General features: G+C 36.6%; 1 protein-coding gene across 1 annotated transcript; it reads right to left on the reverse strand.

Moving 5' to 3' along the window:
• Positions 1 to 8,142: 8,142 nt before the first annotated feature.
• On the reverse strand, positions 8,143 to 98,445 carry LOC119562301 (aminopeptidase N). The gene is given in 4 exon segments (XM_037875459.1): positions 8,143 to 8,220; positions 97,316 to 98,010; positions 98,063 to 98,213; positions 98,276 to 98,445. Coding segments are annotated over 4 exon segments (1,062 nt in total). The 3' UTR covers positions 8,143 to 8,174.
• Positions 98,446 to 144,179: the final 45,734 nt, after the last annotated feature.

Here is a 144,179-nt window from a genome sequence, read left to right on the forward strand (position 1 = left end):
TGTTTGGAGTCCCCAATATGGGGGGCATATAGACCGGATTGAGTCTGTGCAAAAAAACTTCTTAATATTTGCCTTACGGAGACTTAACTGGGATACAAGCCTAATACTACCATCCTACTCTAGTAGACTACTTCTTATTAACTTACCATCGTTAGCTAACCGTAGAACTATGCTTGGTATTACGTTTATTAGAAATCTTATTCATGGTGATGTAGAGAGTCCCGAATTACTGGGTCGCCTGCATTTTAATGTGCCAAATAGATTCACTAGAAACTATATTCCTTTAGTATTAAATCACTGTATCTCTAATTACGCAATGCATGAACCTTTTAGAGTATTTGCAATGATTATAATAGACTATATCATCTAATATCTACTACTGACTCACTTCCTATCTTTAAATTAATAATACTATCCTCCCTAGTAACTAATTAGTTTTACTTGATGTATTTTGTCTATTCGTATATTGACCTGTATTTTTAATTGTCTATTGTTACATTGTCTTTTTCTTTGTCCGCGATTATGTTTACTCGCCCAAAACGGTGAAAGGCCCACTGTTTGTACTGACCATAGTGCATCAACGTCCAAGATAGTAATTGAGTAATAAGAACAAATTTGTAAAAGACATTCAAGAAATTGCAAAATTTTAAGAAAAACAATGACTTTGCAGGGCGGCGTAGAAAAACAAAATGAATAGGCATGTAAATCTAAGCGCATTTTTAAATATGATTATGTTTAATGTTAGATGGACATATGTACATACTTATAAATTTTATTCACGCTGGCACACATACACACGCTTACGTACATACGTATGTATGTACATACATAGTTGCACGTGATTTCGTTGTCGTAGTGCAGTAGAAAACCGCACAGGATTTTACTTTTTTCCACTAAGCTTACTCACCTTTTCCTTGTTCTGCGCTAAGTAAAAAACACTGACAATTTTCGTCTGACCGGCTTCACAATAAAACTCAAGTGTCAAAAAATCCACTAAAACGTATGTAAGTGCAAGCGAGACAACATGATCGAAGTAGGCCAATTCAAGTTTCGAATATATCCTTTTCGCTTCCACTCTCTTTTTCGATGTCAAAGAATTTCCGAAAAGAGAGAAATCGACAACTGGACAATTTTTGGTATCAATTCGACATTCTTTAATGGTAAAAATGATATGTGTCTAAAAAACACAAATTTACCATGCGCATATCAAATTGATCCTTGCTCGTTTTTTTCTGTGTAGATATGGTATTATGCGAGTTAGAAGTCATTTATCAAACAACTTAGACAGACACGATAAAAAACTAATTGGTCTGTATGATGACGGAATTGTGTGGTCTTTTCCGGGCTTCGGTATCATAATGCTAATAGATTTTTTCCATTTTTTCGGATAGTAGCCGAGAGTTATAATCCCATTGAAGAGCTTACAAATAACCTCAATGGCAAAGTTTGGAAGTTCAATTAACATTTTTGGGGTTATTTGGTTTTTTTTTGGGGTTATTTTTTTTTGGTTTCAGTTCCCCAATGACTTTCGCGATCTCCTTTGGCTGAAACAATGGTGGTAGGGAAATAAATTCAGATTCGATTTGTGGTAGGAAAAATGAACCAGTGGCAGAGTTCGGCTGGAAGACATTTCTGAGATGTAAAGCAAAAGTTTCGGCTCTACCTTCGTCGCTGCGGACCCAGATGCAAGATGAGTTTCTTATCGGAGTGACTGTTTCGATTGGAGAGCTCAGATTTGGGTGAGCCCTCCACAGAGGATGTTTTGTACTGGTTGGCGAAAGTTTTTTAATGTACTGCAGCTGTGCATTTTCTGTTTCTTGCTTTAGAGCTTGATTTAGTGTGCGAGTGGCTTCCTTAAGACGTTGTTTTGATGACGGAGATCTGTTGGTTTGCCAGGCACGTCGCAGGCGCCTCTTTTCTAGGACTAACCGTTCAATTTGCAGATTAGCTGTGAAGTGGTTGGTTTGCACGTCCCTGCCTTGTGGTGTTGAGATAATGGCTGCCTCCACGAATACTTCTTCAAGAGCATCGGTAGAGCAGTCAATGTCCGCTTCGATGTTGAAGTGAGGGGTTAATTTGATGTGTGAGCTTACATACTTTTTATATTTTAACCAGTTGGTTCTGTGCGACGTCAGCCTGAGGGGGTGATCTGTGGTTTTTGTGCTTTTAAGAAGAGTTATTAGCACTGGCGAATGGTCTGACGACAGGTCCGAAAGCGCTTTGGCGCTTATTATATTGCGGGGAATGTTTTTTGTCACCGCAAAGTCTATTAGGTCTGGAATATATGTGGGGCTGCCAGGGGAAACATAGTCTTATTTGTTGTTCGGACTGCATTGTACAATTGCCTTCCTTTGGGAGTCACAAGGCGTGATCCCCAGAGCGTGTGTTTGGCGTTAGAGTCCCCTGCAGCCATAAAGCGATCTCCAAGCAAGTTGTAGAAGTCCATGAACTGTCCTTCAGAAATTTTGAAGCGAGGCGGGCAATAGACAGCGGCTATGGTGAGGCTTCCGTTTCCTGACTGCACTTTGATAGACGTGGCTTGCAAGTAATTAGGTGCAAACCTTTGGTGAAAGTGGTGCTTGATGCGTTCCCTGATTAGGATGCCGGTACTGCCGTGGGCTTTACCATCTGGATGCTCTGTGCGGTAGAAAGTGTAGCCTCTTACTTAGAAGTTGTATTTGTGTGTGAGGTGCGTCTCTACCAGTAGCATAATGTCGATATGATTATCATTCAGGAGCTGTGTTAGTTCAAGGTTGTGCCGTGGAACGCCATTGGCGTTCCACATTGTTATTCGTAGAATTGCCATCTGTTATTTGGACTGCTAAGCTGCAAGTAGCTGTAACACCATGTTCTGGTTTTGAACCAGTGTTTGCATGGTCGTTTTCATGAATGACATGAATTCCATCATACTTTGTTGCATGGTGACCATCATAGATTCCAGAGTGCTTTGTGACTGTACTTGGATCTGCTGAGCGTTTCCTAGATTAGACTGGAGTGGGTTTTCCGTCCCCGACCGAAGGGCATCGGCGTATGAGAAGACCTTTTGGGCATTTAGTTGACCAAATGAGAATCTTGCAGCCGTGCCGAAAAATACTTCCGGCGTCGTACGCGAGTAAGTGTACGCATTTTGGGTATTCTGATGGCGCGTTGCTGTCACTGTTCGCACTCTTTGGTTACGTCGGGCTCAATTCCTATTAGTACCACTTGCAGGCCCTTGCTGCTTTTTAGTTGGTACGTGTAGTAGCTTTTCCTAGCTTCCTCCAGGTATTTGGATATTGCTCGGAAATGTTCTTCAGATTTGGTCTGAAGCTTGGTTTCATGGACGTCCCCTTTTGTGCCCGGAAAAACATGAAAGTTTCCGTCCCCGGTCAGCGCAACAATTTTGTTGACCAGGGCGTTCGAGATTTTCTCCCTAATGAAAATTGGTGGGGGCTTAGGTTTCGGTTGGGTCTCCTGAGCCTGTTCTGGTTCATTTTCTGCTAGAAGCGCAAATCTATTGCTGTTGGATCTCCCGGGTAATTTATCTTCTATTTGGGCACGGCTTATTTTATTGTTACCTACCGCGGTATCTAGTCCGGCTTGTATTGCCGGACCCGCTTGCTGAATTTTGTTTTGGTTTTGATTTGTTGTCGTGGTTTTTGTGGCCGTTGTATTTAGAGCTGCGGTTGCAGTCGATTCCGAAAAAATAAATTTTGTTGGTTTTTTTTGCCGTAGCTGTAGTTGTTGCTGACAAATTTAGGGCGGATGCAGAAGTTTTACCGTTGCAAGTTGTTGGTGCGCCAGGGGTCGAAACTGATGGTGGGGGGTTTTGCATTGTTAACTCCACGCCGTCGGAGTAGGGGTAGCCGTAGGTAAGCATGGTGAGCAAGATCGTGCTCTTTGGCTATCGACCGATAGTAGGGTCGTTTTTTGCACATCGCTATCACGCGTTGAAACATACGAAAATTAACCGTCTCTTCGGCTCGCGGAGCTTAGTCGCTCTTTACTTTGTTCGTAGCTCATTGAGCTTTAATTAGCGTGGCACTTATTTATTATTATAAGATAAAATAATTATGTGCTAGTTTAAGTCACTACACCGATTTTGTGAGTTGAAACCTAAATTTCTTTGGGCTTTAGCGTCTTTTCGCTTATTTGATATTAACCACGAGACACGTCCGCTCTCTTCAGCTGTTGCGAAACGTGCACCTGCCTCTTCTATGCAAATCGACGGAACGAAGTCAGAAAATTAATTTGAATCTATATAAAACAATATATAATGTATTATTATGCTACAAAATACATTTCAGACTTCTTATTTCGAATTTAAATAACAGTTACGGAGAATGGAAAATATTTCTTTGACTGAGATATGTCGAGCAGTCAGCCGTGTGGTCGTTGGCGTTAAGCCCATGATCTTGTCAATGGGCGTGCGCCTTCAGAGTTATGCATGTGTCCCTTTTATTCCGGTCAGGTAATGGACAGGTGCGCATGTTTGGGTAGCTCTTGCTTGAATTCCTTTTATGACATGTGTATGAGCCGTTTGTGGAAAGGAGAGATCATAGACAATTTACCAGTTTAACGTACTAGGGCGAAAAAAAATGTCTGTTTGAAAATATAAATTACATCTGAGAATCATTAACTTGTGTGACTTATTTTATTGGGATTCTTTTGATTTCTAAACTAGTTTTACAATCATAGGTAACGTTATTCCCCAACATGATCGAAAATGTTCCTCTAAAGCAACCATCTTAAGATGTTTTGGGATTGCAACCTTTCTCACGTACATAGCAGCACCTGTGATAACGTGGCAAAAGGATACGTGATCACAACTGTCCCACGTTTCTCATTATAAGGGGAAGGATACATGATCAATATTGTCACATGGGGATGTGGGGGCGATGGGGGCAATTAAGTCTACTCTTTATGGACATGAGCGTAACATTTTTATGACTTCAAAGCCCATTAAAATCAGTAAATTTATTGGATTATGCTTATTGTCCTAGAGCCCGCATACGTTAATGATTATGGGGAGGGGGGACGGGGGCCATTAATTGACCCAGCATCCGCGTTTCCATACTACTTAAAAGTTCTGCTTAGAGCAAGCGCTCATGTGCATCTTTTTTTCGGTTGCGTTAGTAAGTAGACCGCAAAACGAAAAAAGGGTTGACAGTTATTTGTGAGCGTATTAAATATGCCATTAAATGGCGCTATATGATAGTTGGCATTATGAGGTAGGTGGCGATATAGGCTTGGTGACTGTATAGGCTAGCCCAATTCAATCCCAATCTAATCTATAATTTTTGCTCTTATGGTTTGGCTTTAACCCTTTTACTGAAAGTAAGATTGTATGCGAATAGGTCACACTGTTTCTCAATGCAAAGGTATTAAATTTCTAGTTTGTGGCCGCTCGCATCATGTTTTGCTTCATAGATATACAGTTTCCGAGAAGAGTTTATCATTTCCACCACCCCAATAGAAAGAGAAAGGGGAGATATCCTTAAATCAATTGCATCACATTTTATGCATGCGACATAATCGGCCACGTCGATCGTAACGGTGTGTATAAAAAATATGTATATGTTGATAGGAGCAAAATCATATTTCATCAAATTGACAGGGCCCTGGCTTTCCAACACTGCAGGAAACCCTCTTAGGCTGGGTTGTATCGGGTAGATTGTAATATGCACGTATCAAGTGAACCCACTGTACAAAGTACAGTTAGGGGAACACACACTGCAATTATATAGCGAGACCGACAGTATTGAAAAAAAAAATTTTAATAGATAACATCATGGGTTGGATTGGATCAGATGATAACCAAGCAAAAGGCAATACGGCCAACGTGTGCAGTAATGTAATTGATCACAGAGGTGACATAAATTCACTGTGTTTTACTTTTAATATTGACTATTGTCAGCATCCTACAATTTCTTTTGACGTTGTATGTTAAACACAATAATTTCAATAAGCGAAATGATATTGAACAACGGTATACGAGCAAAATAATTAACCTAAATAAGGTTTAAAAGAAAGCAAAAAAAACCCAAATCAATATATAAATATATTTGAATAATTGTCTTAAGATCAGAAAACGAGCACCATAGTGATATGGGAAGTCTTTAACAGAGACCCAAATTTAACAAGTAGAGTTTTGAAATTGGTCTCAACGACCCCAAGAATCATGTCAGAACTCGAATACTTGTATATGGAAACAATTAAATTAGAATTCTCCACATTGGTACATTGTTACTCCTTGGATATTTTTAAAATTTCTTTTAAGGTTTATATCTCATCCAATACATATTCGATTGGTTGAAAGTCGCAGTAGTCGATTTGCTTAATGTTTCATCCCAATTTATTTATAAAGGTTAAAATTATAGCAAGAACCAGTTTTTTAAATTTTATACTTCGATTACAAGCAAATAGACGGAAATATGACGTAGTAAAATAGTTTTAAATATGGAGAGATAGAAGCAGGTGGGATATGAGAAATTGTATGTGAATGAGAAGAGTTGAGTTGCTAAGAATTGATATTCATCGGCGGAAATCTTTGATATCAATAAAATTGAAAATTAAAATGGAAATGATAAATGGATAATAATTGGATTTCCTGTGAGTGCGGGTAGGTATTTCCTATTTTTCTGAAAATGATATCTTCGATTATATTCTGCTACCTATGTCATGAGTAAGTGTTTGGGATTCTAATTAATAATCCCCTTAACAATAAGTGAACATAATAAAAGTTTAATAACCCTAATTATTTATTACCCACCTGATTATTGTAAATAAAATAAATAGTTTATATGGATGTATCAGTTGTTACGTAGCTCTCCAAATACAAAGAATCACATAGCAACGACGAGTCTTGAGTCTAGGGAAGGGATGCATTTGACTAACTAGTGTCTTGCTGACGGAATCCGCCAGCTCCAAAGAAAGGTGATTTCCCATGGGCTTGCGCATCTGCCCACGAAGTCAACGCCACCAGAACCAGCTACCCTATCCAACTGTCCCTGAGGAGGACCCGAATAGCAGCTCGAAAATTTTGTTTTGGACCTCGCTGCTAGTGTAATCAAAGAGCGTGGAGGGGATCAACCATAAGTACGACATCCGACATACTGTGATGTTTTTGGCCGCAGAACTCCTGATCCCCATGCTCCTCAACATTTTTGTACGCGACAACATGTACGCGCCATCCGTTCAGAGGCGTAGTGACCAAAAGCATACATTGGAAAACTAGTGATGCAATATAAATGTGTTAAGCGAGCCAATTAAGATTGAATTTTACGTAACCAAGAACCGAAAGTACCATACAAAATAATTGGAGATCGAGTAAAAACCAAAACATTCAAAATGCATTGAAATACATTTAAATAACCGAAACGATAGGCAAAGTGCGAGTCATGATCAACAATTAGAGAACACGTCGCATCCTTCTGGCATACTATCTATATATACATATGTATAAATATATTGTGTTTAAGTGAAGTGGTACACTTAAGAAGAGCAGTATTTTTGGTGCACGTATACTTATTTATATATATCGAATATAATATCTTCCAAGGCCCAGGATCCGGATCCGGTCGAAATCTCATCGCCCATAATTTTAAAAGGGAGTAATTTTTTTGGGAACAAGTTTTATTTCTTATAAGCATACATATATAAATATTCGTGCAGTATCCTACTTTATAATCCTACGACGATCCACTTGGCACACGAATGTGTGAAGGGTAGGGAATAAGTCCGAAACAGCCCAATCGTATCACGATCAAGCGACAACTAAGCTTGTGGGGCAGTGTGTACTGACGACTGACCAACTTTACTCACTTATAATGTTTTTCATGCACTTTAAATACTTATACTTGTTATGGTGGAGAGGATAGAGGCTTACCAAGATCCCACAACCCAAATACGACGTAGCTACGTGCCGGCAGAGTGGTGGCTGAACATCGGACGCCTCTCCCTCGTCCCAAGTTATTTTCAGGACTCAAGCACTTATATGCCCACGTAACGCAGTAAGTATAAACTTGAATTTGAAAACAGTAAACATTAAATTTCTTTATTGTTTCCAGAAACATAGAATACAAAAATTACATAATCTGAGTGTGTAAGAGTAAACTTGATCTGAACAAACCTCTAAATGGAATATTATCTTGATAAATATAATATGTTTCATTGTTTCAATGCGATAGCTTTAATTAATTAAAAAAAACTGAAGAATGGGAAATTTCTGAAACATAATCACTGAAAATGAAATAAAATTGTTAAGAGATCAATGATATATCTAAAACAAGAAAGGAAGTTAACTTCAGCAAGCCGAAGTTTGTATACCCTTACAGTTATAATTATTAAATTTAAGAATACAAAAAATGATATTCCCAATAACACCGAAGCTATAATTTGTTTCATATTATTTTCCCACCAATTTTCCGATCGTTCCTATGGCAGCCTTATAATATAGTCGTCCGATTTTGATCAAATTAAATTCGAAATGCAGATCTAATTGAAAAATGTTATTTCCAAGCGTAGGAGGTTATATGATAAAAACACCGAAGCTATAATTTGTTTCATATTATTTCCCCACCAATTTTCCGATTGTTCCTATGGCAGCTATATGATATAATTGTCCGAATTTGATAAAATTAAATTCGAAATTCAGAACTATTTAAAAATGTTATTTCCAAGCGTAGGAGGGTATATGTTAAAAAACACCGAAGCTTTAATTTGTTTCATATTATTTTCCCACCAATTTTACGATCGTTCCAATGGCAGCTATATGATATAGTCGTCCGATTTTGATAAAATTTAATTCGAATCCAAAAACTAGTTAAAAAATGTTATTTCCAAGCTTAGGAGGTTATATGTTAAAAAACACCAAAGATATAATTTTTAAAAATTTTTTTTCCGATTATTCCTATGGGAGCTATAAGTTATAGTTGTCCGATCCGGCTGGTTCCGACTTATATACTAGCTGCAAAAGATATAAGACTTTTGGGAACGTTTCAGCCCGATAACTTTAAAACTGAGAGACTAGTTTGCGTAGAAACGGACGGAAAGATGGACAGACGGACATGGCTAGATCGACTCGTCTAGTCATGCTGATCAAGAATATATATACTTTATGGGGTCGGAAACGTCGCTTTCACTGCGTAGAAAACTTCTGAAATCAATATACCCTCTGCAAGGGTATAATTAACTAGAGGAAACCGTCAAAGATAAAGTCCATAATCAGTTTTTAGAACTGTATACATTACCTAGAAGATAAATATTTATTGATTTTACAACACAGGTAGCTGAGAAAGCCATTTCAAATATGTTTCAATGGTGGGTGTGGCTAGGGATCGAAGAAAGTAAAGCAATTCTAAACCAGTTATAAATTATTGGGAAAGGTTATTTGTTAGAGAAGTATGGAACTATCTTAAATATGGATGTTAGGAATCCACTTGTGTTGCGATGGAGGGGTGGGGTTAACAACCATCAATATTAAATATTGGTAACTTCTATTTCACCGGCGTGGGAAATAGCGAGGTCGAAGAATCAAATTTTAATTCGTTTATGAGGGAAAACTTTAACTACTATTGGTTAATTAAGCAGGCTTGCGACTTATATAACTCAATTAGTTAGAGACCATCAGACAATTAGTTTAATAAAGTATTTGGATGGACAACCTATGCATTGAATTAAGGCATTTACCATGGGTGAGAGTGATTAGGTTTCACAAAAATCCCACACAAAAAACAATTAAGGCATTTATTTTGGACTATCTGGAATGAAATATATGTTGGAAATAACTTGTTATATTTATAATCATAGTAATTTTGTATAACTATTAATTTATAAAGTATGTATATTTTATTAAATATTGTGGCCAAAAAATACGTATAAAGATGATTTATATTCATTAAATTACCTGAGAAATGATTAAAGAACAAATAATTTTCTGCTCGCTACGAGATTCGTGCGGCTAGCTCAATATATTGTGTGATCGTCCCACCAGAATTCCAAGGCTTAACGTGTATTGATTCTGGGTTCCCCAGCCTCTGGCTGTGGAAACTGGGCCACATGAACCCAAACTTTATTAAAGAATTTAATAATTCTAATATTAATTATGCTAAATTACCTACGCAAAGCGAGTGTATTTTGCCATCGAAATCATGGTAGTGTTGGAGACGGAGATGGCAATCTGTGTTTTTATGTCAATTATGTCATCGCCACTTTCGAGCGATGCTAGGAACATTTGTTCGCCTTTTTCACTAGTAGCCCCACGTTGGGTTCCAGATGTAATGAACTGATTTTTATTGGTCTGCTCGCTACGAGAATCGTGCAGCCAGCTCAATATGTTGTGTGTTCGCCTCAAAAATATTTCTATGACGTAACTTCACCGTAGATCAGTGAGAAAGTACAGAATTTATATGTTTAACGTGGATTTATTCTAGGTTAACTTATTAAGTCGCGCGCTGACTCCGGTGGCTGCTGATGGCGCTCGTTTTGGTTCGTCGATGCATTGACTCGATGTCCAGTAGCTCGAGATGCTCCTGGGGTCCCTCGCTCCTGGAACACCAAGAAGCATTCAATTTGGGCTTACGCCTATTGCAGACGAACGTTCCACCCTGGCCTCACCCTATTGCTTGTTGTCCGGGACGTTTCGACTCGGCTGTCGCACTGCGTAGTGGCCTAATTCCGTTCACTTCGATAACCTGTCTATTAGGACCAGCAGCATTTGGTTGCCGTGCTTAGATCGTGGTAGGGGTCCGTCCAAGTCCGCGCATACCGGGGCTCAAGGTTCCTCTCGCATTTGGGTTAGTATTTTGCCGCCTGCATTTGATTTGGTTTAAGTCTCATGAATAGCTCGCGTTTCTTTGCATGGGCTCGTGCATCTCTATGCATAACCGGCTAATAGTATCGGGCTGCCAACCGTGCAATTGTCCTTCGGCTTCCCACGTGCCCCGCTTATAGTGCGTCATGGTGTTCCTTTAGCACTGTTTCCCGAAGCGACTTTGGGACTCACATCTTTCATGATGCGACGTCTTAGCTGCCCTCTCTGTGTGGTATATTTTTAAATAGAGTCTCGCCTGCCATCACAATGTCTGGATACATCCATATCTTTGCACACATATCCTTGATCCAGCTGTAACCTCCTGGAGTCAGTGCCGCCGTTGTCTCCTTTATGCCTGGCAGTGTCCCTGGTAGTGGCTGTCTTAGCAAAGCGTTCGGTACCACGTTTAGCTGACCCTATCTATAAGCTATTTCGAGGTCGTATTGCTGCAACTTCAGTGCCCATCTGATAATCCTTCCTGAAGGGCTTTCGATGCTGTTAAGCCACTTCACTTCGGTTACTGCTTAACAGCGGTAGCCAGCCAGATACAACGTAAGCAGTATCCGTTGCGAAGCACTCCTCCGTTTTTGAAAAGATTACTTTTTCGCCTCTTTCGGTGTCCTTGGTCAGTATTGCTCCACTGCCGTAGTCGCTGGCGTCTGTTTGTATGACGAAAGTTCTGCTAAGGCCCGGGCATGCCAGTACTTGGTCTGCCACGAGACTTGCCTTCACCTTCTTAAACGCCATCTGGTTCTCCGGTGTCCGCGCCCATTTACTGCCTTTGCGTAGCAAGTCGTTAGGTTAGGTTAGGTTAACCCGGAGAGCCCTCACGGGTTCACGCATAGGCCAATATGGCCCTTAGTTGTCCGGATGATTTGTATGAACCTTGAGATGAGTTAAGAGGTTTTTATGTCCACAGGGATCGACGTGTTTTTGGCGAGGGCAAGAAGTTCGCCTGGTTTCCTGCTGGAGGCGTCATCTAGTGATGCCAGTACTGGGGAACGGAGGTATCTTCTTCTTGTTCGTGAGAGTGCCGGGCAATTGCAGATGGGATGTTCCAGGGTTTCATTAGGCCCCGATTCATCGCATTTTTTGCAAGTGCGGCTGTTGAGTATTCCGAGTGTTGTTGCGTGTGATGCTGCCAGACAGTGGCCTGTGAGGACTCCCACTAACAGTCTGCAGTCTTTCCGTTGTAGATGCAGCACATAGTGGCTGAGCTTATCGTTGCGCTTTTTGCACATAATTCTTGAGATTCGGAAAGTCTTGGTATTCCCCCAGCTGCTTTTCGTGCGTGTCCGCCTGTTTCTTCAGGGCGCTTTGTAGCGTCCGGAGGGAGATGGGCACGTTTTCCGTTCTGTCGTTCGTCAGCTCTGCGCCCTCCTTTGCAAGAACGTCAGCTGTCTCGTTGTCATCGATGCCCTGGTGGCTGGGAACCCAATAGATCGCACTGACTTTGTCGTGCTGAGGCTATCTAGTGCCTCCTTGCTCGCCATTACATTTTTGGAACTGTCCGTTGACGACTGCATGGATCTTATCGCCGCTTAACTGCCCACGAACAAGTTGACAACATCATGTGGTCGGTTTATATTTTGAGCCACTTCTGCCGCTTTTTTTGTGGCAAAGACTTCTGCCTGGAATATGCTGCAGTCCCTGGGTAGCTTATAAGACAGCCTTTTTTTAGGGTGCGTGCAGTATAAGCACGTTCCTACTTCACCTTCTACATGGAATTGTCTGTGTATATGTTGAGATGTTAAGTCTGGTCTCGACCCGTTTTCCAGTCGTCTGGGCGTATGAGCGAGGTTTTTTAACCTACGTTCTGGGGATCATGAAGTCCGTTCCTTTAATCATTCTTCGGTCGATTAAACTATACCCGAAACTTTGCGTCGTCATGTTACCTGATGCAACAAGGCGTTGTGCTGCCTTTCCTGCAGTCAGTTGAGCGTGGATATCTATGGGGTCGATTCCGCGGATCTTTACTAGAGCTTTAGTTGGGGTTGACCTCAGCGCCACCGTTATGCAGACCAGTGCTTGCCGATGAGCTCCCGCCTTAAGCTCGGTGTAGGTCGTCTTTTTAGTGGCTTGCCACGACACTAAGGCTCCATACAGCAGTGCATCAGAGTAGGTGACAGGCACCATGTGCTGCTAAGCATCTTCTTGGATGCATATAGCGCCACGGTGGCCTTTATCACCCTTTCCACTACATTGGGTCTCCATGCCAGCTTGCAGTCCAGTACTGTGCTGAGGTATTTGACCTGTGTTTTCGGGGACAGCCTGGTTGCGCCAATTTTCGTGGGGTCCATTTCGGTACCTTGTATCTCTTAGTGAAGACAATAAGGTCCGTCTTGTCCGTATTGATACTGAGTCCCACCTTTTTCGCCCACTCAAATACCTCCCAGAGTGTTGATTCCATTATGGAGCTGAGGTTCAATGGACAGACTCCCATAATAATTTTGTCTTTGTCGTCCGCATAAGCTGTTATTTTTGGGGCTCTCCTCTCGAATGTCTTAATTAGGTCGTCGACCACCAAATTCCATAGGAGAGGCGAGAGGACCCCACATTGTAGTGTGGCTCTGTGTGCCCCCTTTAGCATGGAAGCAGTGCCGTACTCTGAATGTACCCGCCAGCAGCTAAGCAAGTTTCTTATCCAGAGGCTTATTGCGGTGTGCATGTTGGTCGCTTCTAGGCTATCCATTATAACATCCGTTTTGAGTACTCCAAGCGCATATTCCTTAATGTGTAGGGCTGCCTCAACGGGTAGCGAGTGTAGTGCCGTTTCCACAGATTTCCCTTTGGTGTAGGCGTGTTGGTTGGATGACATGAGTCTCCCTACATCATTCCTGATGTGTAGATCCAGCAGCTTTTCCAGTGCTTTGAGTATGAAAGAGGTAAGGCTTACCTGCCTGTAATCCTTGGGGCTTGCGTGACTGCACTGTCCCGCTTTTGGGAGAAAGACAATCCCAGAGGTCCTCCATTGGATTGGGATATAGACCGTGCATAGACATGCCGAGTATATTTCATATAGTCATGGGGAGGTCCATTCCATGGTCACTTGTAACATGGCTGGAAATATTTTATCTAGTCCTGGAGCCTTATAGCCCGCAAAGGAGTCTATGGCCCAGTTGATTTTCCTAGGTGTTATTAGATCGTTTGGGGGGCGCTCTTCGTCAGTTGCTATGTCCTGATGAGTCCTGGCGCCTAGGACATCCGTGCATCCTGGGAAGTGCGATTGTATAAATGCTGTTCGGGCCTCTTCACTGCCCTCACTCCACTGTCCATCGTCGCATTTTAGCTGACTCTGTATGGTAGGTTGCTTCGAAAGCAGCCTCCGGAGTCTGGCTATTTCCGGGACGTTCTCGATGCTAAAGCAGAAGTTTCTTCACGACCTTTTCTGTGCCATGCGTGATTCCTTCTTGAAACCCCTATCATACCTATGGTCTGAGAAGGATGGCGTTTTTAGGACTCTCCATTCAGAGACCAAAGTACTCTGTCCCTTTTCAAGCGTTATATCTTGCACGTTTGACGAGGTAGGACCTACGAAGGTGTGTTCCTCCCCCACGTTTGCTATATATAAGTTAGTAGATAGAAAAAAGTCTAAGTGTGACTAACCTCAGTCGTTGATGTCGGAGCTTCCCCACACGGTGTGGTGTGCATTGGCATCTGCACCACTGAGGAGTTGGTCATATTTCAAGCCGAACTCCACCAAGCTGCTCAGCTCGTCTGGTGGCACCGGTCTGCCGTGTGCCATGTAGCAGGAGGCTACCAAGAGGCGCTGCTCCTCGATTTCTAGCATCACGGTAGTCAAGTCATCAGAGCTGTAATAAGGCATAAGGGTACCATGGATACCCTTCCGCACAAGTACGGCGCTTCTGTACCTGCTTACCGTTGGTGAGTAGAATGTGTTGTAGTTTGAGGATCTCAGTCCGGCCACGATATTGCCCGAGGCAGTCCATGGCTTTTGAACCAAGGCTTTGTCGACGGGCCCTTGCTCCAGGGCAATCAGGATGACGCGAGTCTGCTTTTATGGAGATTTAGCTGCAGCATCCTCAGTGTCATGGGTGGCTGGTCCCCCCCGTTGGGTAGTGGGCTGGCCATGTGAAGAGTCTTCCAATTCGCCGTTGGGACGTCTGAACTCTGCCGTTGAAGTAGCTTTAGCGCCCGATCCCCTTGGATTGCGATGGGGAAGAGCTTTTTCGCCTTCGGTATGGATGGGATTAATTCCCTGTCCACCACCTCTAGCTTGGCCCCCTCCCACAACGCCTCCAGTCAGCAGACCGTTTGCGTCAGCCAAACGACCGCGTTTCCGCTTGCTCCACATTGTTCCCAAATCCGCCCGTCGACGTCATCGCGGGTTTCCTTCCTCAATCCTTTGCTCTGCCCAGGCTAGTTAGCAAGTCGTTCAGTGGTTTGAATGGATCATTAAAGTGTGACTACACACAACTGTTTTGGTGACAGATCTTGGGATACGCTCATTGTTTTGCTTTTTAACTGTTTTATATTATATATACTTTATGGGGTCCGAAACGATTTTTCTACTTGTTACATTCCGTCGGGAAGAGTTCACCGAAATATAACCAGAAAATTAATTATATATATTTATTTATATTATGCTACGAAACATTCCTCTGACTTTTGAATTCTAAGTAAAATTGCTGGTATGGGAAAATGAAAACTATTTTATTGGATGAGGTATGTCGCGAACTTGAGAGATTATACCCCATCATGATTGCATCCCTTATCACTGATCTTGTGATGTTATTATTAGTGATCCTGCATCTTGGGTCTTGTTTGTGCCCTTTTATGTTTGCCAGGAAATAAGAAATAAAAACAGGTCGATTTTTGGTATTCTTGGTAGTGCGACCTTCCACACGCACACAACGACACCTGATTTGAATATTAATTGCTCATAATGGGGAAAAAGGTCACATAATCAGTATTTTCACATGATGTAAGTGTTGTGTTCACTTTTTTTTTAACTGTAAAAAGAGGAAACGAGTGTTTATAAACATTTATTAAAAAAATTAATATAAAATTCGAGGGTTCACTTTAAATAGTACCTTTACTTGTCGTAGCATACGTTAGAGCAAGGGAATGTGTAGGATGGTAGATGGATGTGTTAAGATAGATAGAAGATACTTAATAAACAGAGTAGACAATAAAAGGCGCAAATAACTACCCTAAGCGACTCCAGATGGCACGCATAACATATCTTCAACCTATCGCAGTACTTCCCTGTGCTTTTTATGGGATACAACCATACATACTTGGAAAAGGCATCTACAATCACGAAATTGTGATTATATCGTTTTTTGGTCAACGCTATAGGGCCAACATGATCGACATGTGACGAGCGGCTTGTCTCCTTTGTCTATCGGTGTAAGGATGCACTCTACCCAGCTATTGACCACTCGCGCTACTTTCTCTTTTAGCTTCGGAATGTTATACGACTTCTCGATCAAATTCTTTTCTTGGATGAGAAATGTCCTTGCTTGTGACTGCTTAGGATATCTTCAGTTTCCATGGGTGGAGGAACCACTAGCAACACTTTATTAGGATCCTTGAAAAGAACTTCGTTCACTATGTAGAAACCTTCATAGGTTTTGGTCTCAGCGACACTTTTGAGCACCTCCGTCCAATCATCTAAGAGCTGTGCTTCCCGCAAACGATGAAACTACTGTCGGTCAACGTAAAACATGACACCCTACTCAACGCATCGACATGTCTCATTTTCGAACCTGACCTGTGTTCCATTTCGTAGTCGAAATCTTGTAGATACTTCACCCATCTAGATACTCTGAGCGAAAAATAATTATAAAGCTTCAGAACTGGTCCACTAATGATGAATTTTAGCTTTTTAAATGCTGCTAATTGATGGTCTTAAAGTTCGAGCCTGACCTCCTTGCGCAACATGGCGGACAACGGCTTGGCAATAACGGCGTATCCTTCCACAAACCTACGAAAAAACGACGTCAATCTTAAGAATGTATGGACTCCTTTCTTGTCGCGCGAAATTTCTCATCACCTGTCTTGATGGTAACGTTTTCTACGACATAACCCAAGAAGTTAACTTTTCGATTCAACACCGGACATTTACTTCCAACCCACGCTTCAATTTCTGCACGCCCTCATCGATACTCTTGTTCAAAATGATAGCATCGTCCATGTATACAGCCGCATCTTCGTTCTTAATCGAATCACGCATAGCTGCCGAGGTAAGCCTGGTAGACACAGCTGGAGACTCTGTTATACCGAAGGGTACAAACAAGAACTCATACTGACTGGCAAAGCAGGCACGTGAATGAAACCATTAGTCAAATCTAGAGTTGTAAAAACTTGTCCACCTTGTAGCTTTTCGATCACACAATTCATTTGAGTTATCTCGGACAATCTTTTCATTAAATTTGCGATAATCGCAACAAGCTCTTCCTCCCGTTTTTCTTATCTACTAACACCACTGGCGAAGCAAAGTCGGATGTACTAAGCTTGATAATCCTTTCCTCTAGCCAATCTTGAACCTGATCATCGACGATTTTTTGATCGCCTACTGCGATCGTCTAGGATGTTGGAAAGCAGGCAACTCGTCTGTCAACAAGATCTTCATGTCAACTTGGGAAGTGAGATTTCTTTCTGGCTTGTAACTAACGATGAATGACTCCACTTCAGAAGCTACTTCCTGACTCAAATGTTCCAAGTCTACTGTCGCAACTGTCTTAGAGTCTTTCATGCTGGTCATGCACGAGCTCTCATATTCGCTAATTCACTGCACACAAGTACTTTTCCCTGCCTGGTTATCGTTCGTTCCTGTCGTTGTTTATTTCTGAACACTATGAACTCTTGGTGAAATTATAGTGCCAGACTTGGTTACCATTATACCAACGCTCTTTAAGATTGTTGTGTCTAAGGCTGCGTCAAACTTCACATCGTCATCTGGAATGACATGAAACTCGACCAACATATCAATTCCATCAATAAATACCTTCGTTATGATGCTTGCGAATGTTAAAAGCTGACTTTCACCGATCGCTGTCAAAATCCCTACTTATACGCCTAGCTTCAAGAACACGCCCCACGCATTAAACACAGATCAGCACCTGTGTGCACAAGTCCTTTGAATTCTGAATTCATGCAAGTCACAGACTTCAATTCTAAGCTCGAAGAAAAGGACTCACGCGATGGTTTTGGAACGACTTTATCATCCTGAACAACAGTGGGGGCTCTCTCTGTTTTGACCTGTACTTCTGCTTTATACTGCGCTTCCAAATGTCCTGGTTGATCGCATTTGAAACATTTATACTTCACGGGCCAGTCCTTCTTTATATGCGATGAATCTCCGCACCGAAAAAATTTCCTAGCTGGACAGCCTTGCTACCACCACGTGACTACCAGCCACGTGATTTTTGATTCGCGTCGATTTGAAGATGTAGATCCTTGAGGTTTCTGGCCTGACACGGCATTGATTTATTTGACCTAGCATCTGAAAAAGCCTCAACGAAATACTCGATCAGACTCTCCTCTTCCAAACAAATGGGCTTTGAAATTTCCAAAAGTGTATATAATAAGAATTCACCAAGGATTCCAACCTGCGATGAACTTCTGCTGAGGATAACTTAATTCCAAACTCCTACTGTTTTGCATACGCAAGCAACTGTAAAGAGTTCCTCTCAACTGTAGCTGCACAATCTTTCATCTCTCCTATCCATTGGCTTATATCTAGGGAACTCAACCCAGAAAACAGCGAAACATTGCCCTCGACATCTTTCAACGTGAACCTTGATCTACCCTACCTTTTGCTTCCTAGTCCTTGATGCCAACCTGCTGCGTTTGGCCGACTTAGAGTGGTTTCTGCGGACGTTACTGATAGACCATCTTCACCATTATCACCTTCGTTTCTTAAGCCATAGTAGGTCATTAATCTCTCTTGCAACTCCGCGTTTAATCCAGTCGCACCCAATTCCAACTCCGAGAACTTCCGACGCAACTCTTCTAATCGTAATGCCAAGATCTCGCTTCTCTCCATTTTACATCTTTGTCCTATAGATTATTCAGAGCAATTAGGGTATTTAATAGCGTTGCAAAAGTGTAAACTTTGTAAGTTTGCCAGACGGGAATTGTAAACGCCCTCTATTTTAAAACATTGTTGCAGGAAATTGACGTACAAAAGAAAGATAACTTTTAAATTTTTGTATTGCTCCAACATATAATCTAGGACTTTATTAACTTCACTCTCAGACCATCGCTTAGTTTCGACCTCCCTGGCTCGCTTTCTTGAGGGTTTTTCTTCCATTGAAATTGTTATTCAATGATTTTGTTTTATAAAAGACAAATATTTTCTTTTGCACTTAAAATTCAATTTTTTTTTTCCTTTCACTGTCATTAACATGGATTTAAACTCAACTTTTCAGTATATTTTTAGTATTTTAGATCAAATTCCTACCAATTATTAACCCCCTATTTCTACACAAGTACAACAGATTTGTATACATAGGCTGGGGTGTTGTAGGCCTCCACTACATGTTACTCCACTACAATACATACGACTTGAAATCTATTTTCCGGCAACACTCCACCAAAAGATCAGCCACTCGCCCAATAATGTCGCGTTTGTTTGTCGTCGTATTTGCTTCCCACACTTTCAGCTTTTTGTAGCGTCCCACATACAATGAAGACTTCCAAACTCAACTTAAACTTTCTGGAAGTCTTCGTCTACTGCCAAGATCTGTGCACCATCCTTCCGCTTGCACAATCCAGCGCGAGTTAAGTGGTGGTGAGCGTTAATGTTAAGTATTTGGTTGGTTCCAGTAGAAAAAAAGAATGCTGCTGCTCCGTTTGAGTTTAAAATCAAGAGTAATGTTTATTACTCAGCTTGGGTTTATTTATACCCTCGCTGCTCGTTCGTAATTCTAAGTGTAAGTATAAGTAAGTAAGTATGTGTGTAGGTCTTTGGTGTCGGCAACCGATGTTGCGACAGACGCTGCACTTTCTGGTTGGAATGGGCGGCCACTGACCGATCGTTGGCCGCCGTCCAGGGTAGCACGAGGTGGTTTGGTTGGGGGGTCCGTAGGGTAGGTAACTCGCGCACGCTCCGAAGACCACAACAGATCCAATGTCGTGCTCGCTGTTTCTTTACTGATTCCAGCCCGCGTCTGCTGCTTCTTCTAGACCTCCAGCCACGATCCGCTCCCTCTTGGTTCTCCAAGTTCTTACTATTGCGAATGCCAGCCTTCTCACTCCAATCAAATTGCCAATGACGATTTGAAGTTATTCAGCCGATTTGCAAAATTTCACCAGCTCTCTGCTTACACTGCACTCCACATGTTTTTTCCAAATTGAATGTTAAAGTTCTCGGTTGACCCCCAAAAATGGCGGGTCCTCTTTTAAAAAGATAACGCTGACTTTAAATAATATGATGATATTGAGCCCTATTTGCGAAAATAACGTAAGCGCGAAAATTAATTTTATAGAAGAGGGTTTTCTTAAATTATTTCCGGTTTCGTTTCGTAGGAGTTGTCGCTTACATTATAATTGACAGGCTGATATCTCAGTAAATAGATGCAATTAGTGTTTGATATTTTGGGAGCAAATTCGGTTGGTAATTATGTACACATTTGCATAAAAAAATGTTTTTCGCAAAATAGCGTTCACGCTGTCATTTTTCCCTCACGATGTAACTGGGAATAGAGTATGCCTTAGAAATATCGAGTACAGAAAGGTCATGATATTAGATTAAAAGATGAGACCACATCTAGTTGTCCTTGTCTCTTCACTACCGCATCCCACTTATATATACATATACAAATATATATATATTTACATGAGTCTTTCTTCGCCCGAATAAAAAATAAGGAGATTTTTTATATTTATTGGTTATTCTTTATAAGAACGTTGGAAAAAGACTAACTGTATGTTACAGAACTGGTTAGCATGAAACCTCGGCTTGCGTCTTAGAATTTACTGTTAGTGCATTAAGTGACGTAATCGGATGTGGATGATGTGATCGCCACTTTTTTGTTTATGTTTACATAATTCGGTCTTATTAGATTTTTCGATCTTACGTCATTGTTGACGTTCTTTGTTTGTTTGCATTGCGGAATCTCAAGCTTCTGTAACGTTTTTTAATCAAAGCCGAAATTGGCGATTCTGTTTGTTTGTGAACGGTTTCGTTTAAACTGGTGGCCGTTGAGAAATCGCAGTGCAGATACGTCACTCCCTCATCACTTAGACAAAATCATATGGTTATTTATGTGATTTTGGGGTATAGTTTTGGTATTTCTTGTAACTCTTGAGAGTTTTGTAACTCTTGTGTTTCTATTGTTGGGTCGTCACCTTTTGTGTTATTGTATTTAATAAGTATTCTTTTAGGTATTTCTTTAAATTTATAAAGTAGGTACAGTGGTATACTTAATAATAAGAGACCCAGTGTTACAAGTACCATTATTTTGTAAATCTGGTTTTCTTTGTTTTGTTCAAAAAATATTTCTTTTGCTTGTATGTATGATATTGGGTCTAGTTTGGTGACATTATTTCTTGTGTATATGCTTTGTGTGTAGTCAGAATTATAATTGCTTATGGAAAAATCGTTACTTGCAATTGAGCAATTGTGTATTTTGATCATATTGTTTCCTTCAATGCAATTTCATTTTTAATACAATTTTGATTTAGTATAGTTTTTGACAAATTCCATGTAACTATGATATTTGGTTCGACATAATTAATTTGGGTAGTAAAGAGCGTTTTGGTGTACCTGCAACTAGTATCTGTTTGATTAACGAGACCTAAAAGACATGTGTTGGTAACAGGTTTTTGGTTTCTTTGTTATACAAACTGTTTCTGTATACGTAATATCTGTTTTTGGTGTTATCTTGTAATATTGTATTATTGTCATCTGGATAAGGTAATATTTCGTACACGGGAAGTTTCTTTTTTTTTGGGTATGTGGGATATAATTAAAATTTCGTTTGAATCTGACCTAAGCCAAGTTGAGGTTTTTATGCTCAGAAGTATCTCAGAATTAATGTTTGTCAAGTAGTCATGTTTAAATAACTTTGGATTGAATAATCCTAATCTTGCTAACTGCATTTCCATTTCCAGGTCTTCAATGTATTCTGCGAAATGTTCTAAATTAAAAACCAATAACATAACCACCATACTGGACTGGGCCGAATACTCTGGCGCCAAGCTCTCGACCACAAAATGTAAACACCTGCACGTCTGCAGAAAGCACAACTGCAACTGCACTTTATCCACGGATAACATACAAATACAAAACGAAACATCACTAAAAATACTTGGCGTACATTTCAATAACAAATACAGGTGGAAAACGCACACTGAACTACTCTCACACAGCCTCAAACAATCAATTAACATAATAAAATGCCTCTCAAGCCCAAAATTCAACTGCAACACGTCTACACTCCTAAACGTCACAAAAGCAATCATCACCGCAAAAGCAGACTACGGCCTTCCAATCTACCAGTCAATTAACAAACTCCAACTCAACAGCTACTACATCACAAGGAACAACCACTTATCCACCTCACGTTAAGACCAGATAAAAATAACAAGGCTCAGACTTGGACACACCAAAATAACCCACACACACTACATCGATCCAAGCCATACCAATACCTGCCCATTCTGCAACGACATTGTATCAATAAGACACTTACTTTCCACTTGCAACGCGCTAAACATCCAAAGACAACAAATATTTAATAACACCAATCCACTAGAAGCACTTTCCAATCCCACACCACCAAACAAATCAAAAATTATACAATTTCTAAAAAACACAAATTTATACCACCGCATATAGGATAACTCTACCTAAGCTAAACAATAGAAATAAATACCTATAAGAAACCCTAAAAAATAATATTATATACAATTCGAGCTGAAGGCCCACGTCGCCATTGCTCAACATCATTGCTAGCTCATAATTTCAATTATTTGTTAGCTCTTTATAAATAACTAAAATAAATAAAAACCAATAATTCCAGAATTTTTTCGTTTCCGTTGTAATCGATATGCTTGTTTATTATATCGATGCCTTTGTTAACTGTATCGATTATATTATTTAGTTCGTTTTCCTGTACACTGTTTTGAGCTATTAGATATAGATTTTTTCTTCTAGTTCTTCATTATCATTATTATCTAATGTTCCAAAAAGATATTTATAAGCTGGTCCTACAAAATTAGCTAATCCTCTTATGTTTCTCCTAACAATTTTTAACCCATTCATTTCTCTTTGTAGTTATTCCATGAAATATTTAATCTGAATTATTTCCTTAAAGCCAAACGCTTTTGATAGCAAGTTTTTGTAAGTTTCTTCTGTTTTTGTAATATTAATTGTGAGGCAATGGTATTCAAAACTATCTGAAATGTTGATTGTGTCGGTCATAAATAACAAATAGCCATTGTATGATTTTATAGGGTTAATTTCTATAAATTGGTTGTTACCCATTGGCATCATTACTATTAACGTTGATGTCAGAAAGATGAAAGTCAAAGCGCTGGATCTTGATCTGGATCCTCCTGCAAATATTTACTTTTATAAACTCTCTTTTGTCTCTGGATCTGTTTTGTAATGTTTTGTTTTTCGACCTCTGTTAGTTTCCTCAAAATGATCATTATCTATTTGTTCTATATTTCCTGACTTTTTATAAGGACTGTGTAATTTCCCGTAAATTATGATAGCCTTTCTAAATTTGGTATTTACCTCAAAATGTTGTCGTTTTTTATTAAGTTGTTCTATTTTAGCTTATTTTATAATTTGGTTATTATATGCAGGGGTACCTGCATAAATAAAAATATCAGCTGGTGTTCTACCTGTTGCATTGTGTGTTATTTTATGATTGTAAGTATACAGTATTACTTCCATTTTCATAAGTTTATTTTCCGTATTGTCGCTGGTCTTGATCACACGTATTTTTTAGATAATTGTTTTGTGTAATCTTTATCTGAATACTGACGTTTTCTGTGCACTATACCTATCTGTTTTCAAGGTTCTGAGATTTCCCATTGATTTAAATGTTAGAAAAAGTCCTCTTTTAACTTCCATCCAGTCCTACCCGTTTAATTCAATCGCTGTTCCAAATTTTGAGTCGAAATCAATACAAGTTATGTAATTTTGATTTTTGATCGTGTAAATATCTGTGACGTAAATTTCCCTACAAAATTCTGTTTCTGGAGTTGTTTTTAATAAAAGTGATGTTCTTCTATGTTCGGTTCTTGCTTGGTTACAAACATTACACTCATTAATTAAATTCTGAATGAAATTCTGGTAGTCGGGATAATAATAGGTTCTTTGAAGAGCCTTATCATTTTTTCAATTCCTGGGTGCAATAATTTTTCGTGGTTGCTAACAATATTTTCTTTAAATTCAGCGTAAGTTTTAATGTCCTGTAATTTAGTTACTGCTCTTACAATTTTTGTAGTAGAGTTCATAGCCTGTTTAAAAGCTTGTTGAATGATTTCAAAATCAGAGTCGTGTTCGATGTAAAGTGCACTTGACTTGGTACAAAAGTGTTTTATTAATATTTGCTTAGCTTTTTCGATGTTTAATTCATCAAACATTATTTTAATCTTGACTTTCTTAAAATAATTCTCACTTGCTTCGCCTTCTGTATTGCTTTGAATCATTTCTACCTGTCTTGCGAAATGATTAACTGGTTTTTCAGTAATTGTTATTAAATGTTCATTATCTTCTTCAGCGCTATGTGCTGTTGCTTTGTTACTGCCATAGTATACATCGTTAATTTTGATTCTTGACAATGCATCGGCTATGTGGTTTTGCCTTCCTTCTTAATATTTTATTTCAAAGTCATATTCGCGTAACCTTATCTTCCATCTTTGTAGTTTCATATGATATTAAGTTCTTTGATATTGTTTAGCCAGACTAATGGCATATGGTCACTTAATATCTCAAATCTTCTTCCGTATAGATAGGGTCTTAAGGTTTTTGTCGCCCATACTATAATATAATAATTCTTTTTCAATTGTACTATAGCTTTCTTCATGTGCATTTAGAGTCCTACTAATGTAACTGATTGGTTTGTTATCCTGAGAAATAACTCCTCACAATGCAAAATTGCTAGCAACAGTAGTTAATTGAAACCTTTTTTCAAAATCTGGACAAATCAGTATGGGATCGTTTATGATAAGTTCTTTTAGTTTATTGAATGCTGCAAAAAATGAATCATCTTTGAATGTCACTTTAGAACCAGCTTTTAAACATTTAGTTAAAGGCTTTGAAAAGTCTGCGAAGTTTGGAATGAACTTTTTGTAATAACCGCAAAGACCAAGAAATGATTTTATTTCTATTTGAGTTTTGGGAATTGGATATTTATTGATCGCCTTAACCTTTTCTGGATTTGGCATTACACCGTTTGGTTCAACTGTGTCCAAAAAATTCTGTTACTTTTTTTAAAAATTTACATTTGTCTAGTTGTCAATGGAGGCATCGACGGATTCTGAAATTGCTGATTTATTTGCCGAGTTTTTCCAAACTACTTATAATTCGGCTGCTTGGTCAAATTCTAACTACCCTAATCCCTTAAATAGGTCAAATTGTATTTTTACCCCTAAAATTACGGAAAGTTCTCTCTTAAGAGACTTAGCAACAACAACGCCAACTTATTCTCCCGGTCCAGATGGACTCCCCGGGTGTGTGCTTTAGTTTTGTGCGTCAACCATATGTAAACCGATTCTTAAACTTTTTAATTTGTCTATTTCATCATCAGTTTTTCCTACTATCTGGAAGGACTCTTTTATCATTCCACTTCACAAAAAGGGTGCGAAGGCGGATGCCCAGAATTATAGAGGTATTTCCAAATTGTCGGCAATTCCTAAAGCATTTGAACGTATTATTACTTCTCATTTGCAACATTTATGTTCCTCGCTAGTATCACCGTGTCATCATGGTTTTGTTAAGTGAAGATCGACCACCACCAACCTTCTTGAATTGTCATCTATTGTAATAAATGGATTTAAGAAAAAAATGCAGACTGACGTTATATATACAGATTTTAGTAAGGCGTTTGACTCTGTCAACCACTCTCTTCTATTATTCAAAATAAATCAGCTTGTGTTTCCATGTAAGCTATTAACTTGGATTTCAAGTTATTTGAATGGTGGGACTCAGAGGGTTATATTCAAGAACGCTGTTTCAAAATTGATCTACGTGACATCTGGAGTGCCTCAGGGTAGTTAATTGGGTCCTTTGCTGTTTACTTTGTTTATTAACGATCTTCCCTCTACCATAAAACATTCTCGTGTACTAATGTATGCTGATGATGTTAAGCTTTGTTTATCATATAACGATATAGCGTCGGGTTTCAACTTACAGTCAGATATTGATTGTTTTCAGGGTTGGTGTGAGTATAATTTTTGTATATAATTTTTGTTTGAAGAAACTTTTTGCATCAAAAAATTTAAGTTTTCAACACGAGGAAAAAAGTTCAAAAAGTAGATTTTCACACAAATTCGTCCTTTTCAATGAGTACTGAATGGGTTAAAAAATGTATTGTATCATTCAAACGGCATTTGAATTTAAAAAGAAGTAAGTTAAAATTATAAGTATATTAAACTTTTTTTTTGTAAAAATACTTTTGACCATCCCTGTATATGGCCCCGCCCCCTTACTAATTAGCATATTAATGACCCACGCCTCTCACTTATTAACATATTAAGGGCCCCCGCCTCCTCATTAATGTATGCGGGTTCTGGGACAATTAGAATAATCCAATAAATTAAGTGATTTTAATGGGCTTTGAAGTCATAAAAATGTCACGATCATATCCATAAGGAGTATACTAAATTGACCCCACCCCCACACCACCATGTGACAATACTGATCACGTGACCTTTTTCCCTCATTATCAGCAATTAATATTCAGCAGGTTATGCTGTACAAGGGAAAAAGGTCGCACACTTTCCTCACATCCCCATGTGACAATATTGATCATGTATCCTTTTCCTCATTATCAGCAATTAATATTCAGCAGGTGTGGCTGTGCACGTGAGAAAGGTCGCAGTCCCAAAACATCTGAAAATGGTTGCCTAGAGGGACATGTCATGTTGGGGAATAACGTTTCATATGATTGTAAAACTAATTTAGAAATCAAAAGAATCCCAATAAAATAAATTTCACAAGTTAATGATTCTCAGATGTCAAATATTTTCAAACACACATTTTTTTTTTGCGCCCAGAATGTTTCTGATAAATTTTCCAAGATCTCTCCTTTCCACAAACGGGTCATAAACATATCATTAAAGGGATTCAAGCAAGAGCTACCCGTACATGTGCACCTGACTATTACCTGACCGGAATAAAAGGGACAAATGCAAGTTATATGACACATTATTTAGGGGCTCTTACTCAATTTGTAAGCAACTTTGAGCCGAGAGCTAATTTCCAAATAACTCTGACAGACCCGAGATAAATCCGTGGTCAGCTATTTCTGTCAACCAGGCCTCCAAATGATTCCCATCCAGATCAATTTCACGCAGCCCGAATCAAACGGATGCTGTAAACATCCAAACCGATATTGTAAACATCGGAGTCCCAGCGAGCCCTGAGTCCGCTAACGTAAACAAAAGATCCCCAAAGCGAGCCCCGAGTCCGCTAACGTAAACAAAAACATCCCCAAAGCGGTCCCTAAACTCCGCTAATGTAAGCACCAATTTCGGCCAAGATTGGACTTCAAATTTAATTGGCAAATTGCATCATCCTATTTTCCGACTCTCTTGAGTCATTCTCTTTATCAATTTTTGGGGATAAAATCTCTTAAGCCGAGGTTTGATTATTGATCATTAAACTAGAGAGCAGGCAGTCCGTTTTTGAGATCCGAATCGAGCAGTAGAACAAATCGAGAAAAAGTAAACGAGCAGTGAATAAAATAAGTTCGACCTATTAAAAAATTGTAATAGTGAATAAGTGATTAAAAGATACAAAATAAATTTTTTTAATTAATTCACAAGTGAGAAACTTAATTGGCGCCCAACGTGGGACAGTGTGATTAAAAAATGCTAAAAGCAAAGCTTTAAAATAAACGCAAAAAAGTTTTAAGTAAAAAAAGAATTTAGCGCGGCCAAAAACCCGATACAACCGACGAATAAATAAAGCCTGTGTTTATAAAAACAAGGTGGAAATTAATAAATGCAATAATCCCCTTAAACTCTATACAACCGGCAAAAAAATAAAAAGTTTGTGTTGATAAAAAAACTAAGGTGGAAAATAATTAATGAAATAATCCCCTTAAATCTCAAATTACAAAATAGTGATCGTAACATAAATTCACCGCTCGGACAATATAAAAATCAAAAAGTGACAAAAAAATTTCATCGAAACAAAAACCAATTGTGAAAAAAAATTTAATTAAACAAATGTTTAAAAACAAAAATTAACAAAAAAATCTTCGAAATCATCAACAAAAAGACATTCAAAGAAAACAGGCTGAAGGGCAATCCCTCGCCAAATATAAACATTGGAAAAGAAGGAAGACCCCAATTTAAAAACCGATAAAAGGAGGAAGACCCCAAGATAAAATCTAAAAACAAAAAAAGGAAGGACGACCCCAAGCAGGATCATCATCCAAGAAAAGGACGACCCCAACAGGATCAAAAAACAACGAGAAGAAAATAAGGAGGACAATTCGTGAGCGATACTATCTTTTTTCACTATTATTATTATTATTATATAAGAAATTTGTAAGAAAAGAAATATAAATATACAAAGTGGAAGAATTAATTTCTGATTTCGAAAAAATTCTCAAAATGTCAGAACCTTCAACAAGCTAGACTGGAGCAAATAAAAGACTCCACATGAATCCGCCTCAAGAACATACAAACCATCAGGCGATCACAAACTATACAATGCTATATGTAGGAGATTTAATTAAACAAATTGTGTATTTTGCATTAAATCCATTAAAGGAGGAGATTGTAAGCTTAAGATCGCAGCTTTCTCACAAAATTAAAACGGTTGAGGATTATCAGATAGAGATTGTAGATCCAAATATCAAGTGCGACACATCTTATGAGATCATCAAATCTGTTAGGGAATATAAAGGTGAAGAAGGTAAATATGTAGGCTGGAGAGAATCAGCTGAAGTAGCCATGGGGCAATATGCCAGAGGGAGTGAAAGATTTTATTTTGCCTTATCTATATTACGAAACAAAATAACAGGAATGGCAAACGATGCCTTAACCCATAACGGTACGGTATTAAATTTCGATGCCATAATGGCCAGACTTGACTTTGTCTTTAGCGGCAAACGACCAATTCATATTATTGAACAGGAATTAAGTGTATTGAGACAGGGAAAATAATCCATAATGGATTATTATGGTACAGTTAATAGAAAATTTACTCTACTAATTAACAAAACTATTATGACCTACGGTAGAAAAAACCGATAACAGCGGAAATGAATGAGAAACATAGGAAGACAGCTCTTAGAGTTTTCATTACCGGCCTCAACGGCCAAATTTCAGATACTATATTCTCAATGAATCCACCTGACCTACCACATGCAATGGTCATAGTTCAGGAATTGGAAAGCAACAACATGAGGGCTCATTTCGCAAATAGTTTCTCAACTACTTAGAGAAAACAAAGCGAGCCATAGTGGAAATGGACAAACACATTTCAACCACAAGACAAGACAACAAAACAATAGTAACAGTAACCAGCGAAACAATAATAATTTAAGGTTTAATCATGACAACAACCAGAACAAAAATACTTATGGTTATTATAATCAGAATAAAAATAATTCTAGGAACCAGGGTAGATTTAATAATAACCAACAAAATCAGTGGAACACCTATATGCAGCCACAAAATAAGCCAGAACCAATGGAGGTAGACGAGTCTATCCAGGTTCAGAACAGGGCTTACAACGGCTATAATCAAAGCTATAATAAATATCAAAAAAATAGTTATAGCCAGAACAAGTGGGATCAAACTAAAAAATTTAGCACCCAGAACACCTAGCAAGGCCAAGCCCAAAATAAGAGGGTACCAACTGGAACTGTTAACCAACCGGCTAACAAGACAATGAGACTAAATAACATTGAGGGGAACCATTTTTTAGACAAAAGTCAGGAGTAGGCTTACCCCACTTAATTAGAAATTACCCGAAAATAAATAAAAAATTAAAAATATTAATTGACACTGAGGCAACCTCGTGTTATATTAGAACAGGAATTTATAAAAATTATAATGAGCTTCCAATATACAAAAGAGTATCCACAGTAAATGGATATTCAATAATTAAATATTATCATATGATAACTATTTTGGATACGCGATATACTTTTTATGAAATAGAAGGGCTAGACTCAGATTTACTGGTCGGCTATAACCTATTGAAAAAAATAGGAGCTGTAATTGATACAGCTAAGGGAGTAATTAAATATAATGGAATAGAAGAAAAATTAAATTATGATAACGGAAACATTTTAAACCAACATTCCTTAACAGAAGAAAACACCATTCTTCCATTAAAATAATTTATATTAATACAAGGAAGAACGCTATATTCGAGTACCTCGACTATCAGATACCCGTTACTCAGCTAAAGGGAACAAAGGGAAATGGAGATATGCAAGCAGCAAGGCGAGATGAAAATGCGCCATCTACCGACGGTAGACAGAGTTTAGCGTTATGGGAGTTAGAGTGGGCGTGGCGAATCGATTAATCGATAGGTATTGACGAGAACAATACATTTCAGTTAAAATTTTTTATCTAGCATGAAAATTGTTGGCGCCACAGGTTTGAGCGGTTTGTGGGCGTTAGAGTGGGCGTGGCATATTCGCGTAACAAATTTGCACTGCGTACAAGGCTAGGGAATCTAAATCTGATAAATCAATTCTCTATCGTTGATAGAGTCCGAGATATCCACGTTCATACTTACGATTTTTTGAAGTTTGTGGGCGGTTTGTGGGCGTTAACGTGGGCGTGGCACTCTGTTGAAACAAACTTGCGCTGCGTAAGAAGCTTAGAAATCTGCACGCCAAATCTCAATAGCCTAGCTCTTATAGTTCCCGAGATCTCAGCGTTCATCCGGACAGACGGACAGACGGACATGGCTAGATTGACTCGGCTAGTGATCTTGATCAAGAATATATATCCTTTATGGGGTCGGAAACGCTTCCTTCTGCCTGATACATACTTTCCGACGAATCTAGTGTACCCTTTTACTCTACGAGTAACGGGTATAAAAATACTTTGATGAAAAGGCTCAAATCAGATCCGAATCTGAAATGGGTCATCAAAGCGAATTTAGTTTGGGATATACAAATCCTGAACACGCCGTCGTTGAAAAATCCGACAAAAATAAAAGTTTGGAATTCAAAAATTCCGAACACGCTGTCGTAGAAATATCCGACAAAAATAAAAGTTTGGGAACTAAAAATCCTAAGCGCGCCGTCGTTGAAAAATCCGACAAAAATAAAAGTTTGGAATTGAAAAATTCTGAACACGCCGTCGTTGAACTATCCGACAATCAAAGAATAAACAACATAAAAATATCGTCTGCAGATCAAAGAAAAGATTTGGAGAACGAAATATTAAATATTATCAATGAATAGCATTCAAAAATAAATATGCAGATTCCATTTAGGACAGATATCTGCGGTGAAATAAACACCGTAAATGATAGGGCCATTTACAGCAAACAATACCCTTATGCTCTATCAGCTTCAGTTTTGTAAATTCTGAAATAAGTCGAATGTTAAAAGAAGAAATTATAAGACCAAGTAGAAGTCCTTATAACTCACCAGTACTAGTAGAACTCCAAAACTCAGGCTCGTAATCGATTATACAAAACTTAATGAAAATACAATACCTGATAGATATCCAATGCAGGACCCTTCAGTGATTTTGTCAAATCTTGGAAAAGCCAAATACTTTTCAACAATTGACTTGGAATCTGGATTTCATCAGATTCTCATGAATGAACCAGATATTCAGAAAACCTCATTTTCAATAAACAACGGGAAATACGAATTCCTAAGAATGCCTTTCGGTTTGACCAACGCTCCAACAATATTCCAACGAGCGATGGATGATATTTTAAGAGAACAAGTGGGTGAAACATGTCATGTTTATATGGATGACATAATTATATTTTCAAAAACAATTGAACAACATTGCAAAGATTTAATTGTCATTATTAAAATGTTGCTGAACGCAAACATGAAAATTTCGATTGAAAAATCAAAGTTCTTTAAATTAGAGACAAACTTTCTCGGTTACGTTGCTTCTCACAATGTGATCAAAACCGATCCCGAAAAAATTTCTTCAATTGTAAAATATCCGATTCCTAAAAATATTCGAGAGCTTAGAAGCTTCCTAGGCCTTATAGGATATTTCAGAAAATTTGTGCAAAATTACTCAAAGATAGCTAAGCCTTTAACAAAATATTTAGAAGGCCAAAACAGCAAAGTATCAAAAAAGGCATCACGTAGAACTTTAATACAGTTTGATGATTCAGCTATAAGAGCTTTAAACGAGCACAAAGAAAATTAAAATGGACAAGTAGAACTAGTACAACCGGACTATAGTAAAAAATTTACCTTACCAACTGACGCATCTGACTTAGCAATTGGTGCTGCTCTTTCTCAGGAAGGAAAGCCAATTACATTTATTTCAAACGAACAATATGTAATCAAACTAATAGACTTAATATCATTAACCTTAAAAGCAAAAGGCCTTGTTGCCAGTGCTTTACCAACTAAGTTAGTCTAGTTTTGTAAACTTCTCTATCTTTAATAATAAATAAATAAATAAATAAATATAGAAATTGAACCAGAAAGCAATGTTTCCGATAATGAAATAAATAATATCCCCGACAATAAAAATACCCTAGAAGAAAATATCATTGTCGAATTAACCAATCGACTACATTCAATATACCCATCAGTTCCAATGAATCGAGACGATTCAATTTAGAATGGGGGGAGTTTTATGCCACATTATTTAGGGGCTCTTACACAATTTATAAGCAACTTTGAGCCGAGAACTAATTTCCAAATAACTCTGACAGGCCCGAGATAAATCCGTGGTCAACTATTTCTTGCAACCAGGCCTCCAAATCATTCCCATCCAGATCAATTTCACGCACCCCGAATCAAACGAATGCTGTAAACATCCAAGCCGATATTGTAAACATCGGAGTCCAAAGCGAGCCCTGAGTCCGCCTACCTAAACAAAAAGATCTCCAAAGCGGTCACTAAACTCCGCTAATGTAAACACCAATTTCCGGCCAATATTGGACTTCAAATTTAATGGGCAAATTGCATCATCCTATTTTCCGACTCTCTTAAGTCATTCTCTTTATCAATTTTTGGGGATAAAATCTCTTAAGCCAAGGTTTGATTGTTGATCATTGAACTAGAGAGCAGGCAGTCCGTTTGTGAGATCCGAAGCAGTAGAACAAATCGAGAAAAAGTAAACGAGAAGTGAATTAAATAAGTTCGACCTATTAAAAAATTGTAAATTGTAATTTGTAAAAATAAAAATACATTTTTTTAATTAATTCACAAGTGAGAAACTTAATTTGCACAAGTCTGAAGGCGCACGCCCATTGACAAGATCATGTGCCTCACGCCAACGATCACACGGCTGACTTCTAGCTCTAATATGTTCGCATAAGGGTTGAAATCACGACCGCGCAACAACTCGCAAGTAGCCGACATATCTCATTCAAGGAAATATTTGTCATTTTCCGTACCTTTAATTTTAACTCGAAATAAAAAGTCAGAAGTTTATTTTGTAGCATAATAATACATTTATTTATTTATTTTGGTATTGCGAACATGTTTTATTATATATTGAAGTTAATTTTCTGGCTTCGTTCCGGCGATTTGCATAGAAGAGCCAGCCGCACGTTTCCGACGTCAATTCAGGATTACAAAATGTAAAGTGTTCGCCAAAATTCGTAGTTTTAAGATCATGTCCACCTCGATTCATGAACATACTTTTTTGAGTTTAGAAGGTATTGAAAACGCTGACCAATTATCTGTCCTTTAAATTATTTAATAAATTGGTCAATTTCCTCATGAAACTTCATTTGGTTATTTTTGTTTTCTTGCACATCTTTAAACATCTAATCTAAACTTTAAAATAATGTATAAAAATTATTTTATTGTTTTGGAGCTACTTTTTAAAAATGTCAAAATAATGTATGCATTGTTAAGAGCACAAACCCCGCCCTTAAGGTGTGTTTCACAGAGGGAAACCGGTTTCCTTTAAACCTGTTTAATGACGGACAGCCCATTTCCTCGATATTAATGAGCTGTCGACTCCCAAAAAACGTCTGTAAAAATCGTTTCTTTTTCACACCTTTACAAATTAATTTGCTCCCGCTTGTAATTGTCCTTAGATACTTTCGAGTTTGTAGAAAACTATTCTCACCATCGTTCCAAAAAATGTTGTGATGTGATGAATGTCGAGATTTTGTATTTAGCAAAGTAAAATCATTTGGTGGTTCTATTAAGAAACTATTATTCAAGTTTGGATCTTTTTCAAATACAATTCCAATTTCTTTTAGAATAATATTATTATTATTATTATCAAAGAAACCTTGAACATCAATCGAAACAGTATCTTTCAACATTTTTCTAATGTTAAACAACTCGTTGTACTAGTCCGTTTAATGGGTTATATTCAACTAAACGGTCATGTATGAGGAGACAGTAAGCTTGGGTATTTTCATGACTTTGTGTCTTCAGTTCTATTGAAATTCTCACATCAATAGGGCCAGTATTCACTGATTCGTTTTGATATGAAAGATCAACCACAATAATAAGGGACTTTCAATTTAAATTCATTTGGGGTCAAAAATGTTTCTGGTTCACGATTATAGTAACTAGATTGAAATCTTGTATACATTTCATATAGGTGAGCATACTAATTCTAACTAAAATCAACATTCAGATTATCATATGGATATGACTCAGAATTCATGTGAACTTTCAAGTTTGATAAGTTACTTGTGATAACTTAAGTCTTGGTTTTTCGCGGTTAGCCGACAATTTCACATTTCAGCTGTGTTGACTCCCATACCCCAATTTGGGGTTAACATTTTAATTCCAACTGTGGAATACGAAGAGTAGGTTTACACCACTTTTAATAGTATAGTACATCTTAATTTTTGCAAAATCGCTCAGAGTTACATGGGGAATTTTCCAGGTTTTATTCGTAATTTCCAGTTTAAAAGTTTGTTCATTTCTGGTTTTTTCAAACACATCACCAAGATTCTAAGTTAGCATCAACACAACTTCATGTTTACATTTTAACAAAACTTTTTTGTAATCCTCAGCGAATCCCAACAAATTTTTTAATGGTACAGAAAATTTGAATTGGGGTTCCGTAGAAATTTCGTCTCCACTGCTCCATCCAGAATTTAATAGATATTGACTTTGAAGATTATCCAGATATATAAAATTTTTTAGGGTAGTAGTCATATTGTCATGGACTTGACACTTTGTATTTAGTTGTTACCTAGCAGTATTTTGATGGTTACTTTCTGTTTAGTCTTGTTTTTGGATGGTTACCGTTTGTATAGTACCTGTACAGTACTTGGCTTTGGATGGTTACTATCTGTATAGTATCTGTAAAGTACTTGGTTTTAGATGGTAACTAAATGTTAACAAGTATTATGAAATGCTATAGTCTCTTATTAAGAATTATCAAAGCACACAAGTTAAAGTTTCTCAGATGTGTTAGCCAAACACACTTGCAGTGAACTATCATTACCTGACCGTCATCAAAGTCACATGCCCAAGACCCAAAGATATTGAATAAAACACTTTCCCTTCATTTGTTCCTGTAGTTTTAATTTCAGTCAGAAACAAATTTTGTAGGATCATTTAATATTTATACCCGTTACTCGTAGAGTAAAAGGGTATACTAGATTCGTCGGAAAGTATGTAACAGGCAGAAGGAAGCGTTTCCGACCCCATAAAGTATATATATTCTTGATCAGGAACACTAGCCGAGTCGATCTAGCCATGTCCGTCTGTCCGTCTGTCTGTCCGTCCGGATGAACGCTAAGATCTCGGAAACTATAAGAGCTAGACTATTGAAATTTGGCGTGCAGATTCCTGAGCTTCTTACGCAGCGCAAGTTTTTTTCAGAAGAGTGCCACGCCCAATTTAACGCCCACAAGCCGCCCAAAACTGTGGCTCCTACAGTCCTGACGCTAAAATAAAAATTTTAACTGAAATGTATTGTTCTCATCAATACCTATCGATTGACCCAAAAAAAGTTTGCCACGCCCACTGTAACGTCCACAAGCCGCCCACAAACTTCAAAAAATCGTAAGTATGAACGCGGATATCTCGGAAAATATTAGAGATAGAGAAATGGGATTTCAGATTTAGATTCCGTAGGCTTGAGCGCAGCGCAAGTTTTTTACGCGAATATGCCACGCCCACTTTAACGCCCACAAACCTCCCAAGCCTGTGGCGCCCACAATTTTCATGCTAGATATAAAATGAAATGTATTGGTCTCGTCAATACCTATCGACTGATCCAAAAAAAACTTTTCCACGCCCACTCTAACGCCCACAACGCTTAAATCTGTCTACCGCCGGTAGGTGGCGCATTTCAATCTCGCTTTGCTGCTAGCATATCTCCATATCTGATAGTCGAGGTACTCGACTATAGCGTTCTGCCTTGTTTTTTATATATAATAAACATATTTTACTAATTTCATAATTAATTATATTATATTTATATATAATTAATTTTCTGACTCCATCCCTCTGTAAGAAACATGTCGGTTATTAATCTTCGTTCCAAACGCAGATTTTCGCTTGGTTCCTATAGATAGATGTAAAATAGTTCTCACAATGTAATCTTTCTCAGATGTTGGATTACTTTTAAAGCATTCATTTGTTCTAACCCATATTAATATCATAACATATTTCGAAAGCATCATTAGCTAACATGGAAGCGTCTTTCAATTTAATTTCTGATTCAAGTTTATGTAGAGGTATCAACTATTTTTCTAGTTCTAGTTTTCTAGTCCTATTCTATTTGAATACTATTTGTATGAGTAAGGCATCATTGTCTAAGATGTTGAATAAGTTTACTAAACTCTTTAATTACAATACTCATCTGGTTTTCGTGATTCATGATGGCGGTTGAGCTGCTTGGACTTTGATTACTAGCTGTTGTTAACTGTTATAAGCTATTATTAGATGGTTACTATCTACTTAGTAGATGTCTATTAGTTGCTGACTAGTTGTTATTAGCTGGTTACTATATGTTTAGTAGCTGTATAGTATCTGGTTTCTATTTGTTTAGTAGATGTAAGCAAGTTGTTTACTAGATGTTATTAGCTGGTTACACGCTGTTTAGTATCTGGTTTCTATATGTTTAGTAGATGTATACAAGTTGTTTACTAGATGTTATCAGCTGGATACTAGCTCTTTAGTATCTGTTTACTTGATGTTTACTAATTATTATTAGCTGGTTACTAGTTGTTATTAACTTCTACGAGCTTTTATAGTTTTTAAGAATGATCAGAAATTCTTGATTACTAGACGACTTTCGATGTGAAGTGAAAACTTACAATCTGATTTTCAGTGTGTTTGCTGTGTACGTGAGAAATATCACACATGCAAAATATCTGAAGATTGATATATAAATCTTCGGAGAACATGTCCGATTATGTTGGGGAAAGATGTATCCTGTGATTGTAAAACTAATTAAGAAATTACTTGTTCACAAGCTGTCAAAGAAAGCTGTATAGAAGCTGTTTTGATAAACAATTTCGATTCATGTTGACAGATATAAAGAACATATAATAATATCATCCACTTTAACTGGTATATTGTAGAAATAAAACATTTTCATATTCCTTCATATTATGTAGGTATAATAAGTGTATCCTTAACTACAATAGCTAGCGTTACACCCCATAACTATACTTATTAAATACAATAAAATGTCTAGAAAGAACAAAATATATGAATGTCAAAAAACGATTTCAAACTAACTATAATTGGGAAAGTAATTGAAATCGCTGCGGCGTAAGTAAAAAACTGTAAGTAAGTAACAGTAAGTAAAAAACAGTAAAAACCAAAACACTGTGACTATCCCATTTTCTATCACCATAACAAATGTGTATACCCACACCTAAATGACCAGTTATATCCTTTGTCCAAAATGTCTGTGACTTTCATTTATAAATTTGTCACCGATAATTTAAATCCCAATAAGCAAACCACACATAACTAACCGTAACATAACCCCAGAGTCAAGTTGGTTCCCTACAATAAACACAGGTGGTGGTGTTAAGGAGTGCTAAAATTCCGCGACGCAGGCGCAAAGGTCATAAAAAATGGTCATAAAAAAAATAATTAGGAAAGTATTTTTTATTTACGAACCATTTATAGCTGTTACCAACAATTTATAACTGTTACCAACAACAAAAATAGTTATGTTACAAAGGATTGCTAAAAAAAACCTCGATGCAGGCGCAAAGGTCAAGGTAATAAAAAATTCATGGAATTTTATCCCTTGACCAAAAACGAAAATTTCTTCTATTTGGATAATAAAAAAATATATATTAATTCAATACTTTGATTTTTCCATCAAAATGCTTGATAAATCTAGATGTTTGATATTCTCTAACTAATTGAGCAATAAGCTTTCATGTGCCTATTTAATTTACCAAAAACAGTATTAGTCTTCTCTCATAAAATTGATCTTCTGGATCCCTCTAATTCCTCACCGGTGAAATATATGTTGCTCATATTTAATAATGATGGTTTGTCAACCCCGACCAACCTCCGCAACATAGATGGGTACTTGTAATTCATTTTTAATATATTTCCATCCTTTTCTAACTAATATCCTTTTATCCATCATGTAAACAGGTTTAGAATTGTATTGCATGCTTCAACCCTTAGCCACACCCACCACTGTAACAGATTTGACTTTTCCAATGGCTGCCCCAGCTACCTAAGCTGTACACTGGTCGGCATATGTATTTTGACAAAACAAAAGTTAAGTATACTCATAACATGAATTTACTTCTTGTAAACTATAGGCATCAATGGAAAGGTAATTTCAATGCCGTTTGAATGATACAATACATTTCTTAACCCATTCAGTATTTATTGAAAAGGACGAATTTGTGTAAATCAACTTTTAAATTTTTTTTTAAAACTTTTTTCCTCGACTTGAAAACTTAAATTTTTTGATGCTAAAAGTTTCTTCAAACAAAAATAATAGTAACTGCAAAAAGAATTTTTCAAAAATAGTTTTTCTTATATTTTTTATGATTTTTTAAAAATGCTTAAAAACAGGCATTTGAGCCATATTTTTCTCTTTTTCATACAAATTTCTTCCGACATTGTCACCTTCAAAAAATCATAAAAAATATAAGCAAAATGATTTTTGAAAAATTCTTTTTGTAGTTACTACTATTTTTGTTTGAAGAAACTTTTTGCATCTAAAGTTTAAGTTTTCAAGTCGAGGAAAAAAGTTTAAAAGTAGATGTTTACACAAATTCGTTCTTTTCAATAAGTACTGAATGGGTTAAGAAATGTATTGTATCATTCAAACGGCATTGAAATTACCTTTCCATTGATGCCAAAGTTTACAAGAAGTAAGTTCAAATTATGAGTATATTTAACTTTTGTTTTGTCAAAATACTTATGCCGACCACTGTACATTTCTTTTCTTTTTCTCTTTTCTCTTTACAATTCAATTTACCATCTACAATCCCTGGAGAACAGTTTAGTATTTGCAGTTTAATTTTCTAATTTAATGATTTCACAGATTCCCGTGGTGAATACTAATTTTATTGAGCAGCCGAAATTCCAGATATTAACTCATAACATGTAACTAGCAGAATATAGTCAAAGATATCAGACGCTAAAAAGACCAGATTTACCTACAATTCATTTTACCATCTACAATCCCTGAAGAACAGTTTAGTATTTGTAGTTTACTTTTCTAATTATTGATTTCACAGATTCCCGCTGGTTAATACCAATTTTTAACAAATGACTGCCAACTCCATACTATTCAGACACTGGTTTACAACCTCATAGAACTGACTCTCAAGGTATCTGTAATGCGCAATATATTTCCGTCTCTTTCCTTCTAATCAATATTACAAAATTTCAAAAACTGGTTTTGGAGTTCATTTTATTCTTACAATTAAATTATTAAAAATTATTAAGCCAAAAGAGATAATAAGGTTTTTGTAATAATATCCCATGAAAAATACATAATTCTTATTTGCATATTTTCAAAATTATTTATTTCAGAAAATTATTCATTAATCGCATTCAAATAATTTTCATAATATATCTTTCAATTTTTTAGATTTTTCAATAGAGTTTCTCAAATATTAATATTAAATGATATTGCATCATATCTATTTTATTTCCCAATTATAGTTAGTTTTTAATCGTTTTTTGACATTTATATATTTTGTTCTTTCTAGTTTTTTAATGTAGCTAATAACTACAGTTATGGGATGTAAGGCTAGCTATGCAATGTGACTAGCGCGATAATTATAATTTTGCACTTGTAGCGCTAGGATATAAACCAATAAATAAATAAAGTAGTGCTATCGTAGTTAAGAATACATTTATTATACCTACATAAGATGAAAGAATATGAAAAATGGATATGTTTTATTTTTACAATATACAACTTAAAGTGGATGATATTATTATGTATTCTTAATATCTGTCATTATGAATCAAAATTGTATGTCAAAACAGCTTCTAAACAGCTTTCAGACAGCTTGTGAACAACTTATTTCTTAATTAGTTTTACAATGGCAGGATACATCTTTCCCCAACATAATCGGACATGTTCCTCTGAGATTTATATATAAATCTTCAGATATTTTGGTTGTGCGTTCTTTCTCACGTACACAGCAAACACATTGAAAATCAGAGTGTAAGTTTTTACTTCACATCGAAAGTCGTCTAGTGATCAAGAATTGTTGATCATTCTTAACAAATGAATTTAAAAGCTCGTAGAAGTTAATAACAACTAGTAACCAGCTAATAATAATTAGTAAGCATCAAGTAAACAGATACTAAAGAGCTAGTAACCAGCTAATAACATCTAGTAAACAACTTGTATACATCTACTAAAGAAATAGAAAATACATCTACTAAACAGCTTATATACATCTACTAAACATATAGTAACCAGCTAATAACAACTAGTCAGCAACTAATAGACATCTACTAAGTAGATAGTAACCATCTAATAATAGCTCATAACAGTTAACAACAGCTAGTAATCAAAGTCCAAGCAGCTCAACCGCCATCATGAATGACGAAAACCAGATGAGTATTGCAATTAAAGAGTTTATTAATCTAAGACAATGATGCCTTACTCATACAAATAGAATAGGACTAGAAAACTAGAACTAGAAAAATAGTTGACAACAAAAACCGATATTACCAGGTCCCAATAACTCTACATAAACTTCAATCAGAAATTAAATAGAAAGACGCTCCCATGTTAGCTAATGATGCTTTCGAAATATGTTATGATATTAATATGGGTTAGAACAAATGAATGCTTTAAAAGTAATCTAAAATCTGAGAAAGATTACATTGTGAGAAATATTTTACATCTATCTATCGGAACCAAGCGAAAATCTGCGTTTGGAACGAAGATTAATAACCGACATGTTTCTTACAGAGGGATGGAGTCAAATATACATAAAATATAATTAATTATAAATTTAGTGAAATATGATTACAATAATAAAATATATAAAAAAAAATTAAATGATCCCACAAAATTTGTTTCTGGCTGAAATTAAAACTACAGGTACAAATGAAGGGAAAGCGTTTTATTCAATGTCCTTGGGTCTTGGGCATGTGACTTTAATGACGGTCAGGTAATGATAGTTCACTGCAAGTGTGTTTGGCTAACACATCTGAGAAACTTTAACTTGTGTGCTTTGATAATTCTTAATAAGAGACTATAGCAACTCATAATACTTGTAAACATTTAGTTATCATCTAAAACCAAGTACTTTACAGATACTATACAGATAGTAACCATCCAAAACCAAGTACTGTACAGGTACTATACAAAAGGTAACCATCCAAAAACAAGACTAAACAGAAAGTAACCATCAAAATACTGCTAGGTAACAACTAAATACAACGTGTCAAGTCCATAAAAATATGACTACTACCCTAAAAAATTTTATATATCTGGATAATCTTCAAAGTCAATATCTATTAAATGCTGGATGGAGCAGTGGAGGCGAAATTTTTACGGAACCCCAATTCAACTTTTCTGTACCATTAAAAAATTTGTTGGGGCTTGCTGAGGATTTCAAAAAAGTTTTGTTAAAATGTAAACATGAAGTTGTGTTGATGCTAACTAAGAATCTTGGTGATGCGTTTGAACAAACCAGAAATGAACAAACTTTTAAACTGGAAATTACGAATAAAACCTGGAAAATTCCCCATGTAACTCTGAGCGATTTTGCAAAAATTAAGATATACGATATTATTAAAAGTGGTGTAAACCTACTCTTCGTATTCCATAGTTGGAATTCAAATGTTAACCCCAAATTGGGGTATGGGAGTCAACACAGCTGAAATGTAAAATTGTCGGCTATCCGCGAAAAACAAAGACTTAAGTTATCACAAGTAACTTATCAAACTTGAAAGTTCACATGAATTCTGAGTCATATCCATATGATAATCTGAATGTTGATTTTAGTAAGAATTAGTATGCTCACCTATATGAAATGTATACAAGATTTCAATCTATTTACTATAATCGTGAACCACAAACATTTTTGACCCCAAATGAATTTAAATTGAAAGTCCCTTATTATTGTGGTTGATCTTTCATATCAAAACGAATCAGTGAATACTGGTCCTATTGATGGGAGAATTTCAATAGAACTGAAGACACCAAGTCATGAAGATACCAAAGCTTACTGTCTCCTCATACATGACCGTTTAGTTGAATATAACCCATTAAACGGACTAGTACAACGAGTTGTTTAACATTAAAAAAATGTTGAAAGATACTGTTTCGATTGATGTTCAAGGTTTCTTTGATAATAATAATAATTATACTATTCTAAAGGAAATTGGAATTGTATTCGAAAAAGATCCAAACATAAATAATAGTTTTTTAATAGAACCACCATATGATTTTACTTTGCTAAATACAAAATCTCGACATTTATCACATCCCAACATTTTTTGGAAAGATGGAGAAAATAGTTTTCCACAAACTCGAAAGTATCTAAGGACAATTACAAGCGGAAGCAAATTAATTTGTAAAGGTGTGGAAAAGAAACGATTTCTACAGACGTTTTTGGGAGTCGACTGCTCATTAATATCGAGGAAATGGGCTGTCCGTCATTAAACAGGTTTAATGGAAACCGGTTTCCCTCTGTGAAACACACCTTAAGGGCGGGGTTTGTGCTCTTAACAATGCTTACATTATTTTGACATTTTGTAAAAGTAGCTCCAAAACAATAAAATAATTTTTATACAATATTTTAAAGTTGAGACTTGATGTGTAAAGATGTGCAAGAAAACAAAAATAACCAAATGAAGTTTCATGAGGAAATTGACCAATTTATTAAATAATTTCAAGGACAGATAATTGGTCAGCGTTTTAAATACCTTCTAAACACAAAAAAGTATGTTCATGAATGGAGGTGGACATGATCTCAAAACTACGAATTTTGGTGAACACTTTACATCTTGTAATTCTGAATTGACGTCGCAAACGTGCGCCTGGCTCTTCTATGCAAATCGCCGGAACGAAGCCAGAAAATTAACTTCAATATATAATAAAACATGTTCGCAATACCAAAATAAATAAATAAATGTATTATTATGCTACAAAATAAACTTCTGACCTTTTATTTCTAGTTAAAATTAAGGGTACGGAAAATGGCAAATATTTCCTTGACTGAGATATGTCGGCTACTTGCGATTTGTTGCGCCGTCGTGATTTTAACCCTTATGGGAACGTATTAGAGCTAGTAGTCAGCCGTGTGATCGTTGGTGTGAGGCACATGATCTTGTCAATGGGCGTGCGCCATCAGACTTGTGCAAATTAAGTTTCTCACTTGTGAATTAATTAAAAAAATGTATTTTTATTTTTACATATTACAATTTACAATTTTTTAATAGATCGAACTTATTTAGTTCACTTCTCGTTTACTTTTTCTCGATTTGTTCTACTGCTCGATTCGGATCTCAAAAACGGACTGCCTGCTCTCTAGTTCAATGATCAAAAATCAAACCTCGGCTTAAGAGATTTTTCCCCAAAAATTGATAAAGAGAATCGGAAAAATCAATGATCAACAATCAAACCTTGGCTTAAGAGATTTTATCCCCAAAAATTGATAAAGAGAATGACTTAAGAGAGTCGGAAAATAGGATGATGCAATTTGCCAATTAAATTTGAAGTCCAATATTGGCCGGAAATTGGTGTTTACATTAGCGGAGTTTAGGGACCGCTTTTGGGGATCTTTTTGTTTACGTTAGCGGACTCAGGGCTCGCTTGGGACTCCGATGTTTACAATATCGGCTTGAATGTTTACAGCATCCGTTTAATTCGGGGTGCGTGAAATTGATCTGGGTGGGAATGATTTGGAGGCCTGGTTCCAAGAAATAGTTGACCACGGATTTATCTCGGGTCTGTCAGAGTTATTTGGAAATTAGTTCTCGGCTCAAAGTCGCTTATAAATTGGGTAAGAGCCCCCAAATAATGAGTCATATAATTCCCCCATTCTAAATATTAAATATAAATAAATAAATATATTGAATGTAATTGATTGGTTAATTCGACAATGATATTTTCTTCTAGGGTATTTTCACTGTCGGGGATATTATTTATTTCATTATCGGAAATATTGCTTTCTGGTTCAATTTCTATATGAATTTGCCATGGTCTGTATATTTTCGAGCTGTGATGTATTCCAATATCTTGTTGTGTACATTGGTGTAGGAAATATTATTAATTTTAGTGGTGCCATTAAAAGTTATTAAATATGACTGTATTTTCTCCATTTACAAAAATGGCTCCATCTTGGATTTCATCTACATTTTTATTTTTTTCTCGGATCTTGTTACAAAAGGATTTTTCTCCATTTAGTAATCTGGTGAAACAAGAACCTTCTGGGTTAAGTGTGCAATAATTATTAAATATCTCTGTCTTATAATTAGACATTACATAGAACTTATTTCTACATTTTGCGACGTGATTATCAATTAATAATTTTTCATCATTATGTGAAATGGATCTTGAATTGTAAATGTCAAAACGATCGGTAATAATAGGGCGTGTTATGTAAATTATAATAAGATCTTGATGCAAAGCGATTTTAAATTCAGGTATATCTAAAAGGTCTGTTATAATTACAGGTCTATCTTCGTGCTCATAAATTTCTTGTATATCATCATTGTTTAGAATTTTAGTATTAAATACATCAATTTTGGCGAGTGCAATTTTTTCCATTAAATTCATAAGATCGTAAGTAAGCAAGCACAGACGATATTTTCTAAGTGGAATTTAAAGGCTGTTTTGAATTCTTCAGATAAAGATTTTATCTCTTTAAATATTTTAGAATTAATAACGAAGTGATCGTTAATTTTTTGTATTAAATCATCGATTTTATTTTGGAATGTTATGAAATCATCATGATCTGGTGTTCGCGCTATCGATTTCCAAATAGTGCCTATTTCATTAATGTCTCTTTTCGATCTACTGGGTATTATTTGAGAGATAAGAATTTGATAATTTTTAAACCGTGGGATATTTCCCAAAGGAAATTCTTGCTGTCGTGACTCTTTAGAAATTTTGTTTCAAGATTAATTATTTCTCTATAAAAACTTATATTAGTTATATGAAATAAATCTGCGTATGATTCATAAATAAGATCATCTTTGGTATCCTTGTAAAGAAGGAAATCATGGTTAGTGTAATCCATAATTTCGGATTTGGTTGTAGCTACCAGCAATAATAAGTACATTATTGAAATCATTATCTGTAATTTGAAACATATTATTATTTAATATTATCTTTATGAATCGTACGGCTTCTTTTACTTATAATAACTTTATCGTGAAGATTTTCCTTAAATACTTGTTTTTATACCTGTTACTCATAGAGTAAAAGGGTATACTAGATTCGTCGGAAAGTATGTAACAGGCAGAAGGAAGCGTTTCCGACCCCATACAGTATATATATTCTTGATCAGGATCACTAGCCGAGTCGATCAAGCCATGTCCGTCAGTCCGTCTGTCCGTATGAACGCTGAGATCTCGGAAACTATAAGAGCTACAATAATGGGATTAAACATGCAGATTCCTGAGATTCCTGCGCAGCGTAAGTTTGTTTCAGCAGAGTGCCACGCCCACTCTAACGCCCACAAACCGCCCAAAACTGTGGCTCCTACAGTTTGGATGCTATAATAAAAATTTTAACTGAAATGTATTGTTCTCATCAATACCTATCGATTGATAACTCTAACGCCCACAACGCTTAAATCTGTCTACCGCCGGTAGGTGGCGCATTTAAGTCTCGCTTTGCTGCTTGCATATCTCAATTTCCCTTTGGTCCCTTAAGCTGAGTAACGGGTATCTGATAGTCGAGGTACTCGACTATAGCGTTCTCCCTTGTTTATATCTAGAATTAAGCTTGTTTCTTTCCCCGTGTTTCTTTTCGTAAATTACCTCTCCTACGTGATAATTCTTATTTTGTCTATCTTTATTGTGAAAATGCAACATTTTCTTTTGAGCTTGTTGCAATAATTTGGGAATATCACCGTGTTTGATTTTATTAAATAATATATGAAAGGGTCGATGGTTGGTTATTGAGTGAATTGTTAAATTGTATTTTTGTGCTGCTCTAATTATAATTTCGGAATAATCAATTAAATTAAGATCATCTTTAATGCAGCGAGCAATTTCTGTTAAGGTAGAGTGTGCCCTTTCTATTTGTCCGTTGGAAGTACTATGCCGAGGATCTGCAAAGAATAGAGATATCCCATTTCTTTGTGCAAAGGATTTAAATTGGGATGAAGAAAAACTTGGTTCGTTATCTATCATCAAAGATTTGGCTAATGGAAATTGTTGAAAAATTTCTGAAACTGTATTTTCTATATTTAGTTTATTAGGGATTTCTTTTACGACTAAGTATTTCGAATACCAATCTATACAGGTAATGAATATAAGATTTTGGGCGTAATATATGTCAAGATGACTGTTTTCACCTTCTCTTTCTGGAATAGGTGCTTTACCGATAGGAATATGTACTGGGTGTCTGTTGTATTTGTTTTGATTGCAGATTGTCCAATTCTTTATAAACTCCTTAAGCTTTTTGTATAAATTAGGCCATTAATAAAGTCTAGTTATTTGTTTGTAATTTTCATCAAGCCCTCTATGAGCTCTATAATGAGTTTCTGTGATAATAAGATATCTGTCTTCAACGTTTTCGACATTCTGGACAAATGTCTTAGTGTATAAAAATGTATTCATAAAATTGTCTTTAAGTGTTTTTAAGTTATTAATTTGGATCCGTGATAAAGCGTCCGCAACAACATTTGTTGCTCCTGGCTTTTAAATAATTTTGGGTGAATAGCTTTCAATAAAGGAATACCATCTTTTCATCTCGATATTTGGATTTTTGTGTTGGTGATCGGTATAGATCTCGATGTTGTTAACCCCGTATAAGTAATTTCGAAGATTTTTAAAAGCCCATACAATGGCTAAAAGTTCCTTTTTATTTGTTGCGTATAATTGTTCGGTTTTGGTCAGAGTTTTTGAAATAAATGTAATTGGCTTTCCTTCCTGAGAAAGAGCAGCACCAATTGCTAAGTCAGATGCGTCAGTTGGTAAGGTAAATTTTTTACTATAGTCCGGTTGTACTAGTTCTACTTGTCCATTTTAATTTTCTTTGTGCTCGTTTAAAGCTCTTACAGCTGAATCATCAAACTGTATTAAAGTTTTACGTGATCCTCTTTTAGATACATTGCCGATTTGGCCTTCTAAATATTTTGTTAAAGGTTTAGCTATCTTTGCGTAATTTTGCACAAATTTTCTGTAATATCCTGTAAGGCCTAGGAAGCTTCTATGCTGTCGAATATTTTTAGGGATCGGAAATTTTACAATTGTAGAAATTTTTTCGGGATCGGTTTTGATCACATTGTGAGAAAAAACGCGACCGAGAAAGTTTGTCTTTGATTTAAGGAACTTTGATTTTTCAATCGAAATTTTCATGTTTGCGTTCAGCAAAATTTAAATAATGACAATTAAATCTTTGCAATGTTGTGCAATTGTTTTGGAAAATATAATTATGTCATCCATATAAACACTTGTTCTCTTAAAATATCATCCATCGCTCGTTGGAATATTCTTGGAGCGTTGGTCAAACCGAAAGGCATTCTTAGGAATTCGTATATCCCGTTGTTTATTGAAAATGAGGTTTTCTGAATTTCTGGTTCATTCATGAGAATCTGATGAACTCCATATTCCAAGTCAATTGTTGAAAAGTATTTGGCTTTTCCAAGATTTGGCAAAATCTTTGAAGGGTCCTGCATTGGATATCAATCAGATACAGTACTTTCATTAAGCCTTTTATAATCAATTACGAGTCTGAGTTTTGCAGTTCCGTCTTTATTGAAACCCTTTTTTGGTACCACTAGTACAGGGGAATTATAAGGACTTCTACTTGGCCTTATAATTTCTTCTTTTAGCATTCGACTTATTTCAGAAATATATTTACGAAATCTGAGGCTGAAAGAGCATAAGAGTATTGTTTGCTGTAAATGGCCCTATCATCTACGATGTTTATTTCACCGCGTATATCGGTCCTAAAAGGAATCTGCATATTTACTTTTGAATATATTTTCGTTCTCCAGATCTATTCTTTGATCTGCAGACGATAATTTTATGTTGTTTATTTTTTGATTGTCGGATAGTTCAACGACGGCGTGTTCAGAATTTTTCAATTCCAAACTTTTATTTTTGTCGGATTTTTCAACGACGGCGCGATCAGGATTTTTAATTCCCAAACTTTTATTTTTGTCGGATATTTCAACGACGGCGTGTTAGGAATTTTTGAATTCCAAACTTTTATTTTTGTCGGATTTTTCAACGACGGCGTGTTCATGACTTGTATATCCCAAACTAAATTCGCTTTGATTACCCATTTCAGATGCGGATCTGATTTGAGCCTTTTCATCAAAGTATTTTTTTAATATAAATTATTTTAGTGGAAGAATGGTGTTTTCTTCTGTTAAAGAATGTTGGTTTAAAATGTTTCCGTTATCATAATTTAATTTTTCTTCTATTTCATTATATTTAATAACTCTTTTAGCTGTATCAATTACAGCTCCAATTTTTTCAATAGGTTGTAGCCGACCAGTAAATCTGAGTCTAGCCCTTTTATTTCATTAAAAGTATATCGCGTATCAAAAATTTTTTCGAAATCAGAAATTTATTCTTCCACTTTGTATATTTATACCCTTGCAGAGGGTATAATGATTTCAGTCAGAAGTTTGCAACGCAGTGAAGGAGACGTTTCCGACCCCATAAAGTATATATATTCTTGATCAGCATCACTAGACGAGTCGATCTAGCCATGTCCGTCTGTCCGTCTGTCCGTCCGTTTCTACGCAAACTAGTCTCTCAGTTTTAAAGCTATCGGGCTGAAACTTTCCCAAAAGTCTTATATCTTTTGCAGGTAGTATATAAGTCGGATCCAGCCGGATCGGACAACTATGTCTTATAGCTCCCATAGGAATAATCGGAAAAAAAAAATGTTAAAAAATTATATCTTTGGTGTTTTTTAACATATTACCTCCTTTCCTTGGAAATACCATTTTTTAATTAGTTCTGAATTTCGAATTTAATTTTATCAAAATCGGACGACTATGTCATATAGCTGCCATAGGAACGATCGGAAAATTGGTAGGAAAATAATATGATACAAATTATAGCTTCGGTGTTTTTTGACATATTATCTTATACTATTGGGAATATCATTTTTTGTGTTTTTAAATATAATAATTATAGCTGCAAGGGTATATAAGCTTCGGCTTGCCGAAGCTAACTTCCTTTCTTGTTATATTTCTTTTCTTACAAATTTCTTATATAATAATAATAATGACAAAAGGTAGTATCGCTCACGAATTGTCCTCCTTATTTTTCTTCTCGTTGTTTTTTGATCCTGTTGGGGTCGTCCTTTTCTTGGATGATGATCCTGCTTGGGGTCGTCCTTCCTTTTTTTGTTTTTAGATTTTATCTTGGGGTCTTCCTCCTTTTATCGGTTTTTAAATTGGGGTCTTCCTTCTTTTCCAATGTTTATATTTGGCGAGGGATTGCCCTTCAGCCTGCTTTCTTTGAATGTCTTTTTGTTGATGATTTCGAAGATTTTTTTGTTAATTTTTGTTTTTAAACATTTGTTTAATTAAATTTTTTTTTTAAAATTGTTATTTGTTTCGATGAAATTTTTTTGTCACTTTTTGATTTTTATATTGTCCGAGCGGTGAATTTATGTTACGATCACTATTTTGTAATTTAAGATTTAAGGGGATTATTTCATTAATTATTTTCCACCTTAGTTTTTTTATCAACACAAACTTTTTATTTTTTTGCCGGTTGTATAGAGTTTAAGTGGATTATTGCATTTATTAATTTCCATTTTATTTTTATCAACACAGGCTTTATTTATTCGTCGGTTGTATCGAATTTTTGGCCGCGCTAAGTTCTTCTGTTACTTAAAACTTTTTTGCGTTTATTTTAAAGCTTTGCTTTTAGCATTTTTTAATCACACGGCCCACGTTGGGCGCCAATTAAGTTTCTCACATGTGAGTAAATTAAAAAAAACTTATTTTTATTCTTTAATCACTTATTCACTATTACAATTTTTTAATAGGTCGAACTTTTTTTATTCACTCAAACGGATCTCAGATCTCAAAAACGGACTGCCTGCTCTCTAGTTCAATGATCAATAATCAAACCTCGGCTTAAGAGATTAATCCTCAAAAATTGATAAATAGAATGACTCAAGAAAGTCGGAAAATAGGATGATTCAATTTGCCAATTAAATTTGAAGTCCAATCTTGGCCGGAAATTGGTGTTTACATTAGCGTAGTTTAGGGACCGCTTTGGGGATCTTTTTGTTTACATTAGCGGACTCGGGGCTCGCTTTAGGGATCTTTTGTTTACGTTTGCGGACTCAGGGCTCGCTTGGGTCTCCGATGTTTACAATATCGGTTTGGATGTTTACAGCATCCGTTTGATTCGGACTGCGTGAAATTAATCTGGGTGGGAATGATTTGGACGCCTGGTTAACAGAAATGGCTGACCACGGATTTATCTCGGGTCTGTCAGAGTTTTTTGGAAATTAGCTCTCGGCCCAAAGTTGTAACTCCCCCCATTCTAAATTGAATCGTCCCGATTTATTGGAACTGATGGGTATATTGAATGTAATTTATTGGTTAATTCGACAATGATATTTTTTTTATTTATATAATTATCGGAAATAATGCTTTTGGTTCAATTTCTATATGAATTTGCCATGGTTTGAATATTAAAAATTTTCTGAATTTTATAATAACCATAATAATTAAATATATGTAAATGTAAATATGATTAATATTAACGTAACTGGTATTTGAGTTTGTTTAATTTGAATAAATGGACTTAGTATGTTAATATTATCAAATTAGAGTTCCGAATCATTAGATATAATATATTCGGATACTAAAAAATTTGTATATTTTCGAGCTGTGATGTATTCCAACATCTTATTGTCTACATTGGTGTAGGAAATATTATTAATTTTAGTGGTGCCATTAAAAGTTATTAAATATGACTGTATTTTCTCCATTTACAAAAATGGCTCCATCTTGGATTTCATCTACATTTTTATTTTTTTCTCGGATCTTGTTACAAAAGGATTTTTCTCCATTTAGTAATCTGGTGAAACAAGAACCTTCTGGGTTAAGTGTGCAATAATTATTAAATATCTCTGTCTTATAATTAGACATTACATAGTACTTATTTCTACATTTTGCGACGTGATTATCAATTAATAATTTTTCATCATTATGTGAAATGGATCTTGAATTGTAAATGTCAAAACGATCGGTAATAATAGGGCGTGTTATGTAAATTATAATAAGATCTTGATGCAAAGCGATTTTAAATTCAGGTATATCTAAAAGGTCTGTTATAATTACAGGTCTATCTTCGTGCTCATAAATTTCTTGTATATCATCATTGTTTAGAATTTTAGTATTAAATACATTAATTTTGGCGAGTGCAATTTTTTCCATTAAATTCATAAGATCGTAAGTAAGCAAGCACAGACGATATTTTCTAAGTGGAATTTAAAGGCTGTTTTGAATTCTTCAGATAAAGATTTTATCTCTTTAAATATTTTAGAATTAATAACGAAGTGATCGTTAATTTTTTGTATTAAATCATCGATTTTATTTTGGAATGTTATGAAATCATCATGATCTGGTGTTCGCGCTATCGATTTCCAAATAGTGCCTATTTCATTAATGTCTCTTTTCGATCTACTGGGTATTATTTGAGAGATAAGAATTTGATAATTTTTAAACCGTGGGATATTTCCCAAAGGAAATTCTTGCTGTCGTGACTCTTTAGAAATTTTGTTTCAAGATTAATTATTTCTCTATAAAAACTTATATTAGTTATATGAAATAAATCTGCGTATGATTCATAAATAAGAACATCTTTGGTATCCTTGTAAAGAAGGAAATCATGGTTAGTGTAATCCATAATTTCGGATTTGGTTGTAGCTACCAGCAATAATAAGTACATTATTGAAATCATTATCTGTAATTTGAAACATATTATTATTTAATATTATCTTTATGAATCGTACGGCTTCTTTTACTTATAATAACTTTATTGTGAAGATTTTCCTTAAATACTTGTTTTTATACCTGTTACTCATAGAGTAAAAGGGTATACTAGATTCGTCGGAAAGTATGTAACAGGCAGAAGGAAGCGTTTCCGACCCCATACAGTATATATATTCTTGATCAGGATCACTAGCCGAGTCGATCAAGCCATGTCCGTCAGTCCGTCTGTCCGTATGAACGCTGAGATCTCGGAAACTATAAGAGCTACAATAATGGGATTAAACATGCAGATTCCTGAGATTCCTGCGCAGCGTAAGTTTGTTTCAGCAGAGTGCCACGCCCACTCTAACGCCCACAAACCGCCCAAAACTGTGGCTCCTACAGTTTGGATGCTATAATAAAAATTTTAACTGAAATGTATTGTTCTCATCAATACCTATCGATTGATAACTCTAACGCCCACAACGCTTAAATCTGTCTACCGCCGGTAGGTGGCGCATTTAAATCTCGCTTTGCTGCTTGCATATCTCAATTTCCCTTTGGTCCCTTAAGCTGAGTAACGGGTATCTGATAGTCGAGGTACTCGACTATAGCGTTCTCCCTTGTTTATATCTAGAATTAAGCTTGTTTCTTTCCCCGTGTTTCTTTTCGTAAATTACCTCTCCTACGTGATAATTCTTATTTTGTCTATCTTTATTGTAAAAATGCAACGTTTTCTCTTGAGCTTGTTGCAATAATTTAGGAATATCATCGTGTTTGATTTTATTAAATAATATATCAAAAGGTCGATGGTTGGTTACTGACTGATTTGTAAGAAAGTGTATTTTTGTGCTGCTCTAATTATAATTTCGGAATAATCAATTAAATTAAGCTCATCTTTAATGCAGCGAGCAATTTCTGTTAAGGTCTTAATGTATAAAAATGTATTCATAAAATTGTCTTTAAGTGTTTTTAAGTTATTAATTTGGATCCGTGATAAAGCGTCCGCAACAACATTTGTTGCTCCTGGCTTATAAATAATTTTGGGTGAATAGCTTTCAATAAAGGAATACCATCTTTTCATCTCGATATTTGGATTTTTTTGAGAAATGGAAAATGAAAGAGGTCGGTGATCGGTATAGATCTCGATGTTGTTAACCCCGTATAAGTAATTCCAAAGATTTTTAAAAGCCCATACAATGGCTAAAAGTTCCTTTTTATTTCTTGCGTATAATTGTTCGGTTTAGGTCAGAGTTTTTGAAATAAATGTAATTGGTTTTCCTTCCTGAGAAAGAGCAGCACCAATTGCTAAGTCAGATGCGTCAGTTGTTAAGGTAAATTTTTTATTATAGTCCGGTTGTACTAGTTCTAATTGTGCATTTAAATTTTCTTTGAGCTCGTTTAAAGCTCTTACAGCTGAATCATCAAACTGTATTAAAGTTTTACGTGATGCTCTTTTAGATTTTTTGCAGTTTTGGCCTTCTAAATATTTTATTAAAGGCTTAGCTATCTTTGCGTAATTTTGCACAAATTTTCTGTAATATCCTGTAAGGCCTAGGAAGCTTCTAAGCTCTCGAATATTTTTAGTGATCGGATATTTTACAATTGTAATAATTTTTTCGGGATCGGTTTTGATCACATTGTGAGAAAAAACGCGACCGAGAAAGTTTGACTTTGATTTAAGGAACTTTGATTTTTCAATCGAAATGTTCATGTTTGCGTTCAGCAAAATTTTGTAACGAACTGATTTTTATTGTCTGCTCGCTACGAGATTCGTGCGGCTAGCTCAGTATATTGTGCATTCGTCCCACCAAATTTATATTAACGTGACCGCCCAGTAGCTCAGTGAGAAAGCACAGAATTCACGGGTTCGTATTGGGTTTATTGTGGGTATATTATTACAAGTGTCTTAGTCGCTTGGTTGGCCTTGACTCGTTGCTTGTGACCCTCGGTACGTCCGATGGTCCTGATTGACTCGACGACCTCTCGCCTTTGAAGACTCGGTGCTCCAGTCCTGTAGCTCTCTGAAGATACTCGCAGCTCCCTGAAGATCCTCGCAGCTCCCTGAAGATACTCGCACCTGAAGACGCTCGCTGCTCCCTGAAGACGCTCGCTCGCTGATCGCTTCGCACGCGTGACTTGGTGACTGCTGGTAACGACTCGGACTCGCGAGGGGGTCAGCCGTACGGGCTTAGGGAAGCGTCACCGTTCTCAGACTAGGGTGAACAGAAGCTGCGCCCTCCAGGATCGCTCCTTTCGACACACCGCCGCCTGTCCCTTGCTCTGTCCCGGATGGTCCCACTGGGGTTTCCGCTCAGCCCGCGCGGACAGTCAAGGCAGAACGCCAGGAAGCTGCCTCGCGCTTTACTTCGCTTCCACGCCTAGTGTAAACGAACGTTCCACCCTAGCCTCACCCTTTTGCTTTTGGTCCTGGACGTTTCCGCGTGGCTTTTGGTACTCGGGGTTCGGGCACGCCGCTCCGGGACCTCGCAAGTCGAATCTGTAGGGCTCTCCTGGACAATTCCACTCGAGACCGTACCGATCGACCGCTCTCCCTTCTGGCTTGTTATATTTGGGGTTCGGGCACTCCGCTCCGGGACCTCGCAAGTCCAATCTGTAGGGCTCTCCTGGACAATTCCACTCGAGACCGTACCGATCGACCGCTCTCCCTTCTGGCTGGTTATACTCTCTCCAGGCGTAACGCCAGGACTTTGTGGATAAAGTTAAACGACCGCCTTGACCTAGCCGTGTGACGCCCTCTGGATCTCAGCTACCTGCGTCTCAATTCGGAGATTCCTGGTATCCCAATCCCGAACGTCTCGACGTAGCAATCTTGCTCCTTGTAGGCTCCCACGGCGCTGTTTCCCTGGCGACTCGACTTGCTGTTGCTCCCTTGTAGATTATCGGGTTGTTTGATTGTTCACTTTGGTATCTGATTGATCTTGACGGTTTGATTCCTTGTGATCGACTAATCCAGCTGCCAGCGCTCTGCGGCCTTATATAGGGCCTCCGGGAACCGTTATTTCCCTTTTGCGCACGGCCCGCTGGATCTCTCCACTCTGGGTCCAAAGTCCGTGTCTCCTGGATGACCCACTTGTCGTTCCCGTACCGCTTCCAATCGATGCTCCGCCCACTGCTGCCATCCCGCTGATTCCCGTGATGCTTGTGGCACGCCTGTGTGCCGCTCCACCGCCGAGATGTGGCACTTCCTCTCCCGGTCCAAAGTTCACGGGAGAGTCCAAAGTCCGATGGAGTCCCGTTACCCGCTTTTGCACACGGCACTCTTGCCTTGCCCGCGAAGTCTCCACTCTCTCTCGATCTCCATCCTCGGTCTCCAAACTCTCTCGCTCTCCTTCATTGGTCTCCAAACTCTCTCGCTCTCCTTCGTTGGTCTCCAAACTCTCTCGCTCTCCTCGCCGCGCCGTTACTACGCGAATTCGCCGCGTATCTGGCAAGCGGCCGGCCATCTGCTGCTGTTTCTATTTGTGGGGAGTTATTCAACTCCTCACATTCCCCCCTCACTTCGGGAAACATTTTAAACTTGTTCCTACTCTCCGGCGTTTTCTTGTTTATCGTGTGCTATCGATCCCCAGCTCGCTGCTCATCGCTGCGTTCTACTCCTTTCATTTGCTTCCTCCGCCTGGTCACACCATTCGTGTGTGATCGATGTGCGATATCGATATCGACGGTGCGGCGTTGCCACCTGCTCGTTGCGATATTTCCACCTTTGGCCGATATTACCATTTGACGTGTACCCATCGATCGCACTTTCATCTAGTGCCAATCGATCGCCTATCGAGGCGCCCCCTTCCCTGGCCCATGGTGATTTTGCAACTTTCTAGGTAAGTTTTCGCATTTCTTTAAAATTTATTTCCTCTCATCTTTTTCTTTCCTTCCGGCCTTCACTCGTCAGCCTGATCATCGCGCATGAGTCGCTGGAAGGCGCTATTGACGCCATCGCCGACTGCGCCCCAGGCTTCAGACTCCACGCTGTCTTGGCGTTCTCCTCCTCCACAAGGCACAACTGGCCAGCACAGCTGGCGCACATCCTCACAGCCGGCCATTAGGGAGTACATGATCGTATCGATGGCCTCGTTTTCCAATCGCAGAGTGAACATCTCAGGGGACACCGACATACCCCACACCTTGCTCCGATTGTCCTCCAGCTGCTGTTCCAGTGGCGATTCCGGCTGCGGTTCTACCAATTTTGACACCGTCTGCAGGATGAACCGATTGCTGAACATCGTGTTGCCCAATGCTCCAGCCGTTTCACCTCCTCGGCGTCATCGTGAGTGGGCGGGGCGTGGTCGAGGCGCTGCTGGCGCTGGCAGAGGCTTGTGGCAGAGACGTCGCTTACCTTGTGAATCGCAATTTCCGCGGGGCACATCGACCGGCAGTGGGCGATAATCAAGTTTTTATTTCCTTCGGCCTCCCCTTCTTCCTACGGATCTACGGATCTACGGTACAGCTCTCTGATCTGTGCCGTCTTCCCCCTTCCCTGGCAGACTGTTGATGCGTGTTTTTCTTCCCTCCAATCAGTCCCAATCGAGTCCTTGGACGCTCTGGTTTGCTCCCTTTGTGTTCTTGACGTTCTCCCGATGTCCTTTATGTGTTTCATTGCGCCTTTGTAGATGCCCTGTAGTATCCTTGGAGACGGTTTGTAGTATCCCTTTCGAATCCTTAGAGGTATCCTTGGAATTTGTTCGTAGTATCCTTTGGGCATCCTTGGAGGTATCCTTGGACTCCTTTCGTAGTATCCTTTGGGCATCCTTGGAGGTATCCTTGGGATCCTTTCGTAGTGTCCTTTGGTCATCCTTGGAGGTATCCTTGGACACCCTTCGTAGTATCCTTTGGCCATCCTTGGAGGTATCCTTGGGATCCTTTCGTAGTATCCTTTGGTCATCCTTGTAGGTATCCTTGGACTGTTGTTGTTTTGCATCTGTTGTGTCTGCTTGCTGTAGCCGCTCGCCTGTGTTTTCCGTTTGTTGCTGTTTCAGCTCGCTTACGTGGATGGTCCGCTCTTTCTTTGTGTTTATGTGTCACCCACCTTTGGCGTCCATTGCCTCCTCCTTAGGTTATAATGCCTAGCCTGGTCCTGGGATGCTTTCTCCAGGTTCCGCCTTACAATCTCGAAGATTTCCCTGAGTTTGTTAGCATTCTCTTCCGGGGTCTCTGTCGGTCGTCCGGTCCCTACGGTTTCTCTGTCGTATAGGGCGCTCGGTAGTCTTGGTTCTCTGCCTTGGGTAATGAACGACGGTGTGTAACCTGTGGATTCTGAAACGCTCGTGTTTACTGCCAGCATGATTTCTGGCCATTTTTCGTCCCAGTCTCTTTGGTTCTGCCCTGCGAACTGCGCAATCATTGTTTTCACCGTCCTATTGGCTCTCTCAGTCGGGTTCTCCTGTGGGGTGTATGGAGCTGTGAACTGTTGCCTGGCTCCCATTTCGGCCAGGAAACTCTTGAAGGTTTTGCTGGTAAACTGGACTCCGTTGTCCGTTATGACTATTTTGGGGACCCCATACCTCGCGATTATGCGTTCTTTGAAAGCTTTCTTTAGGGATTCGGCCGTCGCGCTTCGCAGCGGCACCAACTCAGTCCACTTGGAGAACCTGTCTATCAATACCAGCAGCATTTGGTTGCCGTGTTTCGAACGCGGCAGGGGTCCGACGAAGTCCGCACATACCGTAGCCCATGGTTCCTCTGGCACCTGCGTAAGCATTTTCCCAGCCATTTGCATCTGATTCGGCTTGAACCTCATGCATGTCTCGCATACTCGCACGTGGGCTCGGGCGTCTCTGTGCATTCCTGGCCAGTAGTACCGGGCTGCCAGACGTGCTATTGTCTTTCGGCTGCCTACATGGCCAGCCGCCGGTGAGTCGTGGTTCTCCTTCAGCACCGTTTCCCGTAGAGCTTTCGGGACGCACATCTTCCATGTTGCAACATCTTCGCTGCCCGCTCTATGAGGTATATTCCTGTACAGGGTGTTACCCTCCATCACGTAGTCTGGATACTTTTGCGGCTGGGTCCTTATCTTTTCGCGCATTTCCAGAATCCAGCTGCATGCTGCAGAAGCTTCCGCCGCCGACGTTTCCTTGATCCCTCGAAGCGTTTCCGGCAGTGGCTGCCTTGACAAAGCGTCTGCCACCACGTTGAGTTGCCCTTTCCTGTACGCTATTTCGAAGTCGTACTGCTGCAACTCCAGGGCCCATCTGGCGATCCTCCCTGAAGGGCTCTCTATGCTGTTGAGCCACTTCAGTGCCATGTGGTCGGTTACTACTTTAAAGTGGTAACCTTCCAGATACGGCTTGAGCTTTCGGATTGCCCAGACGATTGCCAAGCACTCCTTCTCGGTTGTTGAGTAATTCTTCTCAGCGCCGTTGAGCGTTCGGCTTGAGTAAGAGATTACCTTTTCGCCTCGTTCAGTTTCCTGGGTCAAGATTGCCCCGATGCCGTAGTCGCTTGCGTCAGTTTGCAAGATGAATGGTTTGTCGAAGTCCGGGCACGCCAGTACTGGGTCTGCGACGAGTCTTGCCTTCACCTCTTCGAACGCCGTCTGATGTTCCTGTGTCCACACCCATTTATTGCCCTTGCGTAGCAGATCGTTGAGAGGTTTGACTATTTTTGCGAAGTCAGGTACAAACCGGCGGTACCATGATGCTACGCCCAGGTACTGTCGGAGCTCTCTTACTGTCGATGGTGGTTCTAGTTCGGCGATGGCTGCTACCTTTTCCGGATCCGTGCCTATTCCTTCGCTAGTCACTCGATGACCGAGATATAACAGCTCTTTCTTGAAAAATTGACACTTCTCCGGGTTTAATCTCAGATTTGCCTCTTTTAGTCGTCGGAAAACTTCCTTTAGGTTGGCCTTATGTTCTTCCAGCGAGCGCCCGATCACTATGATGTCGTCCTGGTAAGCAAATGCGTGCGGCGACATTTCTGGGCCGATCACCCGGTCCAGCACCCGTTGAAAAGTCGCAGACGCCGAATGAAGTCCGAATGGCATTACTTTCCATTGGAATAAACCTTTCCCCGGCACTGTAAATGCCGTATACTGCCTGCTGTCCGCTTTTAGTGGGATTTGCCAGTACCCATCCTTTAGGTCCAAACTGCTGATGTACCGTGCTTCCCTCAGTTGGTCGAGAATATAATTTATTCGGGGCATCGGGTAGGCATCCTTTACAGATTTGGCGTTTATTTGCCTAAAGTCGACGCACAGTCTCCATTTGCCCGTCTTTTTTCTAACCATCACGATGGGAGAACTGTATGGGCTTGTTGAGTGTTCTATGTATCCCATTTGGAGAAGCTCGTCCACCTTCGCATTGATCTCCCCTTGAACTTTCGGATTCTTGGGATAGTATCGCTGCTTTATTGGTTTGTCGTCTTTCATCGTGATCTGATGCTCTGCCATGTTTGATGTTCCCTTCATGCTGCTGAAAGTCGATAGCTCTGCCTCCAGGAATTTCGTCGTGTCGTCATCTTCGCTTGCCCGTTGTACGACTGCCACCGACAACTTTTCCTCGAGCCATCCCTTGTGACGATTCCTGGCCGGTATTATCACTTCGTGTCCAGCGCACTTAATTTCGGTACCGACTTGTGTTAGAAAGTTCCATCCCAACACCAATGAATCCACTACTCCTGGTAGTATCAGCAGGCTCATGCTCAGTCGCTTGTTCCCGAACGCGATTTCCACCTCCAGCTGCTCATCGATTCCGCCACATCTTCCGTCTGCCAACCTAACTTGCCGTCGTATCCTCGTAATCTTTCCGAGGGCAGCCAGGTCGTCCGCCAGCTCTTTGCTTATAAAGCTTGCTGTTGCCCCGGTGTCGATTGTGGCCTTGTATGTGCCCCCACCAATCGTCACCGCTGCGGACAACTGCTGCTCCTCCTCGATCAGCTTTCCCGTTAGTTTGCAGAGGTAGCATCTTGCGACCCCCGCTCGCCTCTCTGCGGCTGAGATCGCTGGGCATTTCCCGCCTGCTGGCAGCATTCAACGCTCCTGACGCCTACTCTCCCGCACACCCAGCAGAACAACAGGCGTTGGTGCCGACATCCCCGCGCCCAGTGTCCATGACCGCCGCACTTTCGGCAGGCCTCCTGGGGGTCTGTGATGTGTGTCGTTTCACGAGGCCTTTGTGTTGTACTTGGTGGCCTCCAAACATTGTTTGCTGGTTGCATCTGTTGCTGTTGTGGTGGTGTCCATTGGCCTCCGCGTGGTGCTCCTGTTGCCTGCTGCCGTGGTACTCGGTTAGGTGGCGACCATTGGTCGTTTCCCCGCGTCTCCTGGATTCCTGTCTCTTCGCATCTTCTGCATGTTACCTGCGCTGGCGATGACGACTTGTTCTTCGAGAATTTGTTTTCTTGCGCGAACGCTTCCCGCTCCTTTTCGAGTTCTTCATACTCGTCTGCTAATATCATCAGCGTGTCCAGGTCCGACACTTTGTATGCCCTTAGGAAGATCCTTAGACTGGGGGTGCAGTTCTCCTTGATGATTCTTAGGGTCTCTATAGCGGAGTAATTAAGTGGCCTCACCATCGTCGATCATGTAGTCTTTGAACGACTCGCTGAAGCCCTGCTTCCGTTGCCTGACCTGATCCGCCAGCCTGGTGAAGAAGTCTCTCGGTAGAAAGTATGTGTGGAAACCAGGGAATAAAACCGGAACCGGAACCGGAACCGATAACCGAAATAAACCGATATCTAATAGAGAACCGGAACCGGTACCGGTACCAAAACCAAAATTAAATTTAGAACTGATTACCGTATTGCTGGTACCGGTACGGTTTTGGTACTTTACTAAATTCATAAAAAATCCGTAACAAAAATACTGAAATCTGCATATGAGGTCCCACTTATTGCCGTGGCGCTTTTTCCCTGTCTCTTTTTAGCATATGTGCTTCTTATGAAAGAAAATGTCTGAGCAGGTTGTAAATCCGGATTTTTTGGCGCATTTCTACGCGGTTTTTTATTATATATGGAGAAAAGAGATAACTAGTCTCAACAACTACCTTAGCCGTCTCCTTTCATCAAGCTTCATTCTAGAATTTAAACAGAATTTCATGTGAAGCAGCTAGGAAAAGTGAAGAAAAGTAAAGAAAGTGAAAAATGCCTCGACCAAAATCGAATCCTCACCGAAAGTATTTCTCCTTTGACATTTTATCAAACACGAGCACGTGCCTAATCAAAAAAGATGATGTGAATTGTGGGCATCAAATTAAAGTAAGTATAAAAATTAACTGCTTACTTACTTACATATATATGTATGCACATAATCCGTATGCATTTTATAGGGTAATCATGGAACTAATTTGTCGAAGCACATAAAGCGATCTCATAACACATTGATAATTGAAACTGAGGAGCAAACGAGTAGCAACCAAACAATTACTAAGAAAAATAGTGTGCCTGCAAAAACGATTCAGGATTTCATAAAACCAATTGTCCGTGTGTCCATTACAAGGGAGGATATACAAAATGCATGTGCTTTGCTGTGCACAGTTGATGGAAGACCATTTTCTTTAATGAACGACATCGGATTTAGGCGGATTCTGAATCCGTTAATTGAAGGATTAGGATGTGAAAACTTTATTAATCCTCAAAACGTCCGTGATGATGTTGTAGCCAAATCAGAGAAGGTCGTCGAAAAAATAAAAGAAGAAACTAAAGGAAAAATGATCGCACTTAAAATCGACGGCTTGACTCATCTGAATCGATCGTTTATTGGTGTGTATGCCTAAAAAATAAATCTTATAAAAATATAAGCTTTAACAAATTATTTTGCAATTTAGGAGTAAACATACAATTTATTTCTGATGGACATCTTGTCCTGCGCACATTGGCAACTGAAGAAATGTTTGCCTGCCATACTGCTGCAAATTTAAAAGACACCATCCTTTTTGTTTTAAATCGATTCGAGATCAGCTCCCAGCAAATTTATTCTTGCACCACTGATAATGGACGGAATATGGTCAAGTTTGTGGAACTTCTAAGTAACGAAAACATTCCGGAGGAGTTGTACGACGACTCTTCATACGAGAATGAAACCGACGTCGACAACGACTTGTCTTTTATGAATGACGTTGTTTTTGAAAATAAGTGCATAAGTATGAAACTACAAAATATTTATAAGCGGCTTATATACTTAACATTTTATTATTTACTTAATTTTAGGTGTTCGTTGTGCAGCACATACTCTTCAGTTGGCGGTCAATGCAGTACTAAAAGACAAAAATTGTTCGAAAACAATTGGTTTTGCCAGGAACTTGGTCAAAAAATTGCGAACACCAACCATGTCTTACATTATGAAGGAGAAAAATCTAAGAAAACCGCCCATTGATTGTCCTACGCGTTGGAGCTCGTCCTACAAAATGTTAGCGTATTTGGTAGAAGATGCAGTATACCATTTTTGCTCAACCTATGCAGTGGCTAATTCCGATTTATATCTGGATCAAAAAGTTTGGGATTCAATTCGCGAAATTGTAAGCCTATTAGATCCAGCTGAGGTTGCCACAACAAAACTTCAAAGCCAAAATTTGGTTTTCGGAGACTTTTACCACATTTGGATTAGTTGTAAGCTACTCGTGCAGAAAAATAACTCAAAGTTGGCCAAATTTTTGTTAACAGAACTGGAAGATCGTGAAATTTTATTATTTGAAAACGATGCATTTCTGTGTGGAATATTCTTAGATCCCAGATTCAATATTACCCTAAGCAAAAATCAAAAACAGACTTGTATTAGTCTATTATCCAAAATTTACTTCCAAATTCTATCGATATCCAATAATTCAATATCACTTCTTGAGAAAAGTTTAGAAGCAAGCCTTTCAGAAAGCTTCGACGAAGTTGATAAATACCTCAAATTGGAAGAAGCAAGATCTGTAGGCTCACCTTCATGTATGTCTACATGCAGCCTTTTAGAATCAATACAAATTTTTCTAAAACAAAGGCGCCTTTCCAAGTCAACAGACATTATTAAATGGTGGTCTGAATCTTCCGAAAAGTTCCCAGAGTTGTTTGCAATTTCTCAAGTGGCCCTATGTGTTCCTGCTACGCAAGTGAGCGTAGAGAGGTTATTTTCCAGCGTTAAGTTTATCATGAATCCGCTCAGAAACCGTTTGGACATGAAAACTTTAAACGCAATCATGCTTTTGAGAACCAATCACATGTTTTCCAAATAATTAACGTTTTTTCGTAAATTTATTATCATTATAAGTATAATCATCTCTATGATTTTGTATCCATTGAACTTTTATTAATGTGCCTTCAAATAAAGTTTTTATTTTCTTAATAAAACACAAATAATTACAATGTATTCATTGCCATAATTAATTCAAATTTGTTTAACTGTACCGGTACGTACCGGTACCAGAACCGGAACCAAAACATCAATACCAAAATTGAATCGTTTACCGAATAAGTCGTTTCGGTATGGGACCGGTACCAGAACCGGAACCGAAATAAGATTCGGTTTGATTCCCTGGTGGAAACTATCTATGAACTCAGCCCAGGTTTTCCATTGTTTGTTGTTGGCGATGAACCACTTCAAAGCCCTTCCCTTCAGTAATTCAGGCATCGCTCGGGGAATCATGTCTAACTCCAAGCCGTATGTGTTGGCGGACCATTCCACCTGCTCCAGGAACTCGAACGGTTTTTCCGCCCCGTCGAATCTGAACGCCCATTCGTGGACCTGTTTAGCGATCCTTGCATAGTCTGATTGATTGGGTCTCGAGATCAGCGCTGTTGTTTTCCTGTCTTGGCTTGATTCTCTCCTGTTTGCCTCCTTTTGTAGGTTGTCAACGCTCAGGCTTGCCACTAAGTTGTCCCCTTCGACGGTTGTTAACGTGATGCTGGGGCCGGCTTTGTCGTGGTATGTGGCTTCCAAATCGGCCCAGATGTCAACGAGTTGTGGGTCATTATCCGTTTCTGAGTAATACTCGGATAATGCTTTTCTCATGTCCTCTAATCTGCCGTCCAGGGTGACATTAAGCCTCTGTGCGACATTGGCGAAATCCTCCTTTTTAAGTCGGTAGATCCACTTCTTCCCCATTCTGTTTAAATTGCTTTCACTGCTGGGACAATCACGTTGGGCGCCAGATGTAACGAACTGATTTTTATTGTCTGCTCGCTACGAGATTCGTGCGGCTAGCTCAGTATATTGTGCATTCGTCCCACCAAATTTATATTAACGTGACCGCCCAGTAGCTCAGTGAGAAAGCACAGAATTCACGGGTTCGTATTGGGTTTATTGTGGGTATATTATTACAAGTGTCTTAGTCGCTTGGTTGGCCTTGACTCGTTGCTTGTGACCCTCGGTACGTCCGATGGTCCTGATTGACTCGACGACCTCTCGCCTTTGAAGACTCGGTGCTCTAGTCCTGTAGCTCTCTGAAGATACTCGCAGCTCCCTGAAGATCCTCGCAGCTCCCTGAAGATACTCGCAGCTCCCTGAAGACGCTCGCTGCTCCCTGAAGACGCTCGCTCGCTGATCGCTTCGCACGCGTGACTTGGTGACTGCTGGTAACGACTCGGACTCGCGAGGGGGTCAGCCGTACGGGCTTAGGGAAGCGTCACCGTTCTCAGACTAGGGTGAACAGAAGCTGCCCTCTCCAGGATCGCTCCTTTCGACACACCGCCGCCTGTCCCTTGCTCTGTCCCGGATGGTCCCACTGGGGTTTCCACTCAGCCCGCGCGGACAGTCAAGGCGGAACGCCAGGAAGCTGCCTCGCGCTTTACTTCGCTTCCACGCCTAGTGTAACAAACGTTCCACCCTAGCCTCACCCTTTTGCTTTTGGTCCTGGACGTTTCCGCGTGGCTTTTGGTACTCGGGGTTCGGGCACGCCGCTCCGGGACCTCGCAAGTCGAATCTGTAGGGCTCTCCTGGACAATTCCACTCGAGACCGTACCAATTGACCGCTCTCCCTTCTGGCTTGTTATATTTGGGGTTCGGGCACGCCGCTCCGGGACCTCGCAAGTCCAATCTGTAGGGCTCTCCTGGACAATTCCACTCGAGACCGTACCGATCGACCGCTCTCCCTTCTGGCTGGTTATACTCTCTCCAGGCGTAACGCCAGGACTTTGTGGATAAAGTTAAACGACCGCCTTGACCTAGCCGTGTGACGCCCTCTGGATCTCAGCTACCTGCGTCTCAATTCGGAGATTCCTGGTATCCCAATCCCGAACGTCTCGACGTAGCAATCTTGCTCCTTGTAGGCTCCCACGGCGCTGTTTCCCTGGCGACTCGACTTGCTGTTGCTCCCTTGTAGATTATCGGGTTGTTTGATTGTTCACTTTGGTATCTGATTGATCTTGACGGTTTGATTCCTTGTGATCGACTAATCCAGCTGCCAGCGCTCTGCGGCCTTATATAGGGCCTCCGGGAACCGTTATTTCCCTTTTGCGCACGGCCCGCTGGATCTCTCCACTCTGGGTCCAAAGTCCGTGTCTCCTGGATGACCCACTTGTCGTTCCCGTACCGCTTCCAATCGATGCTCCGCCCACTGCTGCCATCCCGCTGATTCCCGTGATGCTTGTGGCACGCCTGTGTGCCGCTCCACCGCCGAGATGTGGCACTTCCTCTCCCGGTCCAAAGTTCACGGGAGAGTCCAAAGTCCGATGGAGTCCCGTTACCCGCTTTTGCACACGGCACTCTTGCCTTGCCCGCGAAGTCTCCACTCTCTCTCGATCTCCATCCTCGGTCTCCAAACTCTCTCGCTCTCCTTCATTGGTCTCCAAACTCTCTCGCTCTCCTTCGTTGGTCTCCAAACTCTCTCGCTCTCCTCGCCGCGCCGTTACTACGCGAATTCGCCGCGTATCTGGCAAGCGGCCGGCCATCTGCTGCTGTTTCTATTTGTGGGGAGTTATTCAACTCCTCACAATTTAAATAATGACAATTAAATCTTTGCAATGTTGTTCAATTGTTTTTGAAAATATAATTATGTCATCCATATAAACACTTGTTCTCTTAAAATATCATCCATCGCTCGTTGGAATATTCTTGGAGCGTTGGTCAAACCGAAAGGCATTCTTAGGAATTCGTATATCCCGTTGTTTATTGAAAATGAGGTTTTCTGAATTTCTGGTTCATTCATGAGAATCTGATGAACTCCATATTCCAAGTCAATTGTTGAAAAGTATTTGGCTTTTCCAAGATTTGGCAAAATCACTGAAGGGTCCTGCATTGGATATCAATCAGATACAGTACTTTCATTAAGCTTTTTATAATCAATTACGAGTCTGAGTTTTGCAGTTCCGTCTTCATTGAAACTTTTTTTTGGTACCACTAGTACAGGGGAATTATAAGGACTTCTACTTGGCCTTATAATTTCTTCTTATTTCAGAAATATATTTACGAAATCTGAGGCTGAAAGAGCATAAGAGTATTGTTTGCTGTAAATGGCCCTATCATCTACGATGTTTATTTCACCGCGTATATCGGTCCTAAAAGGAATCTGCATATTTACTTTTGAATATATTTTCGTTCTCCAGATCTTTTCTTTGATCTGCAGACGATATTTTTATGTTGTTTATTTTTTGATTGTCGGATAGTTCAACGACGGCGTGTTCAGAATTTTTCAATTCCAAACTTTTATTTTTGTCGGATTTTTCAACGACGGCGCGATCAGGATTTTTAATTCCCAAACTTTTATTTTTGTCGGATATTTAGGAATTTTTGAATTCCAAACTTTTATTTTTGTCGGATTTTTCAACGACGGCGTGTTCATGACTTGTATATCCCAAACTAAATTCGCTTTGATTACCCATTTCAGATTCGGATCTGATTTGAGCCTTTTCATCAAAGTATTTTTTTAATATAAATTATTTTAATGGAAGAATGGTGTTTTCTTCTGTTAAAGAATGTTGGTTAAAAATGTTTCCGTTATCATAATTTAATTTTTCTTCTATTCCATTATATTTAATAACTCCCTTAGCTGTATCAATTACAGCACCAATTTTTTTCAATAGGTTGTAGCCGACCAGTAAATCTGAGTCTAGCTCTTCTATTTCATTAAAAGTATATCGCGTATCAAAAATTTTTTCGAAACCAGAAATTTATTCTTCCACTTTGTATATTTATATTTCTTTTCTTACAAATTTCTTATATAATAATAATAATAATAATGACAAAAGATAGTATCGCTCACGAATTGTCCTCCTTATTTTTCTTCTCGTTGTTTTCTGATCCTGTTGGGATCGTCCTTTTCTTGGATGATGATCCTGCTTGGGGTCGTCCTTCCTTTTTTTGTTTTTAGATTTTATCTTGGGGTCTTCCTTCTTTTATCGGTTTTTATCCTTCTTTTCCAATGTTTATATTTGGCGAGGGATTGCCCTTCAGCCTGTTTTCTTTGAATGTCTTTTTGTTGATGATTTCGTAGATTTATTTGTTAATTTTTGTTTTTTAACATTTGTTTAATCAAATTTTTTTTACAATTGTTATTTGTTTCGATGAAATTTTTTTGTCACTTTTTGATTTTTATATTGTCTGAGCGGTGAATTTATGTTACGATCACTATTTTTTAATTTGAGATTTAAGGGGATTATTTCATTAATTATTTTCCACCTTAGTTTTTTTTATCAACACAAACTTTTTATTTTTTTGCCGGTTCTCTATACTTTAAGGGGATTATTGCATTTATTAATTTCCACCTTATTTTTATCAACACAGGCTTTATTTATTCGTCGGTTGTATCGAATTTTTGGCCGCGCTAAATTCTTTTTTTACTTAAAACTTTTTTGCGTTTATTTTAAAGCTTTGCTTTTAGCATTTTTTAATCACACGGCCCCACGTTGGGCGCTAATTAAGTTTCTCACATGTGAGTAAATTAAAAAAAATTATTTTTATTTTTTAATCACTTATTCACTATTACAATTTTTTAATAGGTCGAACTTATTTTATTCACTGCTCGTTTACTTTTTCTCGATTTGTTCTACTGCTCGATTCGGATCTCAAAAACGGACTGCCTGCTCTCTAGTTCAATGATCAATAATCAAACCTCGGCTTAAGGGGGTATTCTAGTCTAGAAATTTTAAAAAATCGAAAATTTTTTTTTTCTTAATTCGATAGTTTAGATATTCAAAAATATCTCCCTAAACGGATTTTTCAAAATTCAAATTATTTTTAAAATTATGGCTGACTAAGAGAATGTAATTTATACGTGCTATTCTATCAGTTACACTGCCTGAAATTTAACGTAAAATTTTAAATGCGTTTTTCTCCAAACTACTTTTTCTGATACGGTGCCATAATATTTCAAGTTCTAATCAGCCGATTTACTTAAAATTTGGCATGAATATTCTTTCAATATCTCTCTATCGCATGAACCAAAAAAAATTAAGAATTTAAAATTTGTAATATTTTTAAAAAAATCGATAAAATTAAAAAATTAGTAAAAAAATCGAACTTTTTTTTGAATGGCCGCCATTTTATGGAAAAAATTTTTTTTTTTAGTTTTGCTGGTTCATGACATAGCGACATTCGTACTGATTAAGAATCTTTTTTTTTTATTTTTAAGATGACCACAAGGGTAGAAATCATGGCGACGAGGACACGGCCTTTTTTTTTCCCCCTCTACTTCAAGGACGCATAACTCGATGAAAAAATAAATTTTATTTTTTTAATTTTATTTTATGTACTCTTCTTAGTTAAATAAACAAATGATAAAAAACACGACACTAAAAATATTAATTGTTTAGTTTTAATTAATTGTTAAAAAAGGCTCTAAACTAGAGCCTCTAGACTAGAATACCCCCTTAAGAGATTTTATCCCCAAAAATTGATAAAGAGAATGACTCAAGAGAGTCGGAAAATAGGATGATGCAATTTGCCAATTAAATTTGAAGTCCAATCTTGGCCGAAATTGGTGCTTACATTAGCGGAGTTTAGGGACCGCTTTGGGGATATTTTTGTTTACGTTAGCGGACTCGGGGCTCGCTTTGGGGATCTTTTGTTTACGTTAGCGGACTCAGGGCTCGCTGGGACTCCGATGTTTACAATATCGGTTTGGATGTTTACAGCATCCGTTTGATTCGGGCTGCGTGAAATTGATCTGGATGGGAATCATTTGGAGGCCTGGTTGACAGAAATAGCTGACCACGGATTTATCTCGGGTCTGTCAGAGTTATTTGGAAATTAGCTCTCGGCTCAAAGTTGCTTACAAATTGGGTAAGAGCCCCTAAATAATGTGTCATATAACTTACATTTGTCCCTTTTATTCCGGTCAGGTAATAGTCAGGTGCACATGTACGGGTAGCTCTTGCTTGAATCCCTTTAATGATATGTTTATGACCCGTTTGTGGAAAGGAGAGATCTTGGAAAATTTATCAGAAACATTCTGGGCGCAAAAAAAAAATGTGTGTTTGAAAATATTTGACATCTGAGAATCATTAACTTGTGAAATTTATTTTATTGGGATTCTTTTGATTTCTAAATTAGTTTTACAATCATATGAAACGTTATTCCCCAACATGACATGTCCCCCTAGGCAACCATTTTCAGATGTTTTGGGACTGCGACCTTTCTCACGTGCACAGCCACACCTGCTGAATATTAATTGCTGATAATGAGGAAAAGGATACATGATCAATATTGTCACATGGGGATGTGAGGAAAGTGTGCGACCTTTTTCCCTTGTACAGCATAACCTGCTGAATATTAATTGCTGATAATGAGGGAAAAAGGTCACGTGATTAGTATTGTCACATGGTGGTGTGGGGGTGGGGGCAATTTAGTATACTCTTTATTGTCGTGACATTTTTATGACTTCAAAGCCCATTAAAATCAGTTAATTTATTGGATTATTCTAATTGTCCCAGAACCCGCATACATCAATGAGGAGGCGGGGGTCATTAATATGTTAATTAGTGAGAGGCGGGGGTCATTAATATACTAATTAGTACGGGGGCCATCTTTTCCTACTACTGGTTTCGTTCTTTGAACTGGTGGCCGTTGAGAAATCGCAGTGCAGATACGTTACTATTTATATATATATATATATAAATCTATTAAAAAATCATATTTATACATGTTTGAAATAGTGAAATGATCGAATTATGTACCTCACAATTTCAGATTGCAGACAGCAGATCGATCGCTGGCCTAATAATTTGCATTATTGCGCTTAGATGGATTGTTAAATGTATTATATTAAAGTTCTTATGCATTTATATAAAAAAGTCTTACGACACCTTCGACATATTATATTTAAAAGCAAATACAACAAAATGGGGAACGCGACAATTGTTTTTTTATTCGGATTTAATTAACAAATTATGTAAAACAAGGAAGTGTTTTGTTATACTTTGAAGCTTTTGAAAGCTACTCTCCCATAAATGTTTTATTACAGTATTGATAAAATGGGTCATAAAGATAACATGCAAAATTTTCACCTAGAACAGCCATGACATGTAGGCTGCGTGTTAGTATGTTGGTACTTCGAGCAGTGTGTTGTGTGAAAACTCCTTGTGTTGGAAATGTTAATAATCCTTATCCATTTATTGAGAACACATCCTTTTGAGTAGTTTTATTATATTCTTTATTTATTTGGTTTGCATGATTGGGGCAGCGTTAATGCCGCTTCCAACGTCAAGTTGTTTCTGATTTTACAATTTGCCTTAGGATCTAAGTTAGCCTAATTCTCGTTGCTGCGCTGCTTACAGTTGGGCGGCAGAGAGATGGCTATGTATATCTTATGTATATAAAGTGTATTTAATTATGCTCTCTTTGGCTGGAGCGCGAGGGCATGTGTATGTACTTGAGTTTGGCTGAGCGGCCGGCGTGTGCAACAGAATGCTGACACTTGCACTTTCTTTAAGCGCGCCGATCGACTCATGTTTCGGCCACTTAGGGTTTTTGACCGAGCCTTTTGTTTATAAAAACAATGCAACAAAGTGTTACAGTGTGGTTGTTTCAAGTACTCTTGGTACGGTAGATATTCGATATAAGTGCATACTACATCTCCCTCCTTTTGAAAAATAACGTAATATTATGAAGTTATTTTATTAATATATTTTATTTAAAGGAATATTTATTTTTTTTTTTGTTTTTAATCTTTTTTTTTTTAAATTTCCTATTTATTTTTTTTTAAAGAGAATGGAATTGAGAATAATATACGTATTAAAAGAAGAAGTATTTTTAAACATGGAGTGTAAAAGTATTTCTGAACATGGTTACACTCATAAGTATTTCTAAACATGGCCATGTTAAATGCAATTATGAAATAAACATTTTTAATCTATCTTTATGTACTATTTGTTTTTTATTTTTGTTATTTATTATAGTTATGTTATCTCTATCTCCTATTTGTTCTACCCTATAAGGACCTGTATATTTCGAATCTAACTTATGTCCTGTTTCATTTTTCAATAAAACCTGATCTCCTATTTTTAAATCGAAATCTAAACTAGTTTTGTCGTAACTTATTTTCTGTTTTAGCTTTTGAGATTCTAGCATTAGTCTAGCTCTCTTAATTGCCTGTTCTAATCTAAATTTGGATTCCTTAGCATAATCTTCTATATTATAAAGGGGTTTTATTTTATCTATGCTATTGAAGTGTTTTGGTAGATTTGAAGTTTTACCGAAAACTAGCTCATATGGACAATAGTCATGTGCCATAGATGGGGTTGTATTAAAACAATATACGAAGTATCGTAGCCATACATCCCAATCTGTTTTGTCAACTGAGATGTATGAACGAATGAACTCATTTAGTGTTCTTTGGCATCGCTCCACGGTACCTACAGTCTGGTGGTGGTGTGCGGTTGAAGTTATGTTTTTAATATGTAAGTATTTACATAGATCTTCAATAATTGAATTTTTATATTCTGTTCCCATGTCCGTAATGAACGTCTTCATTGGACCGTACTTTAGAATAAAATCTTCAAATATAGCTTTTGCTACTGTATTTGCACTTTTATTTGGTATAGGTATAGCTACTAGGTATTTAGTTAAATCGCAGATGAGTGTTACTGCGTATTCGTTTCCATTATTCGATTTTGGAAGTGGACCAATAGTATCTACAGTTACTCTATCAAAAGCTCGTTGTGGAGTTTCGGTTATAGTTAGTGGGGTCTTAGTAGTCGTTTTCGACTTTTGGCATTTAGGACATTTCTTTATGTACTCTTTTATGTCTTTGGACATATTTTTCCAGTAATAGTGTCTCTGGACCTTGGCCAAGGTTTTTGTAATGCCTGTATGACCACCTTGTATTGGATCATCATGGAATGTAGACAATATAGCTTCTTTTTCTTTATTATGTTTTATTACGGTCACCGGGTTGAGTAGCGCTACTCTCAATGATTTCAATATTTTATTGCCCATAATTTTAAAATTATCAATTGAAACAAGTTCAAAGATATTTTCCCACGGTGCCACTTTGAGTTGGCTGACTTTGTGAACACCGGCCTGCTTTTCAAGCCTTTGAAAGAATTGACCTAAGTCAATGGTTCCATTAGTATACAAATCGCTAGCATCATAACTTGCTGTAATTTTCTTTCCGTGCTTGAATAAACACATTTTATTATTTACATGCAAGTTCACTACTTTACGTACTTCATCATTGTTTATGACTTCATATACGTTGGGCTTTGAAGCTTTTTCTATAGGTTGCTTATGCAATTCTATTTGATCTTTTCCTGCGCAGGATTTTTGTCCACTTTGGTTTCTGGTAGTGACTTTCAGAATTGTATTGGATGTTTGTATGTTTTTATACCCGTTACTCGTAGAGTAAAAGGGTATACTAGATTCGTCGGAAAGTATGTAACAGGCAGAAGGAAGCGTTTCCGACCCCATAAAGTATATATATTCTTGATCAGGATCACTAGCCGAGTCGATCTAGCCATGTCCGTCTGTCTGTCTGTCCGTCTGTCCGTCTGTCCGTCTGTCTGTCCGGATGAACGCTGAGATCTTGGAAACTATGAGAGCTAGGCTATTGAGATTTGGCGAGCAGATTCCTGAGCTTCTTACGCAGCGCAAGTTTGTTTCAGTAGAGTGCCACGCCCACTCTAACGCCCACAAACCGCCCAAAACTGTGGCTTCTACAGTTTTGATGCTAGAGTAAAAATTTAAACTGAAATGAATTGTTCTTATCAATACCTATCGATTGACCCAAAAAAAAGTTTGCCACGCCCACTTTAACGCCCACAAACCGCCCACAAACTTCAAAAAACCGTAAATATGAACGCGGATATCTCGGAAACTATCAAAGATAGAGTATTGGGATTTCAGATTTAGATTCCGTAGCCTTGTACGCAGCGCAGGTTTGTTATGCGAATATGCCACGCCCAATCTAACGCCCACAAACCGCCCAAGCCTGTGGCGCCCACAATTTTTATGCTAGATAACAAATTTTAACTGAAATGTATTGGTCTCGTCAATACCTATCGATTGATCCAAAAAAAAATTTGCCACGCCTACCCTAACGCCCACAATGCTTAAATCTGTCTTCCGCCGGTAGGTGGCGCACTTAAATCTCGCTTTGCTGCTTGCATATCTCCATTTCCCTTTGGTCCCTTTAGCTGAGTAACGGGTATCTGATAGTCGAGGTACTCGACTATAGCGTTCTTCCTTGTTTAAGTCTGTGATGGTTATTCTAGAGAGCGCATCGGCTACATAGTTGTCTTTACCCTTTAGATACTCTACCGTAAAATTATATTCCTCCAATTCAAGTCTCATTCGTGTTAGTTTGGAACTGGGATTTACCATTGAAAATAAGTAGGTAAGTGCTCTGTGGTCTGTTTTGACAGTGAAGTGTCTACCATAAATATATGGTCTGAAGTGTGTTATAACCCAATGAATGGCTGCTAATTCTTGTTCTGTGGTGCTCTTGTTGCTTTCACCTTTCGTAAAGGATCTTGATGCGTATGCCACTGGAAGCTGTAGTCCATTTTTGTTTTGAGTTAGGACTGCTCCACAAGCGTATTTGCTAGCATCTGTGATTATGCAAAATTCTTTGCTAAAATCTGGATATTGCAACAGAGTGGGATTTATTAATGCTGATTTAAGATGTTCGAAGGCGTTTTGACATTGTGTTGTCCATTCGAATGTTACATCATTCTTACATAATCTGGTTATGTGACGGGAGTATTCAGCAAAATTCTTTATAAAACGTCGGTAATAATTGCAAAATGCAACGAATCTTCTAGCGCTGTCCGCATCATGTGGGACTGGATAATTTTGAATGACGTCGTATTTTTTGTCGTCGGGCAAGATTCCTTTATCTGTGCATTTATGTCCTAAGAAAGTGACTTCATGCATGAAAAATGAACATTTTTCAGGATGTAACTTCAGGTTGTGTTTCCTACATTTCTCGAAAACATCAGTTAAGTTCTTGAGCATATGTTTTTCGGAACAACCTATGACTATTAAGTCATCCATATAAAGAAATGCTTGCGAAGGTTCTAGTCCAGAGAAAGCTATAGTCATCATTCTTTGAAAAGAGTTTGGCGCTATTTTTAAACCGAATGGTAATCGCGTGAAGCGATACGAACCATTGTTTGTTGAAAAAGATGTTATATCCCGTGAACTTTTTTCCAGTTCAATTTGATGGAAACCTGACATTAAGTCAAGGCATGAGAAGTATTTTGCTCTACCTAGTTGATCTAAAATATCATCGATTCTGGGCAGTGGAAAATTATCAGACAAGAGTTTTTTATTAATTTGACGATAGTCAATTACTAATCGCCATTTTTTATTTTCCGTATTTGGAAGTGACTTTTTTGGTACTAACAGAAGTGGTCTATTATAAGGTGATACAGAGGGTTCCACTATTTCATCATTGATGAGTTTTTGGACTTGTTTTTGAATTTCGTCTTGTTGACTATGAGGATTTCTATAATTCTTTATATATACGGGTTCATCATCAATTAATCTCAGCTTTTGTTTATAAAAATTATTGGTAGTGATCGATTCGGTTTCTAGTCCGAACACATCACTATACTGGGTGCATAATGCTGTAAGTTGTTTATTGAATTGAGGCGGGAAGTATTTTGTAAGTTGGGATAATACAATTTTTTGTCTGTCTTTTAAGTTCGTTTTTACTATGTCGTAGTTTGAAAGTGGTTCATGATGAACGTTTTTAATATAGACTACTTGATCTGTGTTTGTAGTATTTAGTAATCTTATATATGCATTTTGGACTGTTGCTATGGTATTTGCGATATAGATACCATGCTGAATTTCTTGATTCGGAATTAATACACTGTCTTCTTCTGAATTTATTTCGATTTTTCGGACGACTTGGGATCTTGCTGGCAGAATTAGGGAGTTGTTGCCAGAACTGTATGCTATTGGAACATAAATTGGATATTTTAGGTTATTTGGTCTTATTATAAGCCAGTCTTGAGACGGCTTGAAGTCTAATTGACAGTTGTATCTTTTGATAAAATCGATTCCTAGTATTCCATCACATGGAATAGCGAATTGCATATTTACGATATGGAAATCATGTTGAATTATGTACTTAGAAGTTTGAATTTCAATAGAATTTAAGCCTTTAGATTTTGTAACTTCCTGACTTATACCCTGTATGTTTATGATGTGATTATCTTGAATGTTTTGAAAATTATCAGAATTTTCCTTCAATAAGGATATTTCCGCACCTGTGTCTAGTAAGAAAACTAATTCTTTTCCTGTTGCTACGTTCGTGAAAGTGACAAATGTGTTTTGACTGAGATTTAAAGTGTGAATTTTGATGTTGTTTACTGTCGTGTATCTAAAGGTGTTTGGTAGTTTCCCGAATTTGTTTGCGCCACTCTAACATTGTTATTGTGGTTGTTGTTTCCCCCACGGCTTTTTCCGCCGCTGGTGTTTCCACCACGGTTTTTGTTTCTGTTATAATTGTTATTTTGGTTATTTCTGTTACAAACATTGTTTTGATTATATCCGTTATTCTGATAATATCTGGTATTGTTATAATTACCTCGATTATTACCTCGATTATTACCTCGTCCGCGATTTCCACCGCGCTGCGGGTAATTTTTGTAATATAGGACAGTGTTTGGCTGTCCGGTTGCTTCTGTGCAACTGCTTACAAATTTGGATATGGCTTCATTCATTGTATTGAGGGTACCGGCTTGCATTATAGTTTTTACCTTATCTATTTGGCAATTTTTAGTCATTGCTTTCACTGCATGCCGAGTGGAATAACGTCTGGCTAACTCTAGGGATAAGCCATCTGTTATAAATGCACCTTCTAAGGATTTCGTCATCTGCTCAACCTCTTGTGTGTACTGGTTGGCAGTTTTATTGCGTTGTTGTAGGCTCATCAGTTTTGCTGACAACACTTCTACAGATTCGCCTTTGACGTTGTTTTTTAATCTGGAAATGACTTCAGCTATTGTTGTTTCATCTCCGATTAGATTTCTGGCGACACCTTTTAGCTTGTTCGCCTTTTATTGATTCTATTATTTCTAATGCATCCATAAAACTTGTTAAGTTTTCAGATTTACCATCGAAAACTGGTATAAGTTTGGATGCTGTGTTAATGAAATCAATATTAGATTGTGCCATTGTGATATTGTTTCTTATTTTATTTTCTATTAAGGAATTATCATCAGAATCTGTAGAATCATCCAGATCTGACATTAAAACAGCTGGAATAGTAAGATTATTTAAATCTTGCTCTTCTATTTTAGGATTTGTTTCTGTAAGGTCTTCTGATTCTGTTTGGTCACTGTCAGTTTGTTTTGTTGATTCCGATTCATCACCAGTTTCAACTGCTAGGGAGGTGTTAAGTATAGTTGGTACCGATATGTCCAACTTAAACTTTTGTTTAATTGATATTAAATTATATCGTAGTCTGATCAAAAATTTTGATACTTGGGACCAATGATCTTGATTTAATTTTTCCTTCTGGCCATATATTAGTATTCGTGCTTCATTAAAGCATTTTACTAGAATTTCCGCATGTTTTTTAATGGTATTCTTTTGAATTGGCCTGTTTTGAGTAAGTGACTTATATGATTTGTCAAAGTCAACTTTTTTGTTATTTAGCTGCTTATATAATTCATTCCATTCCATTATATTGTGGAGATGAATTATTTCTTGAAGACCATCATTACTATTGTTTTACCTAGTATTGGGTGTTCGTCTACTACTGATCTAACCTGTACCCCTGGGATGGTTGATAGGACAATTGCCTTTTGGGTGCTTGTGCAATGAATTAGTGGAGAGGCATCTAAATTAAATGTTTCAATATATAAGTTTTCTAACTCGTAAATGCTTACTGAAGTTGGTGCAACTAATTGCAGAATTCTTTCTCTAAAATAGATGTCCCTATCAAATGTGTTTGCAATTGCTTTTAGCGTAGCCATTTTTAATTAATTTGTTTTAATTTATTTATTTGTTTTTTATTCCATTTTCTTTAACTTTTTTAAAATTTAAATACAGCAATATTTTTCTAATAATGTTGTTTGTGCCAAAATGTTTAAATTTTGTCCAGATCATTTGCCTGGCTCATATATTTTTTTTTAGACATTTATTGTGCAATTTATAAAGTTTATAGAAACAGTTTGCGCACATTATTACAACAATTATTATAAGCAATGTATGAATTAATTCTAAGTCTATGGGGTTTGATTCTACCTTATTAATAACATTTGCAGTGGAATCCACTGTTTTTGTATCTATTAAACCCATCTTTGGGGTTGGTATTCTTAATATATATCTTGGTCTGTCAAATTCTTTTGATTTTTGAATCAATTCGTAAATGTTGTTAATGTTATTCATAAACAACTAGTTTAATATTATTAATTTTGATTTTACTTTTTTTTGTTTTTGACCAATTATTATCATATTTTACATATAATTTCCTGCCTATTTTGTGTATGGTTTTCAGGCCATACTCTAATCGGGCAACTTTTATGTCGCTAAATTTTTACAATTGTTTTTATAAAATAAATGAAAAAATATGCATCGCAGTGCAATTAAAAAAATTTTTGCAACGCAGTGCAAAGATAAAAAAATTATGCGCTCTTGGTAGCGCTGTCGGTTCACACTTCCTTGGTACCGGTGCTGGCTGCACAGGTGTACTTCATGGTGGGGCACCGGTGCTGGCTACACAGGTGTACTCGCAGAACGGGGAGCACAGTGGTCCCTCGCAGTCATCTGGGCACGTCTTCTTTAGTTTTGGGATGGCAACTTTTCCTGGAGGAGGCAATGTGTTTTTATTTTTTGAAATATTTTGGATTACAGGGTAGGTGGATGTGGCTGTAGCTGTGGTCTGATTTTTTCGTTCTGATAGCAAATTTTTTAGGTATTTGACTTCGGCATGTATTTTTACCGAGTCGTTCCACTGTATTGCTTTGCCGCTGTTGAGCAGCTTCAGTAGATGAGCCTTTCTGGCTTTTAATCTTTTGACCACGCCACTTCTTTTGGCACACATCACACTCTACTCACTGCGTTTCTTCTCTTGTTCTTGTTGTTGCTGCCGTTTTTGCTGTTGTTGCCTTTGTTGTTGCTGTTGTCTTTGTTGTTGTAGTTGTCTTTGTTGCTGTTGATTGCTGCTGTCGCCTTGGTTGCTGTTTTATTTTTCGAAGTCCCGATCCATGTCCAGATCCAGGTCCAGATCCTTTAGGACCAAAGTCACGGTCGCCATGTTGTGTGAAAACTCCTTGTGTTGGAAATGTTAATAATCCTTATCCATTTATTGAGAACACATCCTTTTGAGTAGTTTTATTATATTCTTTATTTATTTGGTTTGCATGATTGGGGCAGCGTTAATGCCGCTTCCAACGTCAAGTTGTTTCTGATTTTACAATTTGCCTTAGGATCTAAGTTAGCCTAATTCTCGTTGCTGCGCTGCTTACAGTTGGGCGGCAGAGAGATGGCTATGTATATCTTATGTATATAAAGTGTATTTAATTATGCTCTCTTTGGCTGGAGCGCGAGGGCATGTGTATGTACTTGAGTTTGGCTGAGCGGCCGGCGTGTGCAACAGAATGCTGACACTTGCACTTTCTTTAAGCGCGCCGATCGACTCATGTTTCGGCCACTTAGGGTTTTTGACCGAGCCTTTTGTTTATAAAAACAATGCCACAAAGTGTTACAGTGTGGTTGTTTCAAGTACTCTTGGTACGGTAGATATTCGATATAAGTGCATACTACAAGTGAAAAGGAGATCAATCCCCACAGCAAAACACCATTGTGTACATTCTGAATTTCTATAACATAATTAAACGAATGCTCTTTTTCCTTTTCCTTCTTTCAGTATGTATCCCCTTTTGTATCAACGAATGCATTCGTACATTCATATATTCATACATTCCGGTTGTAAACTTAAAAGCAGAGTTTCCAAATAACCGTCAATTATTTCAAACAGGAACCGAAAGTAATCGTAAATTGGTATTTTTATTTTTAAAAGACTATTAAAAGAGATGAAAAGAAATTAAAAGATGAAGCTGGCTTCGAAAAGCCGAAGATTTTATACCCTTGAAGATCGTTCCCGTGGGAGCTTTGTATGAACAGCGCGTTTTGAGTTTTAGAAAACAAAGCTAATTATAACAATATAAAGATAATGTCCCATTTTAATTTACTACCGTGTATGTTTGCCGAAAATGAAATATAACGGTCTATGTATTTTTTTGTCATTAACTATCCGATCGTTCTTATGGCAGGTACATGATGAAGTCGTCCGATTTGATTTAAATTTTATTCGAATTCTGAAATATTAAAAGAGTGATATTCCCAAGAGCGGAAGTTAATATGTCAAAATACAACAAAATTATAATTTTTGTAAATTTTGTAAATTTGTATACCCTTGTAGAGGGTATTATGATTTCAGTCAGAAGTTCGCAACGCAGTGAAGGAGACGTTTCCGACCCTATAAAGTATATATATTCTTGATCAGCATCACTAGACGAGTCGATCTAGCCATGTCCGTCTGTCCGTCCGTTTCTACGCAAACTAGTCTCTCAGTTTTAAAGCTATCGGGCTAAAACTTTCCCAAAAGTCTTATTTCTTTTGCAATTAGTATATAGGACGGTTCGGACAAAAAAAAATTAAAAAAAACTATAAAAAATTGATTGAAAAGGACGAATTTGTGTAAAAATGTCCTATTTGAACTTTTTTCCTCGACTTGAAAACTAAAATTTTTTGATGCAAAAAGTTTTTTTAAACAAAAATATTAGTAACTGCAAAAAGAATTTTTCAAAAATCATTTTTCTTATATTTTTTATGATTTTTTAAAGGTGACAATGTCGGAAAAAATTTGTATGAAAAAGAGAAAAATATGGCTAAAAAGCATTTTTCTAAGCATTTTCAAAAAATCATAAAAAATATAAGTAAAATGATTTTTGAAAAATTCTTTTTGCAGTTACTATTATTTTTGTTTGAAGAAACTTTTTGCATCAAAAAATTTAAGTTTTCAAGTCGAGGAAAAAAGTTCAAAAAGGGCATTTTCACACAAATTCGTCCTTTTCAATAAGTACTGAATGGGTTAAAAAATGTATTGTATCATTCAAACGGCATTTAAACTACCTTTCCATTGATGCCAAAGTTAACAAGATGTAAGTTCAAATTATGAGTATATTTAACTTTTTTTTTGAGAAAATACTTTTGACCACCCTTGTATAACCACTTACGCTTGGAAATAACATTTCTTAATTAGTTCTGAGTTTCGAATTTAATTTTTTCAAAATCGGACTACTATATCATATAGCTGCCATAGGAACGATCGGAAAATTGGTGGGAAAATAATATGAATAATAATCGGACAAAAAAAATAAAATAAACTATAAAAAATTATGTTGCTTATGTTTTTTAACATATAACCACTTACGCTTGGAAATAACATTTTTTAAATAGTTTTGAATTTCGAATTTAATTTTATCAAAATCGGACCACTATATCATATAGCTGCCATAGGAACGATGGTAAAATCGGTGAGAAAATAATATGAAACAAGTCATAGCTTCGGTGTTTTTTGAAATATTTAGCGTATTCAATTGCGTTGCAAAAGTGTAAACTTTGTAAAAAAAAAATAAAAAAACTATAAAAAATTGTATCGTTTGTGTTTTTTAACATATAACCACTAACGCTTGGAAATAACCATTTTTAATTAGTTCTGAGTTTCGAATTTCGTTTTATCAAAATCGGACGACTATATCATATAGCTGCCATTAGAACGATCGGAAAATTGGTGGGAAAATAATATGAAACAAATCATAGCTTCGGTGTTTTTTTTGGACACATTATCTTATACTATTGGGAATAACATTTTGTGTATTTTTAAGAATTTCGAATTAGATTTAATAAAAATCAGACGACTCTAACGTATAGCTGTCAAAGAAATGGTCACAGAACTACTGAAATAATTATTATACCCTTGCATTTATTTTTATATTATTGTTTGTAAATGATTTTTATACCCTTGTACAGTGTATTATGATTTCAGTCACAAGTTCGCAACGCAGTGAAGGAGACGTTTCCGACCCCATAAAGTATATATATTCTTGATCAGTATCACTAGACGAGTCGATCTAGCCATGTCCGTCTGTCCGTCTGTCCGTCCGTTTCTACGCAAACTAGTCTCTCAGTTCTAAAGCTATCGTGCTGAAACTTTCCCAAAATTTTATTTCTTTTGCAGGTAGTATATAATTCGGAACCAGCCGGATCGGACAACTATATCTTATAGCTCCCATAGGAATAATCGGAAAAAAACTAAAAAAAAATTATATCTTTGTTGTTTTTATACCCTCAAGAGTATACAAGGTGAGTTCCAAAGTAAACAGGACTTTTTGAATCTAGCGCCCTCTAGTGGCGCCATCTATATGTCAACTGGTGCGTTAGAATCTGCTATCGTTTATCGACTTCCAGTAAAAATTTCATGACATTTCATCTATTGGAAGTGAGGTTATTGCGTTTTAAATGTCAGTATGTTTTTGTCATCGGTGCGAAAAAGAGCTTCGAACAAAGAGCCAACATTAAATTTTGTTTTAAAATTAGTAAAACTTCTACCGAAACGTTTCGATTGATGAAACAAGCTTATGGCGATGATTGCCTATCCCGTAGCAGAGTGCGCGAGTGGTTTCATCGTTTTCAAAGTGCCGAGCCGAAACCCAAAAAAACGCGCCTGGAAAAGTCAAAAGTGAAGACAATGCTGATTTGTTTTTATGATTCCAAGGGTATTGTCCACAAAGAATTTGTTCCACCCGGCCAAAACGTTAAAGCGGTATTCTACCTTGGAGTTTTGAAGCGTTTGGTGCGCCGTATTCGACGTGTTCGGCCCGAATATCGCGAAGATGGAAGTTGGCGTTTGTTGCACGATAATGCGCCGTCTCATCGATCGACATTTGTGTCCGACTATTTGACCAAAAATCACATTTTAACCATCAAGCACTCCCCGAATTCACCTGATATGGCACCGTGCGACTTTTACCTTTTCGGAAAAATGCATTTGCCGATGAAAGGAAAGCGTTATGCAGACGTAGAGGCCATTCAAAAGGCTTGCACCGGCATACTGGCGGCCATACCGGGCAACGAGCTAAAACACTCGTTCGACATGCTTTTGGACCGTGCAAAACGCTGTATTAAAGCAGAAGGAGACTATTTTGAATAAAATAAATTGATTTTGCCGAAAAAACTATTTGTTCTGTCTTTTTTTTTAAAGTCCTGTTTACTTTGAAACTCACCTTGTAAATACTTTGTGGGGTCGAAAACGTCTCCTTCACTGCGTTGCAAACTTCTGACTGAAATCCAGTCGAGTCGATCAAGCCATGTCCGTCTGTCCGTCCGCTTCTACGCAAACTATTCGCTGTCACCGTGTCTGCCGATGTTGTTGATTCTGCTGACGTTCTTTGTTATTATTGGCTGTTGATCTTGTTACTGCTGTTGATTGTGCAATCAATGCTTACTCTTACATTTATATGACATTTAATATTTTTTTGGGTGTCAACTCTTCCCTTCTTAAGCGCGACCGTCCTCGGTCGCATCGCAAAAGAGTATTGGTCCGGAAAGATGGGGCTTTTCATGCGTTTCTGGCAAGGAAGGTGGATCACTTTGCGTTGATATCCGACTTTGTAGGAGTTTTGCGATCGATCCTATTACTAATAGTAGAAGGATGATGAATGATCCGTAGCTAACGGAAGATTCTGTGATTGTTTGGCTTCTTAGTTTTTTCAGTGAGAGTATAGTGAGAGAACTTCCTCTAATTTCGACTTCTCTCCCATTAGTTGGAGTAACTGAGGTTCTGATTCGACTACGTTGATTTCCCTCGCCAATTGTTACTGTTGAGTTGCGGTATTGTATTGTGAAGGAACCTTGCTGTTGTATATCTTTTTTCATCCAGCGAGACTGGTCCATTGAAGTCGGTCAGCAGTAATGTGCCTGGGAGTACTTCCTTGAAGTCTGGTATATGTTGTTTGTTGATAATATACAATCTGCTTCTCGAAGGTTCAGGAGTGATTTTACACAAGTATCATTGCTTAAGTCTAATACATTTTCTAAATTATAAATTGTCCTATCATTATGGGACTCGCAAGGTTTTTTTCATTGCAGAAAGTTTTCTCTTACTTTCTAAGAAAATTTTAAATTGAATATCATTATTTATTTCCGATTTTATATTTCTTAAATTTTTAAAGTTATACATTAATCTGTTTTAATGGTTGAGAGGCTAATAATATAATATTTATTCTTACTGAGAATACGCGTCGAATGACACCTCATTTTTTGAAATCCGATGTCCCGTTCAAAAGTAATTCAAAAAACAAGGTTTTCTTCTTCTTCCCAAAATGAAAATGATTGTCCCTTTGTTTCTGGGTTTGTATGCATCCCATCTTAGTTTTAGGGCTTTGGAAACCCTATGTGTGTATAAAGTAGCTTGAAGTAGAAAACGTTTGTTCTACGACTTTTGGAAAAACCCGCTAGTTTAGCGGAAAATCAAATAAAAAAGCCAGATTTAAAATGCTTATAGTATCTAAACAACTAATGCTACAGAAACGTGCTGTATATCTCTGGAAAGATAATTCAATTTTCTAAATACTCTTCATATAATAAAATTGTCTGAATAGTATAGTTATGACAAAAAGTTATTTTTTGAAACCACTCTTGGCCTATTTTCTCAAAATTGAGTCGAACGATTTCTTTTTAAATTTCAAATCATATAGCCGTTGATATTCCTCAACTTTTGATTTAAAACATTTCTTGCCCTAAAAATTACCATTTGGAAGATATTAAGCGATTAAAAGTGCAATTCGTTTCAGCTCCGTATAGGAAATATTTCATACTTATTGGAATAAACAAGAAAAAAACCAATTTGATGAAAAATATTCTTATCAGATTTTTTTAAACGGAAAATCTGTTATGGTTTTAGGGTCCTTTACTTGCCTAAAGCTAATCGAAATAGGAAACTTGATGTATTTGATCTACCACTTTGGAAAAACCCGCTAGTTCGGCGGGAAATGTAAGAAACGACAGATTTCTCTTGGAATCTGAAACTATACAGCCCTTGAGATTCCAAACTTGTGCTATTAAAATAGGTAATTGAAGCGATAAAACTTGTTTTGCCTAATTTAAAGTGGCGTTCAGCTAAAATTAGGGGTCGGATCTGTGTGTTTGGTTTTTCAATAGCCAAGCCATATGGGGACGACTCCTACACTCATAAAATTATTTTTCTAAATACTAGAACAATCGCCCTAAACATGAAATCGCCCTAACATTAACAAAAATCGCCCTAAATATAGGAAAAATCGCCATAGAAAATATGTTTTAGGGTTAATTTTACTCAAATTTCTATTATGTAGGGCGAATTTTTCCGAGCATATACTTTTAATATTTTCTCATATTCAGGGCAAATCGCCTTATTTCGTAGAACAAAAAATCATCCAAAATCGCCCTTGAAACTAGAAAATCGCCCTTGAATTTTGATTTTCGGTTGCCTAGCAGTCTAATGCGTTAAACTTTCAAACTCATCTAAATGGCGCGAGTTCGAGCCCACGAAGAGTCAACATTTATTTTTTTTTTGTGCAAGTTTTTATACCCGTTACTCGTAGAGTAAAAGGGTATACTAGATTCGTTGGAAAGTATGTAACAGGCAGAAGGAAGCGTTTCCGACCCCATAAAGTATATATATTCTTGATCAGGATCACTAGCCGAGTCGATCTAGCCATGTCCGTCTGTCCGTCTGTCCGTCTGTCCGTCTGTCCGTATGAACGCTGAGATCTCGGAAACTATAAGAGCTACAATACTGGGATTAGGCATGCAGATTCCTGAGATTCCTGCGCAGCGCAAGTTTGTTTCAAAAGAGTGCCACGCCCACTCAACGCCCACAAACCGCCTAAAACTGTGGCTCCTACAGTTTTGATGCTAGAACAAAAATTTTAACTGAAATGTATTGTTCTCATCAATACCTACCGATTGATTTAAAAAAAAGTGGGCCACGCCCACTTTAGCGCCCACAAACCGCCCACAAACTTAAAAAAATCGTAAATATGAACGCGGATATCTCGGAAAATATCAAAGATAGAGAAACGGGACTTCGGATTTAGATTCCGTAGGTTTGAGCGCAGCGCAAGTTTGTTACGCGAATATGCCACGCCCACTCTTACGCCCGCAAACCGCCAAAATCTGTGGCGCCCACAATTTTCATGCTAGATAAAAAATTTTAACTGAAATGTATTGGTCTCGTCAATACCTATCGATTGATCTAAAAAAAAGTTTGCCACGCCCACTCTAACGCCCACAAACCGCCCAAGCCGGTGGCGCCCACAATTTTCGTGCTAGATAAAAAATTTTAACTGAAATGTATTGGTCTCGTCAATACCTATCGATTGATCTAAAAAAATGTTTGCCACGCCCACTCTAACGCCCACAAACCGCCCAAGCCTGTGGCGCCCACAATTTTCGTGCTAGATAAAAAATTTTAACTGAAATGTATTGGTCTTGTCAATACCTATCGATTGATTTAAAAACAACTTTGCCACGCCCACTCTAACGCCCACAACGCTTAAATCTGTCTACCGCCGGTAGGTGGCGCATTTGCTGCTTGCATATATCCATTTTCCTTTGGTCCCTTTAGCTGAGTAACGGGTATCTGATAGTCGAGGTACTCGACTATAGCGTTCTTCCTTGTTAGAATTGAATTATTAACCAAATTTGTGTGCAGAGGCAAAAAAAATTTAGAACACGTCAAAATAACAAATAAAAAAATGTATATTACATTAAAATAATAGTTCTTTAATGTATTTAGTCTAATTGGGTAAAATATAAAACATAATTTGTTGTCGTTAGTGAGAATATTTCTTAGAATTAAATTGAGAATTTGTTCTTAGAAAAAATTGAGATATGCACCCTTTATGCGCGTCGCCTAGCGCGATGCGTCTTCGGTGCAGCAGAAGTGCTCTCGACTACGAACCCAGCGGTCGTGAGTTCGATTCTCGCTGCGACCACAAAGTATTTTCTGAAGAAGTAAGTTGTTTTATATTAATGTTATTTCCCTGATTCTGTTTAACTACTACTACTACTACCACTACTTTTCAGTTCATATTGACTCTTATTAGCAGTTTATACCAACATGCGTGGAGCGGCCAAATAATAACCTCGCCCTTTTCTCACCCTCTGAAATTATAGTGAAAAAAGAACACTAAGTCAAATAATTCAAAAAAAAATCCGGGAAAAAATACCGCAGAATAATGTTTGCCGAGAACCAGCAAACATGTCCAAACACGATTTTTTTATAAAAATTAGTTTTAATATTTAGGGCACTTGCTCTTGTTTTTAGGGCGCATCACCCTAATTTCAAGAAATACCGCCGTTGATGCTTAAAATATTTTTTCATATGTTAAGGGTATTTACTTTTGAAAACATAAAAATCGCCCGACTTAAGAAAATTTACCCTAGATCTAAGAAAAATCGCCCTAAATGTAAGACCAATACATGCCTATTTTTAGAAAATGTTGCCCTTATTTTGTTACCCAGTCGCCATTGACCCCCGTTTTAGGGCGATTTTCCTTGTTTTTAGGGCGATTTTACAGTAAAATTTCTATGAGTGTAGTCATGGTATTGGGGTACTTAAGCTCTTAAAAAAACCTCTGATATCAACAAAAACACCTCTTAACGAGATAAAAAGTAGTGGCGAACGCGCCTTTAACAAAAATTTATGATATCAACAATTGTGACGAAAAATGATATTACATTCGATAAAATAAATAAACTATATTAAATTTATGTATTCGGCACGCTACAACGGAAAATCTACGTGTAGGTAAATAAATATTTATTGTTGCGGGCCGAAATCATAAATTTAATGTAGTTTATTTATTTTATCGAATGTAATATCATTTTTCGTCACAATTGTTGATATCAGAAATATTTGTTAAAGGCGCGTTCGCCACTACTTTTTACCTCGTTAAGAGGTGTTTTTGTTTGATCAAATATAGTTGGTTTTTCAATTCATTGATTAGTGCTTCTACTAATAATAAGAGGTTGTGTGACGAGCCTTCGTCGCTATGGATTGTTGCTGAGGAGCTGATTGAATTAATTTCGTTAGTTGCGTAGTTTTCTTTGGTTTTTTATATGGTTCATGAAACAAACGTTATTGGCCTATGATTTTGTTACAACTCTGCACCTATTGCATAACTTGAAGCATCGGTAGTCAGTTGGAATTCTTTGCCGAAATATGGATAGGCAAGGGTTACATCCCTGGAGACGACGGTATTTTTAAGTGTCTCGAATGATGCTATCGCATTTTTGCCCAAGTTAATAACAGTTCTGCTTGACATGGTCTTTGATGGTCTTTCATGGCCTTCTTTGCCTCTTAAAAGAATTGTTAAAGGTTTTGCTATTTTTGCGTAGCTCACCTATAATAACCTGTTGTGCTCAAAAAGGAACGGAGATCTTTTATTGTTTCGCTTTTATTTTATCTATTTTTGTTCTGACTCCATTTTCTGATATTGCATACCCTAAAAAATCTACTTTTTTCCTCGGATTGACCGGACTTTTTCGGAACTACCCAGACCGGTGCGTTGTGCGGTGATTCTTGAAGGTCTGATAATGCCAACTTTTAGCATCTAATTTATTTGTTTTTTAACCTCTTGTTTTGAATATGTTTGGTATGGGTAAGTTTTCCGTATATCGGGGTGTCTGACGATGTTCTGATTTCACCTACTACCTTGGTTGTGTATGCTAACTTTGCATTGGGATCTGCAAAGAGGATTTAACGACTTTGTACGAGGGTATTTATAATTGACTTTTGTGATTCAGTCTTATGGCTAACTTGCGGTCCGATTGTACTTACCGCCAATGCGCCTAGTCGAGTACCTCGACTATCAGATACCCGTTACTCAGCTAAATGCCACATACCCGCTATCTCAATATATGGTGATGAGGCCGGCAGACAGATTTAAGCGTTACGGGCGTTAGAGTGGGCGTGACAAAAGACTAATACATTACAGTTAAAGTTTTTTTCTAGCGTGAACATAGTGGGCGCCACAGATTTAGGCGGTTTGTGGGCGTTAGAGTGGGCGTGGCACCCTGCTGAAAGAAGCTTGCGCTGCGCAAGAAGCTCAGGAATCTGCATGCCAAATCCCATAACGAGATCTCAGCGTTCATACGGACAGACAGACATGGCTAGATTGACTCGGCTAGTGATCCTGATCAACAATGTATATACTTTATGGGATCGGAAACACTTCCTTCTACCTATTACATACTTTCCGACGAATCTAGTATACCCTTTTGCTCTACTAGTAACGGGTAATAAAATAAAGTTCTGACATGTCTTTGTATTCTTGCTGATTGGTATCATTCTGCTAGACACAATCTTCCTGAAGCTCACTTACGGTATTTTCTTCTGCAAATTTATAAAATTCCTGTTTTGAGCTAAATTTAGCTGCCTTTGAATTTTGCTGTTCATAGCTTTCTGTTTCTGGCTGAATATGAAATTGTCTTGGCATCTTGTTATTACTTGGTACATTAGAAACGCTAAGTGGTCTTTTCCCTGTACAATTGTTATTTGCTGGCCTACTCATCACTGTGGACGGCAGTACACGTAGTGGCGAAGCGCGCAAGAGAGCGTGCGAAGGCAACTACTATATATAGCCGCAAAATTGAAAATCTGCCATTATGGTCCGATCGTAACGAGTGATACACCAATCGAAAGGTATCGCAAAAAAAGAAAATTGCTTACCAAGACTTTCGAAATATAGATTTATTTGGGGGAAAATGCGGTGAAAGCGTAAAAGTAAAAATTTAGAAAATTGGAGCTGCTGGATACGGTGGGGATAAAAGCCCCCGTCTGTTTAGCTAATTTTATTCTTACTGAGAATACGCGTTGAATGACACCTCATTTGTTGAAATCCGATGTTCCGTTCAAAAGAAATTCAAAAAACAAGATTATCTTCTTCTTCCCAAAATGAAAATGTTTGTCCCTTTGTTTGTGGGTTTATATGCATTCCATCTTAGTTTTAGGGTTTTGGGAACCCTATGGGTGTATAAAGTAGCTTGAAGTAGAAAACGTTTGATCTAAGACTTTTGGAAAAACCCGCTAGTAAAAAAGCATAAAAAAAAACCAGACTTAAAATGCTTATAGTATCTAAACAACTAATGCTACAGAAACGTGCTATATATCTTTGAAAAGATTAATTAATTTGCTAAATACTCTTTACTTAGTAAAATTGTCTAAATATATTAGATTTAGAGTTGTGACAAAAAGTTATTTTTTAAAACCACTTTTGACTATTTTCTCAAAATTGAGTCGAACGATTTATTTTTAAATTTCAAATCATATAGCCCTTGACATTCCTCAACTTTTGATCTATAACACTTTTATCCCTAAAAATTACCGTTTGAAAGATATTAAGCGATTAAAAGTGCAACTCGTTTCAGCTCCGTATACGAAATATTTCATACTTATTGGAATAAACAAGAAAAAACCAATTTGATGAAAAATATTCTTATTAGATTTTTTGAAACGGAAAACCTGTTATGGTTTTAGGTGACAATATTTCGAACCCTGGCCGCATTCAGTGGGCTGTCAACTCTTTTAAACCCTTCAAATCACCCGGCCCAGATGGGTTCTTCCCGGCCCAGCTACAACGGACACTAGATACATATGTCCCTACCCTGGCTGACAGCCATCTTCCACGGCTGCCTTGCTCTAAACCATATTCCAACAAGGTGGCTGGACGTTAAGCTAATTTTTATACCGAAAGCCGGCAAGCCCTCCCACACCAACCCAAAGGACTTCCGCCCGATTAGTCACTCTTCCTTCTTGTTGAAGATCCTGGAAAGGCTAATTGACACCCATATCAGACTAACCATCGACCATAGCCTACTCTCTGACGCACAGCATGCGTACCGTAAGGGTAGATCAACAGATACCGCCCTCCACTCTCTAGTGTACAGTATAGAGAGAGGTTTCCGCAATAAGAAATACTCTCTTGCAGTGTTTCTAGACATAGAAGGCGCCTTTAACAACGTCACCCCAACGGCGATTACTGGTGCTGAACTGGGCATTGAGCGGCCCATAGTGGGACTCATACACACCATGCTAACCAGCAGAGTAGTGCACTCCACTATGGGATCGGCCCACTCGACCAGGAATGTCAGCAGAGGAACCCCACAAAGGGGCGTACTCTCACCTCTTCTATGGCTTTTAGTGGTCAACAAACTGCTATAACTTCTAGAAGAGGCGGGCACTAAAGTGGTAGCCTACGCGGACGACGTGGTTATCCTACTGCAGGGCAAATTCCCGCAAACCCTTTGCAATCTAATGGAGACAGCCTTATCCACCCTCTCCCGGTGGACTGCTGGCTGTGGACTGTAAGCCCAGAAAAGACCGAACTAGTTATCTTTACAAGGAAGTACCAATTCTAATTCCCCCAAAACTACACCAAACGCGCCTAACCTTTAGCAACCAAGCAAAGTACCTAGGTGTCATCCTTGACAAAATGCTCCTCTGGACAGATAACATCCTAGATCGCACACGCAAAGCGGCCATAGCCCTCTTCGCTTGAAAAAAGCCATAGGGAGGAAGTGGGGTTTCTCCCCCATGATAGTTCACTGGCTATGCACTGCAATAGTCAGGCATATTCTCCTCTACGGAAACATCGTTTGGTGGCCTTCTCTAGATAAGAATTGCAACCTCCGGATCCTTCACAAGATCCAAAGAAGCGCAGAGCTCTGCATCAGTGGGGCGCTTCGCACCACTGCCACTGAAGCACTAAGCACAATTCTCGATCTCCAACCCCTGGACCTACTTGCCAAAGGCTGGGCATCTGCAACAGCGCTGAGGCTCCGCGAATCAGCGGCATGGAAAACAGGCTCTACGGGTCACTCCAATATCCTATCAAAACATACACCCTTACCACGTAGTACAGACTACGTCCCACCCATAGTCAACTTCGAAAGAAGATACAAGATCTTTATACCCACCCGTACAGACTGGGACAACCTCCCACACCAATTCGAAAACGCCGTCAACATATACACAGACGGCTCCAAGCTGAACTCCCAAACAGGTGGGGGAGTCTTTTCCCCCGAACTAGACATAAAAGTCTCATTACGCCTACCAGACCACTGTAGTATTTTCCAAGCGGAAGTCATGGCAATTCAGGAAGCCATGACCCACCTGGACACGTCAGTACATCATGACACAGATATTTTCATCTTCTCTGATAGTCAAGCAGCCCTCAGGGCCCTCGACTCCTACAAAACGAACTCAAAAACAATCTCTGAATGCCGCAAATCTCTTAACGAGATGGCCATCTGAGAATCAACCTCATCTGGGTGCCTGGACACCGCAATATTGGGGGCAACTGCATAGCAGACGAGCTTGCAAGACAGGGGACAACCGCCGACATCCTTCGTGATAAGGACACGGTGGGTATGCCCATGGCTACCTGCAAGCTCCATCTCAGGCAGAGACTGTACACACTTTCCAACAACCGTTGGAACTCAATCTCAACATGCCACAATTCTAGACTCACATGGCCAAACTACAACTCGAAAAGAACTAAAACTCTTCTACAATGTAGCGGGGAGGACATCTCCACTCTCCTAAATGCCATCACGGGATACTGTCTTATAGGGACTCATGCGCTCAGGCTGGGACTTAGTAACCACGACTTCTGCCGCAGCTGCAAACAAATAGACGAAGAAGAGAGCATCGAACACCTCCTATGCTTCTGCCCAGCGCATAACCTAAAGCGCTTTCAAGCCCTAGGTAGCTACACACTTCCGAACCTTGCGGCCATTCAGGACGTAAGCATCCAAAAACTCTTATGTTTCTTAAAAAGAACAGAATACTTCGCGAAAGCAGATAACCCATGAGCTAGGGAAACGGATCTGTTCAGAGATCATGTGGTATCACAAGGGGCCCAATGTGGCCTAAGTGAGGGGATTATTATCTAATCTCCAACCACTCCTACCTAACCTAACCTAACCTAGGGTCCTTTACTTGCATGAAGCTAATCGAAATAGGAAACTTGATGTATTTGTTCTTCCACTTTGGAAAAACCCGCTAGTTCGGCGGGAAATGTAAGAAACGACAGATTTCTCTTGGAATCTGAAACTATACAGCCCTTGAGATTCCAAACTTGTGCTATTAAAATAGGCAATTGAAGCGATAAAACTTGTTGTGCCTAAATTAAGATAGCGTTCAGCTAAGATCAGGGGTCGAATCTGTGTGTTTGGTTTTTCAATAGCCAAGCCATATGGGGACGACTCCTAGTCATGGTATTGGGGTACTTAAACTCTTGAGCAAAAAAAACTTCTAATATCAAACAAATACACCTCTTAACGAGGTAAAAAGTAGTGGCGAACGCGCCTTTAACAAAAATTTCTGATATCAACAATTGTGACGAAATATGATATTACATTCGATAAAATAAATAAACTAAATTAAATTTATGTATTCGGCACGTTACAACAGAAAATTTACGTGTAGGTAAATAAATATTTACTGTTGCGGGCCGAAATCATAAATTTAATATAGTTTATTTATTTTATCGAATGTAATATCATTTTTCGTCACAATTGTTGATATCAAAAATTTTTGTTATGGGCGCGTTCGCCACTACTTTTTACCTCGTTAAGAGGTGTTTTTGTTTGATATAATTTATATGTCGCGAACGAATTGACTCACCAACTTCAAAAGGTACTGGTTTCGGTTGTGGTCGTGGGGGAGGTCTTGGTACGCTGTAGGACGCTACTACCCCAGGTTGCTTTGTATAAACTTGGTAATAGGGCTTGACAAGACCACTTTCGAATTGGGCTGATTAATAATACACAACTATTTCACAATAAGAATTCGTTTTTAATCATGCCGACTGCTCGTGGTTAGGAGGAAGAGAGAAAGCTAGAAATTCGTGAGACCAGACTATCTCAAGGAGGAATATCTTACATGCTATTGAATATATACCAAATTAATATAATTAGTTATCAGGTTCCTTAACAGGGCTGGAATTGATTAGTATAAGTGAAAGTTGTTTTTCTTAATTTGATGTGTTACCTGCATATGATTTGGATTGTGGTATAGATATGGATGGAAGCTTTGCTTTGCGGGTACTATTTAATAGGGTTGTGAAGGTTTGGCTGGTAACATAGGTGCTTTCCTAAATACTAGGTCTTAGGTGTCTGATTATTAATAGTATTTTGGTTCTCGAGCAGACTACACAGATGTAGGGCGTGCCCCATGTCGTGGGGCTCTTTAATTGCCAGTAATTTCGTTAGGCAAAGGTGTCCAATGCTTTTTTCCGAAGTACATCGGTGAACCAATTCTATTTTCATAAATTTGCAGTACCCTTGAAACACTCTTTTTCCATAACGACTATTCAGATTTGTTTCAGAAAGATTTTGTGCTAACTCTCTTTTAGTTAATTGATCTTGATATTTTGAAAAATCTTTATTGGGGTTAAGTATTTTCTTTACTAAGTTACCGAGGTTTGCCTCTATGACAATTTTTTTCTTTTCTTCAACGTCTCTTTTAGTAATGATTCGCGCGTTTACATGTGTGCAATTGGACGATTAAAGTCAAGTAAAGCTTGCTACTCTATCTGCTAGATCTTCAGGCATTTTAATTATAATATATGAGCAATAGAAAGTTGAGTTTTACTTGACTTAAATTACTCAGAATTCGGAAGTTTGTTATTTTGGGAGCTTAATTATAGAATACTGTGGGTTTTAAGTCTGCTTGTTGTTGTAAATCTTTATGTATGTGGTTTTAAATTATTCTTACTGTAATAACATCTCTCAGCGTGCTCTCGTGATGACGGAATCGGCGAGTTCCCTTTTATCCCACGCTGCACCCATCTCTCCTGAGTGTGAGTCTGCTAAGGAACCTCCTCTTCGAATTGGCATGGTCTTTCCACTAGGTACGAGTCCTTTATACAGGAGTTAGCGGCGGTTTTTTCGGCACTCTTTTCCGGTTTCTTCGCTCCTCACTTTTTAAGTGGAGTTATTACTGAATCATCGAAATTTTCTTTACCGATCTACGCGGGACGCGGAACTTGTATCCTTTCGCGGTCCTTACCAGGTCCCAGTTAAAAGGTTGATCAAATTTTTATTTAATAAAATGAAACTTTTTTTCATTGAGTTGGATTAAGAACTAACTTTTCATAGTTCTATCGATTGTTATTTATAACTACGCGTCGCTCCATCGCTGGCACTGTCTGTGCCGATGTTGTTGTTTCTGCTGACGTTCTTCGAAATCATTGGCCACTGCTCTTCTTTTCGTTGCTGACACCTTCGCCGTTGGTCAATCTTAACTGTAATTGACCGGTGCATTTTTATACCCGTTTCTCGTAGAGTAAAAGGGTATACTAGATTCGTCGGAAAGTATGTAACGACCCCATAAAGTATACATATTCTTGATCAGGATCACTAGCCGAGTCGATCTAGCCATGTCCGTCTGTCCCTCTGTCCGGATGAACGCTGAGATCTCGGAAACTATGAGAGCTAGAGAGCGCCCACAATTTTCATGCTAGATACTAAATTTTAACTGAACTGTATTGGTTTCGTCAATACCTATCGATTGACTCAAAAAAAGATTTGCCACGCCCACTCTAACGCCCAGAACGCTTAAATCTGTCTACCGCCGATAGGTGGGGCATTTCAATCTCACTTTGCTGCCTGCATATCTCCATTTCCCTTTGGTCCCTTTAGCTGAGTAACGGGTATCTGATAGTCGAGGTAAGTTGAGGAATCTCAAGGGATATATGATTTGAAATTTAAAAAGAAATCGTTCGACTCAATTTTGAGAAAATAGTCAAAAAATGGTGTTTAAAAATAACTTTTTGTCATAACTCTAAATCTATTATATTCAGAAAATATGACTATATGAAAAGTATTTAGCAAATTAAATTATCTTTTCAGAGATATATAGCACGTTTCTGTAGCTTTAGTTGTTAAGATACTATAAGCATTTTAAATCTGGCTTTTTTTTTTTGATTTTCCGCTAAACTAGCGGGTTTCTCCAAAAGTCCTAGAACAAAAGTTTTCTATTTCAAGCTACTTTATACACCCATAAGGTTTCCAAAACCCTAAAACTAAGATGGGATGCATACAAACCCAGAAACAAAGGGACACACATTTTTTATTTTGGGAAGAAGAAGAAAATCTTGTTTTTTGAATTACTTTTGAACGGCACATCGGATTTCAACAAATGAGGTGTCATTCGACGCGTATTTTCAGTAAAAATAAAACTAGCTTAACAACCGGGGGCTTTTATCCCCACCTATCCAGCAGCTCAAATTTTCTAAATTTTTACTTTTACACACTCACCGCTTTTTCTCCCAAACAAATCTATATTTCGAAAGTCTTGGTATGCAATCTTCTTAGTTCTTCCGATACCTTTCGATTGATGTATAACTCGTTACGATCGGACCATAATGGCAGATTTTCAATTTTGCGGGTATATATAGTAGTTGTCTTCGCACGCTCTCTTGCGCACTTCGCCACTACGTGTACTGCCGTCCACAGTGATTAAGAGAATGATATTCCCAAAAGTAGAAGTTAATATGTCGAAAAACATCAAAATATATATATTTTTACATATTTTTTAAAAGAAGTTATTTGATTAATCCTATGGGAGCTATAATACTAGTAGTTAGTAATAGTAAAACCTTTGGAAGCCTTTAAAACTGAGAGACTAGTTTACGTAGAAACGGACAGACGGACATGGCTAGATCGCCAATTCTTATAGTTTCTTATAGTTTCCGAGATCTCAGCGTTCATACGGACAGACGGACATGACTAGATCGAATCGGCTAGTGAACCTGATCAAGAATATATATTCTTTTTAGGGTCAGAAATGCTTTCTTCTCTCTGTTACATACTTTCCGACGAATCTAGTATACCCTTTTAGTCTACGAGTAACGGCTTTAAATACCAAAGCTATATTTTTCTTAAATTATTTTTTGATCATTTCTATGGGAGCTAAGGGATATAGTTGTCCGATCCGACTCGTTCTGACTTATATACTACCTGCAACATAAATTAGACTCTGGGGATGGTTTTAGAAAGACAGCTTTGAGACTGAGAACGTTTATGCGTATATACGTACAGACGGACGAACAGACGGCCAAAGCTAGATCGAATCGCCTTGTGATGCTGATCAATAATATATATACTTTATGTGGTCGGAAATGTCTCCTTCATTGCGTTGCAATTTCTGACCGAAATCATTATACCCTCTGCGAGGTTAAAAAATAATCTAATATAGAATTAAACATATATGTACCTTGTATATATTGGTATAGATTCTCGTTTGGCTTCTGTCCTTAGAAAAATCGACAACATATTCCAATTTTGTTGATCATAGTTAACCGGGAATGGACCGATTTCCTCTGGGTTAGCAATTATAAACATATTCCTGGTTGGCATATTAGAAATTTGCAAATGCCTTGTCCTATTCATCCATATGCATGGACGATATTTAACGAAGTTTAAAGTGTCTTCCCGGGCTAACGCAATAGGGATCCACCAAAGCATTTTTTCTTGATCGGGTACATCATGGGGCCTTTCTCTAAGATACACCTTTTGATGTATACTTGCAGTTCCTGAATTGTAGTCTCTATTAATAGTGATGAGTGGCAGCCGATCCAGGTTTACCCAAGACTCAGCAATATCCAATATACTAAAAGAACTGTCAAGCACTTCATATTCTATTGCTTGTTTGGAAAGTGCATTCCAAAAGTCAGAGGATTTGTATGTTTTACATTTAAAATCGTTAATAAATCGATGAATTCCGATTTTAAATGTCTTCTCTCCTAAAACGAGTCTAAGCATTCGAATAATGAGCTCAATTTTAATAGACGTGGACTCGTGCTTCATTCCTGTTAATCGCGAGTGGGGATACCTCTTGCTTAACTCATAGTACAATGAGTAAAGAATCGTCATGGGGTACTTTCCATTAAACTCTACTCCGCCATTTATCTGTAAAAATTTGGCATTTTATTTACAAATTGTTATATATAATGTAACTTACTTCAAACACGATTTCTGATGCTATATAATTAATAAGCGCTTTATTAACATTTTCATCAGTCCACCAATCGGGTGTTATCCATATTCCAATCCACTGATAAACAAGTTCCCGAGATACGGCGAAAACACTATTTTTTAATAGTTCAGACTCTCTAAAATGATCAATGTATAATTATTTAATTAAATATTCAATAGAAATAAATAAACTTTGTACCTCACTATCAGTATTCCACATGCACTAGCAAATCGAATTGTAATTAGTTCAGGTAAAGCAATTACTTCAACCTTTGCAATGGCCAATGGTGTACTTAGATATTTGTTTATTGTTTTATGCGCAATGTTAAGTTTGTTTTGGATATCCTAAAACGAATCGGAAGACAACATTTTTGACATTATTGTTGTTTGAATAAAAATATCTTAAATATAATAGTTCTAATATTATTTTCGTCAGGAATTAAATCCTTTTTTAAATGATTTTACTTACCAGTTTTAAGCATGCGTGTAAATTGGCATAGTTCCGACGAAAAATGTTTTTATTCTTCTGTATTTTAGGGTCGCCAAACATTTTTCTGTTCTTAGTTGCTATATTGCATACTTAAGTATAGTATTTTATAAAATGTTCATAGTTTTACAATAAATATTTAATTTATCTTATTTATATATATAAATTCACATGAGTCATTCTTCGCCCGAATAAAAATCAGGAGATTTTTTTATATTTATTGGTTATTCTTTATTAGAACGTTGAAAAAGGACTAACTGTATGTTACAGAATTTGGGATTTTTGGGTATAGTTTTGGTATTTCTTGTAACTCTTGTGTTTATACTGTTGGGTCGTCACCTTTGTTATTGTGTTATTGTATTTAATAAGTATTCTTTTAGTTATTTCTTTAAATTTATAAAGTAGGTACAGTGATATACTTAATATTAAGAGACCCAGTGTTACAGGTACAATTATTTTGTAAATTTGGTTTTCTGTATTTTGTTCAAAAAATATTTCTTTTGCTTGTATGTATGATATTGGGTCAAATTTGGTGACATTATTTCTTGTGTATATACTTTGTGTGTAGTCAGAACTATAATTGCTTATGGATAAATCGTTAATTGCAATTGATCAATTGTGTATTATGATCATATTTTTTCCTTCAATTACAATTTCATTTTTTATAAAATTTTGATTTAGTATAGTTTTTTGACAAATTCCATGTAACTATGATATTTGGTTCGACATAATTAATTTGGGTTGTTAATAGCGTTTTTGTGTACCTGGAGTAGTATCTGTTTGATTAACAAGACCTAAAAGACATGTGTTGGTAACAGGTTTTTTTGTTTCTTTGTTATAAAAACAGTTTCTGTATACGAAATATTTGTTTTGAGTGTTATCTTGTAATATTTTATTATTTTCATCTGGATAAGGTAATATTTCGTATACGGGAAATTTCTTTATTTCTCTGGGTATGTGGGATGTAATTAAAATTTCGTTTGAGTCTGACCTAAGCCAAGTTGATGTTTTTATGCTCAGAAGTATCTCAGAATTAATGTTTGTCAAGTAGTCGTGTTTAAATAACTTTGGATCGAATATTCCTAATCTTGCTAACTGCATTCCTATTTCCAGGTCTTCAATGTATTCTGCGAAATGTTCTAAATTAAAAACCAATAATTCAAGAATTTTTTCGTTTTCGTTGTATTTGAGATGCTTGTAAGTAGTATGGAAACGCGGATTCTTGGACAATTAGCATATTAATGGCCCCCCGGACCCCCTTCCCCCTTCCCACTCATAAACATATGCGGGTTCTAGGACAATTAGCAATATCCAATAAATTAACTGATTTTAATGGGCCTTGAAGTCATAAAAATGTCACGATCATGTCAATAAAGAGTATACTTAATTGCCCCCATCGCCCCCACATCCCCATGTGACAATATTGATCATGTATCCTTCCTCTCATTATGTGCAATTAATAGTCACGTGAGAAAGGTGCACGTGAACAGGGTCGCACAACTATAGTATCCAAAGGTTGCTTTCTTAGAGGAACATATCCGATCATGTTAGGGAAAGGGTACGTGACCCTGTTGCCTCATTATCACAGGTGTTGCTGTGCACGTGAGAACGGTCGCACACCCAAAGTATTTAAAGATGATTATCTTAGAGGAACATTTCCGAACATGTTGTGCAATAATGTTTTCAATGATTGTAAAACTAATTTAGAAATCAAAAGAACCCCAATAAAAAAAATCTCACAAGCTAATGATTCTCAGATGTGGAATATTTTCAAACACACATTTTTGTTTCCGCCCCAGAACGTTTAACTGATAAATTGTCTAAGATTCTCTCCTTTCCACAAATGGGTCATAAACATGTCATAAAAGGGATTCAAGCAAGAGCAACATGCGCACCTGTCCATTACCGGACCGCAATAAAAGGGACACATGCACAGGCCTGAAGGCGCACTCTCTTTGGCAAGCGCAATAAAAGGGACACATCCACAAGCCTGAAGGCGCACGCTCATTGACAAGATCATGGGCTTCACGCCAATGACCTCACGGCTGACTGCTAGCTCTAATACGTCCCATAATAGGGGTTGAAATCACGACCACGCAACAACTCGCAAGTAGCCGACATATCCCAGTCAAGAAAATATTTTCCATTCTCCGTACCTGTAACTTTAACTCGAAATAAAAAGTCAGAAGTTTATTTTGTAGCATAATATAACATTTATTCATTTATTTTGGTATTGCGAACATGTTTTAATATATATTGAAGTTAATTTTTTGGCTTCGTTCCGGTGATTTGCATAGAAGAGGCAGGCGCACGTTTCCGACGTCAATTCAGGATTACAAAATGTAAATTCGTAGTTTTGAGATCATGTCCACCTCGATTCATGAACATACATTTTTGTGTTTAGAAGGTATTAAAAACGCTGACCAATTATCTGTCCTTTAAATTATTTAATAAACTGGTAAATTTCCTCATGAAACTTCATTTGGTTATTTTTGTTTTCTTGCACATCTTTACACATCTAATCTCAACTTTAAAATAATGTATAAAAATTATTTTATTGTTTTGGAGCTACTTAAAAAAATGTCAAAATAATGTATGCATTGTTAAGAGCACAAACCCCGCCCTTAAGGTGTGTTTCACAGAGGGAAACCGGTTTCCTTTAAACCTGTTTAATGACGGACAGCCCATTTCCTCGATATTAATGAGCTGTCGACTCCCAAAAAACGTCTGTAGAAATCGTTTCTTTTCCACACCTTTACAAATTAATTTGCTTCCGCTTGTAATTGTTCTTAGATACTTTCGACTTAGTGGAAAACTATTTTCTCCATCGTTTCAAAAAATTTTGTGATGTGTATTGGTTAACCAAATTGCAGTCTTTCGAGATTTTGTATTTAGCAAAGAAAAATCATATGGTGGTTCAATTGAAAAACTATTATTCAAGTTTGGATCTTTTTCGAATACAATTCCAATTTCCTTTAGAATAAAATTATTATTATTATCAAATAAACTTTGATCATCAATCGAAACAGTATCTTTCAACATTTGTCTAATGACAAACATTTCGTTGTACTAGTCCGTTTAATGGGTTATATTCAACTTAACGGTCAAGTATGAGGAGACTGGAAGCTTGGGTATTTTCATGACTTGGTGTCTTCAGTTCTATTGAAATTCTCACATCAATAGGACCAGTTTTCACTGATTCGTTTCAACCACAATAATAGGGGCCTTAAATTTAAATTCATTTGGGGTCAAAAATGGTTGTGAACCACGATGATAGTAACTAGATTGAAATCTTGTATTCATTTAATATAGGTGAGCATACTGATACTTACTTAAGTCATTGGTTTTTTCGCGGTTAGCCGAATATTTCACATTCTAGCTGTGTTGACTCCCATACCCCAACTTGGGGTTAACATATGAATCCCAACTCCAGAATGCGATTGGTAGGCTTACACCACTTTTATTAATATCGTACATCTTAATTTTTGCAAAATTCCAGGTTATATTCGTCATTTCCAGTTCAAAAGATTGTTCATTTCTGGTTTGTTAAAATACATCGCCAAGATTCTTAGTAAGCATCAACACAACTTCATGTTTACATTTTAACAAAATTTTTTTATAATCCTCACCAATCCCAAAAATTTTTTTAATTTGGTACAGAAAAGTTGAAGTGTGGTCCCGTATAAATTTCATCTCCACTGCTCCATCCAGAATTCAATAGACTTTAACTTTGAAGATTATCCAAAGATATAAAATTTTTTAGAGTAGTAGTCATACCGACAAGACACAATTATTAAAAAAAAAAGTGGTAACATTATCAGTTGTAGGTCCGTTCGGTGAATATTTTCTAATAATTCATTGAAAATTAAGGTAACTTTCGTGATGAAGCACGTACAAGTCTTGATTTTGGATAGTAATTCGAACTTCATCGTTTGGTTTAAATGTTTGAATATACGATGAATAAGTATGAAACTCTTTCTTCGAAATTCTCTCATCAATAGGGCCAGTATTCACTGATTCGTTTTGAAATGAAAGATCAACCACAATAATAGGGGCCTTCAATTTAAAATTATTTGGGGTCAAAAATGGTTGTGGTTCACGATTATAGTAACTAGATTGAAATCTTGTATACATTTCATATAGGTGAGGATACTGTTTCTTACTTAAATCAACATTCAGTTTATCATATGGATATGATTCAGAATTCAAATGAACTTTCAAGTTTGATAAATTATTTAAGATAACTTCTCCATTAAGTGTAAATCCAATTATGGCAAATTTTGGTTTTTTCGCGCTTAGTTGACAATTTCACATTCCAGCTGTGTTGACTCCCATACTCCAGTTTGGGGTTAACATATGAATACCAACTCCGGAATGCGATTGGTAGGTTTACACCACTTTTAATAATATCGTACATCTTAATTTTTGAAAAATCGCTCGGAGTTACATGGGAAATTTTCCAGGCTATATTCGTCATTTCCACTTTAAAAGTTTGTTCATTTCTGCTTTGTTCAAACACATCGCCAAGATTCGTACTTAATCCTCAACAAATCCAATACAATTTTTTAATGGTACAGAAAAGTTGAAGTGGAGTCCCGTAGAAATTTTGTATCCAGAATTTAATAGATTTTGACTTTGATGGTTATCCAGAGATATAACATTTTTTTAGGGTAGTAGTCATATTGACATGGACTTGACACGTTGGACACGTTGTATTCAGTTCTTACCTAGCAGTACTTTGATGGTTACTTTCTGTTTAGTCTTGTTTTTGGATGGTTACTTTGTGCATAGTACCTGTAAAGTACTTGGTTTTGGATGATAACTTTTTGTATAGTATCTGTAAAGTACTCGGTTTTAGATGGTAACTAACTGTTAACAAGTGTTATGAGTTGTTATAGTCTCTTATTAAGAATTATCAAAGCTTACAATCCGAATTGCCGTGAACTATAATTACCTGACCGTCATTAAAGTCACATGCCCAAGACCCAAGGCGCAGGACGTCTGATAAGATCATACATCTCAAGACCATTGATAAGGGATGAAGTTACGACCGTGCAACAACTAGCAAGTAGCCGACGTACCTCATTGAACAAAATACTTTCCCTTCATTTGTAATTGTAGGTTTAATTAAAGTCAGAAACAAATTTTGTAGGATCATTTAATATTTATTTATTTATTTTATTATTGTAATAATTTTTCATTAAATTCATAATTAAACATATATTATATATATTTGTATAAAATTAATTTTCTGACTCCACCCTCTGTAAGAAATATATGGGTTATTAACCTTCGTTACAAACGCATATTTTCGCTTGGTTCCTATAGATAATAGATAATAGATAATAGATAATTAATTAATAATTATTTATTCATTAATCGCATTCAAATAATTATCAGATTAAAAGGAACTACTATTTTGATAGTAGTGAACTGCTGTTATACTAGTATGTAAATTAATATTGTCACTGGTAATATGTTAAAAAAAAATATATTTTATTTTTTATTTAAACTTGGTGTTAAACCTTTTAATTCTTATCATAGATAATAGATAATAGATAATAGATAATAGATAATAGATAATAGATAATAGATAATAGATAATAGATAATAGATAATAGATAATAGATAATAGATAATAGATAATAGATAATAGATAATAGATAATAGATAATAGATAATAGATAATAGATAATAGATAATAGATAATAGATAATAGATAATAGATAATAGATAATAGATAATAGATAATAGATAATAGATAATAGATAATAGATAATAGATAATAGATAATAGATAATAGATAATAGATAATAGATAATAGATAATAGATAATAGATAATAGATAATAGATAATAGATAATAGATAATAGATAATAGATAATAGATAATAGATAATAGATGATAGATAATAGATAATAGATAATAGATAATAGATAATAGATAATAGATAATAGATAATAGATAATAGATAATAGATAATAGATAATAGATAATAGATAATAGATAATAGATAATAGATAATAGATAATAGATAATAGATAATAGATAATAGATAATAGATAATAGATAATAGATAATAGATAATAGATAATAGATAATAGATAATAGATAATAGATAATAGATAATAGATAATTTCTATATGTTTGGTAGATGTATACAAGTTGCTTACTAGATGTTATTAGCTGGTTACTAGCTGTTTAGTATCAGGTGTCTATATGTTTAGTTAATGTATACAAGTAGTTTTCTAGATGTTAGCTGGTTACTAGTTGTTAATAACTTATACGAGCTATTATAGTCTTTTGTTAAGAATGATCAAAAATTCTTGATCACTAGACGACTTTCGATGTGAAGTCAAAACTTACACTCTGATTTTCAATGTGTTTGCTGTGTAAGTGAGAAATATCGCACAACCAAAATATTTGAAGATTGATATATATCTATATCTTAGTGGAACATGTCCGATTATGTTGGGGAAAGATGTATCCTGTGATTGTAAAACTAATTAAGAAATTAGTTGTTCACAAGCCGTCTAAAATGCTGTTTAGAAGCTGTTTTGATAAACAATTTCGATTCATATTGACAGATATTAAGAGCATATAATAATATCATTCACTTTAACTGGTATATTGTAAAAATAAAACATTTCCTTTTTTCATATTCCTTCATCTTATGTAGGTATAATAAGTGAATCCTTAACTACAATAGCTAGCGTTACACCCCATAACTATAGTTATAAGGTACAATAAAATGTCTAGAAAGAAAAAATATATGAATGTCAAAAAACGATTTCAAACTAACTATAATCGGGAAAGTAATTGAAATCGCTACGGCGTAACTCCAGAGTCAAGTTGGTTACCTACAATAAAAAAGGTGGTGGTGTAAAGGATTGCTAAAGTGCCTCGACGCAGGCGCAAAGGTCAAGGATGTCTAAAAAATGCATGGAATATTATCCCTTCATAAATAAGTCACACAAAATATAATTGGAAAAGTATTTTTATTTGCGAACCATTTACAACTATTACCAACATTACAAATAGTGATGTTCAGAAGATTGCTAAAAGGTCTCGACGCAGGCGCAAAAGTCAGGGTAATGGAAAAAATTCATGAAATATTATTATTATTATATTATATATATTATATTATTATTATTATTATATTATATTATTATTATTGCGAACCATTTATAACTGTTACCAAAAAGGATTGCTAAAATGTCTCGACGCAAATTCATGGAATATTATCCCTTGACCAAAAAAAAGGGCATTTCCTCATTTGGATAATAAAACTATATATATTAATTCAATACTTTGATTTTCCATCAACATGCTTGAAAAAAGTTGTTGTTTAATAGTCTGTAACTAATTGAGTAATGAGTTTTCAAGTGCCTATTTAAATTACCAAAAACAGTATTAGTCTTCTCTCATAAAATTGATCTTTTGGATCCCTCTAATTCCCCGCCGGTGAAATATATGTTGCTCATATTTAATAAGGATGGCTTGCCAACCCCAACCAACCTCCGCAACATAGATGGGTACTTGTAATGCCATCTAATTCCATATTTCCATCCTTCTCTAACTAATATCCTTTGATCTATCATGTAAACAATTTTAGAATTGTATTGCATGCTTCAACCCCTAGCCACACCCACCACTGTAATAATAGCATCCTCTTATTTATTTTCGTTATATTTGTGATCTTTTCCTAACAGCAGGTTGTTAAATTTTAATCATTTTTTGGAATTATTGATAACCCCAAATCCCAGATACTATCTCATAACATGTAGCTAGAAGAATATAATTAAAAAAATCAGACTCTTAAAGACAAGATTTTCCTACATTTCAATATACCATCTTCAATCCCAGGAGAACCGTTAAATATTTGCAGTTTAATTTTCAAATTTATTGATTTCACAGATTCCCGGCAGTGAATTTCAATTTTAACAAGGATGACCGCCAGCTCCATATCATTCAGACACATTTACTCCTAAATTCAAACAGAACTGACTTTCAAGGTATCTGTAATGTACAATATAATTACGTCCTTTTCCTTCAAATCAATATTAAAAAATTTCAAAAAGTGGTTTTGGAGTTAATTTTATCTATATAATTAAATTAGAAAAATCATTGAGCCAACAGAGAGAAATATATTATCATTTTGTTTTGTGATAATATCACTAGAATAATACATAATTGTTATTTTCACATTTTCAAAATTATTTGTTTATTATTTATTTATAATTATTTATTCATTAATCGCATTCAAATAATTATCAGATTAAAAGGAACTACTATTTTGATAGTAGTGAACTGCTGTTATACTAGTATGTAAATTAATATTGTCACTGGTAATATGTTAAAAAAATATATTTTATTTTTTATTTAAACTTGGTGTTAAACCTTTTAATTCTTATCACTTATACAAGACACTAATTTATAACTGTCGAACCGATCGCGGTCTCCGACAAAATAGGACTGCCGCTTAATTCTAAAAAATTATCCAACGAACCTCGGACAGAAGCTTTTCTTTCTTAAGCTTCCAGAACTAATTTTTGTTTAAAATAAAAGCTTATGCTGAAACTGTCGCATCTCGTTGTGAAATGAAATTATGCTGACCGATGCAATTTGATTCAAAATCGGAACGCAATATGATCTGAACCTAGAATGCAATACTGTGGGCTTCGAGCGGAAGCTGATGTTTACTTTAAGTAAACAGGTATTAAAAACGCTGACCAATTATATGTCCTTTAAATTATTTAATAAACTGGTAAATTTCCTCATGAAACTTCATTTGGTTATTTTTGTTTTCTTGCACATCTTTACACATCTAATCTCAACTTTAAAATAATGTATAAAAATTATTTTATTGTTTTGGAGCTACTTAAAAAAATGTCAAAATAATGTATGCATTGTTAAGAGCACAAACCCCGCCCTTAAGGTGTGTTTCACAGAGGGAAACCGGTTTCCTTTAAACCTGTTTAATGACGGACAGCCCATTTCCTCGATATTAATGAGCTGTCGACTCCCAAAAAACGTCTGTAGAAATCGTTTCTTTTCCACACCTTTACAAATTAATTTGCTTCCGCTTGTAATTGTTCTTAGATACTTTCGACTTAGTGGAAAACTATTTTCTCCATCGTTTCAAAAAATTTTGTGATGTGTATTGGTTAACCAAATTGCAGTCTTTCGAGATTTTGTATTTAGCAAAGAAAAATCATATGGTGGTTCAATTGAAAAACTATTATTCAAGTTTGGATCTTTTTCGAATACAATTCCAATTTCCTTTAGAATAAAATTATTATTATTATCAAATAAACTTTGATCATCAATCGAAACAGTATCTTTCAACATTTGTCTAATGACAAACATTTCGTTGTACTAGTCCGTTTAATGGGTTATATTCAACTTAACGGTCAAGTATGAGGAGACAGGAAGCTTGGGTATTTTCATGACTTGGTGTCTTCAGTTCTATTGAAATTCTCACATCAATAGGACCAGTTTTCACTGATTCGTTTCAACCACAATAATAGGGGCCTTAAATTTAAATTCATTTGGGGTCAAAAATGGTTGTGAACCACGATGATAGTAACTAGATTGAAATCTTGTATTCATTTAATATAGGTGAGCATACTGATACTTACTTAAGTCATTGGTTTTTTCGCGGTTAGCCGAATATTTCACATTCTAGCTGTGTTGACTCCCATACCCCAACTTGGGGTTAACATATGAATCCCAACTCCAGAATGCGATTGGTAGGCTTACACCACTTTTATTAATATCGTACATCTTAATTTTTGCAAAATTCCAGGTTATATTCGTCATTTCCAGTTCAAAAGATTGTTCATTTCTGGTTTGTTAAAATACATCGCCAAGATTCTTAGTAAGCATCAACACAACTTCATGTTTACATTTTAACAAAATTTTTTTATAATCCTCACCAATCCCAAAAATTTTTTTAATTTGGTACAGAAAAGTTGAAGTGTGGTCCCGTATAAATTTCATCTCCACTGCTCCATCCAGAATTCAATAGACTTTAACTTTGAAGATTATCCAAAGATATAAAATTTTTTAGAGTAGTAGTCATACCGACAAGACACAATTATTAAAAAAAAAAGTGGTAACATTATCAGTTGTAGGTCCGTTCGGTGAATATTTTCTAATAATTCATTGAAAATTAAGGTAACTTTCGTGATGAAGCACGTACAAGTCTTGATTTTGGATAGTAATTCGAACTTCATCGTTTGGTTTAAATGTTTGAATATACGATGAATAAGTATGAAACTCTTTCTTCGAAATTCTCTCATCAATAGGGCCAGTATTCACTGATTCGTTTTGAAATGAAAGATCAACCACAATAATAGGGGCCTTCAATTTAAAATTATTTGGGGTCAAAAATGGTTGTGGTTCACGATTATAGTAACTAGATTGAAATCTTGTATACATTTCATATAGGTGAGGATACTGTTTCTTACTTAAATCAACATTCAGTTTATCATATGGATATGATTCAGAATTCAAATGAACTTTCAAGTTTGATAAATTATTTAAGATAAGTTCTCCATTAAGTGTAAATCCAATTATGGCAAATTTTGGTTTTTTCGCGCTTAGTTGACAATTTCACATTCCAGCTGTGTTGACTCCCATACTCCAGTTTGGGGTTAACATATGAATACCAACTCCGGAATGCGATTGGTAGGTTTACACCACTTTTAATAATATCGTACATCTTAATTTTTGAAAAATCGCTCGGAGTTACATGGGAAATTTTCCAGGCTATATTCGTCATTTCCACTTTAAAAGTTTGTTCATTTCTGCTTTGTTCAAACACATCGCCAAGATTCGTACTTAATCCTCAACAAATCCAATACAATTTTTTAATGGTACAGAAAAGTTGAAGTGGAGTCCCGTAGAAATTTTGTATCCAGAATTTAATAGATTTTGACTTTGATGGTTATCCAGAGATATAACATTTTTTTAGGGTAGTAGTCATATTGACATGGACTTGACACGTTGGACACGTTGTATTCAGTTCTTACCTAGCAGTACTTTGATGGTTACTTTCTGTTTAGTCTTGTTTTTGGATGGTTACTTTGTGCATAGTACCTGTAAAGTACTTGGTTTTGGATGATAACTTTTTGTATAGTATCTGTAAAGTACTCGGTTTTAGATGGTAACTAACTGTTAACAAGTGTTATGAGTTGTTATAGTCTCTTATTAAGAATTATCAAAGCTTACAATCCGAATTGCCGTGAACTATAATTACCTGACCGTCATTAAAGTCACATGCCCAAGACCCAAGGCGCAGGACGTCTGATAAGATCATACATCTCAAGACCATTGATAAGGGATGAAGTTACGACCGTGCAACAACTAGCAAGTAGCCGACGTACCTCATTGAACAAAATACTTTCCCTTCATTTGTAATTGTAGGTTTAATTAAAGTCAGAAACAAATTTTGTAGGATCATTTAATATTTATTTATTTATTTTATTATTGTAATAATTTTTCATTAAATTCATAATTAAACATATATTATATATATTTGTATAAAATTAATTTTCTGACTCCACCCTCTGTAAGAAATATATGGGTTATTAACCTTCGTTACAAACGCATATTTTCGCTTGGTTCCTATAGATAATAGATAATAGATAATAGATAATTAATTAATAATTATTTATTCATTAATCGCATTCAAATAATTATCAGATTAAAAGGAACTACTATTTTGATAGTAGTGAACTGCTGTTATACTAGTATGTAAATTAATATTGTCACTGGTAATATGTTAAAAAAAAATATATTTTATTTTTTATTTAAACTTGGTGTTAAACCTTTTAATTCTTATCATAGATAATAGATAATAGATAATAGATAATAGATAATAGATAATAGATAATAGATAATAGATAATAGATAATAGATAATAGATAATAGATAATAGATAATAGATAATAGATAATAGATAATAGATAATAGATAATAGATAATAGATAATAGATAATAGATAATAGATAATAGATAATAGATAATAGATAATAGATAATAGATAATAGATAATAGATAATAGATAATAGATAATAGATAATAGATAATAGATAATAGATAATAGATAATAGATAATAGATAATAGATAATAGATAATAGATAATAGATAATAGATAATAGATAATAGATAATAGATAATAGATAATAGATAATAGATAATAGATAATAGATAATAGATAATAGATAATAGATAATAGATAATAGATAATAGATAATAGATAATAGATAATAGATAATAGATAATAGATAATAGATAATAGATAATAGATAATAGATAATAGATAATAGATAATAGATAATAGATAATAGATAATAGATAATAGATAATAGATAATAGATAATAGATAATAGATAATAGATAATAGATAATAGATAATAGATAATAGATAATAGATAATAGATAATAGATAATAGATAATAGATAATAGATAATAGATAATAGATAATAGATAATAGATAATAGATAATAGATAATAGATAATAGATAATAGATAATAGATAATAGATAATAGATAATAGATAATAGATAATAGATAATAGATAATAGATAATAGATAATAGATAATAGATAATTTCTATATGTTTGGTAGATGTATACAAGTTGCTTACTAGATGTTATTAGCTGGTTACTAGCTGTTTAGTATCAGGTGTCTATATGTTTAGTTAATGTATACAAGTAGTTTTCTAGATGTTAGCTGGTTACTAGTTGTTAATAACTTATACGAGCTATTATAGTCTTTTGTTAAGAATGATCAAAAATTCTTGATCACTAGACGACTTTCGATGTGAAGTCAAAACTTACACTCTGATTTTCAATGTGTTTGCTGTGTAAGTGAGAAATATCGCACAACCAAAATATTTGAAGATTGATATATATCTATATCTTAGTGGAACATGTCCGATTATGTTGGGGAAAGATGTATCCTGTGATTGTAAAACTAATTAAGAAATTAGTTGTTCACAAGCCGTCTAAAATGCTGTTTAGAAGCTGTTTTGATAAACAATTTCGATTCATATTGACAGATATTAAGAGCATATAATAATATCATTCACTTTAACTGGTATATTGTAAAAATAAAACATTTCCTTTTTTCATATTCCTTCATCTTATGTAGGTATAATAAGTGAATCCTTAACTACAATAGCTAGCGTTACACCCCATAACTATAGTTATAAGGTACAATAAAATGTCTAGAAAGAAAAAATATATGAATGTCAAAAAACGATTTCAAACTAACTATAATCGGGAAAGTAATTGAAATCGCTACGGCGTAATACAGTAAAAACAAAAACACTGTGATTATCCCATTTTCTATCACCATAAATCCTTTGTCCAAAATGTCTGTGACTTTCACTTATAAATTTGTCACCGAAAACTTAAATCCCATTAAGCAAACCACCCATTGCTAACCGTACCATAACTCCAGAGTCAAGTTGGTTACCTACAATAAAAAAGGTGGTGGTGTAAAGGATTGCTAAAGTGCCTCGACGCAGGCGCAAAGGTCAAGGATGTCTAAAAAATGCATGGAATATTATCCCTTCATAAATAAGTCACACAAAATATAATTGGAAAAGTATTTTTATTTGCGAACCATTTACAACTATTACCAACATTACAAATAGTGATGTTCAGAAGATTGCTAAAAGGTCTCGACGCAGGCGCAAAAGTCAGGGTAATGGAAAAAATTCATGAAATATTATTATTATTATATTATATATATTATATTATTATTATTATTATATTATATTATTATTATTGCGAACCATTTATAACTGTTACCAAAAAGGATTGCTAAAATGTCTCGACGCAAATTCATGGAATATTATCCCTTGACCAAAAAAAAGGGCATTTCCTCATTTGGATAATAAAACTATATATATTAATTCAATACTTTGATTTTCCATCAACATGCTTGAAAAAAGTTGTTGTTTAATAGTCTGTAACTAATTGAGTAATGAGTTTTCAAGTGCCTATTTAAATTACCAAAAACAGTATTAGTCTTCTCTCATAAAATTGATCTTTTGGATCCCTCTAATTCCCCGCCGGTGAAATATATGTTGCTCATATTTAATAAGGATGGCTTGCCAACCCCAACCAACCTCCGCAACATAGATGGGTACTTGTAATGCCATCTAATTCCATATTTCCATCCTTCTCTAACTAATATCCTTTAATCCATCATGTAAACAATTTTAGAATTGTATTGCATGCTTCAACCCCTAGCCACACCCACCACTGTAATAATAGCATCCTCTTATTTATTTTCGTTATATTTGTGATCTTTTCCTAACAGCAGGTTGTTAAATTTTAATCATTTTTTGGAATTATTGATAACCCCAAATCCCAGATACTATCTCATAACATGTAGCTAGAAGAATATAATTAAAAAAATCAGACTCTTAAAGACAAGATTTTCCTACATTTCAATATACCATCTTCAATCCCAGGAGAACCGTTAAATATTTGCAGTTTAATTTTCAAATTTATTGATTTCACAGATTCCCGGCAGTGAATTTCAATTTTAACAAGGATGACCGCCAACTCCATATCATTCAGACACATTTACTCCTAAATTCAAACAGAACTGACTTTCAAGGTATCTGTAATGTACAATATAATTACGTCCTTTTCCTTCAAATCAATATTAAAAAATTTCAAAAAGTGGTTTTGGAGTTAATTTTATCTATATAATTAAATTAGAAAAATCATTGAGCCAACAGAGAGAAATATATTATCATTTTGTTTTGTGATAATATCACTAGAATAATACATAATTGTTATTTTCACATTTTCAAAATTATTTGTTTATTATTTATTTATAATTATTTATTCATTAATCGCATTCAAATAATTATCAGATTAAAAGGAACTACTATTTTGATAGTAGTGAACTGCTGTTATACTAGTATGTAAATTAATATTGTCACTGGTAATATGTTAAAAAAATATATTTTATTTTTTATTTAAACTTGGTGTTAAACCTTTTAATTCTTATCACTTATACAAGACACTAATTTATAACTGTCGAACCGATCGCGGTCTCCGACAAAATAGGACTGCCGCTTAATTCTAAAAAATTATCCAACGAACCTCGGACAGAAGCTTTTCTTTCTTAAGCTTCCAGAACTAATTTTTGTTTAAAATAAAAGCTTATGCTGAAACTGTCGCATCTCGTTGTGAAATGAAATTATGCTGACCGATGCAATTTGATTCAAAATCGGAACGCAATATGATCTGAACCTAGAATGCAATACTGTGGGCTTCGAGCGGAAGCTGATGTTTACTTTAAGTTGGGTTTGTTTATCTTGGCTGGACCACCAAGAGCGGACCGCAAAGCCAATAGCGAGGGCAAAGACAAAAGCAAATGCAAAGGCATAGGCAAAGATCGCTTAGATTGAATTTTGAAAATTGTTTATTAATTCCATATGAGGCCCGGTTTCACGGGTTGGATAACTCTCCCCCTTCTAAAATGGATCGTCCCGATTCATTATGGATTTCTTTTAAACGATCTCTTAGTTTTGAAAAAAAAACATTGATCTTGGCTTGTATCTTTTTCTTTCAAAATTTCTTCTTGGTTTGTAATTTCTCCTTTCAAAATTTCTACTTGATTTAGATTTTCTTCTTTTAAAATTATTTCTTGGTTTGTATTGTTTTCTAGTTCTGGCCGTTGTTTTTTGGTTACAAATATAAAATTTCTGTATTTTATATAAAGTATAAATATTAAAAATATAATGATACAAATTTATAATATAAAGGATATTGATATTTTGGTAATATTAATCTTTATAAATGGATTGATAATGTGTATATTGTCAAGAGTTAGTTTCGAATTGTTTGAAGCAATATATTCTAAAATGTCATAATTTATGAATTTATGCTGAGCTATATAGTTCAATATTATGTTTTCGCTGTTAATGTAGGTGTTGTTATTTATAATGATTGAGTCATTGAACAAAATTAAATATGAACCTTTAAGTTGAGTGTGGTCTACTTTATTTGTTCCTGTTATTAAAATAACACCATCCTGTAAGATATCTATTTTCTTATTAATTTCTCTTATTTTAGAGCAGTTGGCTTTTTCGTCACTTAATAATTTTATAAAACAATTAGTTTCAAAACTTAATTTACAATAGTTGTTAAACATTTCTTTCTTAAAATTAGTCATAAGGTAATATTTGTTTTTGCAATTGGCTACTTCATTATATATTAATAATTTTCCATCGGATTGTGCAATAGCTCTTGTTTTGTATAGGTCACATTTACCGTTAATCATGGGATATTTTATGTAAACTACAAGTAAATCGTTATTAAATAAAATTCTAAAAGTTGATATGTCCATTAGGTCAGATAATACTACAGACTGTTTTTCATGATTGTAAATTTCCTTAATTTCATTCTCGTTTAAAATTTTTGTATTAAAAATTTTAGTTTTTGCTAATATAATAGTATCTAATAAATTTTGTAAATCAAATGTGAGCAACCGCAAACGATGTTTTCTTAAAATTGTTTCCTCGTTGAAAACTACATTTTTTAAATTTTCAGTAAGATATTTTACTTTACTCATTAATTCGCGACCGCTGAAGAGAGCGGACGTGTCTTGTGCGAGCTCCGCGAAAAGTGCAAGAAAGTTGATAAATTAAATGCAAACAAAACACAAAAAACTAAACTGGTTAATTTCGAATAAGCGAAAAGACGCTAAAACCCAAAGAAATTTAGGTTTCAACACACAAAATCGGTGTAATGACTTTGACTAGCACATACATTGTCTCATCTTATAATATTAAATAAGTGCCACGCTAATAAAAGCTCAATGAGCTACGAACAGAATAAAGAGCGACTCAGCTCCGCGAGCCGAAGAGACGGTTACTTTTCGTATGTCTCAACGCGTGATAGCGAAGTGCAAAAAACGACCTTACTGTCAGTCGATAACCAAAGAGCACGATCTTGCTCACCATGCTTACTTACGGCTACCCCTTCTCCGACGGCGTGGAGTCAACAATGCAAAACCCCCCACCATCGGTTTCGACCCCTGGCGCACCAACAACATGCAACGGTAAAACTTCTGCATCCGCTCTAAATTTGTCAGCAACAACTACAGCTACGGCAAAAAAACCAACAACAACCACAGCTACGACTATTATTTCGGAATCGACTGCAACCGCAGCTCTAAATACAAGGGCAACAAAAACCACGACAACAAATCAAAACCAAAACAAAATTCAGCAAGCGGGTCCGGCCATACAGACCGGACTAGATCGGTACATCCATATCAAGCGTAAGCTTAGCCCGCAGAACACCGCGGTAGGTAACAAGGCAAAAATAAACCGTGTCCAAATAGAAGATAAATTACCCGGGAGATCCAACAGCAATAGATTTGCGCTTCTAGCGGAAAATGAACCAGAACGGGCTCAGGAGACCCAACCGAAACCTAAGCCCCCACCAATTTACATTAGGGAGAAAATCTCGAACGCCCTGGTCAACAAAATTGTTGCGCTGACCGGGGACGGAAACTTTCATGTTGTTCCGGTCACAAAAGGGGATATCCATGAAACCAAGCTTCAGACCAAATCTGAAAAACATTTCCGAGCAGTATCCAAATACCTGGAGGAAGCTAGGAAAAGCTACTACACGTACCAACTAAAAAGCAGCAAGGGCCTGCAAGTGGTACTAAAAGGAATCGAGCCCGACGTAACCGCCAAGGAAGTTATTGATGCTCTCAAGGAAAAAGGGTTTTCTGCAAGGAACGTCAGTAACATTATAAACAGGAAAAAAGAGCCGCAACCACTCTTCAGGGTCGAGCTGGAGCCAGACAGCAGAGTCTTGAAGAAAAATGAAGTGCACCCAATTTATAACCTGCAATACTTATTGCACCGAAGAATTAACGTGGAAGAGCCACATAAAAGGAACGGCCCAGTGCAATGCACAAATTGTCAGGAGTATGGACACACCAGGGCATACTGTTCGCTTCGAACAGTCTGTGTAGCTTGTGGAGACTTCCACAATTCGTATAACTGCCCTGCCAACAAAGAAGACCCCAAAAAGAAAAAATGCGTTAATTGCCAAGGTAACACCACGGCAAACTACAGGGGCTGTCCGATCTACAAGGAGATGAAGGACCGCATGCGAAAAGTGATAGCAACGCGCCATCAGAATACCCAAAATGCGTACACTTACTCGCGTACGACGCCGGAAGTATTTTTCGGCACGGCTGCAAGATCATCATTTGGTCAACTAAATACCCAGAAGGGATTCTCATACGCCGATGCCCTTCGATCGGGGACGGAAAACCCACTCCAGTCTAATCTAGGAAACGCTCAGCAGATCCAAGTACAGTCGCAAAGCACTCTGGAAACTATGATGGTCACCATGCAACAAAGTATGATGGAACTCATGTCATTCATGAAAACGACCATGCAAACACTGGTTCAAAACCAGAACATGGTGATACAGCTTCTTGTAGCTAAGCAGTCCAAATAATCACATGGCAAATCTACGAATAACCATGTGGAACGCCAATGGCGTTTCACGGCACAACCTTGAACTAACACAGTTCCTGAATGAAAACCATATCGACATTATGCTACTGGTAGAGACGCACCTCACAAACAAATACAACTTTCAAATAAGAGGCTACACTTTCTACCGCACAGACCATCCAGATGGTAAAGCCCACGGCGGAACCGGCATCCTAATCAGGGAACGGATCAAGCACCACTTTCACCAAAGGTTTTCAACTAATTACTTGCAAGCCACGTCTATCAAAGTGCAGTCAGGCAACGGAAACATCACCATAGCCGATGTCTACTGTCCGCCTCGCTTTACAATTTCTGAAGGACAATTTATGGACTTCTACAACTTGCTTGGAGATCGCTTTATAGCTGCAGGGGACTATAATGCCAAACACACGCACTGGGGATCACGCCTTGTGACTCCCAAGGGAAGGCAATTATACAATGCAATCGTAAAACCGAATAACAAATTAGACTTTGTTTCCCCTGGCAGCCCCACATACTGGCCAACAGACCCCAGGAAAGTTCCAGACCTAATAGACTTTGCGGTGACAAAAAACATTCCCCGCAATATAATAAGCGCCAAAGCGCTTTCGGACCTGTCGTCAGACCATTCGCCAGTGCTAATAACTCTTCCTCAAAGCACAAAAACCACAGACCACCCCCTCAGGCTGACGTCGCACAGAACCAACTGGTTAAAATATAAAAGTATGTAAGCTCACACATCAAATTAACCCCTTACTTCAACATCGAAGCGGACATCGACTGCTCTACCGATGCTCTTGAAGAAGTATTCGTGGAGGCGGCCACTATCTCAACACCACAAGGCAGGGACGTGCAAACCAACCACATCAAAACTAATCTGCAAATTGAACGGTTAGTCCTAGAAAAGAGGCGCCTGCGAAGTGCCTGGCAAACCAACAGATCGCCGTCATCAAAACAACGTCTCAAGGAAGCCACTCGCACACTAAACCGAGCTCTAAAGCAAGAAACAGAAAAGGCACAGCTGCAGTACATTAAAAAACTTTCGCCAACCAGTACAAAACATCCTCTGTGGAGGGCTCACCCAAATCTGAGCTCTCCAATCGAAACAGTCACTCCGATAAGAAACTCATCCGGCATCTGGGTCCGCAGCGACGAAGATAGAGCCGAAACTTTTGCTTTACATCTCAGAAACGTCTTCCAGCCGAACCCTGCCACTGGTTCATTTTTCCTACCACAAATCGAACCTGAATCTATTTCCCTACCACCACTGTTTCAGCCAAAGGAGATCGCGAAAGTCATTGGTGAACTGAAACCGAAAAAGGCCCCTGGCGGTGAACAAATAACCCCAAAAATGTTAATAGAACTTCTAAACTCAGCCTTTGAGCATCGGGAATACTGCAGCGCAATATTCCTCGATGTATCTCAAGCCTTCGATCGAGTATGGCTAGAAGGCCTCATGCACAAAATCAAAACACACTTGCCTGATTACACTCACAAGCTTCTTGAGTCGTATCTATACAACAGGACCTTCGCAGTAAGGTGCAATACAACAACATCCGACGACTACATTATCAAAGCCGGAGTCCCGCAAGGAAGCGCGCTAGGGCCTACTCTGTTCCTCCTATACACAGCGGATATTCCCACGAACGAGCAGCTAACAACATCTACGTTCGCTGACGACACCGCAATTTTAAGTCGCTCGAGGTGCCCAGGCCGAGCCACAACACAGCTAGCAAACCACCTCCTCGTCCTAGAGAGGTGGCTATCTGATTGGCGGATTAAAATAAACGAACAAAAATGTAAACACATAATGTTTACTCTCAACAGGCAAACATGCCCTCCACTATTATTGACTAATACGCAGATTCCCCAAGTCAACGATGTAACGTATCTCGGCGTCCACCTTGACAGACGACTAACCTGGAGAAGACACATCGAACGCAAGAAAGTACATCTAAAACTAAAGGCCAGCAGCTTCCACTGGATTCTTAACGCTCGCTCGCCCCTGCGTCTGCACTACAAGGTTTTGCTCTACAACTCCACTCTCAAGCCCATCTGGACATACGGCTCCCAGCTATGGGGAAACGCCAGCAGAAGCAACATAGACATTATACAGCGCGTTCAATCGAAAATCCTGCGAACTATCACTGGGGCACCATGGTATATTCGCAACCAAAACATCCACAGGGACCTAAGCATTCCTACCGTAAAAGATGAAATAGACAAACAAAAAGCGTCCTACAACGAAAAACTCTCTGTGCACCCCAATCGCCTCGCAAGAGGCTTGACTTGGGTTCCCAGCCGATCCCGTCTACAACGCAACGACCTGCCAAGCCAGCTATAACTTTCGGGCCCCTTTAGCACAACAGCAGTAATATGACTGAGAGATAGATTAAGTAGTCTAAGATTTGATACACTTATTGTTAGTATCCAAAGGGAGAAGATTCAATAAATAAATAGCAAAGCATTAAAAAAAAACAAAAATATTTTACTTCATTAAATAATTTAGAATTTATTGTGAATTGCTTGTTGTTGTTTTCAATTAAGTTGTCTATTTTGTACTGAACCGTTAAGAAATCATCGTGATCAGTAGTACCTGCTATCCATTTCCATAAAGTTCCTATTTCATTAATTCCTCTTTTTTGTCTTTTTGGCATTATTTCTGATAAAGTTAATTTTATGAGTTGTAAGTCCATTGAAATTTCCCATTCTATGTCTGTTTTTGATGATTTATTCAAAAAACTTGTTTCAGTGTTAATTATTTCTTCATAAAAACTTAAATTAGTTACGTGAAATAAATCTGCGTATGAATCGTACGTTAATCCGTCTTTATTGTCCTTAAATAATAAGTATTCGTGACTTGTATAGTCAATTATTTCAGAACTTGTTAAAAGTATTAGGTTCAGTATAAGTATTGGAAAATACAATTTTTCTGAAAAAAATAATAAAAAATTGTTGTTTATATTAAGATTACATATTATCTTTATGAATAATTATATTTCTATTGTTGATTATTATTTTGTTAGGCATATTCTCCGTTACTACTTGTTTTTTATATCTTGATTTAAGTTTGTTTTGTTCCCCATGTTTTTTTTCATAAACAACTTGTCCTACATGATAATCTTTTTCTTTTCTGTTCTCATTATGTGTTTCCAACATTCTTGTTTGTGTATTTTTATTATAAAGGATATCAAAAGGTTTTTCGTTTGTTGTGGAATAATTGCTCTGATTATATTTTTGAGCGGCTCTAATAACTATTTCGGAATAATTAGTTAAATTAAACTCTTCTTTTATGCAGCGAGCTATTTCTGTTAATGTCGAGTGTGCCCTTTCAACTTGTCCGTTTGAAGTACTATGTCTTGGGGCTGCGTAATGCAAAGTAATGTCACACCTCTGTGCAAATGATTTAAATTGGGCCGAGGTAAAACTCGGTTCGTTATCGGTCATAATTACTTTTGCCTGGGGAAATTGTTGGAGTAGTTCCATTACCCTAATTTCAATGTTTAACTTATTTTGAATTTCTTTAACAACAAGGAATTTGGAATACGCGTCTATACAAGTAATAAATTTTAAATTTTGCGCGTAGTATATATCTATATGTAAATTTTCTCCTTCTTTAGTTGGAATAGGGGCTTCCCCGATTGGAATTTTTATTGGGTGCCTGTTATATTTATTTTCATTACAAATCACACAATTTTTGATATATTCCTTTAATTTTGTAAATAAGTTTGGCCAATAATTTAACCTACTGATTTGTTTGTAATTTTCATCTAGCCCCCTGTGAGCTCGACTGTGTGTTTCTTCTATTATTATGGCTTTATCTTCATCGTTTTCTATGTCTTGAAGAAAGATTCTTGTAAAAAGAAATTGGTTAGTGAAATTATTTTTTAAGGGTAATTGAATGTGATATAAGTCCTCTAATGTACAGTGAATTCCTACCGTAATGTTAGGTGGAATATACTCTTTTAATAAGTTTATTAAATTTTCTGGTGTGCCATATTCAATTAAGTGTCGTGTCCTGCCAAAAACTTCCAGTGACTCATGTATTGTAAACCTCCCCCTTGTTATTAACAGCTGTTGTTTAAACTGATTTAACGGCCTACGGGTCTCTTGTATTACATTTTCAAAACTGCTTTCAGCTGAATGCTGTGTGATTTGATCTGAGTTTGACTGTTCTACATCACTGTCTGTAATGTTATTTATTTGTATTCGAGATAATGCATCGGCTACAACATTTGTTGTACCGGGTTTATATATTATTTTAGGGGTAAAACTTTCTATGAAAGAATACCATCTTTTCATTTCTATGTTGGGATTTTTATCGGAAATCGGTTTTACTCTCCAACTCTCCCGTGTGCAGTCGCTTTATTGAACGCTCTATAAAATAAACGATATTCCACGGAAAATAACATTTATTAAATTGAAGAAAGTCTATAACCGCCTAATATACCACCAGCTCTATCCGCGAACAACACAACATAGTGCTAATAAACAAAGTTGACTCTATAAACCAGAAAATAAATTCTTGCTGAACAACAAGTGCGGTTGTGCGTGCACCTTCAGTGAGAGACAATCGGTGCGGCAGCATCTTCGGAGTGCAAGAGAGAAAAAGGTTGCCCCATCAGCTACGCTATCGCCGATAATGCAGCTATTCACCATTGTCGATAAGGCAGTTTGTCGGTAAAGCAGTGAGTGCAAGCTAAGCTACAACTTAAACTTAACGATTAAATCCGAAAGATACAATACAAACACAACCGACAAATACACCCAACTTTAATCAAATCAAACAATAAATACACTTAATAAAGTCATGGGTTCTTCTGCTCCACCCACTAAACGTACCTGCAACAATGCTGGAACTGCCAGCGAACGCATCTCGGATGTAAATTCGCCTCAGCTTCTGGAGCTCCTAAAGACTCGCTTCGAGGAACAAACCGAGAAAATTGAGTCGGCCGTTCGGGAAGCTGAACAACGAATGCTCAGAAGCCTTATGGATCGCTTGGACATAATCGCCGGGAAAGTAAAGCAAATGGATGCTCGTGTCCTGACGTTGGAGCGCGAGGTTGCCGATCTTCGCTCCATGAGGGACCGAATGGGTGAGCGGGTTGAGACGCTTAACCGGGAGGTAGAAAATCTACAAGCAGCAGGTGAGAGGGTGGGTGCACTGGAGGCCAGGCTGGCAACGCAATGCAGGAAGACTAGCTCGTGTGATCTAAGGGTTCATGGAGTTCCCTATGTCGAAGGTGAAGATCTCAGAGCTCTCTATCACAAGCTATGCTTTAATCTCCAGCTGACTCCACCACCAAAAGTCTGCGATATCTTCCGAGCAAGGAAATCACAGCAAACACATGTGGATCCAGTGATAATAATTAAAATGCTAAACCCACGCGAAAAGATCAAGCTGCTTGGTCAAGTCGGAATGTACAGGCGCGAGTACAAGAAACAACTTAGCTTGCAGTTTCTGGGATTCAATTCAGAAGCGTTCATTTATATTAATGAGCAATTGTTAAAAGAGCATTATCTTATCTTTAAAGAGGCTATGCGCATGAAAAAACATTAGATTCTTACGGCTGTCTTTACACGACGCGGCCTTGTACACGTGCGCTGCACTCGAAGAGAGGGTGTATGTTGCATTAACAGTATGGAGGAACTTTCGTCCATTAATCATTCGCCCGATCCACTTTCTACATCTCTCACTAACGCTTCGGCTGGACCTGAAGCTGATAGCTTTCGTTCTTAAGCGTATAAGTCGTATCCTCTTAATTAAGATAGGTTTAAAACTAGTTTACTTTAAGAAATGTATAAGATACGAATTGAGTATTGAGATTGCGCCCCTAATAATCATTGATAACAACAATGCAGGATGAGGAAGTTTGTTCCATAGCTAGTGCCATGATAAAAACTATAAGTAGTTATAAAAATGGTCTCAAAATCGTTCACTTAAATGCACAAAGTTTGCTAAATAAGATTGACGAGTTTAGATTCCTTTTCACTCAGTCTAATGTCGATGTGATATGTGTGTCTGAGACGTGGTTTGTAAATGATCTATGTGATTCGTCTATTGTTTGTGAAGGCTTCAATGTTTATCGGTCCGATCGTACTGGTCATGCAGGAGGTGTGGCTATATACGTGAATGTGAAGCTGAAATGTAAGGTGGTACTTAAACAGCCAAGTGACAGTACTATTGAATACATTCTATTAGAACTTCCCAATAAATCCCATGGAAGAACCCTTCTAGGTTGCATTTATAGACCGAATCGGACAATTGACTACGGGTCATTACTTAATGTTGTTTCAGACATTTCGTTGGAATACACTGACATCATATTGGCAGGAGATTTTAACAGCAACCTATTGTCAGAAAGCCATCTCGTAGATAACTTTAAATCCCTAGGTTTGTTTTCCGTAAACGAAACGATCCCCACGCACTATAGCAGCCACTGTGATACATTACTTGACTTATTTCTTATCAATGACCCTAGCAAAATCATACATTATGACCAGGTTTCTGTACCAGCCTTCTCCAGACATGACTTAATATTTTTAACATACGACTTGACCTTTGACAGCAAAATCAATTCTTTTACGTATAGAGATTATAAAAATATAAACTATAATGAATTAAAAACGGAATTTTTGTGTTGTGACTGGTCACGTATTTACCACCTTCGTCATGTAGATTGTCAATTAGAGGTTTTAACCAACAATGTCCAGTATTTGTTCAACAAGTTTGTGCCCCTAAGGACCAAGGTGATTAAGCCAATGCAAAATCCATGGTTCAGTAGTGAAATCAAAAACCTAACCCGTCAGCGAGATGTAGCTTACCTCCGGTGGAAGCGATACAAAACTGATGAATTACGAAAACAATACAAAGACTCTAGGGTAAAAGTAAACATAAAGATAAAATCTGCAAAGAAAGAGCATTATAACATACAATTTAATAACTGTGTTAACTCAAAAAACAGATGGAACAAGCTAAAACGGTTAGGTATTGGAAAATGTAAGCAACAGACAGAGTCTGAGGTGGATGTCGAATTGTTAAACAAAAAGTTTTTGGAAATTGATGTACCTGAAGCAACATGCAATCCGTACCTGAATACTCAACCCCTCTGTGATAATAGTTTTAGCTTTATATGTATAAACCAAAGTGATGTCCTAGCTAGTATTCTGCATGTCAATTCCGATGCTGTTGGTCTCGATAATATGAGTCCCAAATTTGTTAAGCTTTTGCTCCCCTTAATGTTGCCCCATGTTACATATATTTTTAACACGGCTATTACAACGTCTTCATTTCCGACAATATGGAAAAACGCCAAAATTTTCCCAATTCCTAAGCTAAACAATGACTATAGACCTATTTCAATATTACCTTTTCTATCAAAAGTCTTTGAAAACCTTATGTCCTCACAGATTCAACTATACTTAGCTAATAATTCTCTACTTGATGAAAGACAATTTGGATTCCGTAAGAAAAGGAGTTGTATTACTGCAATCACTAATATTGTTGAGGATATAAGACAAAAACTGGACAGTAACTGCGTAACGTTTTTGACGCTACTTGACCACAGTAAGGCTTTTGATTCTGTGAATCATAACATTCTCTGTACCAAGCTTAGGAATATTTTTAATTTCTCAACTAATGCGACGAAGCTTATTAAGTCGTACTTAACGAATAGATATCAAGCTGTCGTCTCTGGGACGCGAGTTTCTTCTCTCCGGAAGTTATCCAGGGGAGTGCCACAGGGATCTGTGCTAGGCCCTTTATTGTTTTCTATATATGTCAATGATCTCCCTAGTATCCTGTCTGAGTGTGAAGTACATTTATATGCTGATGATGTCCAAATATATGTTAGTAGACCCGTAACTGAAATACATGCCTGTGTTCGAATAAGTAATAAAATGTTGTGGCTAATTGAAAAATGGGCAAAGGAAAATGGCTTGGGTATAAATCCTAAAAAATCAAAGTGCTTGGTAATTGGTAAAAAGCAACTTTCAACACTTTCACTCCAAAAATTATATATAAACCATACGCCGATAAGCTATGAAGTGAATGCAGTTAATTTAGGGATAACATTTAACAATACTTTATCATGGAGCAACCATATAGTCAAAGCGACAGGGCGTACCTATGCTCTGTTAAGAAAATTTTCATTCTCTAAATCGTTCCTAACTGAGGAAGTTAGACTATTAATCGCCAAAGTTATCCTCCTGCCCACTCTCTTTTACGGCATAGAAATTTTTGGAAATTGTGATGTGCGGGATTTGCGCACATTAACTGTAGCTTTCAATTCAATTGTCCGTTATGTGTTTAACTTAAGACGTTTTGACCATGTATCAGAACTGACATATAAAATACTTGACCTTAACTTGACCGCCTGGATCGATCTCAGAATTTTAATCTTCTTTCACAAAATAGTCACGAGTGGAGAACCAAAATATCTTTTCAATAAACTTACCCCAGCCACATCTGTAAGAACCAAAAATTACATATGCCCTCGAATACAAACACTGTGTTCCAGAAGGCAATTTTTAATAAATGGTATCCGGTTATGAAACAATCTACCGCACCAATACAAAACAATTAGGAGCGCAACTCAATTTTACAATAAAGTTAAAGATCTTTTAAAATACCAGTACAGATAAGAATAAAAATTAAATGAAATGAAATATAATAAAAAAATAAAAAAATATATTAAAAACAATAACAATAGTAACTAAGAAAATTTGATGTTAGTCATTAATATTAATTAAGAGAGCGAGAGAAATTGTTTAAATGATTTAAAAATAATAATAATATAAAATATCAACTCAATGTGACTAGCGCGATAATTATAAGTGTGCACTTGTAGCGCTGGGATATAAACAAATAAATAAATAAATAAAAATAAATCGTGAAAGATAAAGACTGATGATCTGTTTGGATTTCTATACCAATTACTCCGTACAAATAGTTTCTCAAATTTTGTATGGCCTATACTATGGCTAGCAGTTCCTTTTTGTTTGTGGCATAAAGATGTTCGGTTTTATTAAGTGTTTTAGAAATTAAAGTAATTGGTTTATTATCATGTGATAATACCGCCCCGATAGCTACGTCTGATGCGTCTGTCGTCAAAGTGAATTTTTTTCTATAGTCCTGTTGAACTAGTTCCACTTGTGCTATAGATTATCTTTTAGTTCGTTAAAAGCTTGTATAGCTGAATCGTCCAACTGTATTAAAACTCTTGTTGATATTTTTTTAGAAACGTTTCCATTTTCCCCTCCTCAATATTTTGTAAGAGGTTTTGCAATTTTTTGCATAATTACGGACAAATTTTCGGTAGTAGCCAGTTAGGCCTAGAAAACTTCGAAGTTCTCTAATATTTTGTGGTAACGGATATCTTGAAAATGTGGAAATTTTTTCAGGATCTGTTTTTATTACATTAAATGAAACAATGTAGCCAAGAACCGAGGTTTCTAATTTAAAGAATTTAGATTTTCCGAGAGAAATTTTCATATTTGCTCTTTGTAAAATGCTTATTATTTGAGTTAAGTCCGAGAAATGTTGCTCGATTGTGTTTGAAAAAATTATAATATCGTCCATGTAGACGTGGCATGTTTTTCCTACTTGTTCTCTGAGAATATCATCCATTGCTCTCTGGAAAATTCTGGGCGCATTTGTTAATCCGAAAGGCATGCGTACAAATTCAAATTTTCCGTTGTTAATGGAAAAAGATGTTTTTTCGATATCTGAGTCTTTTATTAAAATTTGATGGAATCCTGATTCCAAGTCAATTGTTGAAAAAAAATTTGCCTTTCCTAAGTTGGCTAATATAACAGAAGGGTCTTGCATCGGATATCTGTCCGGTATTGTGTTCTCATTTAATTTTTTGTAGTCTATAACGAGTCTGTGTTTAAGGCTACCGTCTTCGTTTTGGCCTTTTTTGGGTACCACCAGAACTGGTGAATTGTAAGGCCTTATTATGTTTTCATTTAACATTCTGTTGATTTCGCTATTAACGAAATCTGAAACCGATAAGGCATATGGATATTTTTCGCCATAAATCGTCCTGTCATTAATTGTATTTATTTCGCCCCGTATTTCAGTTCTAAAAGGAATTTGTACGTTTATTTTAGAATGTTCCTCTTCAATTATGTCTATTATTTTTTTCACCAAATCATCTACTTGATTTGAATTTAACATTTTAATGTTATTAATTTTATTTCTTTCAGAATCTTTTGATCCCGAATTTTTTACTTTTTTATTGACGGAAAATTCTTTGTCGGCGTGTTCAGGATATTTAGATCCCAAACTATTTGTTTTTTTGTTGACGGATAATTCTACGTCTGCTTGTTTAGGATTTTTAGATCCCAAACTATTTGTTTTTTTGTTGACGGATAATTCTACGTCGGCTTGCTCAGGATTTTTAGATCCCAAACTATTGGTTTTTTTGTTGACGGATAATTCTACGTGGGCTTGCTCAGGATTTTTAGATCCCAAACTATTGTTTTTTTTGTTGACGGATAATTCTACGTCGGCTTGCTCAGGATTTTTAGATCCCAAACTATTGGTTTTTTTGTTGACGGATAATTACGTCGGCTTTCTCAGGATTCCGTGATCCCAAGCTAAATAAACTTTTTTCAACCATTTGTGATTCTGTTTTGATTCCACTTTGATCTTCAAAATATTTTTTTATAATATATTCTTTTAGTGGAATGATAATTTTTCCTTCAGTTAACGATAATTGGTTTAAAGAACTGTCTTCATCATAAAATAATTTTTCTTCTTTTCCGTTATACTTGATCGTCCCTTTTTGAATATCAAGTACCGCTCCTATCTTTTTTAAAAGATTAAAACCTATAAGTAAGTCGGATTCTAACCCTTCTATTTCATAAAATACTTGTTTTGTGTTAAATATTGTTATTAAATGATAATATTTTATTAATGTAAACCCATAAATGGTTGAAACTCTCTTGTAAATTGGAAGCTCTTTTTTATTTTGATAAATTCTCTTTTTTACGTAACAGGATGTTGCTCCTGTGTCAATTAAAACTTTTAATTCTCTTTCGATTTTTTTGTCTGTGCTCATCAAGTAGGGTAATCCTACTCCGGATTCTGATCTAAAAAATGATCCTCTTCTATATTATTTACTCTCATATTTTTTTGAGCAGGCTGATTAGTTGAACCAGTTGATTCCCGCTTTAACGGGGGATGTGGTTCAGATGGTTTGTTCTGACCGGCGCTTATATTTGTTTTTTGCGCTTGGTTTTAATTGTAATTATTTCTTGGATAATAATTAATTTAATTTTGTCTGTTATTATTACCCCCATTAAAATTGTTATTAGGTCGATTTTGATACTGGATTTATTCATCTATCTCCATGGGTTCAGGAGTAGACTGTACCTGATTGTTATTGGACTTCCAATTATTATTTTGTCCCCACTGATTGTTGTTACTCTGTCCCTGATTCCACTGATTATTTTTTACCTGATGCGGAGATCTTTGATTGTATCTCAAATAATTTGAATTATTGTTATTAGTGGTCTTTTGATTAAAAGAATTATTATTTTGTTCTGGGCCATTACCATAATTTGAGTTATAATTTCTATAACTCATTCCAACGAAATTGTGAGCGAATTTTGCTCTCATATTATTACTTTCCATCTCCTGTACAATCGCCATTGCATTGGGTAAGTCTGTTGGGTTCATGGAATACAGAGTCGATGATATTGGGCCGTTAAGGCCAGTTACGAAAACTCTTAGTGCACTCTGTCTGTGTCTATTATTAATTTCTGAAGTGATTGGCTTATTACGGCCATACGTCATTATAGTTTTGTTAGTTAACAATAGTATGGTTATAGTATTCCATTACACTTAGTTTTCCTTGTGTAAGAATACTTAATTCTTGTTCGATAATGTGTAGCGGTCTTCTATCACTAAAAACGAAGTCTAATCTGGCTAGAATTGCATCAAAATTTAGGACTGTTCCATGGATGGTTAGAGCATCATTTGCTTTTCCGGTTATCTTGTTCCTTAATATTGATAGAGCGGCAAAATATCGCTTACTTTTTCGAATATACTGACTCATAGCGTTTTCTGCTGCTTCCCTCCAACTCACATATTTTTCAAGTTCCCCCTTAAATTCTGGAACTGATTTAATGATTTCATAAGATTCTTTACATTTTATTGAATTGGCAACTTTTTCAATTTGATAATCTTCTACTTTGTTGACATTTGTTTGAAGTTCGGTTTTAAGTGTTTCTATTTCTTGTTTTAAAGAATTTACCTCCGATGAAACACTCTGTTTTATTAATTCTTTAGTCAAAAACGCTTGCCTTTCTAATTCTTGATTCGCCATTTTGCTTGTGCTTGGCGTTTCGGTCACTTCCAAATTATTAAATAGATTCAACAAAGCTTCTAGATCTTCCAGGATGTATTATATAATTTATCTTTCAAATTAAATTTTTACTTAAAATAAATTATATTTATTTAAATTATATTCTTATTTCTAACGATCTTTCAATTTTTAAGTTTTGTCTTCTTTGATGTTTTGGTTGTAGTCGTGATGAATTTTGGCGAGGGATTGCCCTTCAGCCCTTCCTTCTTTGTTATTTTGGTTGTAGTCGTGTTGGGTTTTGGTGAGGGATTGCCCTTCAGCCCTTCCTTCCTTCCTTCTGTAAGTTATTAAAATATTTCCGTCCTTTTCTCTTTGGTTTTCCCAGTCGTTAAGTGTTTATTTTATTTATTTATTTTTTTTTTCAATTATTGTTTAATTTTTAATTTTTATTGTTTTTTTTGTTTAAATGTAATTTTCTTTTTTTTTAAATTGTTTTTGGTTTCCACTGAATTTATTATTTTGTTTTTGTTGTGTGTTCTTGCACTGTGAATTTATTTATTTGGTCCACCTTTATTATATATTACCAGTTATTTAAATGGATTATTACATTAATTGATTTCCATTTAAATTTTAAAATCACGATCACTTCTCACAATGTTAGGTGTCGTCGATTTTTGTGGAGGTTTTGATTTTTCCACTAAAAATGGTTGGGTTTTTTGCGGCGCGAGTTCCGTTTAAATTAACTGGTTATAATTAATATGTTTTTAGAACTTTTTTACGACACCGCCCCACGTTGGGCGCCAATTAAGATTGTCACTGGTAATATGTTAAAAAAAAATATATTTTTTTTTTTTAAACTTCGTGTTAATCCTTTTAATTCTTATCACTTATACAAGACACTAATTTATAACTGTCGAACCGATCGCGGTCTCCGACAAAATAGGACTGCCGCTTAATTCAAAAAAATTATCCAACGAACCTCGGCCAGAAGCTTTTCTTTCTTAAGCTTCCAGAACTGATTTTTGTTTAAAATAAAAGCTTATGCTGAAACTGTCGCATCTCGTTGTGAAATGCAATTATGCTGACCGATGCAATTTGACTCAAAATCGGAACGCAATATGATCTGAACTTAGAACGCAATACTGTGGGCTTCGAGCGGAAGCTGATGTTTACTTTAAGTTGGGTTTGTTTATCTTGGCTGGACCACCAAGAGCGGACCGCAAAGCCAAAGGCGAGGGCAAAGACAAAAGCAAATGCAAGGGCATAGGCAAAGATCGCTTAGATTGAATTTTGAAAATTTTTTATTAATTCCATATGAGGCCCGGTTTCACGGGTTGGATAACTTGTATATATTTATTTATATTTTATATTATATTTGTTGATAATGGTGATTCAATAATAATTATAAATATCATTTCCATATCATGTCAGATCAACACCATACCCCCTAAAACCAATATACATATCAACTCAAACCGAAAACAGATTCAGGGTTTAAGTACAGGTAAAACTTCAAAACCACCTGTAAAGCCTTTGATTATCTACATAATAAACATTCTGCGCTTAAAATAAATAAATTAAGATAGTTTTCTAGTTCAATATATTTCAATATTTTCTCTTAGTAAAGGAGGAAACGGGTATTTGTTTACTTCATATATTTTTGATTTATTTATTATTTGTATGCTAGCGGATGCTCCTCCGCCTGGTGACGGGAAAATTGGATTGCGGAACAGGCCCTGGTATACGGCGGTATACCAGTCCGCCTCTTCCTTCATTCTCTCGTGGGTCGCCATCCATGCTTCATAATTAAGTATGTTTTGCACCTGGCGATCTACCAGAGCGAGGAGCCTATCCTGGTTTACCGGACGATTCGCGAGAACCCTCCGGAGCTGACACGCAGTGGTCCTTAGCGCGTCTATTGCTCTGCTTCATCATGCAGCGCTTCCACCTGTTGGCGTGCCTATTCTTCGGTCGGGTAGGGCTCTCCTTTCGCGCTCAACTCGCGCCTTTGCTCGCTCAGGCGAGCGCGCATTTCAGCGATGTCGCTAGGGAATTCGCTCATCTTTCTGCTGTGGTGTCTTCTGGTGTTCTGCCTGGGTTATCAAGCAACGAACAGCTCTTTAAATATTGTTAGTGCTCGCGAGAAATTTATAACTAACCCTTGTATTACTTTTGAGTCTGTTATTCCATTTAAGTTTAAAATTTGGTTTTTCCAATCTTCCAAGGATTTTATATTGCTTGTGCTTACTTTTTCACCTTCGCTGTGGACTTTCTCGCAACCCTTTGTAACATAACTATTTGTGTTGCTGGTAACAGTTATGACATTGGATTCGCAAATAAAAAATACTTTCCCAATCATATTTTTTAATTACTTTTTTAATGAAGGGATAATATTCCATGCATTTTTTCCATTACCTTGACCTTTGCGCCTGCGCCGACATATTTTAGCAATCCTTTGTAACATAACTTTTTGTGTTGTTGGTAACAGTTATGACATTGGGTGTATGGTTCGCAAATAAAAAAATACTTTCCCAATTATATTTTTTATGACCTTTTTTATGAAGGGATAATATTCAATTAATTTTTTTCCATTACCTTGACCTTTGCGCCTGCGTCGAGGCATTTTAGCAATCCTTTACACCACCACCTTTTTTTATTGTAGGTAACCAACTTGACTCTTGGGTTATGGTACGGTTAGCAATGGGTGGTTTGCTTAAAGGGATTTAAAATATCGTTGAAAAATTTATAAGTGAAAGTCACAGACATTTTGGACAAATCTTCAATCTTTAAAGTCAAAACCTATTAAATTCCGGATGGAGCAGTGGAGACGAAATTTATACGGGACCCCACTTCAACTTTTCTGTACCAATAAAATTTTGTTGGGATTGGCTGAGAATTATAAAAAAGTTTTGTTAAATTGTAAACACGAACTAGTGTTGATGCTAACTAAGAATCTTGGTGAATCTTGAACAAACCAGAAATGAACAAGCTTTTAAACTGAAAATTACAAATAAAATCTGGAAAATTCCCCATGTAAATCTGAGCGATTTTACAAAAATTAAGATGTACAATATTATTAAAAGTTGTGTAAGCCTTCCAATCGCATTCCAGAGTTGGGATTTATATGCTAACCCAAAATTGGGGTATGGGAGTCAACAGAGCTGATATGTGAAATTGTCGGCTAACCGCGAAAAACGAAGATTTGCCATAATTGGATTTACACTAAACGGAGAACTTATCACAAATAACTTATCAAACTTGAAAGTTCACTTGAATTCTAAGTTATATCCATATGATAATCTGAATGTTGATTTTAGTAAGAATTAGTATGCTCACCTATATGAAATGTACACAAGATTTCAATCTAGTTACTATAATCGTGTATCAAAACAGCCTCTATACAGCATTCTTTGACAGCTTGTGAACAACTAATTTCTTAATTAGTTTTACAATCACAGGATACATCTTTCCACGACATAATCGGACATGTTCTCCTAAGACTTATATATCAATCTTCAGATATTTCGGATGTGTGATATTTCTCACGTACACAGCAAACAAATTGAAAATCGGAGTGTAAGTTTTCACTTCACATTGAAAGTCGTCTAGTGATCAAGAATTTTTGATCATTCTTAACAAAAGACTATAACAGCTCGTAGAAGTTAATAACAACTAGTAACCAGCTAACATCTAGTAAACAACTTGTATACATTTACTAAACATAAAGAAACCAGATACTAAACAGCTAGTAACCAGCTAATACCATCTAGTAAACAACTTGTATACATCTACTAAACATATAGTAACCAGCTAATAACAACTAGTAAGCAACTAGTAGACATCTACTTAACAGATAGTAACCATCTAATAATAGATCATAACAGTTAACAACAGCTAGTTATCAAGGTTGAAGCAGGTCAACCGCCATCACGAAAACCAGATGAGTATTGTAATTAAGGAGTTTTTTAAACTTTTTCAAAATCTTAGACAATGATTCCTTACTCATACAAATAGTATACAAATTATAGAACTAGAAAACTAGAACTAGAAAAATAGTTGGCAACAAAAAATAGATATTACCAGGTCACAACACCTCTTATCATAAACTTGAATCAGAAATTAAATTAAAAGACGCTCCTATGTTTGGTAATGATACCGTCGAAATATGTTATAATGTTAATATGGGATGGAACAAATGAATGCTTTAAAAATAATCCAACATATGAGAAACTTTAAATTGTGAGAATTATTTTACATCTATCTATGGGAACCAAGCGAAAATATGCATTTGAAACGAAGGTTAATAACGCACATATTTCATACAGAGCGTGGAGTCAGAAAATTAATGATATACAAATATCTTTAATAAATATTTAATTACGAATTTAATGAAAAATGTTTACAATAATAAAATAAATAAATAAATATTAAATGATCCTACAAAAATTGTTTCTGACTGTAATTAAACTACAAGAACAAATGAAGGGAAAGTATTTTGTTCAATGAGGTACGTCGGCTACTTGCGAGTTGTTGCACGGTCGTAACTACATCCCTTATCAATGGTCTTGAGATGTATGATCTTATCAGACGTCCTGCGCCTTGGGTCTTGGGCATGACGGTCAGGTAATTATAGTTCACGACAAGTCGGTTTGTATGCTTTGATAATTTTTAATAAGAGACTATAACAACTCATAACAATTGTTAACAGTTAGTTACCATATAATACCAGATACAGATACTATTCAAAAAGTTATCATCCAAAACCAAGTACTTTACAGGTACTAAAAAACAAAGTAACCATCCAAAAACAAAACTAAACTAAAAGTAACCATCAAAATACTGCTAGGTAACAACTAAAAACAACGTGTCCAACGTGTCAAGTCCATGTCAATATGACTACTACTCTAAAAAATTTGATATCTCTGGATAATCTTCAAAGTCAAAATCTACTAGTTATTATAATCGTGAATCAAAACCATTTTTGATCCCAAATAAATTTAAATTGAAGGCGCCAGTTATTGTGGTTGATCTTTCATTTCAAAACGAATCAGTGAATACTGGTCCTATCGATGAGAGAATTTCAAAGAAAGAGTTTCATACTTATTCTTCGTATAATACAACATTTGAACGAAACGATAAAGTTCGAATTACTATCCAAAATCAAGACTTGTAAGTGCTTCATCACGAAAGTTACCTTAATTTTCAATGAATTATTAGAAAATATTCACCGAACGGACCGAACTGATAATGTTACCACTTTTTTTTTTTAAATAATTGTGTCTTAATTTTTGGATAAAATTAAGTATGAAATAAATTGATGTGAGATTGAAAAAACACGAATTGTCGGTATGACTACTACCCTAAAAAATTGTATATCTCTGGATAATCTTCAAAGTCAAAATATATTGAATTTTGGATGATGCAGTGGAGATGAAATTTCTACGCGACCACACTTCAACTTTTCTGTACCAAACTAAAAAATTGGTTGGGATTGGTGAGGATTATAAAAAGTTTTCTTAAAATGTAAACATGATTTAGTGTTGATGTTAACTAAAAATCTTTTCGATGTATTTTAACAAACCAGAAATGAACAAACTTTTAAACTGGAAATGACGATGATAACCTGGAAAATTCCTCATGTAACTCCGATCGATTTTGCAAAAAATAAGATGTACTATATTATTAAAAGTGGTGTTAACCTACCAATCGCATTCTGGAGTTGGGATTCATATGTTAACCCCAAGTTGGGGTGTGGGAGTCAACACAGCTGGAATGTGAAATATTCGGCTAACCGCGAAAAAACCAATGATTTAAGTAAGTATCAGTATGCTCACCTATATGAAATGTATACAAGATTTCAATCTAGTTACTATCATCGTGAATCACAACCATTTTTGACCCCAAATGAATTTAAATTTAAGGCCCCATATATTGTGGTTGATCTTTCATATCGAAACGAATCAGTGAAAACTGGTCCTATTGATGTGAGAATATCAATAGAACTGAAGACACCAAGTCATGAAAATACCAAGCTTACTGTCTCCTCTATTAAATTGACTAGTACAACGAGTTGTTTAACATTAGAAAAATGTTGAAAGATGCAGTTTCGATCGATGTTCAAGGTAATTTGATAATAATAATAGTTTTATTCTAAAGGAAACTGAATTGTATTCGAAAAAGATCCAAACTTGAATAATAGTTTTTTAATAAGCAAATTCGATCTCTGTTGTACATGGACGTGTTTTATATTTGCTCCCACATTTATTCGCCTAGTCTCTAAATTACCGATCTGATATATTCCCAAATTTACATTTTCAACTCGGTTGAGGCCGCCGTTTGCTTGCAAATTAGTTATTTGTGTTAAAACCATTATCTTTATTATTATATTGGATAATAGTTAATGACGCGGGGGCTTTGTGCATTGTTGTTGTTTCTTATTTACATTGTTGTTTTGGCGCTCTCTCGCACCGTTCGCTCTGCTACATTCTCCCAACTTCAGTCACCGGCTCTCATTTTCGAGTTAACGGGTCTTTGCTGAATTGGTCTTATCGCTCTCTTTTCTCATCTTTCCTCTGCGCTTTGCTAAGCCACACAGCTGTTTGTTGGCACTCATCTAAAGCTTCCTGCTTTTTCTACTTTTTCTACATTCTACATTTAACTGACTTCAACGTGTAAACAATGACTGCCTGTTGTGTTGTTGGTTGCCAATTTGTTGGTAAAATCACTTCTCGGCAGCCAATTGTTAGTTGCTGGTTATGTGAAAACATTGCGCACGCTAAATGTGCAGACTTTGGGCATAGTGCTGCTCAAATTGCTGATCGCACTAGATCTAATGCTAACCTGGACTGGACGTGCCCTACATGCCTACATATCAAAATTGATATAAGAGCATTTATGAGGCAAACGGAGCTAGAGTTTCAGGCATTACGTGCTGGATTTACGGACTTATTAAGTCGATTTAATGTCTGCGACTCCAACTTTAAAGGTCGGATTCTTCTAAGTCAATCTTCATTAAATATAAATCGTAGTCCTACACTACCTAATATCCCTTTACATGTTCCAGATCTCTCGACCAACCTCTCTCTTCCCAGCCCCACTGCAGGCTATGTGTCGTGCGATGAGGATGATCCCAACGGGCTCGAGTCATCAACGAATGACGCCACGGGGCAATCGCTGCCAGATTCGGCGACTGTAGTTTTGCCGGAGTCATTAAGGCCTACTAACCGTTCACCGGCTGTTGCCACGTCCGGGGCTCTGCCGCACCTTCTACTGCCTCTAGCTAATACCCTTCCACCTCCTCCTGTCCCACTTACTAGCATGATCCCTAGGAAAAACAGCCATAGCCCTGCTCTCTCTTCTCCGGTACCACTCACTGTCATGGTACCTAGAAAATCTATTTTTGTGTCTAGGTTGAATGCAGCAATAACTGTAAAGGACGTGATGCATCATATTGTCACAAACCTCTCTCTTCCCAATCAAAATGGTATTGACATCACCAAATTTAATTTTAAACAGATAAGAGATTACTCTTCATTTAAAATACTTGTTCCGGATGGGCTGTTCTCTAAACTTCTTTGCCCCAATTTTTGGCCTGCTGATATAATTGTCCACGAGTATATAAAAAAAATAGCTCCCTTTCCACGACTTCTTTGTCGGCGCCCAGCTCTGATATAAATTCAAAAAACTAAATTTCCTAATTCACTATCAGAATTTTCGAGGGCTTCTTAGTAAACTCTCTACGCTTTATATAAATAGTTCAATTTTTGAAGCCAATGTTATTGTACTCACTGAGACCTGGCTTAACCCATCCGTACACGATAGTGAGATTTTGTCTAATAACTTTTTTGTTTATCGGAAGGATCGTCAGACCCGTCGAGGTGGTGCCGTTCTTATTGGAGTCAAATCCAATTTAACTTCTGAGTTTGTTGATATTACTGAATCATCAGGTATTGAATTTATTTCCGTAAAATTATCTTTCCCAAAAAGTAACATTTTTTTAACCTGCTCGTATATACCTCCTGGCTCTGAATTTAACGTGTATCTATTGCACCTGTCTGCCATACATTCTATCTCCTTGTTGCTTGCTGAAACTGACCAACTTCTTGTGCTTGGTGACTTTAATCTTCCCAATATCTCTTGGTTGGAGAGTAAGGACTCATTGACAATGATTCCGAAGATGCAAAATGATTTTATTGATGGTCTTGTTGAACTATCTTTGCAGCAAGCTAACAGGATTCCTAATCATATTGGTCGTCTTCTTGACTTAATCTTTGTTTTTGATAGTATCGATGCTGAAGTCAGTCGTATTTCGCCACTATCATTACCTGAAGATTGTTATCATCCTACCCTTCAGCTCTGTATTAATGGATTTTTTAATAATCCTCGGACTGCAATAAATGTACAGCCTAGTTTGTGTTTTAAGAGGACTGATTACGGCAGACTAGTGGAATCTTTATCGACAGTAAGCTGGTCCTTTCTAGTTGACCTTCCTGTTGATGATGCAGTTAGGTACTTTTATGAGATCCTTTACCGTCTACTTCATGAACATGTCCCTCTTTCCTCCAAAAAGGATTCTTACAGCTCTCCATGGTTTACCCGTCAACTATCTTATCTAAAGAATAAAAAAACCAGACTATTTAAACGGTTCAAAATATCCGGCTTACAGACAGACTTCACCAAATATAGCTCAGCTAAGGTGGAATTTCTCCAGTACAATTCTGATTGTTACAAAAATTACCTGTCTCGTTGTAAGCGTGATTTCAAAAGTAATCCTAAGCTTTTCTTTTCTTTCGTCAATTCTAAACGGAAATCTAACTGCTTCCCTCCCTCTCTTTTTCTCAATAATAATGTAGCATCTGATGATAATGATATTTCCGACTTATTCGCAGACTTTTTTCAATCGACATATACGAAATGCAATAGTGTTATTAATAATGATTATCCATACCCACTACCTCATTTGAACTCTATCTTCAAACCAGTGATTGATGTAACTGATGTCCTTCAGAGTCTTAATACTCTCAAGCTCTCATTTTCACCGGGTCCTGATAGAATACCAAGTTGTATACTTAGGAATTGTTCATCTTATCTTGCTCTTCCCTTAACATTGATATTTAATCTGTCCCTAAGTCAATGTAGATTTCCATCCATATGGAAGGAATCCTTTATTATCCCATTGTTTAAAAAAGGGAACAAGTCCGATATCTCAAACTATCGTGGTATTGCTAAACTCAGTTCTATTCCAAAACTTTTTGAAAAAATTATTACCTGTCAGTTGCAGCATCATTGCAGGTCTATTATTTCACCTTGTCAGCATGGCTTTACTAGATGTCGCTCTACTTCTACAAACCTACTTGAATTTACGTCTTTAATTACTAGAGGTTTTCTGACACATCATCAAACTGATGTGATTTATACCGATTTCTCTAAAGCTTTTGATTCAGTGAACCATAGGATTCTTATTTATAAATTGTCTCTTTTAGGTTTTCCACCCAACCTACTAGAGTGGATATTTTCCTACCTTTCTAATAGAACTCAAATGGTCTGTTTTAATAATAAAATATCCAAAATAATTAATGTTACTTCGGGAGTGCCACAGGGTAGCCACCTGGGACCTTTACTTTTTGGCTTAATGATTAACGATCTACCTTATGTCATAAAATCGTCAACTGTTTTAATGTATGCAGATGATGTCAAGCTATGTTTGTCCATGTGTTTACCTAATTCATGTAATGACCTTCAATTAGATCTTGATTGTTTGTATACGTGGTGCATGATTAACATGTTGAATTTGAACTATTCTAAATGTAACTTTATGACCTTTTATCGTTGTAATCCATCTATGTATTCTTATTCTATCGGAAATAACCAGGATCTTGGCGTTCTATTTGATCATAAACTTAGTTTTAAAGACCATATATCTACTATAACTAACAAAGCCAGAAGTCTCCTGGCGTTTATGAAGCGTTGGTCAAGGGAGTTTGATGATCCATACACAACAAAGCTTTTGTATGTTTCTCTTGTTCGTCCGTCAATGGAATATTGCTCGTGTATATGGTCACCTCAAATTAGCTGTAACCAAAATATGTTAGAGTCCGTTCAAAAACAATTTCTTTTATTTGCTTTGAGAGGTTTAAACTGGGACACAGGAAGTCGATTGCCCTCTTGTCATGCGAGGTTACGCCTGCTGGACTTACCAACCCTGAACCATCGTAGAAAGTGTCATGGAGTTATGTTTTTGCATAAATTAATTAATGGTGATGTTGACTCTCCCTTCCTTCTTAGCTCCCTCAACTGGAATGTACCCTGTAGAACAGTTCGTCGTTTTCGTCCGTTGTCTCTGCCAATTTGTAGATCCAATTATGCCCTTCATGATCCTTTTCGGGTTCTTTGTGACGACTACAATGCACTGTGTCACGTCTTACTGTTTGATAGCCCTAATGCAATTAATTATGATAAACTTATGTATTTTCTATCTTCCAATAATTTGTAAATTTCTATTTTACTAGCCATTCTATGTGAGCATGTATTTTAAACTGTCTATTGTTATGTCGTCTTTTTCCATGTCCGCGATTTCGTTTACTTGCCCAAATCGGTTTAGGGCTCCGCGCGTAACAAGCTTTGCTTGGTGTCGTAAGGGCCACTTGTTTGTACTGACCATAGTGCATCAACGTCCAAGAATGAGAAATAGAACCACCATATGATTTTACTTTGCTAACTACAAAATCTCGAAAGACTGTAATTTGGTTAACCAATACACATCGCAAAATGTTTTGGAAGGATGGAGAATACAAACTCGAAAATTTCAAAGGACGATTACAAGCGGAAAACAAATTATACGTAACGGTGTGGAAAAGAAACGATTTCTACATACGTTTTTTTGGGAGTCGTCAGCTCATTAATATCGAGGAAATGGGCTGTCCGTCATTAAGGGAAACCGGTTTCCCAATTGTGAAACACACCTTAAGGGCGGGGTTTGTGCTCCTAACATTGCATACATTATTTTGACATTTTTTAAAAGTAGCTCCAAAACAATAAAATAATTTGTATACATCATTTTAAAGTTGAGACTATATGTGTAAAGACCTACAAGAAAACAAAATTAACAAAATGAAATTTCATGAGGAAATTGACCAATTTATTGAACAATTTAAAGGATAGATAATTGGTCAGCGTTTTTAATACCTTCTAAACACAAAAAAGTATGTTCATGAATCGAGGTGGACATGATCTCAAAACTACGAATTTTGGTGAACACTTTACATTTTGTTATCCTGAATTGACGTCGGAAACGTGCGCCTGGCCCTTCTATGCAAATCACCGGAACGAAGCCAAAAAATTAACTTCAATATAAATTAAAACATGTTCGCAATACCAAAATAAATGAATAAATGTTATATTATGCTACAAAATAAACTTCTGACTTTTTATTTCGAGTTAAAGTTACAGGTACGGAGAATGGAAAAAAATTCCTTTACTGAGATATGTCGGCTACTTGCGAGTTGTTGCCTGGTCGTGATTTCAACCCCTATTATGGGACGTATTAGAGCTAGCAGTCAGCCGTGCGGTCGTTGGCGTAAGGCCCATGATCTTGTCAATGAGCGTGCGCCTTCAGGCTTGTGGATGTGTCCCTTTTATTGCGCTTGTCAATGAGCGTGCGCCTTCAGGCTTGTGCATGTGTCCCTTTTATTGCGGTCCATTACCTGGACAGGTAATGACATGTTTATGACCCATTTGTGGAAAGGAGAGAATCTTAGACAATTTATCACTTAAACGTTCTGGGGCGGAAACAAAAACTAGTTTTACAATCATTGAAAACATTATTCCCCAACATGATCGGACATGTTCCTCTGAGATAATCATCTTTGATTACTTTTTGTGTGCGACCTTTCTCACGTGCACAGCAACACCTGTAATAATGAGGCAACAGGGTACGTGATCACACCTTTCCCCAACATGATCGGATATATTCCTCTAAGATAACAACCTTTGGATACTATGGTTGTGCGCCCCTTCTCACGTGCACCTTTCTCACGTGACTATTCATTTCACATAATGAGGGCAATATTGTCACATGGGGATGTGGGCGCGATGGGCGCAATTAAGTATAAGTATGGACATGATCTTGAAATTTATATGACTTCAAAGCCCATTAAAATAAGATAATTTATTGGATTATGCTTATCGTCCTAGAACCCGCATACGTTAATGAGGGGGGCCGGAGGGCTATTAATATGCTAATAATTGTCCCAGAATCCGCGGTTCCATACTAATCTTGTTTATTATATCGATGCCTTTGTTAGCTGTATCGATTATATTATTTAGTACGTTTACACAGTGTACAGGTAAACTAACTTATTGATTTATTCTTCTAATTCTTCTTTATCATTATCTTATGTTCCAAACAGATATTTGTAAGCTTATCCTACAAAATTACCTAATCCTCTTTTGTTTCCTTAAAGCCAAACGCTTGTAATAGCAAGTTTTTGTAAGTTTCTTCCTTTTTTGTAATATTAATTGTGTGGCAATGGTATCTGGGATCTTGATTGTGTCGGTCATAAATAACAAATAGCCATTGTATGATTTTATAGGGTTAATTTCTATAAATTGGTTGTTACCCATTGGCATCATTATTATTAATGTTGATGTCAAAAGATGAAAGTCAAAGCGCTGGATCTTGATCTGGATCCTCCTGCAAATATTTACTTTTATAAACTCTCTTTTGTCTCTGGATCTGTTTTGTAATGTTTTGTTTTTCGACCTCTGTTAGTTTCCTCAAAATGATCATTATCTATTTGTTCTATATTTCATGACTTTTTATAAGGATTGTGTAATTTCCCGTGAAATATGATAGCCTTTCTAAATTTGGTATTTACCTCAAAATGTTGTCGTATTTTATTAAGTTGTTCTATTTTAGCTTCTTTTATAATTTGGTTCTTATATGCAGGGGAACCTGCATAAATTAAAATATCAGCTGGTGTTTTACCTGTTGCATTGTGTTTTATTTTATGATTGTAAGTATACAGTATTACATCCATTTCCATAAGTTTATTTTCCGTATTGTCGCTGGTCTTGATCACACGTATTTTTTCGTTAATTGTTTTGTGTAATCTTTCTAAATCTGATACTCCATTTTTATACCCTTGCAGAGGGTATAATGATTTCAGTCAGAAGTTTGCAACGCAGTGAAGGAGACGTTTCCGACCCCATAAAGTATATATATTCTTGATCAGCATCACTAGACGAGTCGATCTAGCCATGTCCGTCTGTCCGTCTGTCCGTCCGTTTCTACGCAAACTAGTCTCTCAGTTTTAAAGCTATCGGGCTGAAACTCTCCCAAAAGTTGTATATCTTTTGCAGGTAGTATATAAGTCGGAACCAGCCGGATCGGACAACTATATCTTATAGCTCCCATAGGAATAATCGGGAAAAAAATGTTAAAAAATTATATCTTTGGTGTTTTTTAACATATTACCTCCTTTCCTTGGAAGTAACATTTTTTAATTAGTCTTGAATTTCGAATTAAATTTTATCAAAATCGGAAGACTATATCATATAGCTGCCATAGGAACGATCGTAAAATTGGTGGGAAAATAATATGAAACAAATTATAGCTTCGGTGTTCCTTAACATATAACCTCCTACGCTTGGAAATAACAAGTTTGCAACGCAGTGAAGGAGACGTTTCCGACCCCATAAAGTATATATATTCTTGATCAGCATCACTAGACGAGTCGATCTAGCCATGTCCGTCTGTCCGTCCGTTTCTACGCAAACTAGTCTCTCAGTTTTAAAGCTATCGGGCTGAAACTCTCCCAAAAGTCGTATATCTTTTGCAGGTAGTATATAAGTCGGAACCAGCCGAAGCGGACAACTATATCTTATAGCTCCCATAGGAATAATCGGAAAAAAAATGTTAAAAAATTATATCTTTGGTGTTTTTTAACATATTACCTCCTTTCCTTGGAAGTAACATTTTTTAATTAGTCTTGAATTTCGAATTAAATTTTATCAAAATCGGAAGACTATATCATATAGCTGCCATAGGAACGATCGTAAAATTGGTGGGAAAATAATATGAAACAAATTATAGCTTCGGTGTTCCTTAACATATAACCTCCTACGCTTGGAAATAACATTTTTTAATTAGTTCTGAATTTCAAATTTAATTTTATCAAAATCCGACGTCTATATCATATAGCTGCCATAGGAACGATCGTTAAATTGGTGGGAAAATAATATGAAACAAATTATAGCTTCGGTGTTCCTTAACATATTACCTCCTACGCTTGGAAATAACATTTTTTAATTAGTTCTGAATTTCGAATTAAATTTTATCAAAATCGGACGACTATATCATATAGCTGCCATAGGAACGATCGTAAAATCGGTGGAAAAATAATATGAAACAAATTATAACTTCTGTGTTTTTTCACATATAACCTCCTACGCTTATAAATAACATTTTTTAATTCATTCTGAATTTCGAATTTAATTTTATCAAAATCGGACGACTATATCATATAGCTGCCATAGGGACGATCGGAATATTGGTGGGAAAATAATATGAAACAAATTATAGCTTCGGTGTTTTTTGACATATTATCTTATACTATTGGGAATATCATTTTTTGTGTTTTTAAATTTAATAATTATAGCTGCAAGGGTATATAAGCTTCGGCTTGCCGAAGCTAACTTCCTTTCTTGTTACGTGTTGTTATCTGAATACTTACGTTTTCTGTGTCATAAAGGGACATTTT

Source organism: Drosophila subpulchrella, unplaced genomic scaffold, assembly GCF_014743375.2.
Source record: "Drosophila subpulchrella strain 33 F10 #4 breed RU33 unplaced genomic scaffold, RU_Dsub_v1.1 Primary Assembly Seq42, whole genome shotgun sequence".
NCBI lineage: Eukaryota > Metazoa > Arthropoda > Insecta > Diptera > Drosophilidae > Drosophila > Drosophila subpulchrella.